The 121,417-nt window shown below is 49.6% G+C and overlaps 1 protein-coding gene and 1 non-coding gene across 6 annotated transcripts; one reads left to right on the top strand and one right to left on the bottom strand.

The window, feature by feature from the left end:
• Window positions 1-38,871: 38,871 nt before the first annotated feature.
• On the bottom strand, window positions 38,872-94,795 carry CD82 (CD82 molecule). 5 transcript variants are annotated; one of them, XM_045371690.2, is made up of 12 exons: window positions 94,697-94,795; window positions 94,102-94,159; window positions 72,111-72,192; window positions 65,381-65,508; window positions 64,929-65,011; window positions 58,992-59,064; window positions 54,008-54,132; window positions 53,762-53,836; window positions 43,550-43,651; window positions 40,541-40,741; window positions 40,186-40,269; window positions 38,872-39,859 (listed from the first exon to the last, which is right to left on the bottom strand). In XM_045371690.2, exons 5-12 carry the CDS (start codon window positions 64,989-64,991, stop codon window positions 39,782-39,784), a joined length of 801 nt encoding a protein of 266 aa, XP_045227625.2. In that variant the 5' UTR covers window positions 64,992-65,011; window positions 65,381-65,508; window positions 72,111-72,192; window positions 94,102-94,159; window positions 94,697-94,795; the 3' UTR covers window positions 38,872-39,781. The 5 variants fall into 5 exon arrangements, with proteins under 5 accessions (XP_045227625.2, XP_005578184.2, XP_015290365.2 ...); XM_005578127.4 differs by lacking the exon at window positions 94,102-94,159; XM_015434879.3 differs by lacking the exon at window positions 65,381-65,508.
• LOC123569000 (U6 spliceosomal RNA) lies at window positions 83,739-83,845 on the top strand. Its single transcript, XR_006692532.2, has one exon. It is a non-coding gene; the product is annotated as a U6 spliceosomal RNA (small nuclear RNA).
• Window positions 94,796-121,417: the final 26,622 nt, after the last annotated feature.

Below are 121,417 nucleotides of genomic sequence, written 5' to 3' on the forward strand. Positions count from 1 at the left end.
ATCTCAATCCCTCCATTATTCCATTCACCTTCTACCCTTCCATCCTTTTATCCTTCCATCTCTCCATTTCTCCATCCACCCCTCCATGCTTCCTGCTGTTTCTCCATGGCTCCACCCATTCCTTTAACCCCTTTATCCTTTTGTCCGGCCATCATTCCCTCCCTCCTTCCGTCTCATCACCTCTCCACCCCTCTATCCTTTCCTGAATTTCTCCCTCCCTTCATTATTCCATTCATTTTCCACCCTCCCATCCTTCATCCATCCATGTCTCCATTCCGGCACCCATCCCCTCTATTCCGCCCTCCTCCTTCTGCCCAGCCCTCTTTCATCTAGCTAATCAGTCTTCTCTCCCCACTCCCTTCCACCTGTCTCCGTCCCCCTCTATCCCTCCCTCCATCCACCCCTCTACCACTTATTGAGAGTTCTCCATGAACTAGGAAGTGCCAGCATGCTTCGCCCTGTGACATCTTAATAAATGTTTATTGGCTGGACCTAATGGTGCCCCCAGCCTTCAGGAGCTTGCATGACAGTGTGTTAAATCCACAGCTGACACCAATTCTGCTGGGTCTGCAGGTGGAACTGGGTCTGTGCTTGGGAAGCAGGTGGGCAGAAGAGAAACATTGGAAACACCCAGCTTTCAAGAGCGCTTACAGTGAGCAGGGGCCTCTCATATACTCTCTTTTCCTCCTAGTGGTCCTACAGGAAGATGTGATTTGTTCCCATTTTATGACTGAGGAGCTGACCAGCAGCCCCGGCCCAGGAAGGGAATCTGAGAGTGCCTGTGCCCTACCATCTGCTCCATTTTGGGGATCATATCTGTGGTGCTCATTGTTTTGTTTTTAAATACAAGTAAGAGTGGGTTGATTTATTAATTTCAGCAAACAAAAATAGTAAATTTAATGTAATCCTAATACAATTTCTCAAATGCTCTTCTCAAGCAAGGAGAAAGCCTGTGGAAATTTCTAGTTTGGCAGAGTGACAATTTGTTTTTGATCCTCTTTGGGCCTTATCCTACATAACACTCACTTTTTTCAAAGTAGATATGTGCCGCTTCCCATTGTTTTTATAAGCACATTCCTTACTTACGGCATCAAAGAGAGTTGAGGTATGGGTCTCTCCCTCTCCTAAAAGCATCTGCTGGCATCGCTGTGACAATATACAAATGGCAGGGAATATGTTCAGCTTTCCTCAATTATTAGAAAGTCACTCCCACCTGGGTGACAGAGGGAGCCTCTGTCTCTTAAAAATTTTTTTAAAAACGAAGTCATTTATCTGTTCCTTCAGGCACATCCATAGCAATACTTGTACCGTGAATTTAAAACTCCCAACTAGATACATATTTTATTTTATTTTTTATTTCTTATTTTTTTTGAGATGGAGGCTCACTCTGTCACTCAGGCTGGAGTGCAGTGGCACAATCTCGGCTCACTGCAACCTCTTTCTCCCGGGTTCAAGTGATTCTCCTGCCTCAGCCTCCTGAGTAGCTGGGACTACAGGTGCCCGCCACCATGCCAGGCTAATTTTTGTATTTTTAGTAGTCAAGTTTTCGCCATGTTGGCCAGGCTGGTCTCGAACTCCTGACCTCAAGTGATCTGCCCGCCTTGGCCACCCAAAGTGCTGGGATTACAGGCATGAGCCACCACACCTGGCCCTGATAGCATGTTTTAAAGGGAAGGAATGACATAAGGACAAATAACATGTTATACAATAAATAGCTTTAGCTACTTCTCTTATGCTTCAAACTTCTTGTGCTTAATTTTTTTTTTTTTTTTTTTTTTTTTTTTGAGATGGAGCCGCTTTGTTGCCCAGGCTGGAGTGCAATGGTGTAATCATAGCTCACTACAGCTTCAGACTCCTGGGCTCAAGCAATCCTCCCACCTCGGCCTCCCAAAGTGCTGGGATTATAAGCATGAGTCACCACGCCTGGCCTAAAATTTGTTTTTAATATAAAAGGATTGATTTATTATAGTTCAAATACATTAACCTAGCATCCAAGCATCTTAAAATCAAACTTTAGAAACAAAAGTTTAACATTCAAACAGGAGTACAATTTTCAGGGAGCATCCAGAAAGTAATTTGTTGTCTAGTTCAAAATACTGACAAAGATCACTTCATAATCAATAAAATGCATTTTACCAGTACCTTTTTTTTTTCTTTCTTTTTTCCTTTTTCTCATGTCTTCAGAAAACCACCAGCAGTTCTATTCCGGCCCACATCTTATTGACTGTGGCTCCATACCTCTTCAGTGGCACTTCTGTTTCTTTTGAATTATTCCCTTGCCCAATCCTTCAGGTATTTGTTATCAGAATCATTTGAAACTGGCCGAATTGCTTGCAAAATCTTTTTTTTAGCAGAGGAGAACTTGTTGCCACCTCATGAACTGTTTTAGCAACTTTTTTTTTTTTTTTTTTTTGAGATGGAGTTTTGCTTGTTGCCCAGGCTGGAGTACAGTGGCACAATCTTGGCTCACTGCTACCTCCACCTCCCTGGTTCAAGCGATTCTCCTGCCTCAGCCTCCTGAGTAGCTGGAATTATAGGTGCCCACCACCACACCCAGCTAATTTTTGTATTTTTAGTAGAGAGGGGTTTCACCATGTTGTCCAGGCTGGTCTTGAACTCCTGACCTCAGGTGATCCACCTGCCTTGGCCTCCCAAAGTGCTGGGATTACAGGCGTCAGCCACCACACTCAGCTGAACTTCTTCAGCATTTGCATCACCAGTGGGGAAATGGGAATCAGCTGTGTCACCCAGACAGCATTCCCCTCAGCCCCCTGTTTGGTTTCATGATAAATCTCCCTTCTGCAAACTATCTGCCCCAAGCAGAATGGGAATCAGCTGTGTCACCCAGACAGCATTCCCCTCAGCCCCCTTTTTGGTTTCACCATAAATCTTCCCTTCTGCAAATTATCTGCCCCAAGCAGAACGGGAATCAGCTGTGTCACCCAGACAGCATTCCCCTCAGCCCCCTTTTTGGTTTCACCATAAATCTTTCCTTCTGCAAATTATCCACCCCAAGCAGAGAGTCTCCATGTGTTTGCTTCTACCGTTTCCTCTAGCTTGGAATACCCCAGTCTGCTTTTCCAACAGAAGAAATCCTACCCACCTTCCATACTCATCCCTGAGGACCCCTCCCTCAGGAGGCCTTCCCAGATTGCCCCACCTCCACCAACTTTAGCAAGAGTTGATGGTTTCCTTTGTTCCCACAGAACTTCATTTACTCCCGCTGTACACTTATCTGCAGAAGTGTTGAGTGAGGGGGTGTTGTGTCTGTCTTCTCCCTTTGAGCTCCTTAAGAGGGATGGGGCCTGCTGTCTAAATCACGTTGTTCTCCCTCTGCCCCCAACATGCACACACAGCCTAACACCAGAACCACACGCAATAGGCAATAAATGTAGTTGAACCAGATTTCTAACCAGGGGTGACGTTAAGAATATTTACTGGCTGGGCGCGTTACCTCACGCCTGGGAGGACAAGGTGGGTGGATCACCTGAGGTCAGGAGTTCGAGACCAGCCTGGCCAACATGGTGAAACCCTGTCTCTACTAAAAATACAAAGATTAGCCAGGTATGGTGGCACGTACCTGTAGTTCCAGCTACTCAGGAGGCTGATGCAGGAGAATCACTTGAACCCGGGAGGCGGAGGTGGCAGCATCTCATAAAAAAAAAAAAAAAAAAAAAAGAATATTTACTAGCCAGCAGAGTATGGACAGCAGCTGCTCAGAAAGGGAAGAACCAACAAAGCATGACTACTGTCTGTAATTTCCAAAGATCTTCGGCCTTTGCCAGCCCCTCCTGACCTGACCTCCAACTGAGCATGAGCAAGAGGCTGAGAGGTATTCAGCACTGGGGGAGGTTGGGAGCAGGGGTTCCCAGGCTGTGAACCTTCCCAGGACTTTCTAGCTATTAAGCACAAGGCCAGGGCTGGAATTCAAGCAGTAGGACTCTCAGGACCCACACTGTGGGACAGCCCACACCCCTAGCCTAGCTTTGGAGTAGGCCAAGAGGGAGCCTGGGTGCAGGTGGTGGGTGGGACTTGTTAGAAGAGGCTGGCACTGTGGGGCCAGGCCTGTGCTTGTCACTCCTGGTTGTGTCATGTGTGGGAGCTGAGCCTGCAAGGGCCACTTGGAAAAGAGACCCCCTCGGTGCCTGCAGGGCTCCCTATGCCAGCTCTGCAGAGGGCCCAGCTTTGCCGGCCACATAGCGAGGCTGTCTGCAAGACCGAGGAGGTGTCACTGAACTCCCGGAGCCTTGGCTTTAATCTGTAAAATGGATGCAATGGTATTCATGTTATCGGCTTGTTAAGAGGATGGCTTGTGATAAAGCATTTGTCTGGGTCAGAGAAGGCTCAAAGTAACCTTGGTTCCCTTCCCTTCTGCTCCCCTGCCCTATATATACTTGGGCAACCAGATGGGGCATGGAGGAAAGGGGAGGATGGATGGGGCTTTAGACACAGCCCAGGCCCCTTCTTCAGTCCAGCTCGTTCAACAAGGCAGGTGTCTCAGCTACTGACATTGCGAGCTTCCTTGCTGGCCAGAAGAGCAGACCGAGACAGCAGGAGTCCTGCCTTACCTCTCCTGGACCGTGCCACAGACAGCCCCGGGGCTTGCTCACAAGGGGAACATTCTTATTGCCATTTGGCAGATGAGACTACTGAGGCTCAGAGAGGCCCACTGTCCCAAGTGGCCCACCTAGGGAGGGGCCCTGCTGGGGCGGGGCTCCAGGAGTGTGTCCCCGCAACCAAGTCTGTCTCTTTGGTAAGGATGAGTGAGTGACTATGCCCAGTGCCACACCAGGCACAGGCAGGCAGTCACAGGGCAAGGTCTGGGCACCAGGGCACTGGCCAGGAGGGCAGTCCTGCATCAGCAAGGAAGGAGAAGTGGAGGGCTTCCTGGGGCAAGAGGAGGATGACCAACTCCCAGGGCTTAAAGGTTCCCAAGAGAGCCCTGGCTCCATCAGGAGCCCCCTGCCCTGAGACCTCCTTACCAAATGCTCTAAGTGGGAGTCATTGTCCCTCCCAGACCTTGGGTCCCAAGTTCCTTGATGGCAGTGACAGTCTTCTGTGGCCACCTTCCTGGAAAAGCAGGAACGAGTCAGGAACCTCTGGCTTGATTACCTTCATGTTCCCAAGGCCTGCCATAAATGGGTAGCAGACAGTGTGCGCAACCCACGGCTTCCGGCTTTCATAAGTGGAAAAGCCGGAGAGGAGAGAACCAGCCAGAATGCCAGGGTGAGAGCGGGAGGGGAGCAGCAACAGGGAAGAGAGCGAAGAGCCCCCAACTTTCCAGGTTCTTCTTGGGGGCACAGAAACCTGACCTGACCCTGGAGACTCAGCCCCGTATTCCTGGCCTCCCCTATTCCATAGCCTCCAGGCTGATTCTGCCCCTTAGAGCTTGCAGGTGAAAAAAGACAGAGGGGAGCACAAGGCTGGCTGCAAACAGGCGTGTTTCTCTCCTTTCGTGCCTCCCGCACTTTGATCCAGGCAGGAGCAGAAAAGGCAAAGTCAGCAAAATCCACCCCATTCACTGCCCCCAGCCCTGCAGCTGCCTCCTCCCACCCCCTAGCACCCCAGGGCTGCCCACAGTTATGAGCTGGAAAGTGCTGGAAAAGCAGTGGCAAGGAGGCCACCCGCTGGGTGACAGGAAAGCCCAGCTCTTCATGGAGATTCCCGGTGTTGCTCCTCACCCGCCACTGTGCTCTGCGTTGGGGTGAGGGGGGCGAACCACTGTGTGGTTCAGAGCCACTGTGTGGCAAGTCATTTATGTCTCCATCTATCTTCACAATAACCTGTAGTAGGCGTCACTGCCCACCTTTTACAGATGAAAAGACTGAGGCTCCGTGAGTTACACAGCTGGGGAGTGGCACAGTTGGGACCTCAGCTTAGATGTGTATTTCTTCAGGGTCTGCCCATCACGTCGGGGAGGTGGGGTGCAGGTTGCTCTCTATCATTTACTTTCCAAGTGCCACTACTATTTGTTCTTGGTCGTCTAAGAGGAGAGCTCTTTGCCCAAGAGGGTCTGAGCGCATTTGCGGACCATCTTCACCATTTCCTGGAGAATGTCCATTTCACACCATCAGAGTGTTCTCACTGACAGTGCCTTCGGCCGCTGCCCACAATTCTCCGGGGGCATGGTTCTGTGTGGACAATGCAAGTGGCCTGAACAGAACTTCACAGCTTCAGCTCCCTCAGGCCTCATAACATGGGAGCGAACTCAGGGCCCATGGTCCCTGGCAGGTGGCTGCAGGGTCCCCATCCCCAGGACGCCCTGTGCTGATTAAACACCTGTGAAGGATGAGCAAGAAGATGCTGGTACTGTGAGAAGAAATGCACCAGAAGGTTGGTGTTAGATTCAGGAGACACGGCTCGTAAAAGTTTTCTGCAGCTGTCCAAGAGAATTCATGCTGCTGTTTCCTGGAGAGGTGATTGGAGTCTGGGACTGGGGAGCCTTCACCTGGGGATCCCCACAATCTCCAGGCCCCATCACCACCCTTCAAACCTGTCTCCAGGAGAGACAGGGAGATGGGAGGCTCGGCTTCCCAAACATCCTCCAGCCTGGTAGCCCCTGTATCCTGTGCTGAGAAAGTATCGTTGGTACCTCCCAAGTTAACTTCAGCTTCTGACAGATTTACAATTTCGCGTGTTTTGTTTGGCTGGGTCTTCAGCCCGTCCTCCGTGGAACTCCAAGGCACAGTTCAGCTTGTATGCATGCGAGCCCCCTACCCACAAAGCCACCTAGGAGAAAACACAAAACACCTTCCTTCCACAATCTGCCTGTGTGGGGACAGAAAATGCCCTCCGGTCCTAGAGCTCCATTAACGGACACTTCAACAGCCAGGACCCCAGGTAGAACAGGGTGTCAAAGCCAGGAAGCAGGGGAGGGGGAGAGGGAAAGGGGGATGGCAGCCCCTGATCCACCCCAGCTGTTCAAACATCCAGGCCCCCTTCCTTCTTCCTTGCAAAATCCCCGGTCAGCACTCAGACTTGGCTCCTGGCCACCCTGGCTCCCTGGGTCCCTGCAGTAAACACCTTGCAGAGATTTCCTCCCGCAGACAGGAGGCTTCTCTCTAAACCTCAGAGGGCAGAAGGCCACCAGCTCTAGGGGAGCCACCAGGGCTGGGCAGAGCAGGGAGTGGAAGGCACAACTCCGCCGAGCTCAGAGGCAGACACAGTAAGGAGCGTGAGAGGAGGCCAGAGGCCACGGTGTTGCCATACCCAGGTCTCCTTGCCCGGCCCCTTCACCGGTGTGGCATCTGTGTGATGCCTGAAGTCCCGCCGTTAGTGACTTCCCCTTTCACCACACACAGTTCCACTCCATCCATGCTTGACTGCAGCCAACACCAATTCTCCTGCCCTAAACCCTCTCCATGCTTCCACTTCTAGCCATTGTCTACACTGTCCATAGAGTAGCCTTTAAGTTTTTTTTGAATGCCTACATTCTGCCCACTTTGAGGCCCCCAGTCAAGTGCTTCCAGATGGGAAGCAGCTCCTACCATTGTCTGCTCCTTCTGCCACCCCCTGTGTCTTTTCTCTTGTGACACTGGTCATTTTCTGCCTTATGTGGTCGATATTTGGGTAAGGATCATACTTGTCTTCCTGGAGCTCCAGAGGCCAAGGTGAGCTGAGTCCTGCCAAGTGGTCTCCAGAAGGTGCCTAAGCCAATGCCCAGGGAGAAAGGAGAGAAACTGACATTTGGTAACTTAGTAACTTTGCACTTGCTAGTTCTTGACTTACGTGTCTCACTTAATCCTCATGTAAATATGCTGAAGTAGGCACTGCTCCTCACATGCCACAGATGAGGCAACTATGGTCAACACTATCATTTCCTATTATTTACATTTTCTAATTGTTTGTATTGGGACCTAGAAATATCATGGATTTTTCCGTGTTGATTTTGTATCTAGCAACCTTGCTGAATTCTCCTTAATCCTAATAGTACATCCGTGAATTCCTTCCCGTTGTCTATGTAAACAGTTAACTGCACCATTTGCAAGTAGGTTTTTTCCCTTTCTTTTCGATCTTCATATCATTTAATTTTTTAAAAAATTACTTTATCTTATTTTTTCTTTTACTGTGCTGGACCGCCAACACAATCACATCTGGAAGTGGCATGAGCAGGCATCTTTGTCTTCTGCCTGATTTGATTTTTATTATTTCTAATGTTTATTTTTAAGAGGTAGAATCTCACTCTGTTACCCGGGCTGCAGGGCAGTGGCATGACCATGGCTCCCTGTAACCTTGAATTCCTGGGCTCAAGCCATCCTCCCCCATTAGTCTCCTGAGTAACTGGGACTTCAGGTGTGCACCACTACACCCAGCTAAGTTTTCTAAAATTGTTTTTTGTAGAGACAGGGGTCTCGCTCTGCTGCCCAGGCTGGTCTCAAAATCCTGGCCTCAAGCAACCCTCCCTCCTCAACCTCCCAAAGCACTGAGATTAGAGGTGTGAACCACTGTGCCTTGCCTTGCTTGATTTAAAAGGGAATGTTTTCAATTCTTCTTCATGCTAACTGCTTGCTCCAAGGTTTCTGTTGGTACCACTTATTAGGTTAAATAAAATTTTCTTCTCTTTGCATTTTTCTGAGAGTTTTGTCATGAATGAATCTTGAAATTTGTTGTCCTGTTTTTCTGCACCTGTTGAGATTATTATGTAGCATCTGTCCTTTGACTTGTTTAATGTGAATTACATTAATCCATTTCCCAAAGTCAAACCAACTTTGCATTCTTGAGATAAATTGAACACGGACCTGACGTGTTGCAGTTTTCATTCATTACAATATTCTGTTTGCTAATACTCCGTCCAAAGTTTTGCATCCATGTTCAAGGGTAAGGAAGTGTCTTTTTCCATTGCATTGCATATGGTTTGGGTATCAAGGTTATACTAACCTCATAAAAATAAGCTACAAGGGCTGGACATGGTGGCTCATGCTTGCAATCCCAGCACTTTGGGAGGATACAGCAGGCAGGTCACTTGAGCCCAGGAGTTGGAGACCAGCCTGGACAATATGGTGAAACCCCATCTCTACAAAAAATACAAAAATTAGGCCGGGCGCGGTGACTCACGCCTGTAATCCCAGCACTTTGGGAGGCCGAGACGGGCGGATCACGAGGTCAGGAGATCGAGACCATCCTGGCTAACACAGTGAAACCCTGTCTCTACTAAAAAAATACAAAAAACTAGCCAGGCGTGGTGGCGGCGCCTGTAGTCCCAGCTACTCGGGAGGCTGAGGCAGGAGAATGGCGGGAACCGGGGAGGCGGAGCTTGCAGTGAGCCGAGATCCGGCCACTGCACTCCAGCCTTGGCGACAGAGCCAGACTCCGTCTCAAAAAAAAAAAAAAAAAAAAAAAATACAAAAATTAGTTAGCCAGGGTTAAGGGCACACGCCTGTCATCCCAACCACCCAGGAGGCTGAGGTTAAAAAAAAATTAGCTGAGGGGTATCCTCTCTTTTTCAGACCTCTGGAATGTTTTGTGTAGGATTAGAATTATATGAAACTTGAAATTTTTGTAGAACTTGCCTGTAAACCTGTCTGAGCCTGGTGTTCTCATTGAAGAAAATTTGAAACGTTGGGTTCAGTTTGAGAACTATTGAGATCAGCGGTCCCACACTGAGCCATTTTAGAGGACACTGTTTTACATCACATTTCTTTTGGCCTCAATTTTCAAGTTTTATTTTTATAATTCATTTATTGTTACATACTTAAAGAATGTATTTGGATTAAAGTTCATAATATGCTCTGATTATTTTAATAACTTAATTGAGAAATGATTGATATAAATTGACTTCACATATATAAAGCATACAATTTGATGAGTTTTAACACATATAATGGGATTCAGGACACACTACCCCAAAATATGGCACCTTGCCATTTGAGAAAACAGCAGAAACAAGGTAGTCTCTCTGACCTCCCACCCTTCTCCACTGAAGCAGATCATAAGACAATTCTCAAGCCATCCACTAAAGTCAGTCATGAGACCCTCATTCTAGAGAAGCACACACTATATCCAGAGAAAGGTAATCTCCTTCTCCTCAAAGACGCAGAGATGCCAAGAATCTGAACATATAAGGATCGCTAAGTTCCCCCCAGTTTGTTTCCACTAGATCATACCCCCTTTTGTCCGATCATATTTCTACATGACATCCATAAAAATACAGTTTTCTCTGTTTCTTTGGGTCTTCATTTCTGAAGTTATTTCTGCAATTTCATTCCTCAAGTCACATAAAACTTACATTAAATACAACTGCATGCTTTTCTCTTGTTAATCTGTCTTTTATTATAGGTGCTTTAGCCATGGACCTTGAGATAGATGCATGAGAAATCTTTCCTCCCCTATGTAAACACTAGTGAAACCGTCAATGCATTCAAGGTACTGAACATGCCCTCATGAGTCTTGATGCTTCCTCCCTGCTCCTCTCCCAACTTCCACCCAGGTCAGTATCGATCTGTTTCATGTCCCTATATATTTACTCACGTTTTCTAGAATTTTATGAAATGGAATAATACAACATGCACTGTATTTTGTCTGGCTTCTTTCATTCAGTGTCATATTTTGAGGCTCAACTAAGTTCCCATGTGTATCAATAGTTCATTCCTTGTTAGGACTGAGTAATATTTTATTGTATAGATACACCATCATTTGTTTATTTTTCACCTTTCAATGGACATTTAGGTTGTTTTCGGATTTGACTACTGCCATCACTGCTGGTGTAGAAATTATTAAATGAACATATGCTTCTATTTCTACTTGGTTAAACAGAGGTTTATTGCCTGGGTCATATGGCAGATATATACTTAACTTTTTAAAAAACTGCCACACTGTTTTTCAAAGTAGTTTCGCCATTTCACATTTCCACAAGCACTGTATGGCAGTTCTAATAGTTCCATAAGCTGTGTATGACAGTTCTAATCCTTGCTAACATTGGATATGGTCAGTCTTTTTAATTTTAGAGATTCTAATAGATGTGTAATTGTATCTCATTGTGGTTTTAATCTGCATTTGCTTATTTGGCTAGTGATGTTGAGCATCTTTTATGTGCTTAATTGACATTTGTACTGTACATCTTCCTTGGTGAAGTATTTGCTCAATATTTTTGTCCATTTCTAATTTTTATTTATTGAATTTTAAGAGTTCTTTAGGTATTTTGGATACAAGTCTTTTATCAGATATGTGATTCACAGTTTCTCCCTGTTTGTGACTTACTTTTGAGTCTCTTAATAATGTCTTTTGATACATGCGGCCAACAAACATATAAAAAAAGCTCAACATCACTGGTAATTAGAGAAATGCAAATGAGATTTGTTTTTTTAAGAGAAAAAAAGACGATGTCTTTTGGAGAGGCGAAGTTTTTAATGCAACATCACTGATCATTAGAGAAATGCAAATGAGATAACACAAAAGAGGTATCTCAAACCACAATCAAATAGCAAAACCACAATGAGATACCATCTCATGCCAGTCAGAATGGCTATTATTAAGAAGTCTAAAAACAACAGATGCTGACGAGGTTGTGGAGAAAAAGAAATGCTTCTACGCTGTTGGTGGGAATGTAAATTAGTTCAACCATTATGGAAGACAGCATGGCCATTCCTCAAAGACCAAGAGGCAGAAATACCATTTGATCCAGGAATCTCATTACTGAGTATATACCCAAAGAAATTTAAATCATTCTGTTTTAAAGAAACATGCACCTGAATGTTCACTGCAACGCTAATCACAATAGCAAAGACATGGAATCAACCTAAATGCCCATCAATGATACACTGGATAAAGAAAATGTGGTACATATACGCAATGGAATACTATGCAGCCATAAAAACGAATGAGATCATGTCATTTGCAGGGACATGGATGGAGTTGAAAGCCATTATCCTTGGCAAACTAATGCAGGAACAGAAAACCAAACATCACATGTTCTCGCTTATAACTGGGAGCTAAATGATGAGAACACATGGACACATGGTGGGGAATGTCACACATTGGGGCCTGTTGTAGTCAGGGGTGGGAGAGCATCAGGTAGAATAGCTAATGGATGCTGGGCTTAATACTTGGATAATGGGATGATCTGTGCAGCAAACCATTGTGGCACACATTTATCTATGTAGCAAATCTGTACATCTTGCATATGTACCCCTGAATTTAAAAAAGTTGAAAAAAGAAAAAAAAAAGTCTTTTGAGGAGCAGAAGTTCTTAATGTTGATGAAGTCCAGGTTTTCAATTTTTTTAAAAAATAGCTCAAGGTCAGAAATATCTTCCCTTATGTTGTCTTCCAGAAGTTTTATAATTGTAAGTTTTATGTTTAAGTCTATGGCCCATTTGAGTTAATTTTATATGTGATGTGATATATGAATTGAAGTTATTTTTTAGTATGGATATCCAATTACGCAGCACCATATGTCCATGTGTCCACTGAATTGCCTTTGTACCTTTGTTCAAAATAAACTTGACTATCTATAAGCGGGTCTAGCTACAGACACTTATTTGTGCCATTGTCTATTTTGATGCTAATGTCACACTGTTTTGATTACTGTGACTTTGTATAAAGACTTGAAGTGAGATAGTGTAAGTCCTCTGACTCTGTATTTATTTATTTAATTTTTTCATCAAGACCGTTTTAGTTATTTTGGGTTCTTTGCATGTCCAAGTGAATTTTAGAATCAGCTTGTCACGTTTTCATTGGGGTAGAGTTGAATCTGTAGTTCAATCTGGGAAGAACTGACACTAACAATATTTGATCTTCCAATCCATTAATATGATATATCTCTCCATTCATTTTTAACTCCTCTCAGCAATATTTTCTGGTTTTTAATGTATAGGTTTTCATGTCTTTTGTCAGACTTATCCCTAAGTATTTTATGTTTTTGACATGTTTGTAAATGGTATTTTTTGTTTCAATTTCCTATTGTGACTAGTATATAGAAATACAACTGATTTTTACATATTGATCTTATATGCCACAACCATGCTTAATCCATTTATTAGTTATAACAGTATTTTTATAGATTCCATAAAATTTGTTGCATAGATCATCATGTCATCTGCAAAATAAAGACAACTTCAGTTTTAAAAAAATAATCTGGATGACTTTTATTTCTTTTTGTTACCTGAACGCACTGGCCAAAACTTCCAGTACTATGTTGAATGGAAGTGATGACAGCAGACATCCTTGCCTCGTTCCTCATCTTAGGGGAAAAGCATTCAGTCTTTCATCATTAAGTATAATGTTAGTCGTATGTTTTTTATAGTTACCCTTTATCAAATTGAGGAAGTTCCTCCCCCCCTCCCTTCTCTCCTCTCCTCCCCTCCCCTCCCCTCCCCTCCCCTCCTCTCTCCTCTCCTCTCCTCTCCTCTTATTGCTGAGAGTTTTTGTAAGGAATAGTATTTGGATTTGACAAATACTTTTACTGCATTCATTCAGATGACCAGATGGCATTCCTTTTTTAGTCTGTTAATATAATGAATTATATTGATTGATTTTTGAATCTTAAGCTAAACTTATGTTTTTCTAGTAAAACTCCACTTGGTCATGATGCATTATAAATTTAATATATTGTGCTGCAGAAGGATGGTGTATTAAAAAATTAATATATTGTTATGCTTACTTCAATAACACTTTGGCTAATAATTTTTACACTTACATTCATGAGGGAGATTTATCTATGCCAAACACATAGTCTTCTATTTTTATAATGGCTTTATTTGGCTTTGGTAACAAAGCAATGTTGACCATATAATACGAGTTAAGAATATGTCACTTTTTAAGTTTTTGAAAGAATTTATGTAGAATTGGTATTGTTTTTTCCCATACAAGTTTGGTCGATTCCGCAGTGAAGCTGGACTTGGCATTTTCCTTGTTCGAGGTTTTGAACTACATATCCAATTTCTTGCTAGGAATACAGTTATTTAAGTTATTTTCTTCTTGAGTAAGCTTTGATAATTTGTGTCTTTGCAGGAATTTTTTTTTATCTAAGTTGTCAAATTTATTGACATAAAGCTCATAATATCCCTACATTTTCCTGTTAGTATCTGTAGAACCTCTAGTAATATGGCTTCTGTTATTCCTGATATTGGTAATTGAAGTTATATCTGTTTTTATCTCGACCAATCTGGCTGGAGGTTTATCAATTTTATCAATCTTCTCGATGAATCAGCTTTTGGTGTTATTGAATTTTCCTCTATTGCTTTTCTGTTTTATCATCTGATCTTCACTATTTTCTTTGGTTTAATTTTATTTTCTGTTTCTAGTTTCTTAAGATGAAAGCTGAGTAATTCATTTCAGATGCTTCTTAATATATGTACTTAATAATGTAAATATCCCTCTAAATATTGCTTTACTGCATCCCTTAATTTTTAATATCGCATTTCCATTTTCATTTAATTCACAATAATTTCCTTTTGATTTCTTCTTTCACCAATGAGTTACCTAGAACTTTTCAAATATTAGTTTCCAAATTCTTCGAGATTTTCCAGGTGACTTCCTATTAATAATTTATAATTTAATTTCTTTATGGTCAAAAAACATACCTTGTTTGATTTGAATGCTGTAAAATGTATAGCAACTTGTTTTGTGGCCAAGAATATAGTCTATCTTGGTAAATTATCTATGTGTACTTTAGAAAAAGAATGTGTGTTCTTGTATTGTGAGTGGAGTGTTTTACAAATATTAGATTGAAGTGATAGACTTATTCAAGTCATCAGTATACTTCTTTAATTTCTGTTTTGTCTTAGTTGTCCTTGAGAGAAGACTGTTGAACTCTCCAACTGCAATTATGGATTTCTCTATTTCCCCTTGTAGTGCTGTCAATTTGGGCTTTGAAGCTCTTTTGTTAGGAGCATAAATATTTAGGATTGTTATTTTTTTTTCCTTGATGAATTCACCTCTCTATCATTTTGAAATGACACTCATTATACTTGGGCATAGTGTTTGCTTTGAAATCTACTTTATTTAATATTAATATGCTTACTTCAGTTTTCTTTTGATTAGTGTTAGCCAGTGTAACTTTTTTTCATACTTTTAACCTATTTGTGTCTTTATATTTATAGGCATCATATAATTAAGTCTTGCTTGTCTATTCAATCTGACAATCTCTTCCTTTTAACTGGGATGTTTAGGCCATTCATATTAATGTGATTACTAATACGGTTAAATTTAAATCTAGCATTTTGTTACTTATTTTCTCTGTGTCTCATATGTTCCTTGAAGATCCCAGTTTTCTCCTTTTTGTGCCTTCTTTTGAGTATTTTCATCTCGTTTTTTATCTTATTGCCTGTAATCCTTTGTTGTGTTATTTTAGTGTTTAGGTTTTATAGTATAGTATAACTATAAAACTTATAGTATGTAGTTATAGTATAACTATAAAACTTATAGTACATAGTTATAAATATAAAACTTATAGTACATAGTTATAGTATAACTATAAAACTTATTGGTTTACTTGCAAGTGATACAACACCACTTCATGAGTATAAAGTGTGTACAAGAGTATACTATTTCTCCTCTTCCTGTCTTTGTGCCATTTTTATCATACATTTTACTTCTACATGTACTATAAAATTCCACCACATTGCCATTTTTTTGCTTTAAATGGTAAACTATATTTTAAAGATATTTAAATAATAATAAATACATTTTATACTCATATAGTTAACATTTTTGTGCCTTTTATTCGTTTGTGTAGATCCAGATTTTCATCTGGTATCATTTTTGTTCTTTTGAAGGACATTATTTAACATTTTCTATAGTGCAGGTTTGCTAGTCATGAAATGTGTCAGCTTTTGTATGTCAGAAAATATTTAATTTCACTTCTGTTTTTGAAAAATATTCCTGCCGAATAAAGAATTCTAGGTTGGCAAACATTTTTAATGCCCCTCTGCCTTCTGACTTGCATTATTTTCAACACAGAGTCTGCTGTCATTTTTATCTTCCTTCTTCTGTTCATAATGTGTCTTTTTTTTCTGGCTGCTTTTAAGATTTTGTCTTTATCAGTGATTTTAAATAACTTGATTATAATGGTGGCTTAGTGTCATTTTCTTCCTATTTTCTGTGTATATTTATATAATAAAATTTGGAAAAATTGTGGTCATTATTTCTGCAAATATTTTTTAGCCTCCCTTCCTTCCTTTGAAGATTCCATTTGCACATCTGTTAGGGGGCTTGAAGTTGTTCCCACATCTCACTGATACTATATTCATGGTTTTTAGTTTTTTTGGTTCCTTTTCTAGCCATGTTTCTTTTGGTTAATTTCTATTGCAATGACTTCAAGTTCACTTGCAGTGTTTAAGCTGCCATTAATCCCAGAATATTTTTATCTCAAGTGTTGTAGTTTTTATCTGCCTCCCTGGTAATTTTCAGTTGAATGGCAGACATTATGAATTGTATCTTGTTAGATGTAGCATATTTGAGAATTCCTATGACTATTCTTGAGCATTGTTTTGGAATTCAGTAAAGATGGTTGGAAACAGATGGATTCTTGTAGGTCTTGCTTTAACTTTATTAGGTGGGACCAGAGAAACATTGAGTCTTGGGCTAATTTTCCCTCAACACTGAGACAACTCTTTTGAATATTCCACCCATGATTCATAAATTATGACATTTTAAAAATCCTGACTGGTGCTAACAAGAACTATCCCCAGACCTGTGCGAGCTCTAATCTTGTCAAGGGGTTTTATACCCCCAGATTTGGGTATGTTCCTCACATGCATGCATGAATCAGTACTCATTTGAATATTCAAGGAGGATAGCCTACCTCCAGAATTCTCTCTCTGTACAGCTCTCTCTTTTCCAGGACTCTTCCCTGTGAACTTGACTTTTTGGCCTCTTGTAACTCCCAGTTCCATTACCTTAACTCAGGAAGTTGACAGGCTCCCCCAGGACTCCTCTTCCCTGTGTTATGGCCTGTAAACTCTCAATACAGTAAGTTGGAGACAATTAAAAATGTTCTAAAATTGTTGGTTGCACAAATCTGTGAATATACTAAAAACCATTCAGTTGTACACTTTAAATTGGTGAATTGTGTGGTAAATGAATTATATCTCAATAAAGCTGATATTTTAAAAAATATATAGGCCAGGCACAGTGGCTTATACTTTTAGTCCCACCACTTTGAGAAGCTGAGGTGGGAGGATCACTTGAGTCCAGGAGTTCGAGACCAGCGTGGGAAACACAGTGGGGCTGCCTTTTGTACAAAAAATAAAATAAATAAAAATAAAAATATATAAGCATGTAGTCTCAATGATAAAAATAAAATAACTAGCTTAGAGCTGGAATTTAATTTTTAATTTTGTCAGAAAAATTTATCTTTTCATCAGAACACTGAGTCCATTTATATTGCTTGTGATTACTGATACGTTTGGGTGTGTTTCCATCATCTTATTTTGTGCTATGTGTACAGCTTTTTCAGTTTTTTTCTCTTTCTTGCCTCATTTTGAATTAAACGAATTTGATCCTCACTGAAAACATACAGTATGAACAACTAAAGGGAGAAAACTAACATTATGAACAAAAAGTAATGTTATCCACTAATGCCTAAAAACCCAGCACTCAAAATGTCTGTCTGTTTTTAGGTGAGTTTTGCCTTCTTTATGGTACTCAACCCATAAGTACAGCTCCTCTGTGATCTGCTTATCTGGTCAGTCATGATCAGGTCTAGTTTTGTATATGTGTTTAGTTCCGTTTCCCCCTTACTAGTCAAGCAGTTTTATTTTCTCTATACAGTCATATGCCACTTAACGATGGGAATACATCCTGAGAAATTTGTCATTAGGTGATTTTGTCATTGTACAAACATCATAGATTATATTTAAACACTAACTAGATGGTATAGCCTACTACATACTAAAGCTACATGGTATAGCTCATGGCTCCTAGACTACAAACCTCTACAGCATATTACTGTACTGAATACTGTAGGCAATTGTAACACAGTGATAAACATTTGTGTATCTAAACATACCTAAATGTAGGAAATATAATGCATTGTGCTACAATGTTATGATGGCTGATGCCTACGATATCACTAGGTGAGTAGGTGATCGGAATTTTTCAGCCCCATTATAATCTTATGGGATCTCCATTGTTTATGAGATCTGTCGTTAACCAAAACATCATTATGTGAAACATGGCTGTATATCCTTATCCTTAACAGTTCAACATTCTTACTTAACATAACTAAGATAAAGTCAATATGATTTTACTCTCTTTCCAAACAATACAAAGATCTCATAACACTTTAATTCCTTTTATTCTTCTTCCACCTACCAGCTACTATTGTCCAATATTTTAGTTTTATTTTGTGAAATCAGCTCCCCACAATCAGACATTATATCTCATGTACATGCAGTCATTATGTTTTGAGTTTAACCACACATGTATAATTATCTTTGCCCACCATTCTTTCTTATATCTCAGAATTTCCAACTCTCAGATATTTTTCTTTCTGTCTAGGGTATATTTTTTAAAAAGCTTTATTGAGATATGGTTTGCAGACCATAGAATTCATCCATTTAAATTGTAGAATTCAATGATTTTTAATATATTCACAGAGATTTGCAACCACCACCACAATCAACTTTAGGACATTTCCGTCATCCCAACGAGAAACTTTATAACCCTTGGTAATCACTCCACATTTTTCCTCAAATATCCCAGCCCTAGGCAACCACTAATCTACTTTCTGTCTCTGTAGAGTTCCCTATTTTTGACATTTCGTGTAAATAGAATCATACAATATGTAGTCTTTTGTGGCTGACTTCTTTCACTTAGTATAATGTTTTCAAAACTCATTGTGTTACAGCATGTACTCCATGTTTTTTGTTCTCAAATAATAATCCATTGTATGAATATACCACATTTTACATATGCATTCATCCACAAAGTTATATTTAGGTTGTTTCCACTTTTTGGCTATTATGAATAATGCTCCCATGAGCATTTGTGTGTACATTTTTATGTAGATGTACGTTTTCAGTTTTCTTGGGTGTATATCTAGGAGTGAAATTGCTGGGTCATATGATTACTCTGTGTTTAAGATTTCGAAGAATCGTTGAACTGTTTTCTAAGGTGGCTGCACCATCTTACCTTCCCACCAGCAATGTGCAAGGGTTTCCATTCCTCAGCAGCCTTGCCGACACTTGATATTTTGTTCTTTTTCTTTTCCTTTTTTTTTTTATAATTTCCCTCCTTGTGTGTGTGAAGTGGTATTTCATTGTAGTTTTGATTTGCATTTTCCTGTTTTCATGTGCTGATAGGTCATTTGCATATATTCTTTTTTTTTTTTTTTCTTGAGATGGAGTTTTGCTCTTATTGCTCAGGCTAGAGTGCAGTGGTACGATCTCGGCTCACTGCAACCTCCACCTCCCGGGTGCAAGAGATTCTCCTGCCTCAGCCTCCTGAGTAGCTGGGATTACAGGGGCCCACCACCACATCTGGCTAATTTTTGTATTTTTAGTAGAGACGGTGTTTCACCATCTTGGCCAGGCTGGTCTCAAACTCCTGACCTTGTGATTCACCTGCCTTGGCCTCCCAAAGTGCTGGGATTACAGGCGTGAGCCACCGTGCCTGGTCCATTTGCATATATTCTTTGGAGAAATGTCTGTTCAAGTCCTTTGCCTATTTTTCAAATAGCTTATTATTTGTCCTTTTAATATTGAATTGTAAGAGTTCTTTATATATTCTGGATACTAGTCCTTTATCAGATATATGATCTCCACATATATTCTCCCATTCTATAGTTGTCTTTTCACTTTCTTCATGATATCTTTTAAAGCACAAATGTTTTAATCTTAAATAAAGTCCAATTTATCTATTTTTTTCTTTTGCTGCCTGTGCTTTTGACATCATGGCTAAGAAGGTTTTGCCTAATCCTAGGTCACTAACATTGAAACCTATGTTCCTAAGTTTTATATATAAGAGTTTTATAGTTTTAGCTCTTTCATTTAGGTTTATGATCCATTGTAAGTTAATTTTAGTGCATGGTGTAAGGAAAGAATCCAACTTCATCCTTTTGCATATGGATATCCAGTTGTTCTAGCGCCATTTGTTGAAAAGAATATGTTTTCCCATTGAATTGTCTTGGCATCCACCCTTTTTCATAATGTATGATTTTATTTCTGGATTCTCAATTCTCTTCCATTGATCTCTATGTCAATCTTTTTGCCAGGACTACAGTCTTAATTACTTCAGCTTTGTAGTAAGTTTTAAAATCAGGAAGTGTGGGTCCTCCAACTTTGTTCTTTTTCAAGTCTGTTTTATCTATTCTTGGTCCTTTACATTTCCATATAAATTTTAGGATCAGCTCATCAATTTCTGTAAAACGGCCAGCTGGGATTTTGATAGGGGTGGCACTGAATCTGTAAATCAATTTGGGGTGCATTTCCATCTTAATAATATTAAATCTTCCAGTTCATGAACAGAAGCAATCTTTCCATTTATTTAGGTCTCCTTTAATTTATTTCAATCATATTTTACAGTTTTAAGGGTGCAAGCATTGTTCTTCTTTTGTTAAATGTATTCTTTAGTTTTAAAAAAATTTTTAATGCTATTGTAAGTGGAATTGTTTTTCTTACATCCATTTTTCTTGGATTATATATTACTAATGTATAGAAATACAATTATCTGTATACATTGATTGTGTATCCAGCAACCTTGCTAAACTTGTTTATTAGTCTAATAGTTCTTTAGTTGATTCGTTACCATTTCTATACAGAGGAACATATCATCTGCAAATAAAGATGGTTTTACTTCTTTAATTTTTTTCTTGCCTAATTTCCTGGCTACAACCTCCAGTACAATGTTAAATAGAATTGGTGACAGCAGACCTCCTTATCTGTTCTTGACCTTAGGAAGAATAAAGTACATTCTTTAGACTATCCTTTAGTGAGGTCCATTGTGGTAAACTCAGTTTTTGGTTTTTTTCCCCTCTTGAGATGGGGTCTCAATCTGTCACCCAGGCTGGAGCACAGTGGTGATCTCCCCACCTCAGCGTCCCAAGTAGCCGGGACTACAGGCATGCACCACCACACCCAACTAATTTTTGTATTTTTTGTAGAGACGGAGCGGGGATCTCACTATGCTGCTTAGGCTGGTGTTGAACTCTTGAGCTCGAGCAATCCACCCGCCTCTGCCTCCGGAAGTGCTGGAATTACAGGCACGAGCCACCATGCCCGGCCCCTCCCAGTTATATTACATCTTTGTTCTTGAAATGTGGATTCACCAGATACAGACTTCTAGGTCAACAACTATTTTATTTTAGCAATATAATTTAAAATGCACTAAAAATATTATTCTACTGTCTTCTGAATTGAATTGTTGCTGCTGAGAAGTCAGCCACCTGTCTAAAGGCTGTTTCATGGGATTTTTTTTTTTTTTTTTGTCTTGCTGGCTGCTTTTATGATCTCTTTCTTTAAAGTATAATTTCTTTTTAACTGACACATAATCAGTCTACATATTTATGGGGAACAATGTGATGTTGTGATACATGTAAACATTGTGTAATGATCAAATCAGGGTAATTAACAAATCCATCACCATTTATCATTTCTTTGTGGTAAGAACATTCAAAATCCTCTCTTCTAGCTATTTTGAAATATACAATACATTATTGTTAACTATAGTCACCCTATTGTGCAAGAGAACGCTAGAACTTATTTCTCCTAACTGTAACTTTGTACCCATTGACCAATCTCTTCTCATTCATCCCTCCTCCCTACCCTCCCCAGCCTCTAATAACCACTATTCTACTCTACTTCTATAAGATCAACTTACTTAGAGTTCGCTTATGGGTGACAATCTCTCTTTCTTAATTCTGCTGCTTCACTGTAATGTGTATACTGGTGGATTTCCTTTTATTTTTAGTGCTTAAAAATTACGGAGTTTTCTGGGTCTAAGGTTGGATGTCTTTTGACAATTCTTGAAAACAGTCAGTTACCATCTCTTCAAATATTACCTCTTCCCCATACTTTCCCCCTTCTCTTTCTAGTATTCTGACTGAACATGTCAGATCTCTATCCTCCACATCTTTTACTTCTCTTTTCTACTTTCCAACTCTTTTTCACTTTGGACTATATTCAGGATAATTTCTGCAGTTTCGTCTTATGTTTTACTAATTCTGTCTTCACAGGTATGTACTCTTATTTGACCCATACTTTGAATTCTGCCATTTCAGTGACTATATTTCCCATTTCTAGAAGTTTCATTTGGCCGGGTGCAGTGGCTCACGCCTGTAATCCCAGCACTTTGGGAGGCCGAGACGGTGGATCACCTGTGGTCAGGATTTTGAGACCAGCCTGGCCAACATGGTGAAACCCCATCTCCACTAAAAATACAAACAAATTAGCCAAGCCTGGTGGCAGGCGCCTGTAATCTCAGCTACTCAGGAGGCTGAGGCTGGAGAATCGCTTGAGCCCTGGAGGTGGAAGTTGCGGTGAGCCAAGATGGTGCCATTGCACTCCAGCCTGGGCAGCAAAAGCAAAACTCCATCTAAAAAAAAAAAAAAAAAAATTTCATTTGATTAATTTCCAAATCTATTTTGTTGTGCAGACTCTGGTTACTTGTTCATATTTTCAAGCTTCTCTTATTTTTGAAACATCCTGTATTTTGCATCCAGTTTCAATGTCACTTGTCTTTTCTGGTCTGATTCTCCTGTCTGTTGTTTATACTGACTCTTGTTCGTGGTATTTTGTTTCTTTGTGTGTTTTATAATTTTTCTACTGAGACCTCCTATTTCCTGGAACATTATCTGTAGGAGTCTTTACAATTACATCCCTCCAGAGAGAGTTTATATTTGATCCTGCGCATCACGTTTGAGCATTACGAACCTAGGGCCACATTAAACTGAAGTATCTACTGGAAGTTTATTGATGCATATAGGTAGCACCAATTCAGGAGCAAAGGCACATCAGGGCCGGCTTATGCTTCTGCATTCTCATTGTAGACGTTTTTCCTCTTCCACATGATGTCATGCTTAAGATGGATACATTTCCTTGCTTCCCGTCTGTGCAGTGGAGTTAGTTATTCTTTTTTATTTTTAAATGGAGTTTTGCTCTTGTCGCCCAGGCTGGAGTACAATAGCACGATCTCAACTCACTGCAACCTCCCTCCGGGGTTCAAGCAATTCTCCTGCCTCAGCTTCCCGAATAGCTGGGATTACAGGCACCCTCCCACCACACCCAGCCTTTTTTTTTTTTTTTTTGTATATTTAGTAGAGATGGGGTTTCACCTTGTTAATCAGGCTGGTCTCGAACTCCTGACCTCAGGTGATCCACCCACCTCAGCCTCCCAAAGTGCTGGGATTACAGGTGTGAGCCACCACACCTGGCTGGAGTTATTTATTCTTTACCCTTACACTAAGAATTGAGTTCTGTAGGATCCCAACTTCATGAGGAGTTCTCTTATAGACCCTCCACTTTGAGCAAGCCACATAACACTTACTATTATTATGTGATTTTTGGTGGTGGTAATGTGTGTAGGTGTGGGTTTTGTCAAGCACCTGGCAAGACTAATGTTCTGAGGGACACCCTTGAAGTGTTGGTTCAATGGCACCTGCTGGGGCAGCCTGGGTGATCGTCCATCAGTCAGACAGGGATCTCGGGCAGGGCAGATCACAGCAGACCCTGTTGCCTTCTGATCTCCCTGGAGGAATGGGAGGAAGGTTTTCCCCCTCCCAATGCCAAGCCAACCAACCTTCAGCATTCTGAATCTTGGGGCTCCAGATCCCAGGTGCCAGGGGATAGATGGCCTGGTTCTATTTCAAGGTTGTTCCTGAATAAAACCTCCATCCAGGTATTTATTTGGGAAGAAGAGAGAAGAGCCAGTGTTGGGAGTTGGGACTGGGCCTTTGGCCACACTGAGGAGGGAAAATCCCTGCAACCAAAATGAGGAGGAGTGCTTAGAATTTCCATGGGCAGCAAGGTCCAAGGCCTACTCCCAAGTGGCCCTCCACACTGCGGGACGGCTGCAGTGATCCCAGGAAATGGGTGTTGACCTCGTAGCTTGACAGCATTGGTGAAAAGTCCTTGTCGTTCAGCTAACACTGACAGCAAAGGACCAGCCATTTAGCTTTGAAATGGACCTTGAGGAATTAGGAGTGAGCGCCCCGCAGGCAACCAAGGCAGACTGAAGGTCCCCTTGTAAGTGGGGCAGGGGTTTGCGGTGCATGGTCTCATTGAAGCCTCACACCCGCACACTCGCCCCCAGAGGCAGGTCCTATTATCATCCGAGATGAAGCGGAAGGAGATAAAGTCCCTTATCCAGGGTCACCCTGGTGGTGAGGGGAAGAGCCTCAGTGTGCACTGGGGTACGTCTGGTTCAGTCTCCAGGACTATAACTGCTGGAGCTGAGCAGCCTCCAGCTGGGGAAGCATCTGACCAGATCCCACCCACTGAGGAGCCTGGGTGGGGGAGGATCTTCACGTTGGTCCCAGGGCACAGCCCCTCCTCCACCCAGGATGTGTCATCCTCACAGGGGTAGCCAGGGGTGAAGGATAAGCCGGCTGGGGGCGGGGTGGGACCAGGGAGGGTGACGTCACCGCTGGGCTTAGTAATGCTTTGGCAGAGCCTGAAGCACCCACCTTGGGAGGAAGGGGAAGGAGGAGGGGCAGCGCTGGAGCCAGCATCCAGGAGGCTGCCAAGTCAGCGATCAGAGATGGGCACCCTGCCAGGAGCACCCCAGACCAGGCCTCTTGGGCAGGGGGCCTCTGGGAGAGGAGAGACACTCTTGGCGTGCTGGGAGGGGACCCTGCAAAGCGGTGTCTGTATCGGAGTGAGTGCAGAGTGATCCTCGGACTGTCCATCTGACTGGCAAGGCTGGCGGCCAGCAGTCCCCTGATCAATGCCCGACTGTCTGACCGCCTGACCGTTGAGTCCTGTCGCTGGCAGATGGATTGCCTGACTGATTTATGTGACTGACACTTGGAGAAGCCACGAGGGATGGGCCAAATCTCTGTCCACATCCATGAGACCCTGGGCTACCTTCGGAACCTGATGCCACCTCTTATGAACAGCAAGGGTCAGGCGAAAGAAGACAGAAAATGAACATCTACTGAGGTTTATCAAATACCCAGCCTTGGGCCAGATGCTGGAGGGACACACCCAAATCTGACAGGGCCCCGCCCTCAGGAGCCCACATTCTAGCAGGGGAGACAGAGTCACAGCCGTAATGACAGAAACCAGTGCATCAGATAAGCAGACTCAGGGGAAAGGGAAAACAACTTTATTCTTGTCACCCAACATTTTTTTTCCACTTTTCACGATTCTTTCGCAGGTGGAAGTTCGTCCCCCCAATTCCTGGATGAAAACTCAGGCAGCCCCACAAGTTTTCTGACCCCGGTTAGGCGATAAAAATTCTTAGGTCACTTTAAATTGCAAATACAGAGTCAGGTTGGCATTAAAAGTGTCTGGTCCGAGGTAGTAATCGCATCTTTGAACTTGGTTCAACGCTAACCCACCTTTCTGCCCTTGCTGCCCTCTGCCGGCAGCAAGCTGGAGAAGGGGCTTGGTTCTACTTTGCCCCTGCACATGCCCTTGCTCCGTGCCCCTCTTCCCCCATGTTGCTACAGACTGAGCATCCCTAATTTGAAAATTCAAAATCCGAAATGCTCCCAAATTCAAACCTTTTTGAGTACCCATGACATGACACTACGAGTGTAGAATATTCCACCTAACCTCTGTTTTCTGATGGTTCAATATGCACAAACTTTGTTTCACGTACAAAGTTATTTCAAATAGTCTAGAAATTATCTCCAGACAATGTGTAGAAGATGCATATGAAACACAAATAAATTTTGTGTTTAAGGCTTGGGTCCCATCCCCAAGATATCCCATCATGTATCTGTAAATATTCCCAAATCCAAAAATATCCCAAATCTTGGCCGGGCGCGGTGGCTCATGCCTGTAATTCCAGCACTTTGGGAGGCTGAGGCGGGTGGATCACTTGAGGCTAGGAGTTCAAGACCAGCCTGGCCAACATGGTGAAACCCCATCTTTACTAAAAAATACAAAAATTAGCCGAGCGTGGTGGCATATGCCTGTAATCCCAGCTCCTTGGGAGGCTGAGGCTGGAGAATCGCTTGAACCTGGGAGGTGGAGGTTGCAGTGAGTTGAGAACCTGCCACTGCACTCCAGTCTGGGCAACAATAGCGACACTCTGTATAAAAAAAAATGTCCCAAATCTAAAACACTTCTGGTCCAGACATTTGGGGTAAGGGACACTTACCCTGTATTTGCAGTTCCAGGGGCTGCCAGGGCATAGCCCGGAAGGGAGAGGAGTCGAGAAGGAAAGGTTTTGTCTCACTGGTTCTGTCGTGGGATGGCTTCTGCTCACAGGGCACGGCAGAGGGCAGGGCTGACTCTATGGGTTCTTCTGGATGCCTCCTTCCTGTCCCGGGAGCCTTTGGCTGCACTTCCCACACCGCAGGCCAAGGGCATCCTGCAGGTGGCTGCTGCCCGCTCTAACCCCGGCTTTCCACGTCCACCCCACACTCGTGCTGTGCTATAACGCTTCTCAGATTTACTTGTCCACATAATTCTGAAGAGGAGGAGGAGGAAGAGCTGTGTTTTGTGAAACTTCTTGGTAGACCAGGCCCATGTTTGGACCCCAGAAAATATTCCTGTTTTCTACCCTCTGGTGAACTCTGGGGAATCCCAGCCAGTCCCAACCTCAGATCCATCTCCTGCTTATCCCTAGCAGGCAGCAGCCTTTGCTGGCCATTTTAGATTTTCCTGGTGGGAGCCAACTTTGTCTAGGCTTCTGCATCCCCAGCTCACTGGCGACACACGTTACCATCCTCTCACAATCCACTGGGAAGCTCTAACCAAGCCATAAGAGGGGCAGGCACTTCCAAAACAGCCCCTCATAGGGGCTAGAAATCTAAGCATCCCCAGATCTCCCTCCAAAGAAATCCTTTTGACAAAACATCTCCTTCTCTCTAGTCACTGGAGCTTTTATACCCCCAACAGTCAGGCCATTAGCCTGTTCTCGGCCCAAACTTCCAACATGGCTCTTATTCCATGATAGGACCCCGCATCTGTCCCCAGCTGCACTCCTTCCCCAGGGTCCCCAAGCCCAGGAAATAAGGCTTCAGCATACTCAGTTGCTCAAGCTGTATCTGTACCTTGCAGTCTAACTCCAGTGCGCCCTTTTGCTATGGACTTGCCCATCTCACACCTCTCAGCCCTGGCACCTGCTGTGTCTCCTGCATTCTCTCTCCTCCAGGGCCTGGCGAATATGGCTCACCTTTGGCTGTCCAGGGTCGCTCTCGGTCTCCTGCCTGCAAATCCTTCCTGTCTCTCAAAACAGCCTGAACTCTTAAGGTTGTGCAAGTGCTGCCGTCTCCGGAGCTCTGGGGAGGCTGCCTGGGTCCTACGGATCTGAGTTGCATCTGACAACACATATGTGGACACGCTGGAACTCACCCATTCATTTGCTGAGCACCTACTGCATGCCAGATACTGTGCTAGGCACTCGGGATACAGTGGTAAAGAATCAATAACATCCCTATACACACTCAGGAGCCCCGCAGCATACATGTGGACACACGCGCACACACACACACACACATGCACACAGACATAAACAAACACCCCAGTTTACAACAGCTTTCCTGGGGTCTGGACTTCATGAGGCCTAAGTTCATAGTCAATATCTAACAAGAAAATGTCCCTCTTGGCTGGGCACAGTGGCTCACGCCTGTAATCCTAGCACTTTGGGAGGCCGAGGCGGGCAGATCACCTGAGGTCGGGAGTTCAAGACCAGCTTGATCAACATGGAGAAACCTCGTCTCTACTAAAAATACAAAATTAGCTTGGCATGGTGGCGCACACCTGTAATCTCAGCTACTCGGGACGCTGAGGCAGGAGAATTGCTTGAACTTGGGAAGCGGAGGTTGTGGTGAGCCGAGATGGCGCCATTGCACTCCAGCCTGGGCAACAAGAGCGAAACTCCGTTTCAAATAAATAAATAAATATATAAATAAATTAATGTCCCTCTGGCTGCCTTCTCTCCTCCCCACCTGTGCTGGGCTGAAAACAGACTAATGGCGTACCTGTGCTCAGGAGGTGGGAAGCAGTGAGGTGGGCATTTCATGTTCCAAACGTCCTCACCAAGTTCTAGTCCTAATGCCTGCCAGTGACTTCAGACTGGCCACCCCTCCTCCGGACCATGACAGAAATGGGAGATGCTGCCGACCATCACCAATCCCTCTTTCTTCTCTTTTCCCCAGCCCTTCTAGGCTGGGGCAGCTCTCCTTCCAGAGCCTAGGGTGCCACCTCCAGGAAAGGCCCACTGGGCTAATCCCAGGCCTGAGGTTTTGTCCTGACTAGGCCTCCTTTAGAAAGTGCTGCCCCTGATTTCCTCCTAAGTGGAGTGGACACAGGACATCATGCTCAGGGCGTCCTTTCCCCCAAGGGCATCCTGATTCGTAGGACCCTGGACTTGTCACACGCTGGGACTGCAGCCACCTTCCTCCGACTTCTAGAGGTGGTCATTGTGAGGTTGAAGGCTGGTGCCCCATCCTTTTGGGTCACTGGTGGCAACACCCCTCCACCTTTCCTCTTCCTTCCCTGGAAGACTGGCACCCATCCTCAATACTGCCTCCATGCCTCCTCCTTCAGGAAGCCCACCAGGTCCCTCTCCCTCTGCCTTCTATCTCAGACAGGAGGAACCCCAGGCCCAACCCTCTGAGACACGTAAGCAGTATATTCACTTTTCTCCTCTCCAAGCTTTGCTCTAAGCCAGCATTTCTAAAACTGCCTGTGTATCTGAATCAACCGAGGTGCTTTTAAAAGCCCAGATTTCCGGCCAGGTGTGGTGGGTTACGCCTGTAATCCCAGCACTTTGGGAGGCCAAGGTGGGTGGATCACCTGAGGTCAGGAGTTAGAGACCAGCCTGACCAATATGGAGAAACCCCGTCTCTACTAAAAAATACAAATTTAGTCTGGCGTGGTGGTGCATGCCTGTAATCCCAACTACTCAGGAGGCTGAGGCAGGAGAATCCCTTGAACCCGGGAGGCTGAGGTTGCAGTGAGCTGAGACGGCGCCATTGCACTCCAGCTTGGGCAAGAAGAGCGAAACTCTGTTTCAAACAAACAAACAAACAAACAAAACAAAACAAAACAAAAACCAGCCCCGATTTCCAGAGCCCCCTCCTACCCAAAGAACCAGAATCTCCAGGGGTGGGGCCCCAGAATCTGGATTTCTAGCAGAAGGTGCAGGTGATTATCAGGTCACACAAGTATAAGACCCCACTCTAAAAGAACTTATCATTGCCTGAGTTCTTTTCTGCATCACATTATTTCATGCTGCTACTGACAATGGGGCCCGTTGTATTCATTCATTCATTTATCCAACAAATATGCATTAAATGCTCATTATGTGCCAGGCACACGCTCCAAGCTGGGGACAGGGCAAGGAATGAACCAGAAGCCCTTGAGGAACTTAGGGTTCAGCGGAGAAGACACAGACTTCAATCAGCAATGATAACTATCAGGAGAGCGCCTTTGGGGGCGAAATGCCCATTGGGGCACAGCAAGCTTGCTCCACATCTGCAGAATTTCTTTCTTTTTTGTAATGACTCAAAAAGGCTTCTTTTTTTTTTCTTTAGCTTTCTGAACTAAACACACTGTGCTTGTGCCTTCAACACTTTCCCAACAATTTCTTGCTCCTCCGTGAGGAAAGCACATTGCCTCCTTTCCCGGACACATTCAGCACGTGCGGGACCACCTTGGGCCTTGCTGATGTGTGTTTTCATTTTAGATAACCTCATAAGAACTGTGGGTTCTGCCTGGGCACACGCCACATGCAGATTTCGGTGCCTTTCGGACCGTCTTGGCATAAAAGTAAACAATTCTATTGCCAGGGACTCAGGACGCCGAGTTTTGTTGGAGGCTGTATCATAGGAAAGCCTACAATGGTGTGTCACACTCTGGGCCATGCTGAGTACCTAAACTCTAGACATCTTTAAAAAACCTGACAGCTTTTCTAAGCCTGAACCTCTGCTAAATCACTTAGTCCTGGCAACAACCCTATGTGGTTGGGACCATTATTATGCTCATTTCCCAGAGGAGGGTCTAAAAGAGAGGGCAGAGTCTGGATTTGAACCTATGGGCCAGGCATTTGCATAGGGGAGGCCCTCCCCATAGAAAGGGTGGTGGAAGGGCAAGGCCACCTCTGTCACTGGGGCCATGCTCTGGGGAGTTCCCTGAAGGCGGATCTGAGGGAGGAGCAGGAGTTAGGTGGAAGAAATAAGGGAGATTGTTCCAGGAACCAAAGGAGCACAGCTCACTGATGATGGAGATATGGCAGAGGAGTTTAGGGCACTAGGAGACCCCGGCGGCCAGCAACTTCATCCAGGGCATCAAGCAAGCCAGTGTGAAGCATGACCTGACCTGCAGCTGGTGAATTGGGCAGGGCGTCTATACATTTGCAAGTACGACCCACCCTGAGAAGGGAGGCTGGTGGCCACGAGGCTGAACCCCTGGGCTGGGAGTCAGGGTGACTGAGTCCAAACCTTTTGTGGCCACTCACTCACCCAGACCCTGGGCAAGTTACTTAACCTCACTAAGAATTGAGGTCTTAGGATTGTTGTGGGAATAGCTAAGATCATGTGTGCAAAGTGCTGAACACTTAATTCATATTGCTGTCTGTGTGGTTATGTGGCTCTGAGAATATTTCTGTTCAGTTTCAAGATGAGGAGACGGAGGTCCAGAGAGGCAGGGTGATTGGTCTAAGGTTTCTCAGCCAGTCAGGGCCTCCAGGGCAGGGATATTTCCAGCACCCAAATTGCCCTAGGGGAAGGCAACCATGTGTGGTTGTGGGACAGTGGGTTGCCTCATTGCCTAGAAGACCCCCAGGCCTCTCAGCCTCTCACCTCTGTGTCCTCCTGTTCCCACACACAGGTGAAGGCTCCGTGCAGTTAGACTCTGGTCAGGACATCTGGGTGGGAGCCTGCTTCCAGTCTGAAGGAGGAACCCTGGGTCGGGGGTGGGCTCTGGGACCCTTGAGAGACCTGTGGCTAAGCCCCACCTCCAGGGAAGTGATGGCCCCGGGAGGAGAAGACAGCCTGGGCGGACTCTCCCTGAATTTCCCATTTGTAAACAGTGCGGCTGGGGAGGGGTAGGGCCCAGTGCCCAGTTTCTGGTGGTGGAAGATGGCAGCGGTCCAGCAGCTAAGCAGAGGGGCGGGTGGGGATGAGCGATGGCTGTGGCTGTCAGCTGCAGACACAAGGGAAGCAGGCTGGAGCCTGTGGCTATTTCTCCTCCCTCCAGGACATGTGACCTCCTGCTGTCCTCCTTGGCCAGCTCACAGCATTACCCAGAGCTTGAGCTTGAGCATCATGCCCAGCCCAGGAGCCAGCCACCTCTGAGAGTCAGTGGACATTTTCCAACAGCCCCACTAGCCTTTCTCCTCTCCACCTTCCAGCCCCTTACCTGCCATACACAGAACCCAGGGGAAGTTTCAAACTCCCTTTTTTAAAAAAGCCACAGCTGTGGTGATAAAGTAAGAAGAGACCCTGCCTGAATTCAGCCAAACCTGGAGTTGAATCTTGTTTTGGTCACTTACTAGTTAAGGGACCTCAAGGTGGCCACTTCGCCTCTCTGGAACCTCAGAGTTTTCTCAGCTGTAAAGTGGGGCTAATCCCAACGACCCTCAAGTTGCCATAAAGGCTACATGGGTGGAGTAAAAGCATGCCATAGGGAGCCAGAAAATGTGTCATGAAAGAAAGAACACTCTGAAATAAGCACATAACAGGCCCTCTGTAAATATTTACTGATTAAATAGCAGGTGGAATCAAAGAGAAATAAATTATCCCGTCATCTGTGTCTTTTGTCTTTCTCTCCAGAAGCCTAAGGGAATTAGAGGCATTGACTAGGGGTGAGAGAAGAACAGGGTGAGACAGGGCATAATTCTTGGGGACGGAAGGCTGAGAACATTCTTAATGATGTCAGCTCCCGTGTGCAGAATACATTACACTCTCTCAAGTGATGCTGATTCTCTCTGACATTAAGGCTCTTCTGGAAGGGAGATTCAGACACCACACCCATGAAGACAGATTTTAGGTTCTCATCTGATCTCTGTCTCTTACTATTCAGCAGGCTTAGACCAGACTTATGTCTCCTCTGAGCCTCTGTTTTCTTATCTATAAAGTGTGCATCCTAATACCAACTCTCAGGGCTATTGTGAGGATTAAATGAGTCAGGGGACTCATGCAATGTATGTCAAGTGCTTAGTGCTGGGCCTGGTGTAAAACAGGCCTTCAGCAAATGGTAGCTGTCATTATGATTACCTATCCTATCAGTTAGCTATTGCTGTATAATAAACTACCCCCAAATTTAGGGCCCGAAACAACCACCATTTGTTTAGCTCATGATTCTGTGTGTCAGCCATTTAGGTTGGGCTCAGCTAGGTGGTTCATCTGGTCTTCTCCTGCGTCTGAAGTTGGCTGCAGGTAGGGTGGTGGTTCTGCTTCTGGCGGTAAGTTGGCTGTTGTCTGGGATGATGGAGTACTGACCCGGTTGCCTCTCATGCTCCAGCAGGCTAACTTGGGCTTCTTCATGAGGCAGTGGCAGGGTTTTGAGAGAGTGAGGCAATGAGACAGAAGAAGTGGGGACAAGTATGCAAAATTCCTTGAGACTTAGAATTGACACACTATGTTTTCCCCCACATTCCATTAGCCAAAGGAAGTCACACAACCAGCCATCAGAGAGGTGCTAGCTGCATAGTCATGTTGCAGAGAGCATAGATACAGAAAGGGGAATAAGTGTGACTATTTTTGCAAACAATGACCACATGCAACTAATTAGGGAACATCTGAGACAGAACCACGTCCCCTCAACTCCCAGTGCCATGACTTCCACCCTAGCTGCTCACTCTGCCCTGTGACACTGGCAGGAAAGCCGGTTGCTCTCCCACGAGGCTTCCCCACTACATTCTCTATTCCCCAGTCCGAGCCAGGCTGCCACCGTCACATTCCTTTTCCGAAGGAGATGGAAACCAGACTCCATATGGGACCAGGCACAGGTATCCTACACATGGAGTCATGGGGGTCTGATGACCTGCGTCCCCCATAGACTGACGCAGGATGGAGTCCCTGCCCTGCTCAGTCCTCAGAGGAAGGAAATACACACAGCCCACCTGGACAACCCCTCCGCCCAGCTGTCTGCTAAATAAACTCATTAAGCAATTCCTGACGAGGCATTTTAGATCATCACAAGCTACAGATAGTTTCTGTTGACCTCTTGGAAAAGGTTTTCCTGACCACATAGACAGGAGGCGCAGATTAGTTCCCCTTGTGGGTAGGGGGTGCCTGGTTCTCATTTGTATTCACACTGTGATTGGTTCCCATGTATCCCCTTGAACTCTGGGCCAGTCAGCCCATGGGACTGGATTCATTCCTCCATGTCCTGGTGGAGTAGCAACCTCCACAATGCCCCGGGCAATGAGGACATCAAGGGACAACCACCAGCCTGGGGACCAGCTTGTCTTACCTTGTGCACTTCCTGGCAGGTAGAGACAGAGCCTTGATCACCTTTGCTGCCCTCTCTGTCCCTGACATGGGGCGCTTTTTCTGCTGTTTGTGTTTTTTCCCTGTGCCTCCCCTACAACTGGACTGTCAGCTCCACAAGCTTGTTTACCTTGGTGACCCCTGATTCCTTTCACAATGCCTGGCATAGAGTGGGTGCCTGATAAATTCTTATTGCATAGATTGATGGAGGAAAAGTTGGGTTTAACGGACTTGTACCTCCTTAGAAAAGGCCCACTCCTCTTCTCTTTTTATGAACCAGGGATCTTCATTCCCACTGGCCTTGAGAACTATTGGAAAGGATACGGAGTCACAGGCCCCAGGGGCCAACCCCAGTTTCTTCAGTCACTGTGACTCTGGATCTGAAGATAGATTTGTGAATCCAATGTGAATGACTCCTGGATTGTGTAGTGGGTCAGGGCTATGGCAAACAGCTTAGCTTTTCCAAGTTACGGTTTCCACACTCTAAAAGGGTGGGGGGAGCAAGTGTGGCTACACTGTTGGGGTGACAGGGTTAAAGCTTAACACTAAATCCATGGTGGCTGCTGTGACGATGATGATGATTTGGAAGGAGATAGGGTCCCATGGCTGCTGGGGTCCACCATGCCCTCTGCAGTGGCTGCCTGCACTCTCCTCTTGCTGCCCTGCTGCCTCTTTGCCTGCTGCGAGTCCCACCTCACCCCAAAGGGTCAGCCCTGCTCATCTTCCTAGCTCCCCCAGCTGGGGTCCTGCTTATAGCATTGTTCTCACTCCCACTCTCTGTTCCTCCCCTTTGTGGGCTCCCTTGGGTTTAGAGCCTGCCCCTCTGGGGAAGGCCTTGATATGGTTTGGCTCCGTGTCCCCACCCAAATTTCATCTCGAATTGTACTCCCATAACTCCCATGTGTTGTGGGAGGGACCCAGTGCGAGACAAGTGAATCATAGGGCGGTTTCTCCCACACTATTCTCGTGGTAGTGAATATGTCTCAGGAGATCTGACGGTTTTATGAGGGGTAACCCCTTTTGCTTGGCTCTCCTTCTGTCTTCTCTCGTCTATCACCATGTGAGATGTGCCTTCTGCCTTCCTCCACGATTATGAGGCCTCTCCAGCTACGTGGAACTCCATTAAAACTCTTTCTTTTGTAAATTGCCCAGTCTTGGGTATGTCTTTATCAGCAGCACGAAAATGGACTAATACAGGCCTCTCTCCTTCCATTTAAGCAGACCCCCACCTACCCACTAAGTGGGTTCCCCAACAGCTTCCCCATGGAAAGAACTCAGACACCACCCCAAGTGCCTGAGTCCTCTATGAACCAGGACCAAGAGGATTGGGTGCTGGGATCACAGGGCCCCGTCACCCTGGAAGCCCCAAGCTGGGCTCACCCAGGTGTGTCATGCAAGGCAGGGCAGAGGATGGACCCCTCCACTCCTATCAGCTGCCATCAGCATCCCCTCCCACCCACACAGTCCTCCAAGAGGCTGCTGGGGACTCTCCAGCTCTCTCCTTCCACTCCTCACCTCCGCACAGCCCCTCTGCACTCCCAGCTGTTCCTGCTGGCCACCCCTCCGCCCCCAGCATCCTGCAGGAAGCCCACTCCTGTCCCAGGGGCTACTGCTTAAGGCATCTGAGGTCACTTGGGGAGAGGCACTTGGCTCTGGGCCTGACATTCCCCTTGCTCAGAAGGCAGGTGCTGGGGAAATGATGTCATAGGGGGCAGCTGGGGGCTGGGGTGCTCACAGCTCAAACGTCCCCTAATGGCCCTCCTACCTGCTCACCCTCCCACTAGGCAAGAGGCTGAGTACAGGTTCTTACCTGCCCCAGCCCCAGCCCCTTGGGCCAATCAACCATCCCTGCCCTGGAGGCACCAAGTCCTCAAGTCCTCCTGTGGGCCTCATTCCTGCTTAGAGAAGGTATCCCCAGGGGATGGGAAACCTCCCCTTGAAGGTGGTGCCAGTCCTGGAATGGGCGGCTTGGGGAACAAGCTCACTGTGTACGTGATAGCATTTGGCTCCCACAATAGCACTGGGAATGAGGAATAAGAGTCCCCATTTTCCAGATGAGACTAAGAGAGGTGAAGTCGCACAGCCCATCACATCCAGTGGCAGCTGCTCTGATTCTATTTGATTTCAGTTAGGAAGGGGATTGCCAGGGCAATGGCTGATTCCTGTACTGTGGCTGGAGGGGCCGGGGCTGAGCGGTGAACACTTCCTCCCACTTTCCTGTTTGTTCAGCGCACTGTTCACTCTACTTCCTTCCACAGGATGGGGCCTTGGATGGGCCCCAGGGATACCACAGCAACACTCGGTTTAGACTGTGCTGTCAGCAGTCGGCAGTGTGTGCTGGTATGTACCTGAGTACGTGTGGGAGGGTGTACTGTGTGCATGCATGTGCTGTGTGTGCACGTGTGTCCTGGTGCATCAGTTGTGTGCAAGAGTCTCTACACTCATCAGAATGCAGGTGCCATGTGGGCAGGGGTTTGTGTGTGTTCACTGCTGTGTTCCTAAGATCCTAGAACTGTGCTTCACAAATAGTCTGTGCCATTAAGTATTCATGGGATGAATGAATGAATAAATGGATAAACCTTAGCCTACAGCCCTAAAGACCCCAGAGAACAGCCAGACATTTGCCCCGAGGCAGCGTGGCAACTTGGGTCTCTGTCCCTCTGCAGAGGAGAAAGGCGATGGGAGCGCTGGCCCAGGAGATGCCTGGTGGCTAGATGCTCCAGCGTCACCAGTGTGCCCCTACATACGGCTCCTCTTAGCCTGCGGGACCTGCTCACCTGGAAGACCCGGGGCAGAGGCTGGAGGCAGCTCTGCTAGGAGACAGGATGGTGGTCAGTGGCAGAGAGGGCTCTGCAGTGTAGGCCCGGGAAGGCCAGGCAGGAAGACACTTGGGTCTCCCTGTTCACTACGGGCCACCCACAGCTTAGTCTCAGGGGAGAAGAGCTGGGGACCGAGCCCTCAGGGGTCTTCAGGGCCTTGAGTGTGTGCGTGTGAGAGACAGAGCGCATGCATGTATGTGCACATGTACCAGGCTGCCATTCAGCAGTACTCACCCAGTCAGCCATGCCAGTTATTATGAATAAAATGGTGAAATATTTCCATGCCAGTTGAAAATCCCCCCGCCAGTCCAACCTCTCAGAGCTCCAGCACCTCCTGCCAATCCACATATAAAGATCCTATTCCAGCTCAGGCCTGGCTTCCATTCCCATCGGTCAGTGGCCATGTCAATCAGTGCTCCCCAAAGTCCAGCTTCCTGGACACATCCTAGGCACTGTCTCTAACACCCTTTGCCCCAGCCATTCTTCCTGCCTGCCCCAGGGAGCTGTGGGTGGGCACTGCCAAGGAGCACCCTTGTACCCTCCTCCACACAGTACCCATGTACCAGTCCTCTGGGCCTGGCAGGGCCCTTGGCAGGACAGATGGCAGCCCACAGAGGGCCCAGGGAGGGCAGCTGGAAGGTGTGGAAGCCCCAGATGGGCGTGGGTGGATTAGCGGCTGCAGGGACGATTCCAGGTGTTAGATAGACATGGGTCTACGTTCCCTCTCTCCCAAAACCTCACAGGTCAGAGGTAAGTGGGGTACTAAAACTGGGTGCTCCCCAGGAGGTTGAAATGAGGAACCTAGCAGGCTCAGAGCTCACAGTGACCAGATTTCACAAAAGCGAGGGTCAGGGCCTCACAACACCACATGTCCTGAGGCTGTTCTGCGACATGAGAGGGCAGGAGCCAGTGGAGCCAGGAGGACGGTCTTTGAAGTCAGATACATGGGGTTCAAATCCTGGCTCCGGCCCCTTCCAGCTGTGAGCTCTGGGCAGGATGGACATGACAGAGGAAGCTTCGCTAACCTCTGACGTTTTCTCAGTCCTCTATTTTGTAAACAGCTTTGAGCCCACCCTCAGCCTGCCAGGCCCTGGGTCGCACAGGAAGATGGAGATGGAGCTGGACTCAAATTCAGGTCCCCTTGCTCCCAGTGAGAAAGCATTTATGAAAAGACACCCAATAGCTCTCTGCTACCCTTCCTGAGGGTGGAGGCTGTGGGGGGCCAGGGAAGTCAGGCCAGGTGGAACCATCAACATTTCCCTCTCCTCCCCCATCCCAGAGGGAGGCGGCCAAGGCCACAGGCGACCCCACTGCTGACACCTCCTCAGCTGCCACATGCGCTGGGAGGTCAGCACGTGGCTTGGGACAGACATTACTCCAGGTCTGAGAATCTTCCGGAATCACCGTGAAGGGGTGCAAATAGGCAGATTCCTTGTCGCCATCCCAGATCTGCAGTGCCAGAATCCTTGAGCCTTGGAATCTGCATTTTCACAAATGCTTCCACTGGAGTGGGATGCCGGCAGGCCCGGGTTTGGTGAGACTGGGAGTAACCACGGAACCTTTGGGCTCTGCCGGGCTCCTAGGCTGAGGCTGCAGCGCCGCCTGGTGGTCCCCGCTGAGACACCACTCTAGCCGCTGCCCCGCCTGGCCCCACTGCAGGGAGACAAGAGTTCTGCTGCCGGCCGGCTCCTCCAGAAATGAGAGGAGAAGGCGGGGCAACTGCCCTCTGGGCTTCATGACGCTGGGCAAAGGGCATGCTGGGACTCAGTCGTCAGAGCCGTGCACAAGTAAGAACTAGCTTCTTTTTTCTTTTTTCTTTTCTCTCTCTGTCTGTTGTTTCTTTCTTTTTCTTCCTTTCTTTTTTTGACAGATTCTCGCTCTGTTGCCCAGGCTGAAGTGCAGTGGCACAATCTTGGCTCACTGCAACCTCCATCCCCCGGGTTCAAGCAGTTCTCCTTCCTGAGCCTCCTGAGTAGCTGGGATTACAGGCGTGCACCACCATACTCGGCTAATTTCTGTATTTTTTTGGAGAGATGGGGTTTCACCATGTTGGCCAGGATTGGACTCGAACTCCTGACCTTAAGTGATCCACCTGCCTCAACCTCCCAAAGTCTCACATTTCATCTTTAAAAGTCCCCTGAATTCTGCACATCTTACTCTAACACATTTCTTTAGTATGAAAATGCTTCCTTCCACAAATCTTTGCAAAAATGATGCTCTAGAAAGCGAGACCAAGTTTATCCTGTGGCCCCTGTCCCCCATCACCAGCCCACATTTTGTGTACCTTCTGGGGGCATCCATACCCTAGTTTCAGAAGCGGGAATGGAGAGATACAATCTATACCTCTCTTAGCACCAAATCAAACTCCAGGCACCCCACCGTGCAGGCAGGCCCATCAGAGCCTGGCCCATCACCGTCCTAAGATTCAGGCTGCAGAGGCAGATGCCTGCGGGGAGGGCAGAGCCGTGAGGGGCCCAGCAGTCTCCAGCAGACCCAGCCACTCTGCTCACACCCTCTGCCCTGGGTCCTCCCCTGCCCCAGGAAGCAGCATCCCTACCATTCCAGACTAGACTGTTATAAATCTTCTTTAATAGTCTTAGAATCTTGAGTGTGTTTTACAGAATGGTGCACACAGAGCCCCCTCCCCTCTCCCCCCTACAAGGCACAGCCTCACCCACCCCACTCCCCAGGGGCCAGAGGACAGCTTGCCAAGAAAGGCCAGCCCACCTTCTCCCAGGAGAAGCCATCCTCCTCCTCCCTGTCCCTGGACAGCTCAGGACCCTGGAAAACACAGGGCCAGCTCTGTGCCATGCCCCCAAGGACTCACCCGTCCCTAAGCAGCTCAGGGCCAAGCCAGATCTCGTTACCCAGGCAGACCCCCTCCGACCCAGCTCCCCTAAGCCCTGTCCCCAGGGCATGGCCCAGGCTAATCTGAGCTGTCTAGATGGACCTGCATCAGGCCTGGGGAAGGGGTGCTACCCCTTAATATCAGGTAAAACCCACCCTCTCCCACTGCCTTCAATATAATTGTGAAAAAACAAAGATATAAATGTCATAGTGGAAATAAGTTGACCCGCCCAGTAGGCAGTCTCCTGACAGCCCAGGGTGCCTTATCTAACGCCCCCCCTCCCAATTTTTAATACAGTTGCCCCCTATACAATATACACACACCCTTGAGGGCAGGTAGAAGTCCAGCCCACCTGCGCCAGGGACGCTGCGGGGAGCGTTTTTCTCTGAGTTGCTAAGAGAACCCTGATGAGCGGTGAGCAGAGGAACCATAGAACAGCCAGGGCTCAAGGCTGACAGCGAATAGGCCAGGAGAGATCGCCAGGCCCCAGAAAGCCCCCTACTTTCAGTCAGGGTGGGCAAGGGGGTCTTTGCAGTGAGGTGGGAGGCGGGCCTGGAGGAGGGAGCCAGGGAGACCCCTGGGAGCCCTGAGGTCAGGGGCCGGGCAGGGAGATGTGGACAGCAGCTGCCTCAGTACTTGGGGACCTTGCTGTAGTCTTCGGAATGGACGTGCCGGCACAAGCAGATGGACAGGACCATCCCCAGGAGCTGTGGGGAGAGGCGGAGAGTCAGAGGGAGGCTGGGCTGTCCTGGTCTCAGATGCCCCAGCCCCGCCATCCAGGTTTAGATGGGGATTAAGTGGATCCTCAACTTGAGCCTCACAACCACCCTGTGATGCAGGCAGTAGAGGGAGGCCCAGAGAGGTGCAGTGCCTTGTCTGAGGTCACACAGCCAGACAGTGCTCAGGCCAGAGGGCCTCTGGAAGCTGATGGGGTGCTGGGGCCCTTGGCCACCACCTCCCCGAGGAGAAAAGCAGAGCAGAGACAACCCAGGAGGACCAGGGATGGAGAAGGGCTGGGGGAGGGGGCTCAGACCTCAATGACAGCCACGCCCACGCCCACGCCGAGGATGATGCCCAGGTTCTCCTGCAGCCACGCCTGCACCTTCTCCATGCAGCCCTGCAAGGGGAGAACATGGTCACACCACCCCACCCTGCACCATCCCGCCCCACCATGCAGAACCACCGAGAGCCCCCCAGTCCCAGTCTGGAAGGGTTCTGCCTGTTCCTTGAATGAATTACATTAACAAAGAAGTAGATGAAGGTACAAATGACAGGTGAATCAAGGGAAGGAACTAAATGGAGGAAGGAAGAGCTGAGCAGTAGCCCAGACGGCCCCCAACACCCTCAGATCCCAGCCCCCAATCCGCAGCCCCCCGCCCACCGCACACCTCCTGGTACACAGGCCAGTCCTCAGGTTTGTTGCCACTCCGGGTCCTGTTGCCCGCAGTCTCGCAGAAGCCCTTCCTCATGGAAAGGCTGTTGTCCTCTTCCCCTTTTTCGCAGGAACAGGGGTAGGTGACCTCAGAGCGACTCATGAGCTCAGTGTTGTCCGTCCAGTTGTAGAAGCTGGCCCAGCCGCAGCACTTCACCTGGGCGAGGCAGGGGACACACTGCTTATGCTCACTGCCCACCGCAGGCAGGTTGCCCTCCTGGCAGAGGCGGGGCCTCCCCAGGACAGAGACTCAGATATGCCACTTCCAAGCCCCTGGTCCCAGCTGAACCATCACAAACTACAAGTACAGCAGAAAAATCAAAACCAGGATCAGCAGAAATACAAAGCAGAGTAGGAAGGAAGTTCAAGTTGAAGGAGCGCAGCTGTGCAGCGCACAAGGAGAATGGACGGCAGACCGTTCACAGTGCAGGGTTTAAAGTCAGGCTACTGGGTTATAATCCCCGCCCTGCCACCTACCAGCTGAGCAACCTCCGTCAAGGAAATAGCCTCAGTTTCCTCATCTGTAAATGGGGATAATTAAAATTCCCAACTCGCAGGGCTATCACAAGGACTAAATGGGATGAGTCAGGCAAAGTGTGGGGAGGTGTGGGGAGCACAATAAGCTTAGGAACGGCTGTTTGACTTTAGAGCAGGAGTTGAGATTTGCCTCTGAGCTTCCTGGTGAAAAGGAGAAAAAGTGAAAAGTGAAAAAGGATACAGCGTCAATTCTGCTTTTTTTTTTTTTTTTTTTTTTTTTCTTTTTTCTGAGGCAGAGTCTTGCTCTGTCACCCAGGCTGGAGTGCAGCGGCGTGATCTTGGCTCACTGCAACCTCCACCTCCCGGGTTCAAATGATTCTCCTGCTTCAGCCTCCTGAGTAGCTGGGATTACAGGCACTCACCATCCCGCCCGGTTAATGTTTGTATTTTTAGTAGAGATGGGGTTTCACCATGTTGGCCAGGCTGGTCTTGAACTCCTGACCTCAAGTGATCTGCCCGCCTTGGCCTCCCAAAGTGCTGGGATTACAGGTGTGAGCCAGCTCGCCCGACCGGTCAATTCTGCCACTTTAAAGGAGAAAATGCTCTAGTTCTAGAGAGAAGAAAGCCTTTCTGGGCTCTGTGTGCTAAAGGAGGTCTCGGTGTGCAAATCCCCGCAATGCTGGGGGTTCCTGGGAGGATTCAGTGGGATAGCATTGGTCACAGCAGGGGTCAGTTCCTGGACCGCTTCCTTCCTATCTCCCGATGTTGCCCGACCAATAGCCAGTGGACAGCAGGGGGCGTACCAGGCACACCCAGAAATGCTCAGCTCCAGGCCATTTCTAATCCAGCTTTTACAGGCGCTTGTTCCAGCAGGCTGGCTGCCTCCTCTCTCGAACAAAAGGCTGGCACCTCTGAGGGGTGCACAGGTCTGCAAGCTGGGGCCACCCACAGGTCATCCTGCACCAGAGCAAAATAAGGCAGGTCTCCTTGGCCCGTCTATGGCAGAGCCTCCTTCCAAGCAACGCTTTGCCCTGACCCCGGCTGTACCTGTTCCCCAGCAGCACATGCCATCTCCGCCTGTGTCTCCACGGATGTGCATGGTGACTAAAACATCACCACCAACTTAGCACATAATAAATGCTGCCTAAGTGCTGGAGGCTTTAACAATGTATCTCACACGGCATGGGTCAGTAGCCCCATTGCATAAACAAGGAGGCAGGCTCAGCAAAAGTCTAGCGGCTGTGGCAGTGTTAGCACTCCAGGCCTTGGGAGTCTCACTTACCGCCAGCCCAAGCAGCATCTGACAGCATCGGAATCATCTAGAACCAGCCAATGACTTTCCAGGGTAGGATGCTCACCACCTCCCAAGGGACCCACTTCTCCTCCCAGGTCCCTTGTCAGGTGGCGCTGGTTTATGTCATTGGTGACATCAAGACTTTGCTAAAATTAGCAAAGTCTCAGCAATTGTGGGTCAAACTACATAGGCGACCAAAACATTTCCCTGTGTGAACCAAGCCTTCCAGCTGCCACGACCCCCACACCTGATCTCCTATGTCAGGGCCAGAGAACATCGCTCTCCCCTTCCTCCGCTCAGAAGATGGCCAAGTCCACGTCGCCTAGATGGAGTGTCCTATCTGCAAACTCTCCTGGTGCCCCAGAGTCAGGCTTTCTCCTGCTGCCCATGCCCCTTATACCCCACAGCCCTCCCCTGAGGTGTCAACACCTCAGGGACCTCCCCTGAGGCCCTACGTGATCACTGTGTCCTGCGCCCTCACAGGATTACAGATCAGAGACGGCAGGTTCCAGCCAAGGGCACACACAGCATCCGGGACCACAAGAAAGGAGAGCCAGGTGGTCACTGGATCACTGTGGAGACAGGCTGGGAACCTGGTCAGTCTATCTGTTGGTCAGTCGGGCAGTCCATCCATCCGTCCACCCACCCATCCACCCATCCATCCATCTCTCTCACTGTAACGGAGGTCTAATACACGTGAACTAATGGGCACACCTTCAGCTTGGTGCATTTTTACGTATGTGCACATACTGGTGAAACCAGTATCAAGATTTGGCTAGAATACTCCTTTCACCCTAGAAGGTTCCCTCAACACCTCCCCAGCTAGTGCCCCTCCCGGAGGCAGCCTCCACTGGGACTTCTCACTGCTACTTGGCATCCAGTTTCCTAAAACCCAGGGTGGAGCTCCCAACGCTTCCCAGTGTGGCTTGAGATAAGAGGGCTGACAACTGCCCCCGTGCTCTCTGCCACAAATGGGAGCACCGAGTTATGAAACTGTCTCTGAGTCTCTGGGCCCCCGAGCAGGGAGCTGCGGTGCTAACTGGGGTGCCCTGCCCCCATAGAAGCACACTCTCCTACAAACTGTCAGGCACACACGAGTACTGCAGATGCCAGTCCCAGACACGCGGGTGCACAGAGCCCCAAATTCAGGGCCACCCAGGCGAAAGAGCCTCCCATAGCCACGCCCCACCTCACCTGAGCTTGCACGTAGTCCCAGGCGTCCTGCAGGCTGTCCTCGCGACTGCTGTTGTAGTCTCGAATGAGCTCCATCACGATGCCGCCCATCTCCTGCTTCAGCTGCAGGACAAAGGTCAGGGTCAGATTTCCTGAAACCCGTGCCCACCTGTGGTCACCGCTACTTAAACTGCCTCCCCCCTGTTCCCTTCAGCAACCCTGTGACATGCTCATGGCTCCAACCACTTTCCTGGCGCTCCCAGGGTGCCCGATGCAGGCAGTGCCAACCACTCCTGCCCCACTGTCTCTTCTGCGCTCGGCAGCAGCCTGGCCCTGTAAACATCAATATTCTCATGTCACTGCTGAGAACCCTGTAGGGGCCTCCCACCACCAAGGCAGTTCCCATCATCAGTGTCCTCGTAACAGCCTAGGAGGCCCTATGCCACTTGTCTGTCCTCCCTGGACCTTGTGTCCTCTGTTCTTGCTCCCTCTGCTTCAACTGTGTGGATTTCCAAGCTGTCTTTGTGCCAGGCACACTCCTGCCTCAGGGCCTTTGCACCTGCTGTTCCCACCGCCTGGAATGCTCTTCCCCCAGACATTAACATGGCTCACCCTCTGCTTCCTTCAGGGCTCTGCTCCAATGTCACCTCCTCAGAAAGGCCTTACTAGACCACTCTACAAAATATCAGCCCTTCCCCATTCCCCCTCCCCCCACCAATCAACCCCCCCTCCCCTGGCCTCCCTTATCCCACAAGGGAAAGCATGCTGTATTTTTCTTTAGAGCACTGACGTTACATGCTTGTTAGTTTTCAGGGCTTATCATCTCTCTCCACTAGCACATCAGCTCCATAGGGGCAGGGACCACATCTGGCACGCTCACTACAGGGTCCCCCATGGCCAGCGCCAAGCCTGGCACAGAATAGGTGTGCGGGGTACGTGAATGCTGAATGCACACCTAACCACTGCGGTCTGCCAGGCACCAGAGCCAGACCCATGCAACTTTTTGGTGAATCCTTATGCCTCCCACAGGGCAGCTGCAGGGAGAAGGAGGGACAGGGAGGAGAGCCCAGCTCAGCTTCCTTCTTCCAAGGACCAGAGTGCAGCCTCTCCAAACAGGGTCCCCAAGGGTAGATGCCTGGAGGGGGCCCCAAGACTAGGGGACCTGGGACTTCGGCATCAACTATGTGATCAAAAGATCCTCCCTCTATGCAGGCATGGTGGCGGGCGCCCGTAGTCCCAGCTACTCAGGAGGCCGAGGCAAGAGAATCGCTTGAACCCAGGAGGTGGAGGTTGCAGAGTCTAGATCGCACCACTGCACTCCAGCCTGGGTGACAGAGTAAGAGTCCATCTCAAAACAAAACAAAACAGAAAAGATCCTCCCTCACCCCTTCCCAAGCCCTAAGCCAGCAGCGCCAGCCAGCCGGAGTGTGAGGTCAGTTGCTTTTCTGGCACCTGGCTGCTTGCCCCAGAGCTCCAAAAAAATCTCTTTTTTTTTTTTTTTTTTTTTTTTAAAGACAGGGTCTCCCTGTCACCCAGGCTGGAGGGCAGTGGCAGGATCTCAGCTCACTGCAACTTCTACCTCCTGGAGTTAAGCAATCCTCTCACTTCAGCCTCCCAGGTAGCTGGAGCTACAGGCGCGTGTCACCACGCCTGGCTAATTTTTATATTTTTAGTGAAGACAGGGTCTTCCCACGTTGCCCCGGCTGGCCTCGAACTCCTGACCTCAAGTGATCTACCCGCCTCGGCCTCCCAATGTGTTGGGATTACAGGCCTGAGACCCCACGCCTGGCCCAAATCTACATCTTGCCTACACTGATCCTCACCCTGCTCAGGAATTGAGGGTCACTCTCCTTGTGGTGGAGAGCAGCACCTGCTCTCGGCTAACCCCACAGAGAAAACCCTCATGTACAAAGCAGGCAGAAGGGGGGTTTTGAAATAAGTCAGTTGTGCAAAGGGAGGCAAACCCAGAGCCAGCTGAGGGCAGGGCCTCCCTCCGCAATAAGCAGACCTGGGTGGGAGGGGGGCCTCCGAGAGCCAGCCCCTGCCTGGCTCCACCTCGCCTCTCAAACAGACCTTGCCCAGAGGCCTTCCAGGGCACATGCATGGATGGGCTGGTCATGGCAGTGGGAAGCCCCAGGGTGAGGGACTCTAGAAGGCAGGGATGCAAAGGAGAAGGCCACACACCTTCCCACCTTGGTTCCTGAGAAGGAAGAATTGGGAGAAACGGGATAGGTACTTCTAGATGGGGTTTTAGAGCCTGACTCCCAGGGAACCCTGTGGGTGGGGCTTCCTGCAGCTCCCCACAGGCAGCCCTCGAATGAACAGAAAACTCATATCCTGCAGATGGACCTGCAGCCCTGGCTCCTCACTCTTGGTTAAATTAATGCTGGGGCCGGGCATGGTGGCTCATGTCTGTAATCCCAGCACTTTGGGAGGCCGAGGTGGGCGGATCACGAGGTCAGAAGATCGAGACCATCCTGGCTAACATGGTGAAACCCCATCTCTACTAAAAAAAATTACAAAAAATTAGCTGGGCTTGATGGCAAGTGCCTGTAGTCCCAGCTACTTGGGAGGCTGAGACAGAAGAATGGCTTGAACCCGGGAGGTGGAGCTTGCACTGAGCTGAGATTGCACCACTGCACTCCAGCCTGGGTGACAGAGTGAAACTCTATCTCAAGAAAAAAAAAAAAAAAGAATGCTGAGAAACCAGCCTCCGATGATGCTCCCTGCCCTTCTCTCAATAAAGCTCTCAGCATGATACTTTAAAAAAAAAAAAAAACAAAAACACCTTATACAGAGTTCTGCAATTTACAAAGCTTTCTTGTCAGTAATTAATCACAACACTAATAGTAGTTAACTTTTATGAAATGTTTGTTATGTACCTGGTGCTGTGGTAAGCACTTTAAATGTATTATCTCAACTGAATCTTCACAGCAGACCTATGGCCTAGGTATTCACCCCATTCCCTCATTATAGAGACATAGAAAACAAACCCAGAGAGGTTAATTAACTTGCCCAAGGTCACACAGCCAACATGTGGAAGAAGTGACGTTTGTACCCAGGCTTGGCTGATTTCAGAACCCAGGTTTTTACCTATTAAGCTTTATTGGCATTTAAACCACATGGCCATACCCAGTTTTAACCAGGGCCCAGAAAAGCTAAGTGGTTTGCCTGCGTCACATAGCCTGGGCTGTCTGCCAGCCAATCTGACATCTCAGGTCCACCTCTCAACCCCAATGGGTGGGTGATCCCCATGGTGTGGAAAGGATGGGTTCTCCAGAAGCATCTGTGCAGAAAGCTGCCTCGCCCACATCCTCCCCACCCACCCAGCTTCCTCACGACATGTTGCACTGAGGCTCTGTTTAAACCCCAGCGTGGCTGTCACAGCAGCCTGGACTTCCCTGTTTCTCCCCCAGGCCCCCTGAAACGAGAAGGTGATGGAAGCTGGGTGGTTTCCACCTAGACAGGTGGTTTCCATGGAAACACCACAACATCTTTCAGTCCAGAATGTGGTTGAGGGACACACCTGGGCCACGAGGACCATGGCCACAGGGGCTGGTTCAGCTTGGAGCTGATGCCCTGGGACCCCAACGCTCAGGAGGCCTGTGCTGGGAGTACAGGGAGGTCACCCTGGCAACCAGGTAGCTACTGAGACCAAAAGGACATGGAGGTAGCAGGAGCAGACATTCATGATCTCCCTCCATCCACCCAGGGACCGCTCCACTGTTTCTGCCTGCCCTGCAGAAACCCACTGCTTGGGTGCAACCACCCTTCTATTTCTCCATGGAGCTGGGGAGGCCCCACTCCCTCAATGCCAGAGGCAGGCAAAAGACCTGGGCTGCCACTCAGTGCCATCCACATCGCAGGCACGGTGAGTGGTTCAGAGATGGGCTTGAGATCCACGCTCACACACCTAGCCCTCTTTCCATCCATGTGGTAGGATGAGGACCTGGGCTACCCTCAGGCTCCACGGGGGACAGCCTGCCCGAGAAGGGAGCCAACAGAGGAGGGCAGGGCTGAAGGGTGGAGAGGGACAGCAGCAGCCTTTGGGAACCTGGATACAGCTGAGCCTTCTGCTGGCTCTAGCCACTTTCAGTTGAGTCACTGTCACATGCCATAAAGAGTCCTGCCCAGGGTCAGCTGCATAATTTACACCTAGTGCAAAGTGAAAATGGAGAGCCCCTCGTTTAAAAATTATTAAGAATTTCAGCCGGGCGTGGTGGCTCACACCTGTAATCCCAACACTTTGGGACGTTGAGATGAGCAGATCACTTGAGGTCAGGAGTTTGAGACCAGCCTGGCCAACATGGTGAAACTGCATCTCTACTAAAAACACAAAAATTAGCTGGGCATGGTGGTACGTGCCTGTAGTCCCAGCTACTCGGGAGGCTGAAGCAGGAGGATCACCTGAGCCCAGAAAGTGAAGGTTGCAGTGGGCTAAGAACTCCAGCCTGGGCAACAGAGCGAGACTCTATCTCAAAAAGAAAAAAAAAAAAAGAATTTCAATACAGCAACAGCAGAGCATCCTGTGCGATTGCATAGGTTGAATGCCGAGGAAGCCAGCCTTGTCTTCCCTGTCTCCCTCCTCCCCATTTCTCAGAAGAGAAAAGTGAGGCTCAGAATTGGAGCAACTTCCCAAGATCACACAGATAGAAAGCAGCGGAGACATGACCAGATCTTGATCTGTGCAGCTCCAGGGCCCCAGGATCTTAGCCTCGGCAAGCTGCCCGCCGCCTCCCCGTGACCCTGCTGTCCTCTGCGTGGCTCTACTCACGTCCCACCCAAATGCTGCGCTTTGACCTCCCCTTTTAGTGTGAATTTTCACAGTCAGAATTAGGAGAGACCTTTGAATCCAGAAAATCATCCAAATGTAAGAGTCACGCTTTTCTAGGCTCTGCTTAAATGCTCCCTGTGATGGGGAACTCAGTAACTCACACGAGAGCATGTTGCGGAGTTGGGAGGCTCTTGATACAATTTAAGTTCTGCTCAAATGACTTCTACCCACCTGTATTAGTTCACATCCTCCTCCTCTCCCAGCTACCTAAGTCCCAGCTGGGACCACAGGAATAAATCAAATCCCTCTCTTGAAGGACACATCTCATCCAGATACTTGAGACCAGACTACGTCTCCAGGGTAACTTTTCTTCTGTGCCCGCCTCTTGGGGTGCTGTGCAGACCTCTCACCATGCTCTTTAAGGTGTGAAATCACCCCTTATAATGAGGTACCAATGCATGAATTGGACCCACATCTTCCTGTCCTCTCCAGGTTTCCCACAGGAGATGCTGGCAAATGCTTTGCTAGAATACAGATACACCAGCTCAGAGGCTGCATCCCAGTACCCTGATAGGAAATGAGGGCCCTTGGCCATAAAGGGGGTGGTGGGAGCATTTAGTCTTTGTGACCACCTGTATCTTTCCTGCAAGTCCAGCTGCAAGCCCCGTAACTAGCTACCCCAGAATTCGGAGCCAGTGACCAGCATGTGCTTCAGAGATTCTAGCCCTAGTGTCTTTCCATAATCCTTTTCCAGAGGAACGGCCTGGACTCCTCCATTCCCTTCTCAACAGGGAAGAGAAAGGTTACCTCTCCCTGTCCCCAGCTCCAGCTGCCCTTCCTCCCTCTGCCCCATCACAAGAGAACCCCAAGCCTGAGAATCAGGAAGTTCTAATTCAGCAAGCAGACAGCTCACAGAGAACCACACTGTCCCCTAGGAACCTGTCTCGCCACCTGCGTCTCACACATGAGAGTATATGCGCACCAGCAATTTGGAGCTTTCAGGGTGAGAGCGAGGAGGACGAGAAGGAAATCACAGTTCCCCTGACCAACATCTCTGGGGAGCTGTCTGACCAGCCACTGCCACTGTCACAGCCCCCACCTCTGGCTCCCAGCCAGGCCAAGTGAGCCCCTTCCCCTCCAATGTCTTCTCCTTAAGCCTGATAGCTCTCAGAGCCTCAGGGGCCTCCCTGGCACAGGTAGGGCCAGCCAAGTGCATCCAGCTCAGCTCCCGCACACCACAGGAAAGGGCAAACTGCATCTGCTTCCTTCTCACCCCTCCCACCCCCACTGTCTAGAGAGAACAAGTCAGAATCCCTGATTGCCTGCACTGGGCATGGCCCAAGAGCTCGCCTGTGGATCAGAGGGGCTGGGTAACTTTTCCAAAGCCACACAGCAATCAGCGGCAGAGCCCACACTAAAACACAGGGCCCCTGAATCCCAGAGCTGGGCTCTGCTCACCAGAGGCTGGATAAACAAGCAGATGAGGATCTTAGTGCCACGCCCAAATCCTGGTTCCCACAGCCCTTGCTCTGCTGACAACGAGGGCAGCAGGAACAGCTGCCACCTATTGAGCCCTTACCAGGCCCTCATGAAGTGAATAATGGCAGCAATAATAATAAACACTGGCAACGATGCCAGCAACATCGGCCTCCGGCTGGGCGCCGCACGACACCCTTCTCGTATGTTAGGGCTCTTCATCTCTCAAGTGCTGTGAGGCAGCCCCTGGGGGCTCCGGCTCCAGACAGGATCAGGTTTTAGAAAGGGCCTGGGGGGACAGATCACACCCGCCAGTGGGTGCTGGGGTAGCAGCCTGCAATGACTCCCATTTCTATTTCCCCAGGGATGCCCTAATGGGGCAGGCAAAGCCCATACACAGCCTTGCTTCTGTTCAGGTTCAATTTTGCCATCAAATCAGTTGCAAATGCTACTTTTGGTTTTTTTCTTTTTTTTTTTTTTTTGAGACGGAGTCTTGCTCTGTCTCCCAGGCTGGAGTGCAGTGGCGCGATCTCGGCTCACTGCAAGCTCCGCCTCCCGGGTTCACGCCATTCTCCTGCCTCAGCCTCCTGAGTAGCTGGGACTACAGGTGCCCACCACCGTGTCCGGCTAATTTTTTGTATTTTTAGTAGAGACGGGGTTTCACCGTGTTAGCCAGGATGGTCTTGATCTCTTGACCTCGTGATCCGCCCACCTCGGTCTCCCAAAGTGCTGGGATTACAGGTGTGAGCCACCGCTCCCAGCCTACTTTTGGTTTTCAAAGTGCTTTTCTGGATTTCAGAATTGCAGAGAAGGGACAGTGAGCGGGCCTATATTGTTACTAGTTTGACAAATGAGGAAACTGAGGCACAGGGAGGCTGAGTAGCATGCCCAGAATGTCAGAGCAGTGGTTCCATAGTCGAGACCCTTGGATACCACTCTGCATGTTCATAGAAGTATCACAGTCTGTGTTCACTCCAGCCTGGGTGCTAGGGCAGGGAGAGGCAGGTTTATTCTCAATTTATAGAAGCAGAACCCAAGGCTCCAGAGGTGACATGCCATGCCAAGGTCCCCAACCTCCCCATCGCTGCCCTAAGAACAGTGGCTGCGGGTGGCAGGGGCAGGAAGGACGGAGGGCAGCCCTGGAGACCACAGCAGGGTCGCTCCCACCCACCTGCACAGAAGCCCTATCTCCTTTCAAAAGGCCTTTCTTCCTTAGGTTCAGGCAAGTCCCACCCCCATGCCGAGCCTTGTCTGCCAGAATAAACACCATCAAAAGTATGTTTAGTCTTCCACTGAGATTTACGACGCGTTGGGAAAGAAGAAAGAAATCGTTCATTCCAACTTGGGCAATACAGTGGCATCAGAACTTCTTCAGCAAAGCCAGAAAATGTCCCCCTGCCTTCCAGAAAAGGTGGTGGTGGACGAAGGTGAGGCAGGCTGCGACTAGGGGGTGTGGACTCTGGAGGGGAAGATGGGGGCGGTCGTGCAATGCACAGAGCCTGGCTGGGGTTGGGAAACCCAAATCTCCAAACAAGTCCTGTTCTGGGACTGACAGGACACCTGTGAGTCTAAGCTCATCATCATCAGCCAAGCAGAGTTAACAGCCCACGGGAGGGCAGCATGGTGTACAGGGAGGCATGGGCCTCGGACTCCGAGGGAGCAGGATGGAAATCCCCACTCTGATGCACCAAAGCTGCGTGTGTCAGTGGCCGAAAGTCACTTTGCTTTCCTGGGTCTCAGTTTCTTCAAATGGAAAATGTTTGTAAATTTGAAACGTGTATTTCAGCTCACTTTTCTAGCTCAGCTCCTGGCATGTGGTTGGTGCCAACCCGGTGGGTGCCATCTTTATTACTGAGAGATGGTGAATCACACAGACTGCACGAGATCCCTGTAGAGGCGACCAGCTTCTGAGTCATAGAAGCTGGCTCACTGGGGCCTGATTCTAATCCACCCTGTTTATATCACTAACTGGGTACTAAAGAAGCTCCAGTGCCATAGGGCAAAAATGAAGACCTGACCCCACAACCATTTTTCTGGGAAAGGAATTTCCCTCCCTTAACTGCTGGCTTCCTGTCTCATAGCCAAACAAGCTGCTTTTCATCTACACAATCCACTATTTTCCACTTTTGCCTTGACTGCCAGGAAGCTCAGTGCCCAAGTTAGCCCTTAGTTACCAACAGTATCTTGTCTTGTTGAAGTTCTATTAAGTTCTAAGTTCTATTAAGTGTTCGTTGCTGATGTTGATGTTGGTATAGTGTTTTCTCAGTTACCTTCCAAGAGGGATCTCAGGCAACTTGACCTTCAAGTGGTGACGTGCAGGAGCCCAACTGGCTGCCAGCTCTGCCACCCTCACTGGTGGACAAGAACTGGTGGCACTGGAAGCAGGGACCCCAAGGGTCTGCTAGGCCACAGGCCACGTGCAGCAGGGTCTGGGGACAAGTGAACTCAGGAATCGGAGTCAGGGAGCCTAGGCTGACCTTACTTCTTCATCTGCAGGACGGAGATTCTCCCATGACCTTGAGAGGGTCTAGTGAGGATCAGCGAGAGGACTGTCACGTGGTCAACACTGTACTTGGTATATACTGTGCATGAACTCAACTGGAGGGATGGTGGGGGTTAGAGTCACTGTTATCAATGTTGTTATTGCTCTTCATCTCAGAGCATTTGCTTCTCCATCTGTCAACATAAAACCCTGCAGAGCCATTGTGAGGACAAGATGATGTATGGAAAGCTTCTAGAAGATGCCACGTGCACACAGTAGGTGCTTCTTACACAATAACTGTGACTCACAATTAACTGGCTCACCCAACAGCCATTCTTGGCTCCTTTCTCTCTTGTGCCTCTGTCTTTAGAGTCTGAAAGTTTGATACTCACATTCTCAGCCTCCTTTGCAACCAGGGGTGACTTTGTAACCCAGTCCGGGGAAGTCTGTTGGAGGGTTTTGTTTTGTTTTTCAGACAGGGTCTCACTCTGTTGCCCCAGGCTCTGTTTCATGGCTCACTGTAGCCTCAACCTCCTGGCCTCAAGTAGCGGGGACCACATGTGCACACCACCATGTCTAGCATTTTAAAACATTTGTTTGTAGAGATGGGGTCTCACCATGTTGCCCAGGCTGGTCTCAAAGCAGTCCTCCCACCTCTGCCTCCCTAAGTGTTGGGATTATAGTCATGAGCCATTGCGCCCAACCAGGGCTTGCTTTTCTGATAAAAGGGATGGCAATGTCTGGCACTGCCCACTTCCCCATCTTCCAGCCACAGCAGCACAGACGCCGTGCCTGGTGCTGTGGCAGCCATCTTGGAACGACGAGGTAAGTGTCATAATGCAGGAAAGCCATCCCAGTGAGGATGCTGAACAGCCAGAACCACGGCCTCTGAGCTTCGAAACCAGACTTCCGGGCAAGTCAACCACAGATGTCCTTCAAGTTTAAGCCGCCGTAAATCTGATATTCTGTTTCTGAAAGCTGAACATCTCCCCTCGGACACAAGACTGATGTTTTTATTAACAGTCTCCTTCTAAACCTCATTTGTGGGTGAGTGGCATGGATTGAATAGTTGCTAAAGTATCTTCATAATAACAAGAATGACATTTATTGAGTACTTATGGTGCCATGTGTTATGTGTTTCACTCAGATAATCTCGAATAATCTTTGTAACCACTCAGAGAGTTCAGTTTTCTTACTGTTTCCATTTTACAGATGGTGGAACAGGCACATAGACGCAAGCAGCTTGCCCAAGGCCACACAGCTAGAAAGCAGTGTGGTCAGGCTGAGATCCAGGCCCGGCAGGCACTGCCCACACCTGCTGCCTTCTCCTCTAACACTCCCCCATTTGATCACAAAGAATAGTGTCCAGAAGGCCGTCCCTGACACCTACTGAGTCTGTCTGTGACAACTGGGGGGGCTCCATGTCCATCCCCCACACTCAAGGTCAACCCCCCACATGGCTGGTCCAGCCCAGTGAGGGGGAAGGGAGAGAGGGGCTTACCTTGCCCATGTTGAAGTAGAAGAGGGCCCCGGCCGTCATCTGGGCAATGAGGATCAGGAGCAGGAAGGCAAAGTACTGGGGACACAGAGCAGGCACAAAGTCAGCTGTGGGTCCCCGACCAGGTGCACCCAGCCCGCATGCCTCGGGAGACGCTCTCCACCCGGCGTTACGGCCAGCGACATGCTCAGGCTGCACTTGGCTGGATGAGAGGAAATGGGCATCAGCTGCGGAGGGATCCGTACTCACCAGCCCCAGCAGACAGCGGACCTCATTGACGGCACCAATGCAGCCCAGGAAGCCCATGAGCATGGTGACTGCCCCCACGCCGATGAAGACGTAGGCCCCCATCCTGAGCGAGCTGGAGGAGGTTTCTAGGGGGAAGAAGAAGCACACTCACTAAGTACAAAATCAGTGGGCCCAGCAGGTATGAACACCTGGCCTAACCGCCCAGGTCTGCTGCCCGATCCCCTCTTTGGAGCCAGGGTGTTGGGGTCAGCTGCATTCCCCTGCTGGCTTCTCACTGCCCAACAGGGAACCAGCTCACCCCCATTCCCACCTGTGTCCCTCCCCCAGTAAACTTGCAATCCGCACCCTCATCCAGCCTAAGCCCCTTCCCGGCTTTATTATTTTCTTGGTAACGCTTCTCAGGATTGAACAGACTACATTTCACTGATTCTTCTTGCTCATTGTCTGCTCTCCCCCTCCACCAAGGACCTGAGGTGCATGAGGGCAGAAGCTTCGCTGTATTCCCAGGAAACCCTCAGCTCGAACAGCGCCTCTGGCAGTGAGGTGCTGGGCACAGTGAGGATCTGCGGAATTGACAGACAAGGGGCTGGCTGCTTCTCCAGGGGCCACGGACGTTAAGATTGTAAGCTGATTTTTAACCCGCCTTCCTTCTTGTCCATATAATAACAAACACCAGCCTTTCTTGCCCACTCACTGCGCCTTAGGGGGTTTCTACACGCCGTCTCCAATTCTGACATCACCCTGCCTGGCAGGCACTAGCAGGGCCCTTTCACAGATGAGAAAACTGAGGCTCAGAAAGGCGCATAGGCAAGGGCCTGAGCTGGAATTTGAAAATATGCAAACCTCCAATGCCACACCCTTTCCGCTCATGCACAGGGCACATGTATTGCTACAGGTGTGATGCATGTTCATTCAGCCAACAAATGTTTACTGGGTGCCCACTTCATGCCAGGCACCGTGCCAGTTGCTGGGGATGCAGAAGAGTGACTAACAAGGTCTGACATGTGGGGGTGGGGAGTGGAGACAAAAAGTACACAATACAGGTTTTCTGGTTGTGTTGGTCGCCATGAAGATACCAAAGCTGACTCATTCATTGCAGAGAACTGCCAGTCGGGGAGAGGGTCGGAATGGGTCGAGGAAGGCCAGCCTGAGCCAGTGACATTTGAGCCAAGACGTGAATGAAGAAGTCAGCCAAGCAAAGATCTGTGGGAAAAGCATTCCAGGAAGGGGGCACAGCAGGTGCAAAGGCCTGAGGAAGGAGGAGCTGGGTGTATTTGAAGATTGGAAAGAAGGCGAGAGAATGGACCAGTGAGAGCAAGAAAGGAGCCCGGGAGGAAACGACGCTTAGGAGGTGCAGGAATGGGCCTGATGGCTAAGACCTTCTTTAGAGTCACCTGTGGACAGGCCCATTCCGGGAGGCGGAGGTCAGGAATCCAGCAGGGGCACTTGGCCAACATTTCCTAAGACACCCAACCCATCACACAGGGTAAAGCTCATGTCATCTCTAGCTCACCAGCATGGGTACGCTGTACCCCCAGCAGAGGACACACCTGGAGGGTGAAGATGCTGGCATCTCCAGAAGGCTGGAGAGCAGTGTGGATCAGAGGAGCCTCTTAGGGATGCAGATGCTTGCGTCCGTTACAACCCGACCAAGATGCTCCCAGCAGAAGGCCAAGGACCTGCGTTTTCAACCTGCGCCCCTAAGCACTGAGGCACAGCCAGGACGAACCCCTTGACCATCAGCAGGGAGAATACAGGCCTGGGGCTGGCCATGACTCCCTGGGGATCCTGGAGAGGCTGAGGTCCCCACCTTGGTCCCCAACAGGCGTTATTGCCCTTAAGGAATAACGATCAAGCTGGAGGATGGGAGGGAGTCTGTGGGATTCAGCTCCGCTTCCTGATTACAGACAGAATGTTCTGGAGCTCAGGAAGAGCTCTGGCCAGCCCACCCTACTCTCAGGCTTCCTCCACCCATTTCCTCACAGGAGCCCCCCACCTTCCTCAGGGTGAGTGTGGGGACCTCCTGGCACTGAGCCCCAGCCACCAGCGTGCGCAGGGAGAGGCTGTCAATTCCACTTTTCCTAAACTTCCTGGGTTTGGCTTCCAACAATTTCTCCCAGTGACTACTCCCAGAAAAAAGAAACTGGCACTGCCCAGACAGCCACTGTGTGCCAGCCCCAAACAAGGCCCTTTATCCAAAGCATCCTGCCTAATTTCACCAACCGCCCTCTGAGGCTGTGCTCACATCCTGATTTGTCTGCAAGGACCCCGAGGCTCAGAGAGGCTAGCAGGCTGTAAGCTGCCTGGCAGGCAAGGCCCAGGGCTGAGACCCCAACTCAGATCCTTTCCCTGGGAGACCAGACAAACTGCGAGGTCTCCGTATCTCAGAACATTTCATTGATGCCTTTCCCTGTTCCCCCAGGATCCCAGGCCTACCCCACATCTGAGCAAGCTGACTTAGGAAGTAGGTGACGGTATGTTCTGGGGTAGGCCATCCACAGGGCATGGCAAAACCAAAACAAAACAAAACACCTTTTAGTCTTCCTGGGCCTAGAAGGGACCAGGAAGGTAGAAAGGAGGTGGCCCAAACAGAAAGGGACGAGGGATCAAGAAAAGTAGATTCTAATCCCAGCTCTGCTGCCAACACGCTCTGACCCTGGCAAGCCATTTTCTATTTCTTTCTCTGTAAAATGGGTCTAAAGCCTGCTACTTGAAGATGGCAAAAGGATTAAATTGTATTATAAAATGTAGCTAACCATCACATATGTAGGGTTTTTCACTGGTGCCTGTCCTAAACTCTTTTCAGATAAAAACTAGAGGCTCATTTAATTTTCTCACAATAACCACAGAAAGTGCACTCTACTACGATCCTCATTTTATAGGTGAGGAGGCACAGAGAGGTGAAGCAATGTGCTGAGGGTCACACAGCTAGTGGACAGCACAGCCGCAAATCAAACCCCAGCAGTCAGGCTCGAGTCTGCTCTTCACTGCAGAGTGCTTCCTCTTACTAAGGTACTAACCAGTGGCATGTGGCTGCAGAGCCATGTGGTCCAGGGGTTCAAGGCACAGGCCCGGAAGCTAGGCTACCTCATCTGCAGCCAGCTCCCCTACCTGCTTGCTGTGTGCAAGTTACGACGCCTCTCTGTGCTTCAGTTTCCTCCTCTGTAAAATGAGGATAGGAACGCCCAGCCCCATGAACTCAGAGCAGGGATTCAACTCGGCAGGGAAAGAGCTATCCCCAGTTCTGCCCCTCAGCTGCTCCGTGACTCTTAGCAAGTCATTTTCCCCACCTCTGGCCTCAGTTTACACCAGTGCCTAGTGACCCGGCTAGAGGATCAGTGTTTCTGAACCCTGGCTGCCTGGGGAATCCACCTGGGGAACTTTTTAGAGAACACCAGCGCTCAGGCTCCCACGCACACTGACCCACTGACCGTCAGGTCCCTCGGGGCGGGTGGGGCTCGGGCTGAAGCATTTGTAAAATGCACCCTCTACTGCAGACAGTAGACCTTTAAGATCTGGCCAGCTTGAGATTGTCAGACCCGAACAGGGAGGAGGCCAGAGCCGCAGCAGGAAGCTCTCCCCACCCAGCAAGCTCACCCCCACTGCACCAGCCGTGGGGCAGGGCGCAGAGGGCAGAAATGTGGGTGGGCAGGCTGGGCCTCTAGACTTTGCCCTGGGGTGCAGAGCCTGCTGGGTTGGGCCATGACTCAGGAAGTAGACAGTTGGCCTCATGGGGCCAAGGAGGGTGTGTCACACAGGCCAGGAGAGTGTGGGGGGCATGGGTCGCCCACCCACCTTAACCCCAGAATGGAGGGTGAAAGGGGGTAAGACTGAGAGCCCCGGGGTGCATCAGATGTGGCTAGAGTGTGGATCATCCTTGCTTTCCATCTCCTGGAGAGGAGGCCTAGCCCCTGGGGCTGGGGGGACAGATGTGGCCTCTCCATCATCACATCCTAGCCAGGTTCCGCTTTATGTAAATCAAGCAGCTGTCACGGGCCACATTCCAAACCAGCTGCCTTGGGCAGCTGCTGGGAGAAGTGAGCCAAGGCCGAACTCAGCGAGGGGAGTGGCACGGCTGTCCCCTGGGGGCTTCTGCTGTACCTCCCTTCCACCACAGGGAGCCCCTGAGAGGTCAGCGCAGCAGGCCCTGACGGCTTCCTGGAGGAGGCTGAGCAGGCACGGAAGGGCTCTTATTCCTGTAGAAGTGCCTTGGGCCTCTTTTCTTCTGCCTCTAAAGAGTGAGAGAAGGGGTTTCCACACTGTGGCTCACCCTGCCCTGTGCTGCATTTAGGACCAAAGCTCTTGGAGTTCGAGTCCCACACCCACCATTTAGAAGCTGTGTGAACTTCAGCAAGGGACTTAACCTCTCTGAGCCTCTGTTTCTTCATTGGTAAGGTGGGAATAGAAACGTATCTACCTCACAGGGCTGTGGTGGGATTAAGACAGTGTATCGCTACAAACTGCTTGGCACATGAGGAGCATGATAATTGGTGACTGTGCCTGGAACCTTCCTCATCCGTGCACACACCTGACCCACCGAGCTGCTGCCGGGCTCATAGCGAAGCACCACTCACAGCAGGTGCTTCATCAGCCCCCGACTATCTTTCTTACACCTCTATGAAATGGGAGGGACTGTTGTCTACGTTCTGCTGGATGGGCAAGTGAAGGAACAGAGAATATAAGAGGCTTTCCTAAGGTCAGGGCCAAGGAAAGGGGCCAGGAAGAGAAAACAAGCCTCCCTCATCTCCAGTGTTCCCCCAGACAACAGCAGCTTTGTTTGGGGAAGAAGAGAAAATTCCTTTTGGAAACCCTTGCAGAGAAGAGCCATGGGCAGTGGTCGGCAGCAGGACTTGGCTACATCCCTGAGGTCAGCGGGAAAAGCAACAGGCATTGAAGCCGAAGCACTGATGGGAACAGCTGTGCCTGCGCCGTGGCCCTCCCTTCTCCAATGAGCCTGGTTCTGGGGAAGCTGAGGGGTTCTTACGCAGGACAGAGATGAAACTGCTCTTGTCGGCCAGGATCCACACCCCGAAGCCCAGAATCACTGCGCCCAGGATCTGGAAGGAGAATGGAGCCGTTAATGGGGAGCCAAGCCAAGATGGGGTGAGAGCCCTCCCCCGCCAGCTGTCCCTGCAACCCAAGTCAGAGTGGGCAGGGCAGGGGGCCACAGAGGGTACCACCTCTACCCTTCTCCAGCCCAGGGATGTCCAGATGGCCTCAGGTCCCACACCGCAGCAAGCCAGACACCAGGACCCTGGGCAGGGAATCCCTCCTACCTCCCATCTTGCCCCGCTCCACCATGTGTGATTCAGCCGAGCCTCCTGGTGCAGCCTCCTGCCAGGGGCGCCCTTCCTGCCGCATCTCCTGGCCCTTTTCTCAGCTCATCCCCCCCACTCCACCCAGTTCAGGGCCTAGGAGCTTCCCAAAAAAGAAAAGCTCTAAGGAAGACCCTCCGTGGACTTGAACATCAAAGCCCAACTCATCCCCAGGTCTGAACAATGGGGCCACCTGCCACAGGAGCCTTCTCTGACCCCCTCAGGCAAACTCAGGTGCCCCCATTCTGCTGCAACCACTGTCCGGCCCTTCTTAGTCATTCCCACTGGGTCTAACTACTGTGTTAGTTTATCTGGTTAGACTGAGAGCTCCCTGAGGGCAGGGCTGGTTGGAGACAGCTCTGTATCCTCAGCAGCTCTATAGCACTGGGTGCTAAGCAGCTGGGGGAATGAACGAGCTCATGAACCAAACTGCAAATGCAGGACTAGAAAGGAAAATGAAGGTCAGGCGTGGTGGCTCACGCCTGTAATCCCAACACTTTGTGAGGCCCAGGCAGGAGGATCACTTGAGCCCAGGAGTTTGAGACCAGCCTGGGTAACACAATGAGACCTCGACTCTACAAAAAATTTTAAAAATTAGCCAATGTGGTGGTGCACGCCTGTAGTCCCAGCTACTGGGGAAGCTGAGGAGAGAGGATCACTTGACCCTAGGGAAGTCAAGGCTGCAGTGAACTGTGTTCATGACACGGCACTCCAGCCTGGGTGACAGGGCAAGACCCCCTCCTTCTGCCCCCCCATAAAAGAAAAAATAAATGAGGGGTTACAAAAAAGGATCCCAAGCCCAGGGATTCCCTGTCTCTCTCCCATCTACCAGGGCTGAGCTCATGTCCCCAGGTGGAGTCCCAGCCAAGATCCACCATCCCACAAAGCTGGCGAAGACTGGGCAAGTGCCTGCCATCTGGGCAAAGGTGCAGGTTCCCTTTGGAGGTGGGGGTGGCCCTGTGTCAGTCCACAAGGCTGGCCATTAATGGGGGCCTGGACGGGACCCACCTGGTGGATGACCCATCTTGAAACTCCCACCTGTATCACCAGCCCTGGGTTCCCACCTCAGCCATCATCCCATAATCTCAGGTCTGAGGCCAGCAGCTGCCTTAGAGCCCTGAGCCTGGGGCTGGCCTGGGTGCAGGGTCTCTATCAGTCTCATTCTATCATTATGAAAGACCAGAGCCAGGACCGGCCCAAGGCACAAGGCACCTGCCTCAGGTATAACACATGAGGGAGCATCAAAAACTCAGGAATCAAGAGAAATAATATTTTGCAGCAATCCTTTATTTATTTATTTATTGAGATGGAGTTTCGCTCTTTTTGCCCAGGCTGGAGTGCAATGGCGCGATCTCAGCTCACTGCAACCTCCGCCTCCCGGGTTCAAGTGATTCTCCTGCCTCAGCCTCTTGAGTAGCTGGGATTACAGGCATGCACCAGCATGCCTGGTTAATTTTTGTATTTTTAGTAGAGACGGGGTTTCTCCATGTTGGTCAGGCTGGTCTTGAACTCTCGACCTCAGGTGATCCACCTGCCTCGGCCTCCCAAAGTGCTGGGATTACAGGCGTGAGCCACCACGCCCGGCCATGCAGCAATACTTTAAAAAGAAAATTAAGGGCCAGGTGCGGTGACTCAACCGTAATCCCAGCACGTTGGGAGGCCGAGGCAGGTGGATCACCTGAGGTCAGGAGTTCAAGACCAACCTGGCCAACATGGTGAAACCCCGTCTCTACTAAAAATAAAACAAATTAGCGGGGTGTGGTGGTGGGTGCCTGTAATCCCAGCTACTCAGGAGGCTGAGGCAGGAGAATCACTCGAACTCAGGAAGCGGAGGTTGCAGTGAGCCGAGGTCACCCCATTGCACTCCAGCCTGGGCAACAAGAGTGAGACTCCATCTCACAAAAAAAAAAAAAAAAAAAAAAAAAAAAGGGCCAAAAATCCATGATTAATGAACTATTAAACTTTTAAATAAAATGTTGACAGTATCAGTATTATTGATGTTTCCTTTTGCCCCAGGGCCCAGGTGGCTCGGTAGGGGTTTGCCTCTCTCCTGTTACCCTTGTACTTGCTGCCTTAAAGACCACTGTGGCTGATGACTACAACCACAAAGGGATAGTGATGACCCCATGTCTGCCCCCCAGTGTCTCCCACCAGAATCATCACTGAGGTATTATATGTCCTCTCCTCTCTCCCAGTGAGACGGGCCTTGTAATTGTCCTCATTTTATACACAGGGAATTTTATATGAGGCCTTGATTTTATCCATCAGGTACTGGAAACCAGATGGTGACAGGTGAGCTGTAGGGATATTTTGGATCCATCCTCGGCCTTCACCCAGAAAGCCAGTCTCGGGACCGAAAAGCCCCTGAGACACTGGGGAGGAGAAGGGTCTGCTGGAAGGTGGGTCCACCTTAATTTGCATAGCTGGGGGAAATGGGGGCTTTCCAGGACCTGGGAGTTTGGTTCCCCAAGACTCCTGCAACCCTACTCAGCCCACCACCACCCCACAGCACAGCGAGGCAGGGGCCAGTGCTCAGGCCCACGTCTGCTCCCTCTGCACCTCAGACCCATGTGGGCAGAGCCCCTGCCCCGTTCCCTCCCGCATTCACAGGGTGGGACAGGAGGGAGGACAGCCCCCACCAAAAGGGAATGGGAGGCAGGACAGAAAATCCCCTCTGGGCACACATAATCCCAGGTAGATCAAAACCCCACACTACTCAGCTGGCTCCTCAGCTTGCCAAGAGGAACCCAGAGAGCAAAGTCCCCAGGGCTACCCGTTCAGTCCCTCTGCAGGTCTGATGACCCCAGCCTGATGGGCAGGTGTGGCTGGATCAGCCACGGGGCTGTGGCAGAGCCAGAGCCTGGCTGGACAGCCTACCAGAATGGGCAAGGCACCATGGCACCCGCTTTTTCTCTGTGAACCAAGACTGGGGCTGTGGGGCAGGCCCCATGTTAATCACTCCCCAGACCTTCTCCAGTCCCCAGATGGGACCCAGCCAGGAGGCAGGACCCTCAGAGCAGAGAGCTTCCTTCCCCAGCATGGCCGCAGCACCAGCGCCTCTGCATTCCCTTGGACCTGAGAAAAGTGGCAATATGCTGGGGAGTCTGGAGTCTAGAGGAGTGTAGGCAAAGACATATAGGTGCACATGCGCGCAGGCGCGAGCACACATAGCAGCCACGGGGATTTTTCCAAACCACAAATCCAACCACTTAACCCCTCCCGATGTGCATAAAACAAAGAGGCAGGCTGACCCAGTCTGTGCCTGGGGAGGCGCACTCTGCCTTCACTGGCTGCCCCCGCTGCCAGGATCTGCCTCTCCAAAGCCACACCCAGAACCCCAGAAAGCCTTTGCTGACCTCCATGACCAGGCCAAGAGCCTCATCTGCTTTCCAAAGAGCCTATCTGTTCCCAGTACCCCCAACAACTGCAATTTTTCATGCATTTGAGTAGTTATTTGATGGAAGCCCACTGCTCCCTAGGACACAGGCTCCGGAAGTATAGCAATCAGGGCTCTTCCGCCCTGAACATCTGAAGATACTGAGGTGTCACATACACATTTGATGAGGAGTAAACAAGCCCGTTGTGCCTCCTCCAGCTTTCCTTTTTCACTCTCACCCTCCTGTTATACAAGCTCCTCCTCTCCCCCTCCAGCCTCCTGATGGATCACCCTGGGCCCCAGTACACAGACAGTTAACACCTGACTCCTGCCAGCCCCCTGGAAGAGCCAAAAGGAGGCCACGCCCTGGCCGGAGAGCAGCTTTTCCAGTCCCTGGTTCCATAGGGCAGCCTGAGAGCAGGACAGAAAGGGACGCCCTGGCCGAAACCACCCACCTCACTCCGTTTCTCTACTGGGGTCTCCCCAACCCCCACTGCATGAAGGAAAGTTTCTCTATCCCTGAAACCCAAGCTCCGTGACCTAGTACTAGGCCAGAGCCCAGACCCATCTCTCTAGTCCCTAAAGCCCCCAGGAATAGAGCGACAGCGCTCCCCCTCTCCCCGACCCTCCAGTCCTGGCCTATTGGCCTTTATGCTGGGTCTCAGCCCAGACACCAAGTGCTTGCCAGGAAAAGCTTGGCTTTGCCTGCATGGGCAGCTGCTTCCCAAAGTCCTAGGGCAGCCAGGAGGGACCTGACCGCCAAGCTGGGGAAGCCCAAGCCTGGCTTGGGGTGGCTTCCAGGCCCGGCTGCCATGAGCAGAGGGCCAGAGCCACAGTGGGGCCTCACAGGGTCCTCTAGGAGGGAGCTGGGGCCAGGGCCAGGGTGGACAAACAGCAAGGCAGGCAGTACCAGGGCTTCCTGTGTGTGTGCATGCATGTGTGCACACTTGTGTGCAGGTGCCAGGAACACACGTGTACATGTCTGTGCATTGGGTTAAAGTCATGAAGGGGAATTTTTTAATTTTTTTTTTTTTTTTTGTAGAAAAACAGGGTCTTGCTACGTTGCCCAAGCTGATCTAGAACTCCTGGCCTCAAACAATCCTCCTGCCTCGGTCTCCCAAAGCACTGAGATTACAGGCAAGACCTACCATGTCTGGCCTGAAGGGGAATTTAGAATGATTCTTGTTTATTTCCCAAACTTCCCATGAACCATGTAACTTGTAATGTACCCCTCCCCCTAACAAGCAATTCATATCTACCGTAGAAAACTGGGAAAATACAGAGATGCATAAAGAATAAAATAAAAATTCCCAAGAATTCCAACATTAACATTCAGAGGTATTTTCTTCTCCTCTCAAAAATACTCACTTTTTTATGAATATGTACATTTAAAACTTTGGATCATAAGAAACATCCTACTGTACAACCTGATTTTTTTTTTTTTAACACTATCGGGTAGACCATCAACATGGAGAAGCCAGCGCCCCCAATGCTACTCCTAGGCTATGAAGTTCTCTCTAGGGCACTGCCCCCTCACGACACACTCTCACACTCACACACACCCCACCATCCCGGCAACTCCAAGGCGAGAAGCGGTCCGTGCCAGGCCAGAGAGGAAAACCGAGGCCCTGGGAAAATCAGCGGTCAATGTCCACAGAGCTGACCTCTGGACGGCCCATCTGCTGGGGTAGGTCTGGGGAAGGAGGTACGTGCCCTTCGCTAGCCCAAAGCCTGGCGTCCTGTTGGTCACTCTATGAGAGCTCAGGGACATACCTTCCCACGACAGGGATGGGGGTGTGATGGGGCAACTGGGGCCTCGAACTGTAACAGGTCAGTTCTTCACATGGGCAGGGTGGGGTCCAGGGCAGGACTAGAGAGATGCTAAGAGGCTTCTTCTAGCAGCTCCTGCTGTTGAGTTAGGGGGATGCCCAGGGGCTCTCCTCTCCCTCCCCATACCCACCTCCAGCCCTGGCCAGCCCAGGCTTTGGGTGCTCTAGGAGAGGGGAAGGCCGGGTCAGGAATCTAGTGCTTTGTCAAAGGACCAGCTGGGAATGCCGGGGAATCTCCTTGCTACCCCCAGCAGGTTCCATTGGAGATAGTTCGTCCTCAGTCCCCACCCACCAAATCCCCCCAGTCCCCGGCCCAGTCGGCTCTGGAAGGAGTCAGGCTGGGATGCCCCTGGGAGGAGAATCTTTTCGGAGGTGGTCAGGGCGGCATGGGACATACTTACAAAGAAGATCAAGTTGAAGAGGAAGAGAAAGTATTTGGTGACTTTGATACAGGCTGAGCCCATCCTGCCAGTCCTGGAGCTTCCTGGGGGAAGAGAGAAGGCAGGCAGGCCAGTGAGGGGATGAGCTCGGTCTGCCCTTGCAGCAACCCCAGGAGATGGGTACTAACTCTGTCCCTGTCTTACAGGATGCAGAGGCCCAGAGAGGTTAGACAACTAGCCCAAAGCCACACAGCTAGGAAATGGGGTCCCACGAGTAGTCTCATGTGCCAGGCACCTGATGCTTGGCAGTTAGGATCTGGGTCAGCCACTGCACTGGGGTTGGGGCTGGTGGGAGCAAAATGACAGAGGGAGACCCTCACCCCTCACCTCCATGACCCAGGCTCTGAAACTTGCACAGATAGACTCTGTTGGAAGACAGGGGGCTAGGAAGTTAGTGATCCATTGACACATACCCTGAGGTGAGACCTGTGCTTGTTCCACAGACTCCCTCTGGGACTAGGGGCTGGGAGTTGTGGGGTCTGCCAAGGTGAGAAGGGGAATTCTGGCTTCTCAGAAAATGGGTGAGTGTCCCGGCTTCTTACTACAAAGGGAATAAACATGCATTGTAGAACACCCAACAAATACAGAAAAAACAGAAATCAAGCAAAATGTATCTCACCCCAGAGATTAAAAACTGGCATCATTTTAACAGCTATAATTCGTGTGTGTGTGTGTGTGTGTGTGTGTGTGTGTGTGTATGTGTATAACAAATGGTTCTAAACAAAATTGGGCTCATTCTGTATAGTGTTTTGTAGCCTGTTTTTTTCATTCTATGATCTTCACTCTCTGTATGTTGATAAAATGCTCTTCATAGTTTCATATGCTGCATAGGCTTCCATCCTATTAGTACTTATTAACATTTGGGGGCTCACAGAGTCCCCCCAAAAATTCGTGTGTAGTTAGCATTTTGTGATGCTAATAATTTCTGGGAGCTCGTGGACCTCAGGAAACCCATTCAGGAACCCCAGTGGCCCCAGGTTAAAGTCCCAGATGTGGCCATCCCGTAAAGCATTTAACTGATACTCTAAGATCGGACACACAGGTTGTTTCCAAGTTTTCACAGTCTCCCCGATGACACAAGCTGTGCTTCTGAAATGACACAAACCATGCGTTGGCATGCTGTGCCCCCTCCACTCCAAAAGACCCCAGGCGAGGGGAGGGCCCCGGGAGGAAGAGGGAAGCTAGAAGCTGACTGTCCTCACCCTAACTCAGAGGCCAGAAAACCCAGGAGTGCCAACCGCCAGCCTTCAGACCCTGTGGGGCAAAGGGAGCCAGGACCGCCGGGCAGCTGGGGCCTGGACAGCTGGCCTGGGACAGCTGCATGGGCAAAGCTGGGCTCGGGGGGTGGAGGGGAAGGCACCAGGCCCACTTGTGTTTCCCTGCCTTATGGAGGGGGAAGGGCAGGCCACAGAGCAAAGGGAAAGGAAAGCCAGAGCCTGGGCTTCACTCCTTCTTCCTCCGGCACCGCTTGAAAGTCTTCAATTTCCCCAGCTACACACAGGTTCCCTATTCTTTTCTGGACATGCTAACCATCAACAATCCTCCATCCTCCTTGTCAAGTGGGAGCTCAGCTTCCACTTCACACATCTCCGGTGATGGGGAAGGTGGCTAATGAGGAGGGCTCATGACCTCCCAAGGGGTCCAGTCCAGTTTTCTTTCCTCTAACAGCTTTGTTAGAGGATGGTTTCTTTAAGTGCCTTTCTAAAGGGCAGATTTGGGAGGTATCACCTGAAGCAAAGCTGCCCAAGTTAGGAAAAAGCTGCCTAGGTGGTAGTGAGCTTCCCATCACAAGCGGCATGGAAGCAAGTCTAAAAAAATACTCATGGGGGATTTAAGTGCTACATAGGGAGATTAGACTAAATGGCTCTTCCAGTCTAGGGGGCTCCAAGGCCTGGATCTGAGAATTGCAGAGATGGCAGTGACTCAGGAGCCAGGGCAGTGCAGCCTGGGCAGCTCCCCAGACCTAGAGAGGAGAAAACATGACTGTCCTGTGCCCAGAAAGCCAGCGATCTTCGATGCCCAAACCCCGTCCTGGTCTAGGAAGGCCTCCTGGGGCTCTGCACTACGTCAAGGATAGCTATTGTTTTTCCTCTCTCTCACCTCCCAGCACAGAGCCTGACATACCGCAGGCACTTCACAAACTTCAGGAACAAGACAGCAAGAGAAGAGAGATTCTTTCCCAAAGCCAGGCGGCATCTGTTTTTCTTTCCTACCATGGATCTGCTGTGTTTCAGCCTGACCAGGTCTCCTTCTAGTAAACAACATGGGGCATGCCCCGAGAGACCAACCCAGGTTCAGTGCCCAAGCAGCAGTAGCTAAGCCACCCCTTCACCACAAGAACATCCACTAACTGCAGTCCAGTAACTAACTATGCGTCTCGGCAACGGGGCCATTGGCATCCTTGTGAAATTGGAGAAGTGTGGAAACCGTTCTTTGGCAACCCTGAGTCAGATCCATGGTGTTGCAGTTTCAGAAAGTCCGGGAAAGGGGTTTCTACACTTTCCAGCTCACACGTCCTCTGCTCAGCCCCGCGGGGGGGCATTCAGCAAAGGGCAGCTTTTAGAAAAAGAGTAAGTATAGGCTGGGCACGGTGGCTCACGCCTGTAATCCCAGCACTTTGGGAGGCCAAGGCTGGCAGAACACCTGAGGTCAGGAGTTCGAGACCAGCCTGACCAACATGGTGAAACCCCATCTCTACTAAAAACACAAAATTAGTCGGGCGTCGTGGCGAGTGCCTGTAATCCCAGCTACTTAGGAGGCTGAGGCACAAGAATTGCTCGAACCCAGGAGGCGGAGGTTGCAGTGAGCCAAGATTGCACCACCGTACTCCAGCCTAGGCAACAGAGTGAGACTGCCTCAAAAACAAAAACAAAAACAAACAAAAATAAGAGTAACTATGACGTCTGTAAGGAGAAGGAGTGGCCGCCAGGGATTAGCAACCACTACAAGTGGCCATTTTCAGACATCATCCCCCATCATCCTCACAACCAGCCCAGGAAGTGAGTATTTCTATCCCTGGCAGACCAGAGGCTCAGACAGGTTCAGTAACTTGTGCAAGTCACACAGCTCATAAGTGGCAGTGGTTTTCAGAGCCCAAGATCTTTCTTCTGTGAAGTGGTCCCTTCTGGGCAGTAGCTGGGATTATAAAGGGATCTCTAGGGATGGCTGGGTTTCCTTTGTCCAGTTAGGTGTAAGGATGAAAGGGCTGCTCAGAGGAGCTCTGCTCGGAGGGCAAGGAGGAAGCTGGGAAACCTCATCACCAAGGCTGACGTGGCTGGGCTGGTATTCCCATGATATTCCAGATCCCAGGCAAGCTTGGCTGGTCCCTTGGTCACGCACACAAATTGTATCAGGCACTGGGCTAAGATCTTCAGAACCTCTACGTGCAAATGGAGGCACAGAGGAGAGAAGGAGCCGCCCAAGGTCACAAGTAGGAGGACCGGCAAGGACAGGGCCCAGGCCGCCTGGCCCCTTACACCACCCATGGGCTCCATCCCACACAGGAGGCAGCTGGGTGGGTCTGAATGCTGAAATGAGAGCCAGGCAGCCCAGTCAAGTGGGACAGACCCAGAGGTACCTGGACATCACCCGAGGGAGGAGAAGGTGCTGATAACTGGAACCTGGGATGGGCGGCTCCCAGGCACGCTGGCCAAGATCCAGAAGACAAAGTCTTCCTGCCCTGCAAGTGCAGATGCTTCTGCCTTCAAAGTGACAGGGAGCAGAGGGCGAAGAACAGTCTCCACACTCAGCAGGAGATGGGCAATCCCACACAGACAAGGGAGTCAGCTCAGCCCGAGGCAGGGACACACCCAGCTCACCCATGATGGGCTGTGGCATCAACTTCAAGGAATCCACAACCACCCCCAAGGTTCAAGGAGCTCCCAAGGTTGAATTCAGAAGGTCAGGGGTTATGCCTGGATCTGCCCTCCCATACTGAGAGCGGAGTCTCAGTTTGCCATCCATGAGACAGAAATAAGGATTGGTGTGGAGCCAGGGTTGGTAAACTGCAGCCTGCAGAACAAATCCAGCCCCACTGCCTGTTTTTTATACAGCTTCTGAGCTAAGAACAGATTTCTCTCTTTTTTTTTTTTTTTTTTTTTGAGACAGAGTCTTGCTCTGTTGCCCAGGCTGGAGTGCAGTGGCACGATCTCGGCTCACTGCAAGCTCCGCCTCCTGGGTTTATGCCATTCTCCTGCCTCAGCCTCCCGAGTAGCTGGGACTACAGGCACCCACCACCACACTCAGCTAATTTTGTTTTTGCATTTTTAGTAGAGACGGGGTTTCACTGTGTTAGCCAGGATGGTCTTGATCTCCTGACCTTGTGATCCGCCTGCCTTGGCCTCCCAAAGTGCTGGCATTACAGGCATGAGCCACTGTGCCTGACCCAGATTTCATATTTTTAAACAGTTAAAAGAAAAATAAAAAGATTCTTTAATGCATGAAAATTACATAGAATCTAAATTTCTGCACACAGCCATGCCTACTGGTCTGTCTGGCCCTTTACAGAAAAAGCCTGCCGGCCCCTGGTGTAGGGGATCAAATGGTGCACCCAAAAGTCTCTGTAAGAGGCAGCGAGGGTCGCCGGGCGCGCTGGCTCACTCCTGTAATGCCAGCACTTTGGGAGGCTGAGGTGGGCGGATCACGAGGTCAGGAGATCGAGACCATCTTGGCTAACATGGTGAAACCCCGTCTCTACAAAAATATAAAAATTAGCCGGGCGTGGTGACGGGCGCCTGTAGTCCCAGCTACCCAGGCGGCTGAGGCAGGAGAATGGTGTAAACCCAGGAGGTGGAGCTTGCAGTGAGCCGAGATTGCACCACTACACTTCAGCCTGGGCGACAGAGTGAAACTCCGTCTCAAAAAAAAAAAAAAAGAGGCAGCAAGGGTCAGGACCACCCTTGGCATGGGAACTTTGGAGAAAGAAAACAGTGGGGTGGCAGGAATTGATTGTGACTTAGAGAGAGAAGACACAGGATCCTTGAACAAGGGTTCAAATCCTGACTCTGCCAATGTGTGGCCACAGAGGAGGGACTTCCTGGGCCTCATTCATCTCCTAGGGGAGTGGAACTCCCAACTGGACTCCCGTCCTGAAGAGGGAGTGAGGTCAGCGCCTGGTACAGTCAGGACTCGGTGACCCGGAGCTGGGGCAGACGTCTGTATCATCATCAGTTGGCTCAGTACTTGCAGGAGAAGCGAGGGATGAAGATTTAATTTACAGATGATCTTAAACCAAAAGAATGTCCTCCAATGTTATGCTTTCTTGTATATACTTTTGGTAAACACTGCAGAGTCTGCTCAAGCTTTCCTGTGTTAAAAACACCGACAATTCAAGGGAATGAGATGCAAGCACATCTTATGGAAACTTCCAGAACAGTCACAGAGAACCGTGAGCAGCAGGATGGAGGTACTGATCTTTGTTATGGTGGTGGTTGTTGTTTTGAGGCACTCTCGCTCTTGCTCTGTCACCCAGGCTGGAGTGCAGTGGCACGATCTTGGCTCATGGCAATCTCTGTCTCCTAGGGTCAAGTGATTCTCCTGCTTCAGCCTCCAGAGTAGCTGGGATTACAGGTGTGTGCCATCATACCCGGCTAACTTTTGTGTATTTAGCAGAGACGGTTTTGCCGTGTTGGCCAGGCTGGTCTTGAACTCTTGACCTCAGGTGATACACCTGCCTAGGCCTCCCAAAGTGCTGGGATTATAGGTGTGAGCCACTGTGCCCGGTGAGGTGCTGATCTTATGTTATACTTGACACCAGGTAAATTGACCATTTCTGAGCAACTACAATTTTAATTGACCAAATATATCATTTTATGCCAGATCAGTTTGTATAATAAAATTATTATATTCATATTTTGCCAACTTCTACTCATCGTTTAACACTCATCTCCGAAATCACCACCTCCAGGAAACTTCCTACTCCAGCCAGCTTTGTCATCACTACCACTGCCAACCCCTGACCCCCAAGACACATGCTGGTTAGACGCACTCCCTCTCTCCTTCCTTCCAGTGGCACTGGAGACCAGAGCAGCTCCATGAACAGGCTCTGGCATCAGGCTGCCTTGGATTTGAATGCAGTTCTAATGCCTCCTAGCTGTGTGACCATGGACAAGTGACTTAACCTCTCTGAGCCTCACTTTACTCATCTGTGAAGTGACAAAGATAAAACCTATTTTGCAGCCTGGGTGCGGTGGCTGAAGTCTGTCACCCCAGCACTTTGGGAGGTCATGGCAGGCGGATCACGAGGTCAGGAGTTCGAGACCAGCCTGGCCAACATGGTGAAACCCCTGTTCACTAAAAATACAAAAATTAGCTGGGCATGGTGGCGGGTGCCTGCAGTCCCAGCTACTCGGGAGGCTGAGGCAGAGGAATCGCTTGAACCCAGGAGGTGGAGGTTGCAGTGAGCCGAGATCGCACCACTGCACTCCAGCCTGGGTGACAGAGCAAGACTCCATCGCAAAACAACAACAACAACAACAAAAAACCCAAACCCTACTTTGAAGATTTGTCCAGACGTTAGATTAGATCATATGGGCAAAATGCCTGCCACACGGTCGCCTGTGGATAAACGGCAGTTCCTATAATGAAGTGCTGCACAGTCACTTTCTACCTGCCTGTCCATTTCCCCTGAGGACTGTGATACCTTGAAGGGGAGACTATGTTATTTATGAGAACAAGGCAGACTTCCAACAAACGTTGCCGAATGAAAGACTGGGTGGATGCAGGGATGGATGGGTAGGTAAGTGGACGAACGGATGGACAGACAGATGGAGGGACTGCCACAAAGAACACCAGGGCCTTCAAGTTCTCGGCCACTTGAAGGTAGTCTAAGATCCACTGCCCCTGAGTCTGCAGGGACTGTTCTCAGGCCTCTTCTGTCCTTGCCCACAGGGCAGGTTGGGGGTGTGTGAGGTGCTCAACCCTGGGATAGCTCTGAGTGCCAGGACCTGCTGCCGAGCCTCCCCAGGGACCAGCACTCCAGGACTCTAAATGCTGTAGGAGTCAGAGAGGGGGAAGAAATGGTCCCTCCGTCCACCAGGTGGCTCACACTGAACACCTGAGGGCCACGCTCGGTCTCCGCCTTCCTTGCCCCACAGCCCAAGCGTGTCCCCTCCAACCCACCACTCCTCTCGGCCCAGGACTTACCTTCCACGAAACCAGTGCAGCTGGTCACAGGACCCACGTCTGCCCGTGCCCACGTGTCGTCCACACAGCAGCACGGAGGACTCTGAAAAACACGGCCCAGATCTTGTCACTCCTGTCTGTGACTCTCCAAAGGTAATGTGGCTGAAGACATATTCACTATAAATCCAGGCTCCCTGTGTGGCCGGTGGGGCCCCGCCAGGGTTGCCACTCCTCTGTCCTCTTCCCCCTACAGGCTCACGTGGCCTCTTTCCTGTTGTCCTGGTATATCAGGCCCTTATGCCCACCTGAGGGCCTTTACAAAAGGGTTTCTCTGCCAGAATTACTCTTTTCCCATATTTCCCCACAGGCCTTGGCTCGGAAGGCTGACATCCCTCCTCCCAAAGGCCCCCCCTAAACACCCAATCTATTCAGAAGGCCTCAACTCCAGCTGCTCATTACAATCAACATAGGCCATGCCCAGGTCCCCTGCCCCAACCAAGTCATCAGGATCTCTAGGGGTAGGGCTGGGCTCCCCAGGAGACCCAAAGGAGCAGCCCGGGTTGACATCTGGGTTGTTACACGGCACCCTCACTGCAGTAGCCTATTTGTTCACTAGTGATTTCTGCATCCGCCACTAGAATATGGGCTCAAGGGGAGGGGCTGCCCCTGTCCCACTCACCCTGTGTCCCGGAGCCCAGAACAGTGCCTTGTGTATAAGAAGCTCTCAGTGTGTGTTTTTAGGAAGCAGGAGAAAAAAGGGAGGTCTAGAGAGATCGGGAAAGATTTCTTAGACCAGAATTGATCCTGCAGCTGGAGGTTTCTGATCCTTAGAATGATATCGCTGGATTGGGGTAGAGGTGGGTTGCTTCCCCCTAAGATAGGAATTTTTTTTTTTTTTAGATGGAGTCTCGCTCTGTCACCCAGGCTGGAGTGCAGTGGCGCCATCTCGGCTCACTGCAAGCTCTGCCTCCCGGGTTCATGCCATTCTCCTGCCTCAGCCTCCCGAGTAGCTGGGACTACAGGCGCCCGCCACCATGCCTGGTTAATTTTTTGTATTTTTAGTAGACGGGGTTTTACTGTGTTAGCCAGGATGGTCTCAATCTCCTGACCTCGTGATCCACCCGCCTTGGCCTCCCAAAGTGCTGGGATTACAGGCGTTAGCCACTGCACCCAGCCAGGATTTTTAAATATATATGTATTTGTTGAGACAGGACCTCACTCTGCTCTGTTGCCAAGGCTGGAGTGCAATGGTGTAAACACAGCTCACTGCAGCCTAAACCTCCTGGGCTTAAGTGATCCTCCTGCCTCAGCCTCCCATAGAGTTGGGACCACAGGTACACTCCACCATGCCTGGCTGATTATTTTGTAGAAATGGGGTCTCACTTTATTGCCCAGACTTGTCTCAAATGCCCGGGGTCAAGCAAGTATTTTAATCTCCTTTGGGTCAGAAAAGCTGACGGAAGCTGTGAACTCTCCCTAGAAAGATGCACACAGACGGGCAGGCACACGCTTCCTTCCAATTTCAGGAGGTCACAGACCCTGGAAAGCCCACCTGAGGCCAAGGTTTTCTCTGCCCCCATCTCCTAAATGCCCTAGAGTGGTGGTCCCCAGCCTTGGCTGCACACAGGAATTGCCTCGGGAGTTCTGAAAGTTATTGATGCCCGGCCCCCACTGCCAGAGACCCTGATGAGTTGTTCTGGGCTGCAGCCTGGGCATCAGGGTTTCTTCAGTTCTCCAGGGGGTTCCAGTATATTGGGAGCCACTGCCGTGGCTCCATTCCTTACACAGGCCAGCCCCTCTGCTCCTCAGTGGGGTGCAGGCAGGCCTGGGGTTTCTGGTGCAGCAGCGCCTGGCCAGAGAGAATCTGCCTGGCACTCTGGCATCTGAAAAACAGTGTCACATGAAGCTCCCTGCACCATCTTCCAACCTGGGCTGCCTCAAGGCTCCTTCCACTCCAGTCTGTTACCCCAGAGCAATATTACTGTGCATGAGAAGACCTTTGAGATCACTGCACTTTTCAGAGGAGCCAGAGAGAGCAAGAGATGGCAGGTGGCACAGCAAGCTTGAGCTAAACATGAAGTAGAGAACTGAAGATTCCCAGTCCAGAGCTCCTTTCTCTACCTGCGGCCCTGTCCCTGCACACTGGGGCTCCCACATGGGAGGGATAAGAAACACTGGACTCAGAATCACAGAGATGGCCCTCGGCTCCACCCCTGGCTCTGCCGGGTATCTGCCACATGACCTTGGGAAACACTGCAGAGCTGCTCCCTTATCCACAGATGGGGATGCCAACCCAGCCCACCCACTGCAGGCGTGAAGGTGAATCACCATCAGGCTAGTGCATAGTAGGGCGCAATCTATGCTGGTGCCTGGCCCTCTCCTCCCACTCTCCCTGCCTGAAGATGCCACATCTGCCACACCTTGCCAGCTGTGTAGCCTTGGGTGATCACCTTACCACTGTGTCTCAGCTTTCCCACCTGTAAAATGAACTTAATAATGGGTTGTGGTCAGGCTTAAAGAGTTTGTATCTATAAAGTGCCTGGCACCCAGTAAGTGTCACATAAATGTTACCAACTATGGTGATGATGATGATCTGGAAAAGTTGTTGTTTTCCTGACCAACAGTCTGAAGCCCTCTGAGGCCTGATCTAGTCTCTAGCCATGTGCCCACCCTGGAGAGGCTATGTGCCGGAAGATGACCACTGCTGCTCCTGGGTGAGGGGCTGGCAGACAAGCAGGACCAGGCTGGGCCACCTAAGGAAGGAGGAGCCTCTGCCCCTAGCCTCCAGGCTGTGCCACTGGGAACTGCCTGAGACCCAGAGGTCCAGCCAGTTTGGTGAGTTGGGCATCCGATCCCGTGGGAGCTCAGTCTGCCCAGTCGAGCAGAAAGGGGAGTGAGAAAGCCTGGCTGGGCTATTGTGCCCTGGATGCCAGCCCATCCACAGGCACTCCACCTGCAAGCTGGTTCTTGGCCACCAGCTCTCTTGTCCTCTAGACTTTGTCCTGATCGCTCATGGGAAGAGACTAGGCACAGACGGCTGTGTTTGTTTTCATGTTGGACAGGTGATGTGTTTCCTGAAACCCCCGCTGACACCAGTGCCTGGCTTTTTGACCTCTCACTATCTTATTTTTCAATCTCTGGTCTTACTCTTATTGTTGATATTAACCCCCACCCACCAGAAAAAAAAAATAGCTGCTACTCTGGGCAACAGAAGAGTGAGCATAAGCAGGATGAGGGCCTCAGGTTTCCTTTAAGATCTAGGGTTCAGCCCAGCCACAGTGGCTCATACCTGTAATCCCAGCATTTTGGGAGGCCGAGGCGGGCAGATCACCTAAAGTCAGGAGTTCGAGACCAGCCTGGCCAACATGGTGAAACTCCATCTCTACTAAAAATACAAAAAATTAGCTGGGCATGGTGGCAGTTGCCTGTAATCTCAGCTACTCAGGAGGCTGAGGCAGGAGAACTGCTTGAACCCAGGAGGCAGAGGTTGCAGTGAGCTGAGATCGTGCCACTGCACTCCAGCCTAGGCAACGAGAGCAAAACTCTGTCTCAAAACAAAAACAAAAACAAAAACAAAATCCTAGGCTTCAATCCCAGCTCTGCCTCCTCCTAGATGTGTGAGCTTGAGCAAGAGAGTTATTAAACCCCTCTGAGTCCCAACATTCCCACCTCTAACCCCAAGATGCTGGTGGGATCCCCATCTCATGGGATTGTTGGAGGAGTAGGAAACGACACGGAAGGAGCTTTGGGGTCACTGTCAGCTCCTCACCATACAGTGAGGAGATCCTGCCACTACTACCACCACCAAGGTTGGAAGAAACACATCCAAATCAGACCTTCCCAGGAATCACAGGATTTCAGAGCCCAAAGAGCCTCCCTGTTTGTCTTAGAGATTAAGGAAGGGACCCTGTCACAGGATCCCATGAACCAGTGAGACAGGCTCCGTCTCTCCTGAGAGAGCTGGGATTGACAGCTGACATTTGGGAAAAGGAGGCCGGGGTACAAGAGCAACACAGGCCAGCAGGCACCCCTGTATATTATGCCATTACTCACCGCATCCATGCAATCTCCATAACACCCTCACCTGCTGCCCAAATGAACAAGGTAAATGGTGCAGCCCACCGTCCCACCCTTCCATACCTCTGCTGCCTACTGCCTGATCCCCCAACCCTACCCCAGATCCCTGAGGCCTGACTCTCAGCTTCCTTTCAGGAAGGAAAAGAGCAGCTCCACCAATCCTGACCGGGACATTCCTTCAGTTTGGCTGATGAGGCTGACAGATGTGGCCCTTCTCGGGAGGTTTTGTTTTGAAACCCTAGCAATGAGACTGGAGGGCCTTTAGGTAAAGAAGGGGTCACTCTGACAGGAGAGTGCAGAGTGGGAACCAGCAGATACCTTGAGCCCACCAGCATTCCTGCCTGGACCCCATGCAGCCAAAGAATCAAGCTGAGGCTGAGCCATAGCCTCTGACCTCTTGCTTTCCACAGCCCCCTTGCTTGACTGTTTTTGGCTTCTTAGCCAGCTGCTTGGGCCCCAGACAGCCCCCACTCTCTCCCAATGCTAGGTGCCAAGACTCATGCACTCAGATTCACAGTGCCAGAATGGCCTTTGACATCACTAGCTCAGCCCACACTCCTCAGATGAGGAGACTGATGCCCAGAGAAGAAAACGAACCCCTACCCCCAACCCTTCTGGGGAATGCGCATGTTCAGTGTGTATGTTGGGGAATAGGGAGGGGACTGTGTAGGGCAGTCAGTGTGTCCCAGCCTGTTTGGCATCATGATACACATTGAGAAGTATACCTATTTGTTCAGCTCACTGGGACGGACAGATAGAACTACATCTGGCTTGAGGTTACTAGCCTAGGGCTCTGTTCTCAAGGGCTCCAGAGATAACCATCTCGACAGCTCATTGATCGGAAAGCTCTAACCTAAAGGGATATTTAGGAGCTAAAGAGAGCCTGCAAGAAGCCTCAGATTCCAGAGGACCTGACAACAGGATTCCCAGGTGGGCTCTCAGGGGCCAGCCACCTTTTGAGGCCCTCTCCCCAGTGCCATAACTGGGGGCAGTTAAATAATGGGCCCTGAGAGAGACCTAAATTCCAAATCTCATTTCTCAGTATCCACGTGACCTCTGGCAAGCTGCCTGCCTGCATTGAGCCTCAGCATTCTCATCTGTAAAATAGGCTATCTAGAACCCTCCAAGAGGAAACCAGAATCAGCGTGCCAAACCCAAGGTTGTCAGCATGACAGAGACAGAGGATTCTGGGAAGAGGTCCTGTTAGGTCCCACAGCAAGGAAGTTGCATAAAGATTGTCCCTTGAGGCATGGGATGGAGACAGGGTTCCTGCAGATTGCTCCAGGGAGGTCACCACCACCAAGAACTTGAAATGAGGTTGGGCAGAGGGAAGACCTAGGGGCAAAAGGAACATTCATGAAAGCATCCACTATGGGAGTGTTGCTTCACTGATCTTATCTCATTCAGCCCCCAAACCCCAGGCAGGATTCAGGAGGGTGGCAGCACTGGCCCCGGTCACACAGGGGACAGTGGTGCAGCTGAGCTCTGCCCTCCAGACTCTCTGACTCTGGAGTTCAATACCCTACTGACTTTGTAACATTGCTTCCCACCACCAAGGTAATCGCAAGGCAGGCAGCGGGGGTCACTGCAGCCAGGTATTAAAGGGGCAAAGCCTTGGTCCCAGGACTGTAAAATCAGAGCATCCAGAGGTGAGGCCAGGCACCTGCAGGTTTAGCAAACACACAGCATTTCAGAATTCTCTCCCTCCACCAGCCAGCCATGAAGGAGGTGGACACAGAGGGCCGAGCTGAAACAGCAGGACATGAAACCAGTCCTAGCCCTCAGAGGGGACCTCATAGGGCACACTGTCCTCTCAGAATACACAGCTCATGATCCAGAGGGCCTAAGGGGCTGCCCTCCCAGGGGCCTCCCAAGTGGCCCTTCTGTGCTCAGTTTCTCTCCTGAGCCACCATGCACTGCAGTTCACCAAATCCCCACTCCAGGTTGGCCCGGAGCTGGAGTGAAACAGGAAACAGATGACTCCAACTCATCCCTGCCCTCAGGGAGCACCCAGTCCAGACAGGCACAGACATGAACGTGAGCAATTATACAAAGCAGCCTGCTGACTCCATCTCCCTCCGAAGGACAAAAGGGGCTCTCTAGAACACAGACTCAAGTGTTTAACAATGACAAATGCGAACATGTTTGCATGATTACTAGCTAGACATTGTGCCAAGCCCTTCACGTGGCTCAGTTTATCCCTGCAATGATCCTATGAGATAAGTACTGTTCATCACCCCTCTATACAGTTGCAGAAACTGAGACTCAGGGTGGTCAAGGGCCTTGCCCAAGGTCACCTTGCTGGTAGGGCAGAGAATTGAACCCCAACAGTCTGACCCTCCCAGAGCCCCTGAGCTTTGTTGTCACACCATGCTGCCTGCAGAAACAAAGTTGTAAATGACAGGTAATGAAAATTACCCCACCAAGGCCCAGCCTAGATTAATTGAGCTTTATGGCCCAGCTTCCAAACCCAACCAACTGAAGACACTCTGGGGCGACACTAGGCACCAGTGACCAGCTTGCACACTGATCCCAGAGCCTAGCCAGCTAGAGTAGGTGGCTAACAAAAGGGTGGGGGCCCTGAGTAAGGTGATTAGAGAGAGGGATGGGGACTCTAATCAGGGACCCCACATGGCAGCAGGCAAGCCCTTTGTCACATCGTACCCTCCCCAGGCACTGAGCTCAGGAAGGTAGAAACAGGGCTGCTGAAATGCTACCTCCTCGAGGCAGCCTTTCCAAAACATTCTCCAGCACAGACTTTCAGGCATCACCATATGGCAGCCCTAATTATCTCATCATGAGAATTTAGGATAGACATCAGACAGGCATAGGTTCAAACTCTGGTTCTATTTATTTACCCTTTTTATTGAGACAGAGTCTCACTCTATCGCCGAGGCTGGAGTGCAGTGGCATGATCTCGGCTCACTGCAACCTCTGCCTCCCGGGTTCAAGAGATTCTCCTGCCTCAGCCTCCCATGTAGGCAGGATTACAGGCACACACCACCACATCTGGCTAATTTTTGTATTTTTAGTAGAGACAGGTTTCACCACGTAGACCAGGCTGGTCTTGAACTCCTGATCTCAAGCGATTCACCCATCTCAGTCTCCCAAAGTGCTGGGTGGGATTATGGCATGAGCCACTGTGCCTGGCCTGTCTACCCTTTCCCAACTGTCATTTAACTTTTCCGAGCTTCAATTCCTTCATCTGTCCAATGGGCTGATCCTTCCTGCCTCCCAAGGCTTAGTTCTCAGTACTCTGCAGGCCTTTAGGAGTATTTGATGGGCAGAGAGAAGAGTAAGTGAGACACAGTGAAGGCAAAGTGATGCACATAGGTACGGGGACTCTGTCTCTACAGATGCTTGGGTAAAAGCACAAAGAGATGGGCCAGGGGTAGAGGGTAGGGGTAGGGGTAACTCCAAGAACTTGGGGGTAGGGGGTCTTCTTGGCTGAGAGCTAGCTGAAGGCAGCTCAGCCCAGGTGAGGAGAGGACAGGGCAGGGCTCTGTGGGGCCTCAGCCCTCTCTGAAGTTCTTCTCCCTCACCTGTCTCTTCCCTTCTGTGGGGGTCCCTATCTCCATCTGTGGCTCCCTGGAGCCATCCCCTCTTCCTTGTCACTTGCTGTTTCTGTCATCATCTAAGTCTCTCCCTTTAACATCCCGAGAGCCTTGGAATACCCAGTGTCCAGGGCAACCTCATCCAGCCCACAGGCCCCAATCTCTAGCCTACTGAGCCCTCCCCATGACAGGAGCCCAGCTCCTGCAAGGGGTGGCCCTGAGAGACCCACTTCCACAGTCTACTGCAGAGATCTGGGCCCGCCGAGGCGGGAATAAAGGGGTTGTGCTTCCCACAGAGGGCCCCTGGTTCCCAGGCAGAGAAGCAGCCATTTAAGCAGCCCAGACACTTGGCAGCTCCAGCAGGAACGCTGGTAACAAAAGGAAACCGGCATGGGCCTGTCAGGCCTCCCTCCCCAGGGCTCCCTGGGCCTCTCCTCTGGGTTTGCTGAGGGGCTTGGGCAGAGCAAGGTACAGAGGGGAGAGTGAGAGAGGCAGGGACAGAGAGACTAAAAAGAAAGACACAGACAGACTCGAGGGTGAAGGGAGCCTCTGGTCCCCCGGAGCACCAACCTGCAGACCCTGAGGCCCTGTCAGGTCTCACCAGGAAGTCTAGGGGAGCCTGCGGTGAGGCCGGCCTGGGACCGCAGGCCCTGCTGACCCAGGAGGACCCCACACCCACCCCTGGAGCCAGGCCAGCTCCCAGCTCCTGCTCTGGGGCCACCCCAGAGACTGCCCTGCATGTTCCATCTCCCCCTGTTTTGTAGCCAAGAGTCCTGTTTCCTCTGTGCCTCCCAAGGAATGGGCCCACCCTCTAGCCTCCCCTACCCTGCCCTCTCCCTACCTCCCATTCACAAAGACCCTTCCCCAGCACGTCTTTCTCAGCCTCGGCCTCCCCGAGATTCTAAGAGCGGCAGTACTGTGCCCTGGGAAAAAACCCAGTCCCCCACCAAATGTGGTTCCTGAGTGGGCTGCTGGCCAGGCCTTTACGATGAGAAAGGGCACGGCAGTGCTCTGAGCCAGCCACTCTGAGCCCCCTAAGGAAGCTGAGGCAGACAGAAGGGACCTGACCTCAGCCCACAGCAGCTAACACAAAATGAACATCTGGGTCCCAAACAGCCCCATCCAATCCCTTCCACTAGAGCAACTCAGGGCCATGGGGAGGAAGAGAGAAGGGGAACGAGCCCAGCCAGCTTTAGGCTGTAATCAATCACTCCCCTTCCCCAAACCTCAGCTTACCTGTCTGTGCAGTGGGGACAGTCCCTATGCCAGCTCCTAATGCAGGGTGGAAATCTGGGACCCCATCCCCGCTGGCCCAGTCCTGAACCTAGCCCTCTGCCAGCCTCTCCTCTTCCCAGGGCCAACCAACTTTCCATTGCTGATGGACTTAGCCAAGAATTTGGCATCCAGTGAGAGCTGGGGCAGGCAGAGAGGGTAGTGAGTCCGGCTGTGGGCTTGGGCGAGTTCCCCTCTCTGGGTAGTAATGGTTCATTCCTGTCCTAGAAGGAGGCGTGTGGTTTGGGGAGTAAAACGCTCTAGCACAATAAAGGGAAGTGTGGTGATCATTATCACCATGAGACGGTCCTGGGCCACAAGGAGCTAGAAAGGGGGTGTATAGATGTTCAGACAGGTGAGAAGGAAAGGTGCTAGGTGCTATTGGAAGTGGTCTGTCCCCAGGGGCCAGGCATGGGACATGTGGCAACACCATCGTGGTCTCAGATAGAACCAGGCAGGGCCTCACACCTGGGCTGGCTCCCTGGCTCTCTTCCCACAGGAAGATAGGGGCTCAGAGAGGGGCTGCCTCCTTCCCTGGGTGACCCAGTAAACCAGGCACTACACCAAGAGCATATGGGCCTGGAGAGCCTCCAGGTGTCCAGAGGAAAAGGGGACTATTTGTTCCCCAGTAGGAAAATTGATATGTAAATAAGCAGCCACTGGCCTGACCCAAGCCTCCTGGGAGGCCGCCCTCAGGTCGCCTGGGCCCCATCCTCTGGTCTCCTGTTTGCCGATCATGTGTGATCCTGAGAACACAGGACACAGAGTTATCTCTTTCTACAGATCTGGAAATTGAGGCTCAGGGGGGTTAGTAACGTGCCCGGGGAGGGTCACAACTTGGAACTGGCAGAGTCTGATTAAATCAGCCTGATTCTGTCCCTGTGCCCAATCCTTGGCCCATTATCCACCGAGGACACCCCCTACCTAGAGCAGATATAGTTCAGGCCTTAGGCCAAGCCCAACCAGGCCCCCCACTAAAGGGGGTCGGGGTGGGTGGCGGCAGAACGTAGCCTGAGCCCACTGCAGGGGAAGATGAGGGACTGGCATTTCCTGAGTGCCATGAACCCCCAGGCGCCAGTGCTAGATGTTTTGCACTTTATCTCCTGCAAGTATCAGAAGTTATCAACAAGGAAAGTAGCTTTCTTACTTTCCGACGAAGGAAACCAGGGTTCAGAGAAGGTAAGTGACTTGCTGAAAGTCACAAGCCTGAGAGTTCCAGGTCTGAGGCTAACCTTTCCCTAGCATGCACAGACTCAGCTGCACGCCCTGCCAGACCCTGCAGGGGCTTGGACCCACACCAGCCACAGGCCCTGCTCTCATGCCTCACTGGGGAGTTAACCAACCCGGTCAGCCAGTTCGCCCACTGCACAGAACCCGAGAGAGTTGAGTTGGCTTGGCCAGAGGAGCAAGGCTTCCCCGAGGGAAGAAAGTGGCTGGAGCCAGGTGTGGAAGAATGAGGAAGACTTAGGAGGAAGTGATGGCATTCAGGTGAAACTGCAGGGCCCAGGCACCCACGTGTGAGAGACTGGAAAATTCTGCATGACGTATTTTAGAAGAAAGGCACAGTTCCCAGGAGAAGCAAGCAGCTGAGCTGGGAGGAAAACCTGGGCTGAACCCCTCCTTCCCCTCAGCACCAAGGACCTCATGTGCAAGGCCTGGGCAGGAGTCAGAAACAGAGACAGGCTGGACCACCCTGTCTTGCCTCCCCATGGGTTCTTGGCCAACAGCAAAGATTCCGGGCCAGCCCTTTCTGGGATCCTGGGCCCCTTGCACCCAGGACCCACCAGCCCAACTAAAAGCCCTGGGATCCTTCATCCTAAGGCTGAGAAGAGAGAGAAAGAGTTCTCCCGTCTTCAGGGCTGGGCCCAAGATGGGCTGCAAAGACAACCCAGGTTCCAGTCTTAGCTCTTGCACCATCCCTCAACTGCCCGCGGGATTCTGGGCAACTCACTGCTCTGTCATCCTCATCCTCTGTGAACATGGGCTTAGTAATAATGCCCGCCCTATTTCACAGGGTGCTGGAAGGCTTGAGGGATCGGGAATAAGTACATGAGAAAATGTCCACTGCCAAGAGCTATAAAGCATAAGGGATCATTATGAGAAAGGAGGACTCAGATGTCCCAAGCCGGGAAGTGACTTGCCCCCAGGCCACACAGCTAGGCAGTAGCAGAGCAGGATTTGAAAGGGGTCTCCTGCTGACCAGCCAGTGCCCTCCCACTGCAAGACCCTGAATCCCAAGAGAGCTTTGACCCTCGGGCTGACCCTCTCTGCGTGGATGGCGGGTGGGGCGGAGGCTGCTTACTCCACATTCTGGCTCCCTCCAGAACAGGACCTGTTGCCGTCCCAGACCAGACCCCAGCCTTGAGTTCGAAATCAAAAGCCCAGCTCTGCCCCTTTCAGTTCTGTGACCTTGGGTAAGTTATTTCACCTCCTGGACCCTCGGTTTCCTCATCTATACAATGGGACCTGGTGTTAACCCCTACCTGGGGTGGCTGACCTGACATCATGGCTGCAAAGTGCCCAGGATAGGGCCTGGCACACATTAGATGCTCAACAACTGAGGCTTCTCTCTTCTCCCTCTGTTGTGCCTGCTGGGTGAAGCCCAGGTTTGACAGGAGAAAGTTCCTGGCTTCCTGGAAAAGCTGCCCAGAACACTAACTGGGAACATAAACTGCTGGAGAACACTAGACCTTGGAAGAAGATCACGTTACTGAAGAGTTAGTCGGGGGATAAGAAGTGGAGCAAGGTGCTCGCTTCGGCAGCACATATACTAAAATTGGAACGATACAGAGAAGATTAGCATGGCCCCTGCGCAAGGATGACACGCAAATTCGTGAAGCGTTCCATATTTTTATACCCAAAGGATTATAAATTATGCTGCTATAAAGACACATGCACATGTATGTTTATTGCAGCACTATTCACAATAGCAAAGACTTGGAATCAACCCAAATGTCCATCAGTGACAGACTGGATTAAGAAAATGTGGCACATATACACCATGGAATACTATGCAGCCATAAAAAAGGATGAGTTTGAGTCCTTTGTAGGGACTTGGATGCAGCTGGAATCCATCATTCTTAGCAAACTATCACAAGAACAGAAAACCAAACACCGCATGTTCTCACTCATAGGTGGGAACTGAACAATGAGATCACTCGGACTCAGGAAGGGGAACATCACACACCGGGGCCTATCATGGGGAGGGATTGCATTGGGAGTTATACCTGATGTAAATGACGAGTTGATGGGTGCAGCACAGCAACATGGCACAAGTATACATATGTAACAAACCTGCACGTTATGCACATGTACCCTACAACTTAAAGTATAATAATAATAAATAAAAAAAAAAAAAAAAAAAAGAAGTGGAGCAAGATCCCAGCGCAGAGATGGTGTGGAGGAACCTGCCTCCCCAGGCCCCTCACTTGGGGCCAGCACAGTGGTCAGGGAAGGCCTCTCTGCTTCCACACCAGACCTGCACTGGAGAAGTTGAGGTGGGGAGCGTGAGAGGGCCAGGGTTCCAGTACTAGCCCTCCTACTTTCAACATCCTCAGACACAGCAGGTCACCTGTCAGAGACTCAATTTTCCTTTCTGTAAAATGGAGATGCGGATAATCCTCTTGTCCTCCTGCACAGAAAGTTCCCAAAGGACACACGGGAGAAGGGGTGGGGGCAGGAGGGGAAGTGAGTTCAGGCCTCACAAGATGAGCCTTTATTAAACAGGACAAGGTTCCTACTGTCAGCAGCACCAGGAGCTGAAACTCACCACAGAACCCCACCCCGCCCCATCCCACTACTTTACTGGTACCCAAAGTATGGTCCAGGGCCAGCAGCTGCAGTGTTCCCTGGGAACGTGTTAGCAATGCACATTCTCAGGTGGTACCCCAGACCCACAGAATCAGAAACCTGGGGGTGGGGCCAAGCAATCTGTGCTTTCACAAGCTGTCCAAGGGACTGATGCATGTCAGAGTTTGAGAACTACCGCAGCACCCGCCACCCACTCTGGAGAAAGTTTCCCTCACTGACTCATCTTCCCACCTCCTCCTTTCCAGGAGACTGTTGGGGAGGAAGGAGTCACTTCGGGGAGAGGTCATTAAATAGTAAAGAGAGTCCATGATTAGTTAATGATACCACAGGCTCCCAGAGAGGAGAGGGTCAAAAGTCAGACTGTAATTGAAGAGAAAACACTCCCCTATATCTATCTGCCTTTCTCCGTCTCCTTCTCTTTCACAGATACACATACCCTAAAAGCCTGCTCCTCCTCCTCCTGTGGGTGGGCCAACTAGAACCAGGGACAGAGAGAACGCTCCCCCACCAGTAGGGCTGAAGCGAAATTGGGAGACTGGTTAGGGTGGGAGATTCTGGTCCTCTGGCCTTGAGTTTAAAAACCATCTGACTTGGAAAGCCACTTCTAGGAATTCATTCCATGGAGCTCATTAGAGTTGAGTACAAAATATACATAGGGACAAGGCGATCATTATAGCAAGGGGAATACTAATGAAAAATTCAAAGGGCCTAAATGTGCAACGGCTGGGGAATGCTTAACCAGGTCACAGCAGATTCCTATGGTGCAATACTACGGAGCTGGGAAACTTGCTGGAGAATGCTCAATCACATGGGAAAACCCTCCCTATACAGTTTTCAGTCAAAAGTGGCAGTGCAGGAAGTGGTTTGTGTGGTACAATCCCAATCTTGTATGTGTGTGCTTTTTTTTAAGGCCAAAACACCAAACTGTTCACAGCAGTTATCTCTGAGCAATTATTTCCTCCTGCAGGTCTGTTCTTTACCGCCTGAATTTTTCCACAAAAAAAAAAAAAAAAAAACCCTCTTTCTTCAATAATCAGAAAGTTTGGGGGGTTTCAGAAAGTTTGGGGGGTTTCTTGGGGTAGCCATTTGGTTTAGATAAAGTTTCTAAAAGAAAATATCTCCTTCCTATGTCAGAATCGCTGGCCTGGGGTCTTCTGCTACAAGATTTGGTTCCACCAGGGAGTTTCCACATTGTGTGTAATTCCAACAAGCAAGATCAGGATCAACATGGGGAAGCCAAGGGTGGGTGGGTTTGCTCAGATTCCATCCCCTATTTTCTAAGAGTCAGTTCTTTCCAGAAATAAAAAATCATGAGCTCTCCAAGACTTGAGGTGCGTGAGCAAACGCTGGATGTGGTCCATGGGATCAGACTGGGCAGGTAGGTTGACTGCATGGAGCACGGAGCTGCTCACACCACCAAGACCCTGTGACTCTAGACATAAGCCCTCAATTTTGCCCTCAACTCTATGCCAAGAGCACCCAGGTCAAGGCTGGGCTCAGACAGTCTGGGTACCAAGACTGCAGAGACCTAAGGCCTCTGCTGACCCCCCACCAGAGCTCCACACAACCCTGGAAAGCTCCTTCACTCCAGACTGGGGACCTCAGCCTTCAGAGAGGAAGACTCCCTGTCATTTCCCCCGAAGTAATGACAGGAACAGCCTTTGTTCATCATCACCACCCTTATCCTCTGGTTTCATTGAGGGTGCACTCTTCCCTGGGTCTGCCACGAAGCATTTTACCAGCATTATCTCATTTAATCCTCATAAAAACCAAGGCTCTGAGAGGCCAAGAAACTTGCCCAGAGGTGAGCAGATACTGTGCCCATAGCTAGGTCTGGCTGACACCAATGCCTAAGAAGCTAGAAGAACCCCAAGCTGTAGGCACAGCCCCAGTGGTTCCCTGACTGCAACTTGCAGGGATCGTTAGGGATTCCTATATGCACAAATTTTGAGAACCATAATGCCATGCTATACCATCTCCTGGCAAACAAGGAGACTTGCTCAACCCTGCCAGGAGAGGGTGTGGGGCAGAGAAAGTGGATAAGAGGGGCTTTCAGATGGAAAACAAGTGACTAGTTCAGAGTAGAGGACACATCCTCCCTGCCTCAGTTACCCCACTGCTGTGTGTTCAGAAAGGCCGGGGTCAGGGAGGTGGGCTACCTACATGTCCAAAGGTGACTCAAGGCCTAGACACTCACTTGCTCCATGACCTCAGATAAATCAAACCTCCCCTGCCGGTTTCTATTTCCTCTATATACGATGATGTCTCATAGGTCCCATTGCAAAAGCATTCTAATATTCCACTTTTTAAGACAGTGAGTGGGAGATGGTTTTCCAACTGTACTAGTAGAATTTACCAATTGTTATTATTACCAGCAACAACAAACATTTATTGAGTGTTTACTTCATACCAGGTATCATTCAAAACGGTTTATGTGTACACGTGGGAACACAGACTCCCCTCTCCATTTGTTTCTCAATGGAGGGACCTCTGCCAGGGAAACACCTCAGGCCTTGCTCCGCTGCCAGCCCCCGGTCCCCCACCCCACCCCCACCCCCACCGCCCCCCCCCCCCCCCCACCGCCCTCTGGCTTCACGCCATGCCCCAGGTGGCTTATGATTGGTTCGTCTTAGAGACACATAGGGCAGGCTCAGTAGGGCCCTGCCCCTCGAAGAGCCAAGTTGCCCGCAGGGAGAGTTCTGTCTGGGCTGTTGTCTGCTCCTGCTGCCTGGTCCTGCAGGAGGCTGGTTCCTGTCCAGCACTTCCTGTGGCGGGACGGGTAACTCTGCCAGGTCCAGGATAGGCCAGTCAGCAAGCCCTCTGGGCCCCAGATCTAAAGCCATGTTCTTCCGTCGGCTTCCATTTGGGGCTCTGTCTTCAATGTGTGTTTAGCTCATTTAACCCTCACAGTAACCCATCCCTATTTCACAGATGAGGAAACTGAGACTCAGAATGGTCATTAAGGCACTCGATCTCAACTACTGTTCAAAAGCTTTCTAAACACCACCCAACACTCAGGGCGTGTCCACCGCAGGGGAAGGCAGATTACACTTCTATTCTATTACACTCCTCTAACTCTTGTCTCCCAGCCTGGGTGGTCGAGGGCCACAGACACGACCACAGGCACTCCCTCCAAGTCTTCTGAGGCTTGACAAATTGATATTCACTTCAAACCAACATCCCATCCCTCCTTCAAAAAAATATGATTTATTCACAAAAAGAACTTCAATGTAATCCCAAGTTCGTATAATACATTTTTTGTTCAAATATGTATGGTATGTTTTTTATAGCTTCATTGTAGGAATGGGTTCTTTTTTTCTTGAGCATAAAAAAATATGGGCTCACTGTAGATTTGGAAAATAGGGGAAAGTAAAAAGATAATAAAGGTCTATAATCTAATCTATATAATTGCATTTCATAACGGGTGCATTACATGTAGTTGTCTACATTTTGGCCTGATTGAGTAGAGTTGTAAGGGAGCAGCTCTGCCATTCAGTCTCTGCAATGGTTTAGGGCAGCAGCTGGGACCTGCCCACCTACAGCCTTCCTTCCTTCCTAGGCTGCAGGAGAATAAGCCAGGCCCCCAGGAGTCCTTCCCCTGAATAAAACCCTGCAGCCGTCCACTGTGGCATCACATTGTGCCTCACTTACAAAATCCAAGTGCAGCAAATGCAAGATAATATAGTTTTGTAGCCCAAGAAGGGCTATAACTTACCCAAGGTAACACAGCAAGTAAAAGATGAGCTGGGAACAGAGCCCAGGTCCCCTGATCTCCAGACTCAAGCTCTTCAAAGACTTACAACCTGCTTCCTATTAATAGCACTACCAAAAACACCGAGCACAGTAGCTCATGCCTGTAATTCCTTTGGGAGGCCAAGGCTGGAGGATCACTTGAGGCCAGGAGTTTGAGACCAGCCTGACCAACATGGTGAAATCCTATCTCTACTAAAAATACAAAAATTAGCCTGGCGTGGTGGTGCATGCCTGTAATTCCAGCTACTCAGGAGGCTGAGACACGAGAATCACTTGAACCCAGGAGGTGGAGGTTGCAGTAAGCCAAGATTGCACCACTGCACTCCAGCCTGAGCAATACAGTGAGACTCTGTCTCAAAAAAAAAAATAAATAAAAATAAACGCTACCAAAAACAGCAGGAACGTACATAGCGCTAACTATGTGCCAGGCACTGTTTTAAATGCTTCATGTGCATTAGCTCGTATATCATTCTCAAACAACCCTATGAGATGAGTACTATTGTTGTCTCCATTTTACAGATGCTGAAACTGATGCACAGAGGGGTAAGACACAAAGTCACGCCCAGCTGCTAAGTAGCAGAGGCAGGAATCATCCTTAGGCAGTTTGATTCCAGAGTCTGTGATCTTGCCTAGGCTTTCTTCCCCACTCCCCTGGGCCCAAGCCCAGCTGGGACTCAGGAAGGCTTCTGGAGCACTTGCTGCCTAAAAGGAAGAAAACCAGCCTAGAAGTCACCTCTTTTGGCCAAGGTCACGCTGTAGTTCCATGGCAGAGCCAGGATTTGAACCCGGGCTTCCTAATGCCCAGCCCTCAGGGCATTGTTCACTTCTATACATTGACCCTGAGATCCAAGGCCCAGAACTCTGAACAGCTCCCACACCAGATCACCCGTCCACAAGGCAGGGAAAGTCAAGGGGGAGAGAGAAGGGGCAAAAGCCTCCCCTGCAGGGTAGGAGGCCAGAGGGGAGAGTAGGGCTTCCCAGAGCTGCCCACCTGGGGGTCTGCATGGATGATGTCCAGGATGGGCTTCCTGGAGGCCACCATCCCATTTCTCCAGGCCCCAGCTTGAGTCCCCATAGGATAGCAGCACCTTCTACAAACAACTGGTGACTCCAAGATGCTCTTTCTGGCTGAGTCAGAGTTCACTAAAGGCCAGAGTGGCCCCTCACTGGGTTGGGGCTGAAGGAAGTCATGCTGCTCCCCTCTCAGGAGGGTAAAGGCCAGGCATCAGCAGAGAAGCAGAAGCTCTGCCGAAAGCAATCCCAGGACAGACAGCGCGTTCCCATCTCCCTGGATCCAGGTTGCAGAAGTGGGGCCCGCGGACCTGAAGCGCCGGGCAGCGGCATCCAGGTCCTGCTTCCTGGCTCTGCCTTTGCCAAGGAGTCACCTGGTATCTGGCACCAAGCTGGGTCCTGCTGATACCCCCGAACCCACCCAAGAGAACCACTTACCTATTCATTCAGTCATCGATCCCCAAGCGCCTGCTGTGTGCCAGGAATCAGAGATATAGACAGGACAGGGCAGTGCCTGTCCAGGAGAGCTCGTGGAAACACGTCACACACCACAAAGCGACAGTGTAAACAAGCACAGAGGAGAAGGTGAAGGGCAAAGAGGGGCTTGGGAAAAGCAGCCAGCAATGTTCAGACCTACTGCCCCTCAGGAAGCTGAGCGTCACAGTGAGGAGACCCAGCCGCCCCCAGGAAGAGCCAGAGAACCCCACATAGCCAGACATGACCGCCATCTTGGGGCACACAAGTATTGGAGAGGCGCAGAGGCCCTGTGCAGAAGGAAGGTGTTCTGGGAATGTCCCTGGGGGCCTGAGAAGGAGCCTGGCACCAGCCTTGAAAGACCAACTAGACGCAGCAAACAACAACGGCTCTCCTTTATCGAGCATTTACTATGTGCTAGGGATAACAATTCCAAGCACTTCATGTGTACTTTTTTGTCCTCTGCTCATGCCCTATGAAGCCATGACCATCATTATCCCCATTTGCAGGTTCAAAAACTGAGGCTCAGAAAGGGTTGCATAGCTAGAAATTGGCAGGGCCGAGATCTCAACTCTAAAGTCCAGTGCTTTACTGCCATGCTGCACCATCATCTCTCTAATCTGTGAACAGGCAGAAGGTAGGTAAAGGTGCTTCAGGTGGGGGAAACAAGGTAAGAACAGGGAGGCAGGATCAAGTGCTCTGTCTGAGGGGAGCTGCCCAGCTCCACTGTGTTGGGGTTGTTTGTGTGTGTGTGTGCACGCCTGAGTATGGGTGGGTGTTCACAGATACGCCCTATTTTGCAAAGGATAGATCCCAGGTCCCAGAACTCCCTGGGAGCCAAGGAAAGAATGGGGCATCCGCAAGTCAGGGAAGGAATCCCAGAGAGGAGACGAAACTTATCTAAAGTCACACAACACACAAACAGCAGAGCAGGAGCCAACTCCAAGGACCAGAACATGGGTCTCTTTCCTCTATCAGCTGCCTCTCCTTGTCGGCACAGTGAATCAGCTGCTGACAGGAAAACCACAGTGGAGGGGAAGCCCGGGGGTGAGTCAGGAGCCAGCCAGCCTCCGAGAGACAGCAGCTGGGCCTGTTGCAGAGGCCCCAGGTCTGTGGTTGTCTGCCTCTTCTCAGGGCAGCGTCAGGGGCGAGGGGAGCAACACGTCCCACACCACTCGCTCCATGTTTACCTCTGGGCTTCCCCTCCCAGCTCCTCAGACCCCGGCTTAGTGGAGGGGAAGCGGGTGGGTAGGGCAGTTCCTGCTAAGATTAAACGGGTCCTGTCCCACGGAGAGGCCCAGGCCAAACAGTCCAGGCTCTTCCCTCCCTTCCCACCTCTCACAGAGCCAGCTTCTGGCCGTTTGATCTTCTTGATTAAGTCATAACCGCCCCCTGTGAGCTTCCCGTGGGGCGGAGGAAGTGGGTATAACGGTTTGGAGCAGAAGGCCAAGGCCAAACCAGAAGCAGGGGTGCCAGCTGGCCCCAGATGCTCCAAATCCAAAAGAACACTCAGGACTTGGGGCTGCTCAGCTATGGGTTGAGTGGGAACTGTCTGGTCCTTGGGGGAACCCCAGGGTAGAAGGGGATAGGTGATGGGAGATTCCAGGCTGTGACTCTAAAGTGTGAGGCCTCAAGACAGAGGGGGCCACCCCCACATAGCAGAAACTTCAGAGGAGCCCAGGGAAGCCAAAATCCTGCCCCAGTCCCCCTACTGTGGGAAACTTGTACCTTGACTGCTCACCCACTGCCAGAGATAGCACATGGTGACCTCTCACCCCTACCCTCCCTGGGCTGGGATGGGAAGGAGGGACCAGCAGGCACTTCTTCCAACCACCCCGCCCCCACTCCCAAACTTACTGCTGGCTGGCACAGGCTCCCACTTTTTGGCCCAGATGCCTCCCCTTCATGGGCAACCCCCCCCCTTGTAGCATTCATCACCCTCCCAGTGCCCCCACCACTCACCCAATCCAGCCACCTTCCTGAGCCCCTGGTATGTACCAGACAGGATGGGGAGGAGAAAGAAGTGCAAAGGTGCTGGAACAGTCCCCTTCCACCCCTCCAGTGGCGCCTTCGCTATCCCCATGACTGGTGTCTCTTCCTTCACTCCCAATTGCAGACATCCCCAAAGCCACCCAGACCCCTTCTTCCCTGTCACTGCAGCCATTGGTCCATTATTCCTTGACTGCTGGATCCTCCACCCCAGCACATCTGGCACAGACTGACTTTCCTAAAGTGCTGCTCTGTTGTGTCACTCCTCTCCTCAGAAACCTTCAGTGGCTCCCACTTTCTGCAAATCAGATCCAAAGTTCTTACCCTGGCATTCAAGGCCCTCTGTAAGCTGATTCCACCTACTGGTCCCACTGTGTATCCCCGCACAGTCCCAAACTTCAGCCAGAATGAGCAACCTAGCAGTTTCTTGAGACTTCTCAGGACAGGTTGACCTCCCTGCCTCTGCCTAGGCATTTTCCTCTCCCCAAGACACCATCTTCATTCTGGGTGCCGAAATCTTCCCACTCTGTAAGGCTCTGAAGATCCCTCTAATCCTTTTTTCATTTATCTTGCATCAGAGTCACTGGTATTCTTGTGTAAGCCCCTTCCTGGATGGTAAGCAACCTGAGGGCGCAAGCCTTATGTGGTTGCTTGTCATTCATCCAGTGGGAAGGGGAGGTGGTGATGGCGAGGGCTTTCTTTTAAGGCTCACTAGGTAGGCTCTGTTGAAATGAACGTCTCCTCCTCCCCACCTCAGGCACCACCTACCAGACCCTCTCCCTCCCCACCATACCAAACTCCAGTTTATGCCACTTCAGTGCTTGGGGAGACTGTGGTCCTATGTTGATCCAAGCCAAACCAGGACCAGGAGCCCAGGCAGAAAGTCCTATTCAAGTCTCACCCCCTCCAGGAAGCCTCCTTACCCCCACCCCCTGCCCTGGCTTCTCAAGTGTCTCACTCTTCTGAACACCTCCCCCTGCCCTACATACACACACGGTCTCCTGCACACAGCGCAGCCGCCAATCCATCTCTGTCCCACAGCACTTTCCAGTTTGTTCCATACTGTACAGCTTATCTCCCAGAAGATGCAGGGAGCCAACATAATGCAGCACCTTCAGTGTCCTTCGGTGCCCAACCCTGCTTACATATCAGGTGCCCACATTGCCCCTCGCCTCCATCCCAAGCCAAGTGTGCAATGGTATAGCTGGATTCCAGCCACTAGGGCAGCACAGACCCATGAAATCTCATCTGGTCATAAGCCCTGGGTGTGACTGATCCTCTCTACAGGGACATGGTAGGGATGGGGGAGCCCTCATTGTCAGCAAGTCAGGTCTGGCTAGTTCACCTCTGTACCTCTAGCTCTCTCTAGCATATAGTAGGTGCTCAGTAAACATTTTTAGACGTATTTAACTCAACACTCACCAACCTCAAGCAACATTACAGAAAACTCAGCCACTCTTTGTTCCAGATGACACAGTCCTCATCCCTTAAATAGAGTGATGTTGGTAGCAGGTGGCAATTTCTGGCTCTCACAAGGTCAGGAGGGGCTGTAGCCAACCCCATCTCTCCAAAAAAAAAAAAAAAAAAAAAAAAAAAAAAAAAAAAAAAAGGCTTATTCCGCATAGGAAGCAAGCCCATCACCTGCCCATCCGCATCAAAGCAGCTGTCACGGACGGAGGTCTCACTGGTTTCCTGGCGCCTTGCTAAGTAGTGTATACACAGTATTCTATTTAGTGCTTGCTCCTGCCATTGGATGTTGCCATTATCCCTGTTTTACAGGTGAGGAAACTGAAGTTTGGAGGGGGAATGGAATCCAAATCAGTTTGATCCCAAAGCCCAGGCCCTTGACCACAGAACTAGGCTGCCCCACTACTGGGGCCCAGCACAGAGCACCCACGGCCACCAGGAACAGAACCTGTCAGCCAAGAAATTAACCCTGAGTATGCTGCAAGAGCCACTGGGGCCCTGGGCTTGACCCTGGGCACAAGGATTGGTGGCGTTTTCTCTTCTCTTCCCCAGTCACCAGTGTAAGAACTGTTCCCGTTTCCAACCCCCTGCTCAGGCCAGCTCACCTGGAAAAGCCCCACTGCGTTTCCAACTTGAAGTCTTAGGGGGTCCGACTCAGCTGAACTGTCAGAAATTGTGGGAAGCAGGTGAGGCGGGAAATGGAACCTCCTTGCTTTGGCCTCCTGTTCCCCAGAGTTCATGGGTTACGAGCCCCAACCGAGGAACCAGTGCACTCTTTAAAGCAATTCGCTTCTCTTAGTCCCATTTTGCAGGGAGAGAAACTGCAGAGGGCAATGCGATGGGAACACCTGTGGCGACCTGCAGCCTGCGCTCACCTGCCAGCTCTCACCTTCCGGCGTTTTAAGTGAGAAAGGGCAACGGCCGCGTAGAATTAATCTGGTTCACTTCCTCCTGCTGGAACCTGGGAGGTCCAGAGCCGGGTGGAGGGACGGACCCAGGATCACGCAGCTGGTGCAAGCCCGAGTGTGAGAACTGGGGGTTCAGGACTGGGGGCTAAAGCTCCTTTTCACCCACCAGCTGCCCCGACCTGTCACTAGTTCCGAGGAAAGCTGTCCGAGACGGACCGCAGAAGAGGGGGTCAAACTAACTTTGCCTCTGGTTGTCGGGCAGGCTCCCCCGGCCTGCTGCCCCCTTGCTCACCTGCTGGTTCTGCTTTCTGCTCCGCGCTGCAGGCCCAGCGTCGCCCGCTTGTGCCCCAGTCAGTGTCGGACTGCGCAGCCCTGGGCTCAGTCACTCCTCGGCCCCCTCCTGGCTGCAGCCGGGGAACGCCGCGGACTCGGCAGGCCCCGCCCCCCGGGGACACGCCCCCTCGGCGCCCCTCCGCCGACCCCGCCCCCGAGCCCTTTGCGAAGGCGGTGCGCTCCCGCCGGCCAGGCCCCGCCCGCTATGGCCCTACCCTGACCAGCCCCGCCGCCGGGCCCTGCTGGAGTTGAGGCCCCGCCCCTCTCCCCGCCCCGCTACGGCTTCTCTCTTCTATCCCGGCAGCCCCGCCCCCAGGTTACACAGGGGATGAAGCCAGCGCCGCTCCAGCCCTGCCCACTCACGGCGCTGCCTAACGGTCCCGCCCAGCTCCCGCCTACCTCGTCCTTCCCGGTCTCCCGGGCCCTCCCAGCGCCCCTGCCTCCTTCACTTTCTCTTTCGTGCCCACCCCATCCCTCGGCCTTAGTAGGGTGAGGCCACGCCCCTCCCCGCCCCAGCCCCGGCTCAGCGCCTTCCTAATCCTGGCCTGCCCTGCCCCTCTCAGCTCCGGGCGGGTAGCCCTGGGGCCCCCACGCTGGCATTCCAGGGCGGGTGTATCCGGGTGCAGCCGGGGAACGGCGTGGGAGCGGTTTGTGTTCCAAGTCGGGGCCTCTATCAGGAGGCGGCCTGGGCCCAGGCACTTTTTGAAAATACTGACTACCATTGATTGAATCCTTGCCAGGGGCCAGGCTCTATGCCAAGCGCTGTATAAAGTTCTAGTCCTTGAATTCCCACAACTCATGGGTACTCTCGTTGCGCCTATTTTACTAATGTGCAGTTTAAGGCTCACAGAAGGGAAGTCACGGCCTCTGAATATCATGGAGGCGGGCGTGAGCGGGATTCAGCCTCAGGTCCTGAGTCACAGGCTTGAGCTGCCCCAGCTTGCCTGGACTGGCCCCTGGGGAAGTAGCCCAGGCCAGCCAGTGCTGGGGCAGTGCCCAGCAGCTGCCTGAGGTGAGGGAGGAGGTGTGGGTTGAGAAGAGTGGCAGGAAGGACTGCGGGCCTAAGCCCTCAAAGCTGGCTTTCTCCCTGAAAAAAAAGTGACCCAGAATTGAGGTGCGCTGCAAGAATTCTCTAGATGGCTGCGGTGCCCACCCTGTGTCCCAGCCTTCTGCGCCCCCCCAGCCTCCGGGGGACTAGCTTCAGGCAGATTAACTGGTTAATGACCAGGGGCATTCATCTGGGCAGCTGACGAAGCTCTTTCACTTCCATTATCACATTGGCATCTCACAACACACCATTGTGGGAGGGTATGATTATGAGCGCTTTGTCTGGGTGGAGTAGGGGCGGGAGCTGGATCCCAGCCCAGCAGTGTAGTTCTCACAGCGTGGTCCTTGAACCAGGAGCAACATCATCTGGGAACTTGTTAGGAATGTGGATTTTGAAGCCCTATCCCAACCTACTGAATGGAAAACTGTGGGACAATTGGTTTGAATACGGCCTCCAGGTGATTCTGAATCACATTCAAGCATGAACCACTGTTGAGAAATTGTAAAGAAGTTAGAGTGGTCTGAGAATCACACAGACCTAGGTAGCTTCCTGGTTGCTTTTTAACCCCAGGACAAGGCAAGATACTTAACCTCTCTGGGATGAGCCCTTAAACAGGGAATAATAATAAAAAGAGCCATAACAATCATGCCGATCTTGACGGCGGCTGTTGAAGATTACATGTGACAGCATTCATGAAGTATTTGGCCCACCATCTGAATGCCGTACATGCACAGAAAATGTTCTCTTTTTCAGCAAAAAGTCTCCATAGAATTCCCACACCAAGTCAGAGGAGTGAGGCTGGGGAATCCTTTAAACCCAGCAGCGTGTCCTACCCGCAGAGAGACACCCTCTATCCTGCTAGTGGTTCAGATCCTAACAAGCTCCTAGGTGATGTGGATGCTGGTCCGGGGACCACACTCTGAGAACCACTGTGCCATTCTGTCTTGGGCTGGGTTTCAGATTCCCTACCCTACCCAGCCCATGCAAAATGGGCATAAAATATCCTCCTATTCCACCCTACTCCACACCCCGTCCCTCCGAGGTGGGGGTGTTTGTGATGGTGTATGACAGATGCTCCTGACAGTGATAACTTGACTTAAGCATACCCTGAGAATGGTCCTGTATGGCAGATGCACCCAAATGTGTGTTTGGACTTTTGAGCTAAGGAACTCGGGAGTGACCAACCTGGAGATTCATTCCTTATCTGTGAGGAACATTTGAACCCTGGCCCATCCTGTGGAATGCAGGCTGTACAGGGGTTCAAGGTTCTTTGGGGCCAAATGAAAGTTATCAGGTGGAGGTTGTTAGGGGGAGGGTGCTAAGTGAGAATGATGTATAAACTGTATCCTTTTTGTAAGCGGTTGTGGCTCTCTTGCCCAGCCTGCCATGGGACTGTACAGTTCTCCTTTCCAGCCCACTGCCACCTGCCATTCCTGTGTGTAAGCTTCCCAATAAACCCCCATGTCCCAGTTGCTGGCTCTGGTCTCTCCTTCAGCCTCTTGAACCTAGTGCCATCCCTGCTGAAGTTAATAGGGCTCCAGCACGACAGATGGGACTGGCCATTGGCAAAACAGCTGGATCCCCTCACTGTCCCCTTCTCCCATGAAGACATTCCCTCATATTAGTCCCATCTGCTATCCCTTGCTGCCCTGCCACTCCTGGTTAGAGATAGAGGCAGCTGTGGTGACACTGAGAGCAGTCTTCAGGCAGCTTCTGGAATCTCTGCCATACTCCCTGTCATTGTCTGAGCCCCACAGAAGAGTGTCTCCCTGTAGGAGTGCAGGGCCTGGGGCACTGGTCCTGTTATGCTGACCTACCCAAACACGGAAAGCCCAAGAGTGCAAATCAAGGACCAGATACCTTGTATCCAAACATTTAACAGACTGTGAAATAAAATGTGTATTTTCCTGCCTTGACAAATGTTCTTTCTAATGACCAGGAAGACCATGTTCAAATTTAGAATTATTGGACTCTTTAGAATTGTATGCAAGAACATGGCAGTGCGGGAGGATAGCCTGGCCCTAGCCCTCAGCCCACCCACTCCACTTCTTTTCCCACCCCATCTCTGTCCTATGTCACAAGTGGCCTAGGACTCAGGCATGTGGGCACTCCAGCCCACATACCCAAACTCTGCCCACACGCCTTGCCTAGAGCCACCTCTTGGTTACCTCTCTATGGGTGCACGCTCCAGGGACAGGATGTATCCTCAGGAGGATGGACCTGGGCAGGCAGCTTTGTAAACCTTAAACTGACTGGGGGGCTGGGCACAGTGGCTCACACCTGAAATCCCAGCCCTTTGGGAGGCTGAGGCAGGAGGATTGAAGAGCTCAGGGGCCAAGACCAGCCTGGGCAACAGGATGAAACCTTGTCTCTACAAAAACTACAAAAATTAGCTAGGCGTGGTGGCAGACGCCTGTGGTCCCAGTTACTCAGGAGGCTGGGGTGGGAGGATCGCTTGAGCCAGGGAGGTGAAGGTTGCAGTAAGCTGAGATTGCACCACTGCACTCCAGCTGGGCAACAGAGCAAGACCTTGTCTCAACAAAACAAAACAAAAAAACCAGCTTGGGCGGATTAGGTGGTCTAGGTTTTTAAACACCCAAAGCATGATCAAGGTCAGGTGTGGGCTCTGGGTGACCACAGGTGCCCTCTTGTCCAGGTCTATGGTGACACTGCCATTTGGCCTTGTCTCCCCAGCTTCTAGCACATGTCCAGAAGCTTAAGGGACAGTTGTTGAGTAGATGTGCATCTGAGTCTAACTTAGTCCATTTTCTGTTGCTATACTACAATACCATAGGCTGGGTAATTGATAAAAGAATTTTATTTCATGTAGTTCTGGAGCCCGGGAAGTCCAAGGTCGAGAGGCTACATCTGGTGAAAGCCTTCTTACTGCCTCATCACATGGTGAGAGGGCAAGAGCATGCCACCTCAGGTCTCTCTTCCTCCTATTATAAAGCCACCAGTCCTCATCATGAGGGCCCTATCCTGATGACCTTATCTAATCCTCCCAAAGGCCCTACCCCCAAATACCATCAACATATGAATATGGGGATTCAGTTTCCAGTACATTCAAACCATAGCAGAGTCATTCACTGAAATATCACATGGGGTTGGCTCCCTCAGCATTGTTGCTATCTCCTCTCTTCCAGCAGAAGGCAGGCTTTGTCATGACTCACCTTGGACATTTTGCCAGGCAGAGAGCACAGACACTTCTAGTGAGAGACTCCACCTCTGGAAATTCTTTAGCCCATTCTAGAGGTGGAGCCAGGAGTTCTGGAGGTGGGAAAAGGGTTTAGAAGAACCACCCTAGAAAGCCTTGAGAGAAGATATCTATGGCCAACTTGGAGGTGGGGAAGATGGTGGCATGGCAAGACCTCAGAGAGGTATGGCTATAGGATTCCCAGACTCTCAGAAGATTCCCTCACCCCAAAGGTGGAAGAGGAACAGCTGAGCAGGAGACTTCGAAGAAGTTGTAGGCAAGAACATGGGGGCCAGTTCCCTGTTGGTGTCTGGGCCTAGGTTAAGGCCCCAAGACTTTTGCACAACTCTGGTGGAGGAAGGTAAAGAGAATAAGTGGGAGTATCTGTTTCCTACTGTTATGTAACAAACCATCCCACTCATTTATTTTGCCCATAAACCTGCAGTTTGGGGTGGGCTGAGCAGCAAAGGCTTATCTCTGCTCTATGCAATGTCAGCTGGTTCAATTGGAGGTTAGAGATCCATTTTCAAGATGGTGCACTCACACACCTAGCAAGTTGGCACTAGCTGCCAGCTGGGAGGTCAGCCAGAGCTGTGGACTTGAGCTTCCTCATAATTAGGCTGCTGGTTTTCTAGGACAAACAAAGACCCACTTAGAAGTGCATGGCATTTTGTGACCTAGCCTTAGAAGTCACCTAGGATCACTTCCTTTGCATCCTATTAGTAGAAGCAGTTACCAAGGCTTACCTGATTCAAGAGCAGGGTACATAGTCTCTTTCTTAACCAGGGGGTAACGAAATTCTAGAAGAATTTTCAAGAAAGGAGATATTGTCGCAGCCATCTGTGAAAAATACTATCTGCCCCAAGCGAGTCCTCAGAATGACTGGAGGAGAGTTTCCCTGATGGGAGCTTGGGAGCTGAGAGTTCAAACTCAACTGATTGTTTTGAAAAACGGTATGCAATATGTATCACACAAGCATTTGTGCACAAACGAATAAGAAGTTCAGCAGTGGACAATTAGTCTTGAGTACTTGGATTTTTTTTTTTTTGCGATGGAGTTGCATTCTGTTGCTCAGGCTGGAGTGCAGTGGCGTGGTCTCGGCTCACTGCAACCTCCACCTCCCAGGTTCAAGTGTTTCTCCTGCCTCAGCCTCCTGAGCAGCTGGGACTACAGGTGCATGCCACCACACCTGGCTAATTTTTTTGTGAGACGGGGTTTCACCATGTTAGCCAGGATGATCTCGATCTCGTGACCTCGTCATCCGCTTGCCTTGGCCTCCCAAAGTGCTGGGATTACAGGCGTGAGCCACCACGCCTGGCCTAGTAATTGGATGTCTTAAGATCTTTCTTCAAGAGTCCTCAGAATAGAGTTAGCACCTCCCTCCCTCAACCTGCACAGTTTCCTTAAAGTTATAGACTTAAAAGTTGCACTCATTTAATCCTGATAGCAACAACCCAATGAGGCACATACCATTATGAGGCCCATTCCCAAGATGTGGAAATGGAGCACACAGATGCTAAAGTCATACAACTAACCAGTGATGGCGGAAAGTGAAGTTGCAGCTTATATATAGCTAACCCAATTTTTAGTTCCTGAAATTGAGCCCTAGGGGAAAGGCCCAAGTTGGGACCCAGTGAGCGCCCAACACTGAATCGCAAACCTCGCACTGGGTCAAGGAGGTTCCCCAGGGCCTTGAAGGGACCTTGCTTCCTGCTTACAGAAAGAAGGCTGGCCCCAGAAAGCTGGGCTCCAATGCTTGCGTGGCATAACTCCGTCCCATCCTCTGTCCTCTTGCTGAGTCTCAGGTCAGGAAGTGGTTAATAGCACTTTCTAAATGCAGTCATTCCTGCATTTGAATGGGCTCAGCAGGACCACCGGCCTTTATTTTTTCTCCAAACCACTTAAACCGGCTCGGAACCCTAAGCCCATTATAACTGGGTTGTAGCTGGGGACAGGGGCTGAGTTCCCACAGAAGAGACTGAGCCATTGATTTGTTCCTGTCTCAATCATTTCAAAAAGATCAGTGAGGCCCCTACTCAAATCCTGCCCTGCCACCTACTACATCTGAAGGTCCAGGGGTTACTCCCAGCCAGCCCTGGCCTCAGGGGGCTTTTGGCCCCTGCACATTGCCATCTTGCCATAGCAACTACGACACTAATAATGGCAGCCATCTTTTTAAAAGTAAGCTGTAAAATGACTAATTTAAATATATTTAACTAATTTGATAACTAGGATTTGTGTAGCACTTTACATATTCTAAAGCTTATTTATATTTATCTTACAACTGTGGCACTTGGGTAAGTCTTTGAAACTATTAAATCATGTCCCCTCCTCCCCATCCACAATTCCCTGTTCCACCTGTTTATTTTTCTTTTTAGGCATCAGCTTAATCCCATGGTAGGGGTTGGGTACCCCAAATATATGTTGGGCCTACATCCCAATATATGTCATTTATTTATAGTAGATATGTATGTACTATTTTATTAGCCGTTTTACATATTATGAACAATGTGCAAAGACAAATATTTTATTTTATTTACTATTATTATTATTATTTGAGACAGAGTCTCACTCTGTCGCCCAGGCTGGAGTGCAGTGGTGCAGTCTTGGCTCACTGCAACCTCTGCTTCCTGGATTGGAGCAATTCTCCTGCCTCAGCCTCCCAAGTAACTGGAATTACAGGTGTGTGCCACCACACCCAGCTAATTTTTTTGTATTTTTAGTAGAGATGGGGTTTCACCATGTTGGCCAGGCTGGTCTTGAATTCCTGACCTCAGGTAATCCACCCACCTCGGCCTCCCATAATGCTGGGATTACAGGTGTGAGCCACCGCACCCAGCCAAAAAACAAAAATTTTAAAAGATAATTATTTAAAATATTATATATATATCTAAAAAATAAACAGAAAGCAGTCCTATTATTTTCTCCTTGAACCCCAGCAGATCACATTGGAGACCATCAGCCATGCCCTTAGGGAGGGATTGTTGGAATAGCAAAGCAGAAGAAAGGGGACTTCTCTGGGCAGTGCTTCTTCAGAGTGTCCAGATAGAAGCACACCTTGGAGCTGTTGCAGGTTCCTTTCCAGACCACCACGCTAAAGTGAATTATTGCAATAAAGTGAGACACAATTTGCATTGGTTTCCCAATGCATGTAAAAGTTATGTTTACACTCCACCATAGCCTATTAAGTATTCAATAGCATGTCTAAAAAATGTGCATACCTTATTTTTAAAATGTTGATCCTGGCCAGGCACGGTGGCTCATGCCTGTGATCCCAGCACTTTGGGAGGCTGAGGTGGATGGATCACCTGAGGTGTGGAATACGAGACTACCCTGGCCAACATGATGAAACCCTGTCTCTACTAAAAATACAAAAATTAGCTGGGCGTGGTGGTGGGCGCCTGTAATCCCAGTTACTCAGGAGGCTGAGGCACGAGAATTGGTTGAACCCAGGAGGTAGAGGTTGCAGTGAACCGAGAGTACACCACTGCATTCTGGGAAACAGGGCGAGAGATTCAGTCTCAAAAAAAAAAAAAAAAAAAACGGTTGATCCAAAATTCTGACACAAAGTGAGTGCATACTGTTGGAAAAATGGCACTGATAAACTTGCTCAGTTCAGTTGCCACAAACCTTCAGTTTGTAAAAAAACACAGTATCCGCAAAGTGTAATAAAAAGCAATGTACGCCTGCACTCATAAGCCCCTGAGACAGATGAGGAGGTGCTGCCGGAAGGTGAACTCTCATACCTGTTCTTCAGTGGAGTTGCACAAAATCAGTTGGGAGATCTTTCCCTGAATCTAGGCCTGAGATCTAAAAGAACACACTTGTGGCCCGAGAAGCTGATGGTGTAGACATTCATTCTCTCCCTTATACAGTTGAGAAGGCCAAGGCTTAGTGAGTTGAGTTGAAAAAGTTTTGAATTTGTGGCCAGCATTTAAAAATTGGGGAATTTTATGTTGATTTTTAGATGTATAGGGATAGGGGGACATCTGAGCCTCCTGCTGTGCCTTCTGATGGGGCCCACAGCAGATGGACCTGAGTTGTGGCTGACCTCTTCAGTTGTGACATACACCCTCCAGCTGGCTACAGTCCCCACTGCGCCTGTGGCTCATCTAGCCTGCTTCCCTCATTTCTGTGACCTGCCTGGTTCCCATGGGCAACTGAATTTGCAATCCGGGGAGCAATACTGGCTGAATTCACGTTCATATTGAGAGCATTCTGAGTAGCTGGCAGGGCCACACAGACCTTAGCAGGAAGACAGGGACACCACACTGTTTTCTTCCTTTCTTTCCAGGATGATCCCTGTGAAAGCTGCCATGTTTGCACTGTCCTCCTCTGTGAGACATGGTTTAGCTCAAGTCCTGGCTCTGATAACTTTCAAGCATGTGGCTTTGGGCACATGTGACTTTCACCTGTCTGGGTTTGTTTCCTCACTGCTTAGGCTGCAGGCAATGCACAGACAATATTTGCTACTTTAGGGCTATAAGATGAACTAGTTAGTTGTGTCCGAGTCATTCCTTTTACCAACAGAAATGAAGAGAAAGAGGAGAAAAAAATAAAATAAAACCAAAAACCTCATCTTCTCTCCAAAATGAGCGTTTATCGCCCTCTGGTGTCCACCACAGCGCTCAGTGTGGTCAATTAAGAGTGGTTTGAAGGCCGGGCGCGATGGCTCATGCCTGTAATCCCAGCACTTTGGGAGGCTGAGGCAGGCGGATCACCTGAGGTCCGGAGTTCAAGAACAGTCTGGCCAACATGGTGAAACCCTGTCTTTACTAAAAATACAAAAATTAGCCGGGTGTGGTGGCATGAGCCTGTAATCTTAGCTACTCGGGAGACTGAGGCAGGAGAATTGCTTGAACCTGGGAGGCAGAGGCTGCAGTGAGCCGAGATCACTCCCACTGCGCTCCAGCCCAAGAAACAGAGTGAAACTCCATCTCAAAAAAAAAAAAAAAAAAAATTCAGCTGGCATGGTGCCTCACGCCTGTAATCATAATCCCAGAGCTTCGAGAGGCCGAGGAAGGCAGATCTTCTGAGGTCAGGAGTTCAAGACCAATCTGGCTAACATGGCAAAACCTCATCTCTACTAAAAATGCAAAAATTAAGCCAAGTGCGGTGGCTCACACCTGTAATCCCAGCACTTTGGGAGGTCGAGGTGGGTGGATCGTAAGGTCAGGAGATCAAGACTATCCTGGCTAACACAGTGAAACCCCATCTCTACCAAAAATACAAAAAATTAGCCGGGCATGGTGGCAGGTGCCTGTAGTCCCAGCTACTCGGGAGGCTGAGGCAGGAGAATGGCATGAACCCGGGAGGCGGAACTTGCAGTGAGCTGAGACCACACCACTGCACTCCAGCCTGGGTAGCAGAGTGAGTGAGACTCTATCTCAAAAAAAAAAAAAAAAAAAAAAAAAAAAAAGAAATACAGCAATGGGCTCACGCTCATGGAATTCACTGGTTTTACCCTGTTCCCTATTATCTTGAAGCAGCTGGATTGATAGAATGGTGGAGTGGACTTTTGAAGTCACAATTACAGCACCAACTAGGTGACAGTACTTTGCAGGGCTGGGGCAAAGTTCTCCAGAAGGCCATGTATGCTCTGAATCAGCATCCAATATATGGTACTGTTTCTCCCATAGCCAGGATTAATGGGTCCAGGAATCAAGGGGTGGAACTAGAAATGGCACCATTTACCATCACCCCTAGTGATCCCACTAGCAAAACTTTTGCTTCCTGTTTCCACAACATTACATTCTGCTGGCCTAGAGGTCTTAGTTCCAGAGGGAGGAATGCTGTCACCAAGAGACACAACAACGATTTCATTAAACTGGAAGTTAAGATTGCCACCTGGACACTTTGGGCTCCTCCTACCTTTAAGTCAACAGGTTAAGAAGGAAGTTACAGTGTTGGCTGGGGTGATTGACCCAGAAAATCAAGATGAAATCAGTCTACTACTCCACACCAGAGGTAAGGAAGAGTATGCATGGAACACAGGAGATCCATTAGGGCATCTCTTAGTATTACCAAGCACTGTGATTAAGGTCAATGGGAAACTACAACAGTCCAATCCAGATAGGACTACAAATGACCCAGGCCCTTCAGGAATGAAGGTTTGGGTCACTCCACCAGGAAAAAAAAAAAAAAACACACACACACACACAACCTGCTGAGGTGCTTGCTGAAGGCAAAGGGAATATAGAATGGGTAGTAGAAGAACGTAGTCATCAATACCAGCTACGACCACATGACCAACTGCAGAAACGAGGACTGTAATTGTCATGAGTATTTCCTCCTTCTTTTGTTAAAAACATGTTTGTGCATGTATACACTTGTACTAAGAAAATATCTTCATTTTATTTCCTTTTCCTTCATCATGTGACATAAGATTTATTGACTTATTCATATCAGCATTGAAGTATTGTTAACTTTATGTAATCGTATTTGGGTTGGGGATTGGTGCGTTTCCTGTTGTATGAAGGATAGTTGTATTATGTTAGACATAATTATGACATCGCTATTGTCTTTATTTGAAGATTATGTATGATGTGTGATGTTTTGTGTATGATCTCAGGAGATGTGTACGGGTTCAAGTTGACAAGGGGTGGACTTGTGACGGTTAATACTGAGTATCAACTTGATTGGATTGAAGGATGCGATACTGATCCTGGTTTTGTCTGTGAGTGTGTTGCCAAAGGAGATTAACATTCAAGTCAGTGGAGTGTTGAAGGCAGACCCACACTTAATCAGGTGGGCACCATCTAATCAGCCTCCATAGAATATAAAGCAGGTGGAAAAACGTGAAGCAACGACACTGGCCTAGCCTCCCAGCCTGAATCTTTCTCCCATGCTGAATGCTTCCTGCCCTTTAAAATTGGACTCCAGGTTCTTCAGTTTTGGGACTTGGACTGGCTCTACTCGCTCCTCAGCTTGCAGGTGGCCTATTGTGTGACCTTGTGATTGTTTAAGTTAATACCTAATAAACCTCCCTTTATATATATATAATATATATATACACACACATATATATATACACACATATATGTATATATATCCTATTAGTTCTGTCCCTCTAAGAGAACCCTGACTAATATATAACCCATGCATATTCCCCCATATACTTCAAATAATCTCTAGATTACTTATAATATTTAATACAATGACTATACAGCACTTCATTCACGTGGGTTGAAGGTAGTACTCAGCACTTGGAAAATTCAAGTTTTGCTTTTTGGGATCTTGTGGAATTTTTTTTTTTTTTTTTTTGACAGGGTCTCGCTCTGTCATCCAGGCTGGAGTTCAGTGGTGCGATATTGGCTCACTGCAACCTCCACCTCCCAGGTTCAAGCAATTCTCCCACTTCAGCCTTCTGAGTAGCTGGGACTACAGGCACATGCCACTATGCCCGGCTAATTTTTGTAGTTTTTGGTAGAGACAGGGTTTCACCATGTTTTCCAGGTTGATCTCGAACTCCTGACCTAAAGTGATCTGCCCACCTTGGCCTCCCAAAGTGCTGGGCCACTGCGCCCAGCCAATTTTGTGGAATTTATGTCGCCAAATATTTTTATTGTGTGGTTGGTTGAAGCCATGAATGCAGAACCCACAGATATGGATGGAGGGCTGACTGCCAGCAACAATAACAGTAGTAGTAACAGCAACAGTAATAATAGCAGTGGTGGTGGTTAGAACTGTAGCAGGAGCAGCAGCAACAGTATTTCTTAATGGGTATCATTTCTTTTTGGGATGCTGACCTGACAGTCCGTGGACTGAGTCATTTCATGGGTGGGAATAGTGATGGCAAAGCTGCTGTTGATGGTAATGAAGATGCTGATAATGATTGTGATGACGATGATGAAGATGGCAGTGATGATGCTGATGATGTCATTCATGATGACTTTGGTTGGTGCAGTGATGATGGGGATGACGATGGTGATGATGACAAACATGATAGAGATGGTCGTGGTGATTGTGAAGGTGCTGATAGTGGATTGTAATGGTAATGGTGAGAATGTTGATGGTGTTGGTGGTGACACTGATGACATTGATGATGGTGACAATGGTGGTAGTGGTGGTGGTTATAGTGATGATGCTGCCAAAGTTAACTTCTGTCTTATGTTAATATTTAGTTTGGTGGACAGCAGCTGAGAATGCAGTTGAAATCTTGTCTCCTGTCTTTATTGCTCGGTCTCCTCAATATTTGGCGCTACCTTGAGGTCTAATATGGCTGCTTCAACTCTAGCCATCACATCTCCATTCTAGCCAGTGGGAATTCAGGGAAGACAGGGAGGGGGGAAGCAAAAGGCAGCCTCTTGTCCTTTTTTTTTTTTTTTTTTTTTTCATTCTAGCTATATTTTCATGGGTTTTGTGTGGGTTTTTAAAAAATGTTTTATTTCCATAGGTTTTGGGGGGAGCAAGTGGTATTTGGTTACAGTAAGTTATTTAGTGGTGACTTATAAGAGTTTGATGAACCCATCGCCTGAACCTCTCGTCCTTTTAAGGGCATAACCTGGAAATTTTTGAAATAGAACTCAGATAAAACATTATTTTAAATACTGCTGTCATGGATAAAGTTTATCATATGGCCCAGTGACCTGATACCTAAAGACCCCAGCAAGCAAATTCCTCTTAGATCCAGGATAAAGGTGATCTCTCCTGGTGAAGTAGAAGGTTTTCTTTTTTCTAGCTCTTTCTTCATTTCTTCTTTCTTCATTTCCAGCAAAGTGCTTGGGCTCCAGAGACAGCCTGCAGGCTTCCTGGCTGGGCTGGTGATAAAAGGGCCACACTGGGATCTGGGACTGACACCATAGACTTGGGGCCCTAATAAGGCTTCTAGCAGAATGGAAGGGAGAGATCTTGGCAGATAACATATGTTGCTTCTGCTTCTTAAAACATGTTCCTAGTGGGCCAATACTAACATGTGATGTCACTGTTTGAAATACTAGTGCTATGGTTTGGATGTGCAGCCCCTGTAAGATTCATATTGAAACTTAATCCCCACCTTGGTGGTAGTAAGAGGTAGTAATCACTTCTTTTTGAAAAGTGACTAAATCATGAGGGCTCCAACCTCATGAATGGATTTGTACCTTATAAAAGGACTGGAGGGAACCAGCTTAGCCCTTCTTGCCCTTCCATCCCTTCTGCCATGTGAGGGCATCTAAATGGTGCCATCTATGAGAAGCAGGCCTTGCCAGACACTGCATCCACCAGGGATTGGTTTTGGACTTCCCAGCCTCTAGAACCGTGAGAAATCAATTTATATTATTTAGAAATTATGCAGTCCCAGTTATTTTGCTATAGCAGTACAGGTGGACTAAGTCACCTCGTTAAGACAATGGAACAAGGAATCACAAAGACATTTTCTAACTTTGGCTCCAGCATAAACTGTTTTACAACCTTAGGTAACCCTCTGATTCTGACTTTTCTCTTTTTTCCTCACATGGTGGAGAGAGAGAAAGAGCTCCAGTGTCTTTTCTTATGAACACACTAATCCTATCAGATCAGGTCCCCATCTTTACCCCCTAGAGGCCGTTTCCAAAAACAGCCACACTAAAGGTTAGAGCTTTAATATGTGAATATCAGAGGGGACATAATCATTTAGGACATAATACTAACCTATCCAAAAATCCCAATTGATTTATCCAATATCATACAAACATGCACAGTATTACAATCCTCTGAGGACTTCTGCATAATAGAGAGCATCTGAAACACCAATCGCCTAATTACCCAACCCTAAATGGAGTCATTAGTGGGTTTGTGTGTCTGCCAGCTTAGGGACTCTTTGGTAGATGATGGTTTTTGCTCTACCACTTAATCTGTTTTTCTAGGTTTTTAGAAAACACCTGTTGTGCTCAGGAAATGTGGTGGTGTATTCCAGAACCAACAACACTTTTATAATCATTCTTTACTTTCTTATTCATGAAAAAAATATGCACAGTATGCAGAGTCACACATGGCCAAATGGAGGCTCACCGGTGCATTTCTTTCATTGCCAAATATTTCTATGAGTGCTTAAATTTCCCAGGTCTCCTGGCTCATCTGCTTCCTCCACAGCCTCTTCCTCTTTCTTAGGCAACAGTTACACCTAATAATGAGAATGAGCCTATAGTAGGCCAGGCACAGTGACTCAAGCTTGTAATCCCAGCATTTTGGAAGGCCAAGACAAGTGAATCACTTGAGGTCAGGAGTTCGAGACCAGCCTGGCCAACATGGTGAAACCCCGTATCTACTAAAAATACAAAAATTAGCCGGGTATGGTGGCTGGGACCTGTAATCCCAGCTACTCAGGAGGCTGAGGCAGGACAATAGCTTGAACCCAGGTGGTGGAGGTTGCAGTGAGCCGAGATTATGCCATTGCACTCTAGCCTGGGTGACAAAGTGAGACTCTGTCTCAAAAACAAAAGAGAGAGAGAGAGAAAAGAGAATGAGCCTATAGTGGTGGTTACACATTACACTGTGAACATTGGATGTAGACCTCCTGGAAGAACTACTGAGATACAACTCACACTCATGTGTCTTCTTGCAGTAGCCACCCACAACCCAAATGGTCTAGCCTCCATTTTTGTGTGAAATCATTACAGTAGGCTTTTTGTTCATGAGTCAGTGCTATGGTCTGAATGTTTGTGTCCCCTGAAATTCATATGTTGAAACCTACTCCCCGATGCAATGGTACTAAGAGATAGGGCCTCTGGGAGGTACTGGTCATGAAGTGCATGTGAGCAGCACCCTTTTAAAAGAGGCCCAAGGGAGCTTGTTAGCCCTTTCAGTCATGTGAAGATGTAGCTAGAAGGTGCCATCTGGGAAACAAAGAGTGGGCCCTCACCAGATGCCAATCTGCTGGTACCTCAGTCTTGGACTTCCCACCCTCCGGAACCATGAGAAATAAATTTCTACTGTGAATAAATTACCCAGTCTAAAGTATTTTGTTATAGCTACTTGAACAGACTAAGAGTAAATTTGGGGTAAATATTTTTTCAAATCATGATGGCAAATATGTACATATTTTTACTTACATATAATTTATATGTAATATGTATCCAGATATATATTCAAGAGGGCAAAGGCATTGACTGCTATATCCTCAGTGCTAGAATGTCACCCAGGACACAGGAGGCACTCAATAAATAATTTGTGAAATGCAGAAATGAAATATAGTCAAATGAGAGCTACTATGAAGCATGATTTGTGGCATTCAGTGGCTTTGTAACTGATGTACATGGCAGCTGTGCTCCCCAGAATCCAGCTATCAGTGCTAGAGGGACTGGTACGGGTTTTCCTTTTCTCCAACGAGTCCCTTCCCATTCCTGTAAGATTAGACAGCCCCGTCCATTGTCATGTGACTGGTGACAACTCCCTCTGGGAGGACACTTCTCTGTCGATGATATGGAACTCAGCCTCGTGACTTGCCTTAACCAATGCCATGTGGGCAGAATGACAGATACCACATCCAAGCAGGAGCTTTGAGAGCCACCATGTGGCTTGACCACTGCTTTTTCTTTCCTCTCCCATGAGAAGACCCTCAATAGAGACGGATTTTCCATCTTGGATCTGGGAATAACAAAGACACATGAAACAGAGTCTCACGTGACCCCCAGCAATCTTTAGCAGTCATGTAACATAAGTGGGGAATAGGGCCTTTGTTGATATAAATCAATGCGATTTGGGGAGTTCTTTGTTACTGCAGTATAACCTCACAGAAGCTGTGACTCTCCAGTCAACCCCAACCCCATGCTCAACAATTCGGGAGGCTTTGTAAGAGCCTTTAAATAAAATTTTTCTGCACAAACAACTAGATTTCACTTGCCATGCTTATAACTAATACCTACTGTGGTTAATGTTATTTCATCATGATTATTAAATGCTGTGACTTTAGGCCAGTTATCATTGGCTTGTAAATCCCATGCCTCAAGTGTCCTTATCTGAGCCGGGTGGGTGTCTGCAGTTGAAACTTGGTGTAGAGACCTAATTCCATGTCCCCCCTCGCCTGACCCTGCAGCCAGGGGGATTAAACTGAGACCATGAGGAATGGGGCAGGCCCTATTCCCCTGGCCCCAAGTCTTTCCTCTCCAAGCCCCCCACCTTTTTTTTTTTTTTTTTTTTTTTTGAGACAGAGTCTTACTCTGTCGCCCAGGCTGGAGTGCGGTGGTGTGACCTCGGCTCACTGTAACATCTGTCTCCAAAGTTCAAGCGATTCTCCTGCCTCAGCCTCCCAAGTAACTGGGATTACAGGCACCTACCACCACGCCAAGCTGATTTTTGTATTTTCACTGAGGATGGGGTTTCACCATGTTGGCCAGGCTGGTCTGAAACTCCCGACCTCAGGTGATCTGCCCACCTCGGCCTCTCAAAGTGCTAGGATTACAGGCGTGAGCCACCACACTTGGCTTAATTTTTGCATTTTTAGTAGAAATGAGGTTTTGCCATGTTAGCAAAAGCCTGCTGTACTTCTTCAGCCATAAAGTGATTGCCTTGGTCAGAGGCAATGCTGTATGGAATACCATGATGGTGGATAAGGCATTCTGTGAGTCCATGGATGGTAGTCTTGGCAGAAGCACTGCCTGCAGGATAGGCAAACCCATATCTAGAGTAAGTGTCTATTCCAGTGAGGACAAACCTCTGCCCTTTCTGTGATGGAAGAGGTCCAATATAGTCAACCTGCCACGAGGTAGCTGGCTGATCACCCCAAGGAATGCTGCCATATCGAGGGCTCAGTGTTGGTCTCTGCTGCTGGCAAATTGGACACTCAGCAGTGGCCATAGCCAGGCAGGTCAGCCTTGGTAAGTGGAAGTCCATGTTGCTGAGCCCATGCATAACCTCCATCCCTGCCACCATGGCCATTTTGTTCATGGACCCTTTGGGCGATGACGGGGGTGGCTGGGGAAAGAGGTTGAGTGGTATCCACAGAATGGGTCATTCTATCCACTTGATTATTAAAATCCTCTTCCACTGAAATCACTTGTTGGTGAGCATGTACATGGGATACAAATATCTTCACAGTTTTTGACCACTCAGAGAGGTCCATCTGCATACCTCTTCCTCAAATTTCTTTGTCATCAATTTTCCAATCATGCTTCTTCCAAGTCCCTGACCATCCAGCCAAACCATTGGCTACAGCCCATGAATTAGTACATAATCACACATCTGGCCATTTCTCCTTCCATGCAAAGTGTACAACCAGGTGTGCTGCTCAAAGTTCTGCCCACTGGGAAGATTTCCCTTCACTGCTGCCCTTCAGGGATGTCCTAGAAAATGGCTGTAGTGCTGCAGCTGTCCACTTTCTGGTGATGTCTGCATATCGTGCAGAACCATCTGTGAATCAGACCCTAGTCTCCACTCCTCTGTCAACTGACCATAGGGAACTCCCCACGAGGCCATCAGTTCAGCCTTGGGGAGAGAAGGCAGGGTGACAGGAGTGGAGACCATGGGCATTTAAGTGACTTCCTCATGTAACTTACTTGTGTCTTCAGGACCTACTCGAGCCAGATCACGTATACACCACCTCCATTTGATGATGGAATGCTGCTTTATAGCCTGATGGGTCAGAAAGCACCCAATTCATGATACGCAGCTCAGGTCACATGGTGCTTTGATGACCCATAGTCAAACGTTCAGTTTCCATCAAAGCCCAGTAACAAGCCAAGAGTTATTTCTCAAAAGGAGAGTAGTTAACTTAGAAGATAGCAGGGCCTTGCTCTAAAATCCTAGAGGCATCCACTGCGATTCACCTATGTGAGCCTGCCAAAGGCTCCAAATGGCATCCCTATCTGCCACTGACACCTCAAGCACCATTGGATCTGCTGGGTCATACGGCCCAAGTGTCAGAGCAGCTTGCACCACAGCCTGGACCTGTTGCAGAGCCTTCTCCTGGTCTGGACTCCACTCAAAATTGGTAGCCTTTCGGCTCACTTGACAAAGGGCCAGAGTAACACACCCAAATGAGGAATGTGTTGCCACCAAAATCGAAATAGGCCTACTAGGCATTGTGCCTCTTTCTTGGTTGTAGGAGGGGCCAAATGCAGCAACTTATCCTTTACCTTAGAAGGAATATCTTGACAGGCCTCACACCACTGGAACCATAGAAATTTTACTGAGGTAGAAGGTCCCTGAATTTTAGTCGGATTTATTTCCCATCCTCTGGCACGCAAATGTCTCACCAATAAGTCCAGTGTGTTTGCTACTTCTCGCTCACTGGATCCAATTAGCCTAATGTCATTAATGTAATGGACCAGTGTGATATCTTGCAGAAGTGAAAAGTGATCAAGGTCTCTGCGAATAAGATTATGACACAAAGCCAAAGAGCTGATATACCCCTGAGATACGACAGTAAAGGTATATTACTGGCCTTGCCAGTTGAAGGCAAACTGCTTCTGGTGAGCCTATGGACAGGAATGGGGAAAAAGGCATTTGCCAAGTCAATGGCTGCATCTCAGGTACCAGGTGATTGTTAATTTGCTCAAGCAATGAAACCACATCTGGTATGGCAGCTGCAATTGGAGTCACCACTTGGTTAAGTTTACGAAAATCCACTGTCGTTCTCCAAGATCCGTCTGTCTTCTGCACAGGCCAAATGGGAGAGTTGAATGGGGATGTGGTAGGAATCACCACCCCTGGATCTTTCAAGTTCTTGATGGTGGCACTAATCTCCACAATCCCTCCAGGGATGTGATATTGTTTTTTATTTACTATTTTTCTAGGTAGAGGCAGCTCTAATGGCTTCTATTTGGCTTTTCCCACCATAATAGCCCTTACCCTACCAGTCAGGGAGCCAATGTGGGGGTACTGTCAGCTGCTAAGTGTGTCTACACTAATTATGCAGTCTGGCACTGGGGAAATGACCACAGGATGAGTCCGGGGACCCACCGGACCCACCGTAAGTCAGACGTGAGCTAAAACTCCATGAATTACCTGACCTCCATAAGCCCCTACTTTAACTGGAGGACCATAATGACATTTTCAGTTCCACAGAATCAACGTCAGCTCAGAGCCAGTGTCCAGTAGTCCCCAAAATGTCTGATCATTTCCCTTTCCCCAGTGTACAGTTACCCTGGTAAAAGGCCAGAGGTCTCCTTGGGAAAGGATGGGAGAAAGATTCACTGAATAAATTGTGGATAATGTAGTGGGGTCCTTCCTCAAGGGGACCTGGCCTCCCCTTCATTCAAGGGGTTCTGGGTCTATAAACCGGCTGGGTCTGTAAATCAAGTTGGGAAATTGATTGAGGGACCATGATTCTCTGTTTTTATAATTCAAATTAGCCTTTTGTCCGTTCGACCTAGAAGTTTTCTTCTTGCATAATTTAAGTGGAAATGCAGTAGGCTTCCTATCAATTTTACTTCTAGGAACACCATGATTAATTAGCCTATGCCAGAGCTCTACATGAGTCAGACTATTCTGATTGCCGTTTTGCCTCTGCTGTGGTAGGTACACCCACCTTGCCTTTGAAAGTTGAGTGCTGCCACTTGGCCCCTGCCACCTCAGGATCCAGTTATTCCCATTGTATTTAAATTTTGTAGTTGAGTGACTGCAGTTCCCACTGTTAGATCTGACATACAGAGAAGAGCAATTACAGGGTTCTCCAAAGATGCAGGTGCTGCCCTTACAAATCTATTTCACAAGGCATTAGTCAAGGGTATATCTTCTGGACCCTCCCAGCTGGGATGAGTAGGTCTGAAGTGACTAATCCTCTCCACCATCCCCATATCCCCAAGCCTTTGGATCCCTTCCTCTACATTAAGCCAAGGGAGATAGGCATCTCCAGCTAACTCACAGTGGGCCATCTTTTAATCCATAGTTCAGCTAACCAAGCAAACAGAACCTCTTTGAGCTTCTCAAGCTGCAATATTAAATTCAGAGTCCCTACTTAGTGGGCTCAAGTCAATAAATTCAGCCTGATCCAACTCTATGTTCCTTCCACCATTACCCATACCCTTAATATCCACTCCCATGGATGTTCTCCAGATTGCTGTTTATATAAACTGGAGAACACAAACAGTTCTTTTTGAGTGTAGTGCACCTCCTCATGGGTCACACTCTCAACCTCATCTCTAGCGGCCCACCAGGACTTCAGTCTAGTTACAGGTCTAGAAGCAAACAGAGGTGTTGGGGGTGGCTTCTGAGGAGAAACAACATTACCTTGCCTGGCAACTGCCTCAGGTGAGGCCATCACTGTTGCCTCAGGCAGTGCAGGGTTAATCTCCTCAGACAAAGGTGTAAAGGCTGATGGCAGCACGGGTCAGGGAGGGGATGTTGCCACTACAGGGGACGGGAAAGCTGTTCCTTCTGGCAAAAAAGGTTCATTAGAGTTCACAAACTCAGTGTTCCCAGCTTCATCAGGTTCCTCCCACCTGTCACCATTCCAAGTTGCAGGGTCCCATTCTTTTCCAATCAAGAGTAACACCTTTAAAGGAGATAAAGGAGATGGAGAGATGGAGAGAGACCTTCTCTTCCCTTTACTCCATTTCCATTGCTTGGAAAGCAGACCCAACAGACAAACTGGTCATCTTTCTTTAACTGCATGAAACTGCATGTTGGGGATGATGGAGAAACATGATAGAATGTCTGGGTCCTTGCCAACATTAAGCAGCCATGCCAGAGAGAGAGATTTCCATTTTGCTGAAGCCACTGAACTAGGGGTCTTTTGTTAACAGCAGACTAATCTATATCCTTGCAGTTTCTCTTGGTTTCATTTGCTTTACATGGATTCAGAGAGTGACCTTTTTCCTAAACTCATCTTCAAAGTTTAGGGATCCTTGACTCTAATCCTCATTGCCCAAATGAAAACCTCCATGTTTTACTCCATGGCTATTTCTCAACAAGGTACCTCCTCCTCTTTGAGGCCCCCCTCAACCTGTAAAGTAGGAAAAGTGAACTCAGCAACAGTGAAGAACAGTGCAGATGAGTGAGGTCACAGATCAAGGGCTTTCAGCTTTACAGAAATAATAACATTTAATAACAGATGATGAGGAGGATGACGGTGATAGAAATGATAATGCAAGGGTAGCTGTAATCGAGATACAGGTCTGCGGTTTCTGATGGTGATGGAGTTGGTGATGGAGGAAGTGGTGATAAATGGTTGTAAGAGTTGTGATGAGAATGAAAATTGTGGCGTTACTAGTGACACTGATGGTGGGAGAGGTGGTGATAACATTGATAGCAATGATAACAATGCTGATGATGGTATCTGATTAGAATGATGTGGTTGCTGTGGTGATGATGATGGAGATGGTTGCTATGGTGATGACAATCGAGATGGTGGTTGCTATGGTGATGGTGATGCAGATGCTGGTTGCTACAGTGATGATGGGAGTGATGACTGTAGTGATGAGAAGAATGGTGAAGTGTGATGGTGAGGTAATGAGAGGTCATTATGGTGATGATAACAATCATGGTGCTGGTGATAGTGATGATTGTATTGCTGATGATGGTGGTGATCCTGATGACAACAATGGTAATACAAGAATGGCATTGACATTGGTAGTGTTAATAGCGATATCAATGGAAGCTCTTTTTATTGCTGGATATAGAATTGTGAATAACTTCTCTCTGGTCATGGATCACCTTTTCTTCATGAGATGACAGCCAGATTTATAATTCCAGATCTGATCTGTTCAACAGTTCCTGGACTCACATATGCATTTTTACGTCTCATCTCTTCTCATGCAATCACATGTGGAACACTTGTTCCCCTTAGCATCTGCCCCGCACCTGTTCTTCCTGTCATCCTCATCTAAGTAAGTCACAACACCATACATCCACAGTGCAAATTCTAGGACATACCCTTGGTTCCTTCCTTTGACATATCTTCCCCATCCACCTGGATTTCCAGCCCTTCAGTAAGCCCAACCCCTCCTGGCTTAATGCAATCATCTCCTAACTGGACAACTCAGCTCCCTGGTTTCAGTCTTTTTTATTTTTGTTTTTTATTTTTGGAGATAAGGTCTCACTCTGTTGTCTGGGCAGGAGTACAGTGGTGTGATCACAGCTTACTGCAGCCAGCCTCCAACTCCTGGACTCAAGTGATCTTCCCACCTCAGCCTCCTGAGTAGCTGGAACTACAAATGCGCCACCACACTCAGCTAATTTTTAATTTTTTTTTTTAAGAGACAGGGTCTTGCTATGTTGCCCAGGATGGTCTCAAACTCCTGGCCTCGAGTGATCCTCTCACCTGGGTCTACCAAAATGTTGGGATTATGAGCGTGAGCCACCACACTTGGCCTGGCTTTCACTCTTGCCACCCTACAATCCTTCTCCTCTCAGCAGTCAGAGTTATACGTTACAAATGCAAATTAGACCCCTCCACCACCAAACAGCTGACCCAGGCCCTCCACTACCAAACAAACAGCTGACCCAGGCCCTCCACCACCAAACAAACAGCTGACCCAGGCCCTCCACCACCAAACAGCTGACCCAGGCCCTCCACCACCAAACAGCTACTCAGCTCCTTAAGCTGACCCACAAATACAGACCAGAGACAAAGCAAGAGAAGAAGCAGAGGCTGTTGGCCCAGGCTGAGAAGAAAGCTGACAGCAAAGGGGACATCCTCACTAAGAGACCACCTGTCCTTCAAGCAGGAGTCAACACTGTCACCACCTTGGTGGAGAACAAGAAGGCTCAGCCGGTGATGACTTCTTGTGAACAGACGTTTGGTTGCCAGCCTGCTGCCTCCCGCAGAGAAGAGTGTGCATGCTAGGCCAGTCACCTCTCAGTGGGTAGCTTGGAGACAATGGGCCTAACCATTTTGAGTAGCACTTGACTACTCATTGAGCTTGTTGTCTTCCTGCCTGCCCTGCATTGTAAAATGGGGGTCTCTGATTGCATTATCAAGGGGAAGGCACGACTGGGACGTCCAGTCCACAGGAAGACCTGCACCACTGTTGTCTTCACACAAGTTAACTCAAAAGACAAAGGAGCTTTGACTAAGCTGGTGGAAGCTATCAGGACTAATTACAATGACAGAAATGATGAGATCCGTCATCACTGGGGAAGAAACGTACTGGTTCCCAAATCTGCGGCTTGCATTACCAAGTTGGAAAAGGCAAAAGTTAAAGAACTTGCCACTTAACTGGGTTAAATGTACACTTTTGTTTTCTGTACATAAAATTTATCAAAATGATACAAATTCTCCTTCAAAAAGAATTTGCCCTCTTCCCTGCTTAAGACCTATCAATGTCATGTATGCATGGATTTCCACGCTGGGGTCAGCAGCTTTTGATGGTTCCTTAGGAATCCAGAGGAGGTGGAGGATGGGCAGAGCAAGTGTGGTTCCTAACTTCACATCCCCCGAACCCCTACTGCCAGAGAAGCCTCACTTGTACCAGGTGTACAGAGAGGCAGTATAACCTTGAGATGAAGGACAAGGTTTCAAAGTCAGTCAGCCTGCATTCAAAACCTGACTCTGCATCTCAAGCTGTGTGACCCTGGCCAGGTTACTCGTCTTCTCTGATCATTAGTCTCCTTATCTGTAAAGTGAAGCTAATGTTGTACCTGCTTCCTAAGGGTTGCTGGGAGGAATAAATGAGATCATTTGGATAAGGCACTTAGGACCACGCCTAGCACATAGTAAGTACTCACTAAGTGTTGGCTATTATTGTCAATTACTTTTTTTCATTTTGCTTTTGGTTTTCTTGGTGACAAGGTCTCACTCTGTCACCCAGGCTGGAGTGCAGTGGCACAATCTCAGCTCACTGCAGCTTTGACCTCCAAGGCTCAAGCAATCCTCCCACCTCAGCCTCTGGAGTAGCTGGGACTATAAGAGCATGCCACCACACCCTGCTAATTTTTGCATTTTTGGTAGAGATGCAGTTTTGCCATTTTGCCCAGGCTGGTCTTGAACTCCTGAGCTTCGGCAATCCTCCTGCCTTGGCCTCCCAAAGTGTTGGGATTACAGGTGTGAGCCACTGCACCTAGCCTGTTAACTACATTTTCACACAGGAATTTATTTCCACTGATTAAAAGGGAGGAAAAAAGTGAAAACCATTAGTTTTCATACTTTACATTGCAATTATTGCTACGCACCTTCTATATTTGGCTGGAAATTTCTTGTGGGGGAAAGACCAGGTTTCATTCAGTGTCTCTGACACCTCAGAGTCGCTGCATCTAGCAGGCCTTCAATAAATACGCACCAAGGGAGGAAGGAAGCCAGGCAGTGCATGTGTCCCCGGCCTTCCCCGGGTGACACGCCACAGCATGTCATGCTCATGTGTCTCCAGCAGGTGTTGTCCTTGTCTCTGAAACGGCTGTCTGGGCCCTGCTCACTGCAGTCCAGGCCCAGGGAGGGTCAGATGAGACCTGAGGCATATGCTGTGGACCCAGCAGATCTGGGTTGTTCTGTGTCGGGTAGGAAAGAGGCCCTGGGAGAGGTGCGAAAAACCTCACCAGAGTAGGTCACAGGCTGCTTGGAGCTTCCAGGCTTGGGTTCTAGTCCCAGCGGGGGACACCAGGAGCACCCGTTTCCTCTCTGAGCCTTGGTTTCCTCCCCTCCAAAGAAGGGGCAATCCTGCAACGGGACATCGGGATGTTGTCAGGCCCCACCTGACAGACGAGAGGCGTTGGATTTGCGGTTTTGTTTCTTTTTTCCTTTTTTCTTTTCTGTTTTTAAGTTGCACCTCCCAGGGAAGTCCAGAGGCATCTCCAGACCTCCCCAGCACATGGATTCTGCCTCTCTGAGGGACAGCGAAATGAAAAGCTCAGCAGCCTGGAATTCTGAGGAGGGAGAAACCAGGGGTGAAGAACATATGGAGCTGCGTAGGTTCCTACGGAAGATGCCAGGAGAGCCAGTGGTCCAGGCGGACTACACTCTTCTGCGCTGGCGTGAGCACATTTGGGTAGGCTGCGGGTCTCTTTTCCTCAGAGGCAGACGCGCTGGAGTTACACGGATAGGGAGGTGGAGGTGGCGCTCCTCTGTTGCCGCGGTCCCCTCAGCCTCCTTGGCTGTGGCTCAAGCAACCCCTTCCCCTCTCTGGGCCTTTCTCTCTGTGAAATGGGGTTGGCCTGGGTCAGGCATTTTCAGGCTTAGCAGTAGAGGCCTGACTCGGCAACACCCAGTGTGGAAGACAGATATGGAGGTAGACAGAGAAAGCTGTTGGAGCCTAGGATGACGGGACAAGGACCCCACTCCCCTGGCCACCCTTTCACTGCAGTGATCCTAAGTGACTCAAACCACGGGCTAGCTCTCCAAGGCTCTTTCTTTTTTTCCTTTTTTTTTTTTTTTTTTTTTTTTGAGAAGGAGTCTCACTCGGTCGCTCAGGCTGGAGCGCAGTAGTGTGATCTCGGCTCACTGCAACCTCCGCCTCCTAGGTTCAAGCGATTCTCCTGCCTCAGCCTCCCAAGTAGCTGGGACTACAGGCATGCGCCACCATGCTCAGCTAATTTTTGTATTTTTAGTAGAGACGGGGTTTCATCATGTTGATTAGGCTGGTCTTGAACTCCTGACCTGGTGATCTGCCTGCCTTGGCCTCCCAAAGTGCTGGGATTACAGGCATGAGCCACCCAGCCCTAAAAGGCTCTTTCTAAGTGCAAGTCTTCATGACGCTGCAGTCCTCTCCCCGGCTCACCTCAGTTGTCCTCCCACAGGCCTCGCCCTGCGTCCCCGGCCTCCAGGGATGTCCCATCTCCCTGACCCCTCCCCACACTCGCAGGCCCAGGGAATGTGAGGTTTGGAAGGGGGCCCATGGAGGGGGCTGCCGGATTCATCTATCACTGGGATAGATGGGGAAACTGGTCCAAGGTCCCATAACTCCCAGGGCAGAGCTAGGTCCTCCCCGCCAATCTGCACCCCACCTCTGACCCTCAGACCGAGCCTCTCTCCAGGCCTGCATGAGAGCGGGCCAGATGTTCGTGGGTGCTGGGCCTGGTGTCAGGGCCAGCGGGATGTCGGCCCGCCCCCGCAAGGTCGCTGCCCTTGCACTTCCCCTCCCAGCAGCTAATTAGCTCCAGGCCAGGTCCACCAGAGCTCCCAGGATGCTCCTGAGCTGGGACCTCACCCAGCCTGCTGAGGTCACGGCCCCTCCTGCTCGCCCTTGCTTTTCCTCCAGGCCCGTCTCTCACCCCTCAGACACCCTCCTCCTTAGCTCCCCTTTCATTCCACAGAAGAGGGGTAAGAAGCTCCGAGTGGAGATCACACAGCAAAGCAGAGGCAGAGCCCGGAGGAGACCTGCCCCAATTCTCAGCCCAGCACGCCCACTCTTCCCACCTGCGGAGGGCAACCTGGAGGGTGGGTGAAGGTTCTACTCCTGTCTCCACCACCTCCCAGCTGCGTGACCTTGAGAAAATTACTTCCCTTCCGTGACCCTCAGTCTCTTCATCCCTAACAGGGATAATAACAGTTGTTGATGATAGGAATAAATCATCAACAATATTAAATGTCCTGAACATGTGAATATTAAATGAGATAAAATGCATAAGCACTCAGCACCTTATATATTGCTAGATCGTTTCTCTCTCTC

This window comes from Macaca fascicularis, chromosome 14 (genome assembly GCF_037993035.2).
Source record: "Macaca fascicularis isolate 582-1 chromosome 14, T2T-MFA8v1.1".
In the NCBI taxonomy this organism is placed as follows: domain Eukaryota; kingdom Metazoa; phylum Chordata; class Mammalia; order Primates; family Cercopithecidae; genus Macaca; species Macaca fascicularis.

What these genes read in the sequence shown, in the direction of transcription:
- CD82 (XM_005578126.4), bottom strand. Translation starts at nt 64,991, where the DNA reads ATGGGCTCAGCCTGTATCAAAGTCACCAAATACTTTCTCTTCCTCTTC. An exon ending in TCCGCTGTCTGCTGGGGCTG is followed by an intron (nt 53,837 to 54,007) that starts GTGAGTACGGAT and finishes CTGTGTCCCCAG; the next exon opens with TACTTTGCCTTCCTGCTCCT. An exon ending in TGGGCGTGGCTGTCATTGAG is followed by an intron (nt 39,860 to 40,185) that starts GTCTGAGCCCCC and finishes CTCTCCCCACAG; the next exon opens with CTCCTGGGGATGGTCCTGTC.